General features: G+C 35.8%; 9 protein-coding genes, 1 long non-coding RNA gene and 1 pseudogene across 11 annotated transcripts in view; 5 read left to right on the top strand and 6 right to left on the bottom strand.

Annotated features, from left to right (window-relative positions):
- Nucleotides 1-24,845: 24,845 nt before the first annotated feature.
- On the bottom strand, nt 24,846-26,694 carry LOC121251447 (putative pentatricopeptide repeat-containing protein At1g10330). Its single transcript, XM_041150709.1, has one exon. The coding sequence runs from the start codon at nt 26,624-26,626 to the stop codon at nt 25,208-25,210; it is 1,419 nt and encodes a 472-aa protein (XP_041006643.1). The 5' UTR covers nt 26,627-26,694; the 3' UTR covers nt 24,846-25,207.
- Nucleotides 26,695-40,655: 13,961 nt separating this feature from the next.
- Nucleotides 40,656-43,617, top strand: LOC121251391 (probable WRKY transcription factor 31). Its single transcript, XM_041150646.1, has 5 exons — nt 40,656-41,199; nt 41,305-41,403; nt 41,529-42,107; nt 42,198-42,311; nt 42,660-43,617. Exons 1-5 carry the CDS (start codon nt 40,846-40,848, stop codon nt 43,374-43,376), a joined length of 1,863 nt encoding a protein of 620 aa, XP_041006580.1. The 5' UTR covers nt 40,656-40,845; the 3' UTR covers nt 43,377-43,617.
- Nucleotides 43,618-46,144: 2,527 nt separating this feature from the next.
- LOC121252046 (aspartic proteinase A1-like) lies at nt 46,145-53,088 on the top strand. The gene is made up of 14 exons (XM_041151512.1): nt 46,145-46,373; nt 47,000-47,373; nt 47,460-47,520; nt 48,499-48,593; nt 48,679-48,791; nt 48,996-49,164; nt 49,270-49,309; nt 49,425-49,489; nt 49,938-50,051; nt 50,191-50,255; nt 50,410-50,566; nt 50,642-50,761; nt 51,129-51,217; nt 52,793-53,088. The coding sequence occupies exons 1-14, from the start codon at nt 46,325-46,327 to the stop codon at nt 52,875-52,877; spliced, it is 1,596 nt and encodes a 531-aa protein (XP_041007446.1). The 5' UTR covers nt 46,145-46,324; the 3' UTR covers nt 52,878-53,088.
- A 4,480-nt stretch (nt 53,089-57,568) lies between these two features.
- On the top strand, nt 57,569-59,069 carry LOC121251595 (mitogen-activated protein kinase kinase kinase 18-like). The gene has a single exon (XM_041150876.1). The coding sequence runs from the start codon at nt 57,608-57,610 to the stop codon at nt 58,898-58,900; it is 1,293 nt and encodes a 430-aa protein (XP_041006810.1). The 5' UTR covers nt 57,569-57,607; the 3' UTR covers nt 58,901-59,069.
- Nucleotides 59,070-60,903: 1,834 nt separating this feature from the next.
- Nucleotides 60,904-61,848, bottom strand: LOC121253243 (dirigent protein 22-like). Its single transcript, XM_041153233.1, has one exon. It carries the CDS (start codon nt 61,729-61,731, stop codon nt 61,186-61,188), a length of 546 nt encoding a protein of 181 aa, XP_041009167.1. The 5' UTR covers nt 61,732-61,848; the 3' UTR covers nt 60,904-61,185.
- A 5,429-nt stretch (nt 61,849-67,277) lies between these two features.
- LOC121252545 (B-cell receptor-associated protein 31) lies at nt 67,278-73,404 on the bottom strand. Its single transcript, XM_041152245.1, has 2 exons — nt 72,911-73,404; nt 67,278-67,873 (listed from the first exon to the last, which is right to left on the bottom strand). The coding sequence occupies exons 1-2, from the start codon at nt 73,191-73,193 to the stop codon at nt 67,491-67,493; spliced, it is 666 nt and encodes a 221-aa protein (XP_041008179.1). The 5' UTR covers nt 73,194-73,404; the 3' UTR covers nt 67,278-67,490.
- Nucleotides 73,405-84,698: 11,294 nt separating this feature from the next.
- LOC121252451 lies at nt 84,699-86,794 on the bottom strand. 2 transcript variants are annotated; one of them, XM_041152106.1, is made up of 3 exons: nt 86,429-86,794; nt 86,181-86,285; nt 84,699-85,786 (listed from the first exon to the last, which is right to left on the bottom strand). In XM_041152106.1, exon 3 carries the CDS (start codon nt 85,479-85,481, stop codon nt 84,852-84,854), a length of 630 nt encoding a protein of 209 aa, XP_041008040.1. In that variant the 5' UTR covers nt 85,482-85,786; nt 86,181-86,285; nt 86,429-86,794; the 3' UTR covers nt 84,699-84,851. The 2 variants fall into 2 exon arrangements, with proteins under 2 accessions (XP_041008040.1, XP_041008039.1); XM_041152105.1 differs by lacking the exon at nt 86,181-86,285.
- A 1,531-nt stretch (nt 86,795-88,325) lies between these two features.
- Nucleotides 88,326-92,036, top strand: LOC121253360 (annotated as a pseudogene).
- A 1,650-nt stretch (nt 92,037-93,686) lies between these two features.
- LOC121253361 (glycine-rich cell wall structural protein 1-like) lies at nt 93,687-94,637 on the bottom strand. The gene is made up of 2 exons (XM_041153385.1): nt 93,935-94,637; nt 93,687-93,853 (listed from the first exon to the last, which is right to left on the bottom strand). The coding sequence occupies exons 1-2, from the start codon at nt 94,635-94,637 to the stop codon at nt 93,687-93,689; spliced, it is 870 nt and encodes a 289-aa protein (XP_041009319.1).
- A 22,739-nt stretch (nt 94,638-117,376) lies between these two features.
- On the top strand, nt 117,377-118,514 carry LOC121252851 (aquaporin SIP1-1-like). Its single transcript, XM_041152679.1, has one exon. The coding sequence runs from the start codon at nt 117,471-117,473 to the stop codon at nt 118,188-118,190; it is 720 nt and encodes a 239-aa protein (XP_041008613.1). The 5' UTR covers nt 117,377-117,470; the 3' UTR covers nt 118,191-118,514.
- A 23,363-nt stretch (nt 118,515-141,877) lies between these two features.
- The window catches only part of LOC121253104, a 5,191-nt gene continuing 2,889 nt past the window's right edge, over nt 141,878-144,179 (bottom strand). Inside the window, exon 4 of the long non-coding RNA XR_005938355.1 lies at nt 141,878-142,896. This is a non-coding gene — a long non-coding RNA (uncharacterized LOC121253104). The remainder of the gene's footprint in view (nt 142,897-144,179) is intronic.

Genomic DNA, 144,179 nt, shown 5'->3' on the forward strand with positions numbered 1-144,179 from the left:
TTTGTAATATTAGTATTATTATATACTACTATTAGTAATATAATTATAAATATATTAATATAATTATCGTTCGAACAGATATTTATCTAGTTCGAACGAAACGCCACGGTTATTATAGACATAGTTTGAATACAATTCCACAAAACTCTCTAATTCGAACCAGCAACCGTCGAGAGCCTCCGAGTTTGCCCCTTATCTCCACCGCAAAAACCACCACTCAACCACCGTAGCAACCCCACATTTGAACTTCTAAGAGGTATGGGTCAACTATCCACCTCTATTGTTTAATTTTTTGCACAAATGAGTTGTGTTTGGGGGTATGGATTTCGAATACGAAATCCACCAATTTTGGTGTATCTCGGAGAAATAACATCAAAATAATCGGTATAAATGATTAGGCTTCACTCCATAATCATTTATACCGATTAAAACAAAGGATAACATCTAGATAGGATGTTTTTAGTTCGGGGTTGAGTCGACTCAGCCATGGCTGTTTGGTTTCTTCCCGTTTGAACTAACTATAGTCTGTTCGAATGCTTAGTTGCCAAACAGAATTATTTTTGTTCGAACATAAATTCGTTCGAATGAACAAATTTTACCGGTTCGAATGAACAACACAGTCCATTCGAATAGATTTGACTAGTTCGAACAGAATATGTCTCGTTCGAATGAATTATTTCAATTCATTTCATAATACTATAATTGTTCAATAATATAATTTAAATATTATAGTTAATTATATTCTTACATTCCTTATGGTTAAACAGTATATTAATGGCATCCAGCAGAAGAAAACATGCGAGAGATCAGCCCAGCCAAAGTAGTTGAGCAGCTCATGCTCAGGAGACGAGGCCGATACTTGTCGAGCATTCAGTCATTTTGTCTGACTTCTCCGATCTTGCATGGGAGGGATGGAGCATATAGTCCATCTTCACTGAACGGAGATGGATACCGATCTATGAGTAGCGGGGGACTGCATATCCAGTGATGGTCGGTGAGTTCTACCATGCCAAGGGAGAACTTAGTGCTGATGCTCTGTTCTACACCCTATCGACGCATATCCTGCAGCGGCTGCACCATTTGATTCCGACACACCAGCTGCATCCTCCAAGCTAGCCTCGAATGTAGATTCGGATGCTAGTTCGGATGAGGATCTACCTGATGATGGTCTCACAGATGATCAGGTGCATCAGCTAGTGCGACACCTATCGGCTCCTCCATATGATGAGAGCAAGGTGATCCTACAGGCCGATTGTATAGCATTTTTTAGAATGCTTAATTTGATTGTTAGCTATAACATCGATCAGAAAAAACACAAGAATGATTTCGGGATCGATCGAGCTAGATTTTTACTGCGGATAGCACGGGGGGATCCCATTGATCTTGCATTGTATTTATTCCTCCGCATTCGATTGGAGTCACAATTTTCCAGTGGAGGTAGTCTACTATTTGCACTGCTGATATCTAACCTCCTACTCCAATCGAGAGTTACAGTGTCTGCCACTGAGCGGAGGTCACCACAGATGGGGCCCCATAACAAGATTACATTCAGCAAGAGCAAGGGGCAGTTGCAGAAGGCTGCACCAGAACAACCTAGTGATCCTCCTACAGATCCAGCTTCTAGTAGTGCTGCTGTTGTTGAGAAACAGCCTCCTGGGGCTACTTTGGATCAGGTACGAGCTCTGTTTGTAGAGTTCGTTGAACATATCATGGAGAAGCTTAGGGATCTGGAAGGATCTATTAAAATGTTGCAAGAGGATGTTGATCTACTAAGGACCCAATAATCGTTTTAGTTATTATTTTTCTTTTTATGTTGTATTGAACATTATATATTTGAGATGTAATTAATGTATGCTTTTTATTTTTCGTGTTTATTGCTTGATTTATTTTTTCATTTTACTTGTCATTCATGATAATATAAAAAATGATACTATCTTTAAAGTTATATTTATATAAATTTAACATAAAAGAAATCACTATAAAGTTTTGAAGTTAATTATATAAAATTAATTTATGAATTTATAAATATTTTAACTCACTGCAAATCATAATATATAATATCTACACATTTTTATATTTTGAAAATGATAACAAATTAATGGGAAAAATATATGCACAAATCCATACTAATAAAAAAATTAATTGAAAAAATTTCCATTTGAACAAATAAATTTAAGTTCGAACGGTTATTAATTTTCCACGAAAAAAATAAATTAATTTTCCGGCCAATATTATTATTCGAACGGACATTAATTCGATGTTCGAATCTATTTTGTTTCGTTCGAACTGTTTTCTTTTTTTGAGACAATTTTATTCATCACAAAATATCTTGTTTGAATAGATAGTTTTCCGTTCGAACGAATTTCGTAACTCATGTATTTTTAGAGATGTCTCCAAAAATAATTTTCAGAGACGAAATTAAATTTGTCCCTAATAAATTTCATCCCTAAAAGTCAAATTTCTTATAGGATATTATGTATATGAATTCCTCTCTTATCTTGTCTTCTTATTGTCTCTCTTTCTTTTTTTCTCCTCCTTTTTTACTCGTCCTTTCCTCCCTCTTGCATCCTAATGGTGGCTTTCTACCGAATTGAGGCCTCCAGGCTTGGTATATTTATCCTTTACCAAATTAATAAAAACTAAACGCCATATATGATCGATCAGCCTGTGCATATATCGGCATGACAATCGAGATTGCCCATGAATTAAATAAATTTTGTGTTCCCTTTATAAAAGGAATTTTACCATTACACCTGCAAGAGTAACTATTGTAAACATACAAGAACTAATTATGAGGCAAGCTCTCCCTCTCCCATACCTAAGAACCTGCAGATTTAAGAATTCGACAACCGGTCTAGCACAAACGAAGCCGGCAAAAGTATATACTCTTCAAGCTTTGTATGTTAAGGGCTTCTAATTTGGACACTTGAGTTTTTTTATAATTCCGTGAACAATAGTGAAATAATAGTTAGTAGATAATAGTGAAATAGTTAGAGTTAAGATGTTTTCTTGAATTTTGGAAAAGAATAAAAAAAAATTTGTTTTGAAATTTAAAAAAGTTATATTGATTTTTATATTTTTTTTTATTAGTAAAAGTTGTAATTATTAGATGAAAAAATTAAAAATTAAAAATTAAAAAAGATTTTATATTTTAAATGATATTTGGAAAGAAAATTAGGTAAAGTTTTGAAATTTTATCTCATTACCCCCAACGTACCCTAGTAAAGAAAAAACTATACTTTGCTACATTCCATAGCAAGATTATCATCACGGGCCTGCTCTGAAGGCAAAAAGCTTTGGATATGCCAACATGTATAAGAAATTAAGTTAATTTGCTAACAAATTGATTATCCAGGCCATGCAGTGACTAAATGATTAACCTCCTTGATTGTGTTGACTAAAGGTGGACAGGTATAAGTAGGAGTCTTGATGTTTTTTTACCTGCCATGATAGCCAATATTATTTGTGCTTTTGTAGTAAATTAGTGTAAATATATATAAGGTGGAACGCGGTATTCTACAGTGAGCCGACAGCAATCTTTTGATTTGAGGTATCTTCAAGAGAATTTATTATGCATCATTTACTATTCAATTTCATATTTTATATTTATAATTTTTTTATAAAATATGAATGTATTTTTTATAAAATTTAGAATATAAAATAATAAATAATAATTGATAAAAAAAAAAATTCATTTTCAGATTATATACGAGTACCCCTCTTTTTCAGAGAAAATTTTGTTCTCCATCCACTTTTTGGGTCCCTCGCATTTTGTCTTTATCTATACATTTTTGTCCTTGTTCCCTTCTTTCTTTCCTTCTTAATGTCGTCTTGGTCGTCGCCTTTTTCTTCTTACGAGGATGAGAATGGCAATAGTAATGGTAGTTCTAAAGAAAGAAGAGCGGGAGATTTGGATAATCTATTTCGCATAGTATTAGGAAAAAAAATATTACACTAATTATCTGATTATTTTTTTATGAAAAAAATATTTAAAAAATTGGGTACAATCTAGAAATCTGGGTTCTAGATTTTTTAAACCGGTTTATTTCGAGTTCTGGCTCGGGTTTGACACAGTAAAACTCTGGCAGGATTTTAGCCCGAATTTGAAACCAGCGTTCCGGTCCGGGTATATCTAGATTCTTGAGCTGAAACTTGGATGGACAGTACTAAAAGAAATTATATTTGCAATTGTAAAGTACACAAGTATCACACAGTCTCTTTGTAAAAAGTAAATAAATATAGAATATACATGAAAAAAATTATATATGATATATAATATATCATATATAAAAATTTAATATATAATTATATATCATATATAATTATATATTATATATAAAAATTTAATATATAATTATATATTATATATAAAAACTTATATATATAAATATTTTGTATAATATATAAAATTAATTTTTATATATATATATTTTCTAACCGGCCCAGTCCGGTTCCAGAAACTACAGAACCGAAACCGGACCGGTTCCGGCCGGTTTTCATAATATAGGAACTGGTTCTGGACCAACCGGTTCGGTCCTTTTTCGATTTTTCAGTTTAAATTTATACCCCTAAGAAATAGGGTTCAATATGCTTTTGTAATTCCGCACGTCTCTGTCTGACTCTGTTCGATAGGGCTGTAAATGAACCAGTCTACTCGATAGCCTGCTCGGTACTCGCTCGGTTAAACTCAAATCGAACTCGACTCGTGAAAAAAAAAAAACTCGTTCATTAAAGCAAATACCCGCTCGAATTGTAAATGACACATACCCGACAAAGCTCGACTCGACTCGGCTAAGACTCGTTAAGGCTAGCTCGTTTATGCTCGAGTCGACTAGTTAGCTCGACTCGATTAAAACTCATTCATATATTGATAAACATATACATACACATATGTATATATACACACACATATATGTAGTAACTAATAATATAAGCATACCACTTTTATAATTAAATATATAATATGTAATCCAATTACTTATGTCTATATAGTGAATATATACTTCATAGGTATATTATGTCTATATAGTGAATATATACTTCATAGGTATATTTTATAATTTGTATAATAATTTTATATACTAGTATATGAGAACCATATATGAAATAGATATATGATATCATATTAAGTGTATATATTAATAATATATGTAGGCATATAATATATTATTATTTTGGATAAATATCAACTAGTTAGATATTAATTATTTATAAATTTTTTAAAATTTTATAATTCAATAGAGGTTCTACTTGTTCGTTGTATAAATTCAAGATTAGATTTTTATTTATTTATTTATTTTATTTATTAATTATTAAATATTATTAAAAAAATACACAGTTCGAGTTCGAGCTCGAGCTCGACTCGACTCGAACTCATTTGTGGGATGAGCTCGAGCTCGAGTTGAGTATTTAGCTTATCGAGCCGAGCTCGAACAAAGAATAAAAAAAAAATCTCGAGCTCAAATATATTGGATTGAGCCGAATTCAGCAAATCAAAAACCGGCTCGGCTCGTTTACAGCCCTACTGATCGATCTCTTCATTGTTCTTTAATTTGTCTGTTGGCGTTGAGGCAAAACGTACACATTGATAATGATCCTCAAGACTACAGTAAAAGAAGACAGACAAGACAGCCCGAATCACTCCTGTACAAATCAACTATATCTTATACAAAACTGCCCAAACCAATCCTCTAAAAAGAACTTCCCAATTCAGAATATCTTCAAAAAAAAAAAAAAAAGCCCAAATCAATCCTCTAATTAAACAGGTACAAAAAGATGTACCACACAGTCACAAAAAGACAGCCTAAAGAAATAAAATAACAGCAAAATACAGTCAAAAGAAGTGTACCATTAGAGCAACATAGTAAGTTACAAAAATACATCAACATAAATCTTCATTTCCAACAAGGAATTATCATGACTACCAACATTTTAGTGTGACGTCAACATGACGTATAAAAGCAGCACAACAAAAAATTCCAGCTACCAACCCAACATGTACAATACACACATCTTCAAGCCATGAAGCAACTTTAATTATCCCTTAGCATGAATACAAAATTATGTCAGTTAACTAAACATGAAACAGTGTTTGTCGCAGAAGTATGCGGACTTTAATAAGATAAACAAAATGAGACATATATATATATATATATATATATATATATTATATCCACGGACAAAGAAATGAGAGTTATAAAATAAAAAAAGGTTGGCCTTTGAAATTAAATTATTATGATCCATTAAAATCAAATTAATTATGGAGAAATGAATTCGTATTATGATCCTCTCCTGTTAGCAATTAATTAAGTTATTGTCTAGGGTGTTGCTAGGGTGCCGTCCAGCCTTGATCGTTGGGCGTGCCCACTAGTATAAATTGTACATTTTAATTTTTTTTTTCATATTTTTTAAACATCTTTAGATATTTTTAAAAAATAAAAAGAATACACTAATACACTAAAATTCACTTTCTTGACTATTAAGTAAAAAAAATTAAATTAAATACATGAACAGTCAAAATGAGGGGACAAACTCATGGAACATACTATCATTTCCCTATTGTCTATGATTGATAACTTTGAACCCAGTAATAATCTATAATTGTTAGAAAAATCGGATGTGTAGGAATTAGGCAGAATCCTAATACTTGGAGAACATGAAAAGAAAAGAATATTAAGCACTACTACTCTACCAACCGAAAAATCAGTCAATTATAAAATTTTGCTAGCTAATCAGTCTCTAATCACGTAAATAAGAAGAAATCGTGTCATTATCAACAAGACAAAAACAACAAGAAGACCTTTTTTTGGTAATTAGGTGTGATTAGAAGGCAATGGGCTCTATCATTAAAAAGGAGGGCAAAAGAGAAACAAGAAAAATAAAAAGAAAAGAAATTAGAAAAATAAAACGATTACGGGAAAAGAAAGTGGCTTTTCTTGATTGGGCTCTGTAAAGTCCTTAGGCCTTTTATTGCTGCTTAAGTGTTTGTTCATGTGGATGAGGAAAATTAGTCATTTACTATAACATACCCTACAAACTGATGGGGAGCGCATGAACCAACAGTTTGTCCCCAAGTATTAAAAACTAATCCTTGGTTAAGCATTTGGTGAATATATTTGCAATCTGAACTTGAATGGAAATGAAGGGAATACTGATATATTTGTTTCAAACCATCTTTCTAATGAAGTCGTAATCCACTTCAATTTGTTTAGTTCTTGAATGAAAAATGGGGTTGCCAAGCAATGACATTGCTCCAAGATTGTCACACCAGAGAATTGGTGCTACTGAAAGGTAAATATGGAGGTCTTTAAGAAGAATTCTTAGCCAGTAAAGCTCTGCAGTCACCAATGCCATTGATCTATATTCTGATTCAGTATTGTATTTTGAAACCACAAATTGCTTCTTTGCACTCCAGAGATTAAGCAAGAGCCAAGATATATTGCATATCTAGTTGTGGATCTATGATCGTCCATTGACCGACCCTGCCTAGTAAGAGTCACTAAATGCATTGAGAATGAGAGGAAATTTTTCAAGAAATAAATTGTGATGGACTGAGCCCATGAGATATCAACTAAGAGCACGCTTGGCAACCAAAAAGTGTTATGTTGTAAGGGAATGCAAGTATTGACATAGTTGGTTGACTGGAAAGGTAATTTCTAGTCTAGTAAGAGTATAGTACTGAAGGGCTCCAACCATTTTTCTATAGGTGGTAACATCATCCAGAGGGTCCTCTAAGAACTATGAGAGTTTGGATCTCGAGGTCATTGGAGTAGTGCATGGCTTGGCACCAGCCATTAAAAAAATGATGTAATAAATCAACTATGTACTTCGACCGAGACAAGTAAAGACCAATAGAGTCACAATAAACCTTTGAGCCAAGAAAGTAGTACGAGGTACCCAAATCCTTAACAAACTCCTGTTTACGACAATTGAACCCATAATAAGATTCAAGTCAGTACCTGTTATACTAATATCATCTATATAAATAAGCAAAAAGATATGGACTGAGTGACTATGAAAAAAAAAAGATAGAATATTCAACATGAGATTCTGTGAAGCCAGTATTCTGCAAAGTCTGTGCAAACGTGTGAAACCAAGCTCTAGGGACCCGTTTAAGGCCATAGAGAATTATGGGGGAAGACGGCCAACGAACCAACCTCCCATGAGTTTACCTGTTTTGAAAACTTATGCTAGTAATTGTGAGAACATGAAAATCGGCAAAATTAACAGTACGAAGAAACATGATAAGGCAAGAGCGATGACGGAGGAAGACGTTATTTCTACTGTAGAGAATCGAGAAAAGCAAGGGAAGATCAACAGGAGAAAAGATGGGAGCAATTGGGGGGAACTAACGACTACAAAAGCTTCCCCAAATAAATTGAAGTACGCTGATTTTGTTGCTGCTTATGGGTTGGTGGGTTTGGAGCCTGTGGTGCATGGGCCATGTCATAATGGGCCCGATGGGGTAGCTGAGGATTGGCATGAGTTTGAGACTGTTGTACCAAATGGGGCATCCACTCAGAAAATGTATACAGTTGACTTCCAAAGACAACTCATACCAAGGAGAGCACCAAGACTCGTGGAGGATGGAAGAAGTGAGCTAGAGCCTCAGGTAAATCATCTTGCTTAATCTCAAACGAAGTGGGAAAGAAAAGATTGTTATGCGAAGAGAATGTTTTGTTTGTTGAGAATATTCAAAAGAAAAGTAGAAGAGGAGAGGGGGAAGTATCATCTGTAGTATCTCATTTGGCTCGGGGGGACCTATGAGATGGCATCTAAAAACCTTCTATCAATGACGGCTGGTTTCCAGCCCTGCCAGTCACAATGAAACTTTTAAGCAGGAATTCTTGTGGGCTTGGAAATCCATAAGGAATTCATGCACTTCTTGACTTAGTTAAGAAGGAAGGTCCCGATGTGCTTTTCTTAATGGAAATTAAATTGCTAGCAAGAAGGATGGAAATATTGAAATTTTGTATGGGCTTTGGGTGTTGTATGGTTGTAGACTGTGAAGGTAAAAGTGGGGGTATTGGCCTTCTCTAGAAGGAAGAAGTGGTGTTATCTATGTTAAACTACTCTAGATATCACATTCATGCAAACGTGGTAGACAATGAGGATAAGAACAGGAAATGTTTGTTCACAAGTATATATTGACACCATGTTGCACAAAAAAGGTATGAGACATGGAATTTGTTGCGATCCTTAAAATGAAGGGGAACTCAGGCCTGGTTGGTGTGCGGAGATTTTAATAAAATTTTGAGTAACCATGAGAAAATGGGGGAAGGGATAGGCCTGAAAATCAAATGAAAGAGTTTAGAGTTGCTCTTGATGATTGTAAATTGCAGGATTTGGGTTACATTGGGATTAAATTCACTTGGTGTAATAGGAGGGGACATCAACAAAGTATCAGTGAGAGATTGGATCAATATTTAGCCAACTTAGAATGGAATGATCAGTTTCATAATGTGAAAACTTTGCATGGGACAGCAACATCCTCATATCATATCCCTATTATCTTATATGTTGATGAGGGTATACCTATCCGAAGAGGACCTAAACCTTTCAAGTTTAAGGCTATGTGGACAGAATTTGTAGAGTGTAAAAACGTTATTTCTGAAGCATGGAGAATGGTTTCTGTTACAATGAATATGTAGGCTGTGATGAGGAAAATAGTAATGTGCAATGAGAAGCTTCAGATGTGGAACAAAAGTTCTTTTGGTCATGTTTGAAGGAAGATTCAACAGGCAAGAAATGCCCTTCAACTACTCCAAAGCACTGACCCTGGATGCATTAGAATCACAGATCATAGAGAAGCTAGGGCCGACGTGCAAACTTGGCTGGAAAGAGAGGAAATTATGTGGAGACAAAGATTTAGGCCCCGTTTAGAACTTGGACTGAACTGAGATCAATTCAGTCTAATTTTAACATGGGTCTAACATCCAAATACTCAACTCTCAAATCAATAAACTCATCTCAACTCAAAGCCTCTTTACATGTGGGACCACAACCTTTTTCAACTTAACACCTCTTTACACGCCGGACCCACAACCCTTTGCAACTTTTCATAAATACATATAAACTCATCTTAATACCCAAACATATCTAAACTCATCTTAGGTGGGCCCGACAAAACTCACTTCACCATCTCAACTTAATACTATTCATAAACAACTCAACTTAACTCAACATCCAAGCGGGGCCTTAAAGCTCTATGGCTCAAGGAAGGTGACCAAAACACAAAATTCGTTCACCATAAAGCCTCTCAAAGGAGAAAGAAGAATGCAATTACTAGGGTGAAAGATAGTGAGAGGGTATGGCAGACTAAGGAGAGTATAAACAAAGTGATAGTGGACTATTTCAATGATCTCTTTACCACATCATAAAGTAGAGGGGATATGGAATTTTTAGATGGGCTTCCTTCAAAGGTTACAAGTGAGATGAATGAAAGCCTTACTAGGGTTTTTACTGAAGAATAAGTATTCACAGCTCTTCATCAAATGAACCCCACAAAGGCCCCTAGTCCAAATGGAATGGCTCCTATCTTCTATAAAAAATATTGGCATATTCTAGGAAGGGATGTAAGCTCTGCAGTGCTCAATGCTTTAAATACTGGTATGTTTCCTTGCTTCATTCCCCTCTAAACCATACTTTTATTTCTCTCATACCAAAGAAGCAAAATCCCGATACAGTTGTTGATTACAGACCCATTAGTCCGTGTAATGTGAGTTATAAATTTCTAATGTTTTAGCAAATCGACTGAAGAATGTCCTGCCTAATGTGATTTCCAGTTCCCAAAGTGCTTTTGTTCCAATTCGTTTATCACTAATAATATTCTAGTGGCTTATGAATTTGTCCATTTCTTAAGGCAGAAAAGGAAAGGAAAAGTGGTGTACATGGCCCTTCAACTTGATATCAGTAAAGCTTAGGATAGAGTGGAGTGGGACTTCTTGGAGATGTCCCTTAATCAAAATAAGTGGATTTGATTATGCTTTGTGTTAAGTCTATGTCTTTTCTGTGTTGGCTAATGGGGAGTGACGAGGTCCTATAACACCGTCAAGGGGTTTGAGGAAAGGTGACCCTTGCCTCCATATTTGATCTAGCTTTGCACTAAAGGTTTGATCTCTTTATTACATAGTAATGCAACACCTAGACAAATAAAAGGTATTAAAATCTATATGGGAGCCCCAAGGATTAATCATTTGTTATTTGAGGATGATAGTGTACTTTTTTGTCAAGCTGATATGCAAGAAATTCTAAAAATTCAGCATCTGTTGGCACTCTATGAAAATGCCTCAGGTCAGATTGTGAATAGAGGGAAAACCTCTATGGTGTTTAGTAGAAATGTGAGCTCTGAGCTTCAAGAAGAGATTTTATCTTTCTGGGGGATCGAAAGCTTCCAACAATATGATAAATACCTTGGACTACCTCCTATGGTAGGGCGTGCAAAAAAGAAAGTTTTCTCTTAGTTGAAACACAAGGTATGGAAGAAACAGCAAGATTGGAATGAGAGATTAATGTCTCGAGGGGGAAGAGAAATTTTGATTGAGGCTGTAGCTTTGTCGATCCCTACCTATATTATGAGCTACTTCAAGCTACCTATGACTTTATGTGATGAACTGGAAAGTATGATGGCAAAATGTTGGTGGGGGCAGAGGTAGGAAGAGAATAAATTTCATTGGGTAAGTTGGAAGAAAATGTGTGTTGCTAAATTTGAGGGTGGCATGGATTTTAAGGATCTCAAGGCTTTTAACATAGCCTTCTTGGCCAAGCAGTGATGGAGAATTCTGCATGAGAAAACTACTTTGCTACATAAGATATATAAAGTTAAGTATTTCCCTCATACCACTTTTTTTTTTTTATGCAAAGCTTGGAAACTCACCTTCTTATGCCTAAAGAGGTATTTAGGATGCCAAAAAAGTGCTGATAGAAGGCTGTATATGGAGAGTGGGGAATGGAAAAGACATTTACATATGGAATGACTATTGGATCTCAGGGTATAGACCTGGTTCAATCAGGTTTACAGATTCTAAAGGAGTATCCAGTGAAGAAACAATGGATAGGCTCATTGATAGGGGGTCTAGTTGGTGGGATTTGAACAAGGTTAAAGCCTTATTACCACCCAAAGCAGTAGCAGAGGTTCAAAAAATTATCTTCACACCTGGTTATAATGAGGATAACTGATCTGGGAGCCAGAGAAAGATGGGGTCTACAGTGTAAATAGTGTCATATAAATTGATGATGGGAATGAGGAAAAGGAATCAAGAGGGTCAGAGCTCTAGAGCAGAAGACCAGAAACACATCTGGAAAGAGATTTGGAAGTTTCAAATTCCAAATAGAATAAGAGTATTTGCTTGGAGAGCATGCAAAGACAGTCTTCCCACTTTACATAATCTGAAATAGAGAGAAGTCTCGGTGGATGAGGTTTGTCCTTTCTATGGTGAAGAGGTGGAGGATCTAGTTCACGCTATATTTTCTTGTCCAACAATTGAAGAGAATTGAAAAACTTACTTTCCAGGTCCAGCTCTCTCTACCCGATATAAGGTAGTCTTGGATTTAGATAGAGATATCAGAAAACAAGGAAATAAAGAGGACCTGGAAAAAAATCTTTCAAATAGCATGGGGGTTGTGATATAGAAGGAACTAGAAAGTTCATGAAGGGAAGGTGATAAAGGCCAGACAAGTTATTGAGCATGCTTTATCTATGCGTAAAGAGTTCAAGGAGAATAAAGGCAAAACAAAGAAGCTAAGCCAATTACATTGCAGATGGTCACCACCTCATTTGCGTGCCTTGAAACTCAATGTGGATGGAGCCATTTTCTATGAGCAGCATAAGGTAGGGTTGGGATGATACTAAGAGATGCAAATGGTGATGTTATCATGGTTGCTAGTAGGAAGGAACATGAGGTGAATGATCCTGTTGAGATTGATTTACTGGTTTATTCCGAGGGCTACAAATGTGTTGTTATATGGGCATCAATAATCTGTTATTGGAAAGTGACTCTCTGTTGATGGTGCAAGAAATTCAAGCTAGTGGAGAGTCTACTTTTACGTTGGGCAATCTCATAAAAGAGACTAAGGTACTTATGTCAAGGTTAAAGGATTTCAAGATCCAGTATGTTAGCAAGTTGGGCAATGTGGCAACTCACAAACTTGCTAGAAATGCTTAGCATGTTGAAGATTGTATTGTTTGGTGGGATTTTTTCCTTGATTTTTTTAGTGCCAGTTTTATGGACTACAAACAAAAGCTTGGAATCTTCTTTGCTTATTAATGAAGAGCTTTTCATATAAAAAAATAATAAGAATAACGAAAGAGTTAATTAATATTCAGTATTTAAGCCTTTTATGTTATCAACATCAATGCCCATAAGAAAAGTAACAAGAAAACATTAGTAGGATTGTTGGTAATGGGTAAATCCTATGATCAAGTAGTATCCACAAGGATAGGGAAGTTATTTGTTAACTCTCCACCACTATCACAACTCTAGGGAGGTTATTTAACGTCCACATATTTAGGGAAGTTAATTAACTTACAGGTGTGTAAACTCTTTAAATAAGAGTATGTACATTACTTATGTTTGTTCACATTTTTTGTTGCTCACTCAATCCCTGAATGGAATATAGACATAGGAGAAACCGAATATGTAGCTCGAGATCGAGTTGGGTTCATAGATTATAGAAGAATGCCAGTTGGCAGACAGTACGTTATATTGGGTAACGGAACTCGACAAGAAGTGCTTGGAGTTGGCACCTACCAACTCAAGATGCGTCTAGGGCGCTTGTTACTTCTTCATGATGTGCTATATGCACCTGGTGTTCAATGTAATCTATTTTCAATTATTTCTATCTTAGAACTTGGTTTTACTTTTCGCTTTGATGGCCCTCAACTGGATTTTATTTAGATAGGGATTTGTATGGACATAGTTTTCTTTTGAATGGTTTCTTAATGCTGGATTTAGATAATTCTTCATTTTCTTTTATGGCCTCAAATGATGATGAATTTGTTTCTAATTCATTGAAATGGCATGCTAAACTAGGCCACATAGGAAAAGATATAATGGCTAGACTAGCTAGAGAAGGTCTATTGGGGTCTCTCACTAATGTCAATCTACCTGTGTGTGAGCCTTGTTTAGCTGGTAAGGCTTGTATGAAGCTTTTCGGAAAGGCTCATAGGGCATCTTATCCTTTAGAGCTAGTCTATTCTGATATTTGTGGACCTTTGAAGGTGAAGGCACATTATGACACCTCTTATGTTCTCACCTTTATAGATGACTACTCACATTTCAGTCATATCTATCTGATCTCTCGTCGCTTTGAAGCATTAGACTGCTTCAAGCGCTTTGTGGCTATGGTTGAGAATGAAAAAGAATAGAATTTAAAAATTCTACGAACTGATCGTGGTTGAGAGTACTTGTCTAAAAAGTTTCAAGGACCATATGAGCAAAAAGGCATATGCAGGCAATTGACGATTCCTGGCACACCACAACAAAACAGTGTTGTTGAAAGGAAAAATCATACCTTATTGGAAATGGTTCTATCAATGATGGAGCAAGCTAACCTGCCAATATCTTTTTGGGGGAATGCTCTTCTAGCTGCTGCCTATATTCTAAACTGTGTGCCTTCTAAGTCCTGTCCTTCAACCCCATATAAATTATTGAGTGGCGCAAAACCAAATTTGAAACATTTGCAGCTTTGGCGTTTTGTGGATAATGTTCACACCACTTCCCATAAATATAGAAAACTTGGCTTTAAAGCAAATAAGCATATCTTCATAAGATATTCAGAGACCTCAAATGGCTTGGTAACGTTTTGTGAACATTCTAATGGAGGGATGACAGAAATAGAGTCACGTGATGTCACATTTATCGAGAATGATTTTTCCAATATTGGTAAAGCAAAGAATGATCTTGAACTTTTTGAGCTTTAAGAACTTGAGAGAGTTACACTATCTTTAGGCGAGGGTGAAGAATTATCACATCTTAAAATCGTAAAAGCTGGGTTCATTAGCTTTAATTTGATATATTATATGCTTAATTTGGACTTCATATGAGTAAGTTATGATCGATTGAACATGGGTGCTCGAAATCAGAAAAAACCAGATTTTTAGCTTGAGGATTAAAATGATGAACAGTGTTTTGTTTTTCCAGTCCCACTCTCGGTAAGAGAGAGTGTAATCCACCCATCCACTTGGCTCCTTTTTAATTACTTTACCGACACAAATATACATTAAGATGACCGAACTTTGCGTTTAGAAGTCTGAAAGCACCATGTGCAGAGGAGGTGATGTACATTCTCCGTCGCGGCAAGTGAAGCAGAGGCAAAACAGCCTCTAGAGCCAAAACGAAGCCCACATGCGGAGGGGGCGAGTGGGGGCCCGTGCAGCAGCTTTTTTCACCATTTTTTTGGCACGTGTGGCACGTGTAATCATGTGTTGGTGTCTCAAGTTGAGTCATATTTTTTTGTTGAAACAGAGGGCTTGAAAAATTTTAAAAAAAAAAATTAGAAAAAAAAAAGGATTGGGGACCTTTTTGTCATACTTCCTCAAGTCCAATTTTTCTGTGTTATGTGATATTTATATAGATTAGTTGTGGATACATCTATTGAATTATTATTAAATGCATGTCTATATTGAATATATGTCTCTAGATTTGATGACTTATTGAACCCTTCTCATTAGTTGAGAATGTGGATTCTCTATCCATTGAACTATCATGCAAACCAGTATGATTGATTTGATTTTTTTTTTTTTAAATGATAGAGTTGACATTGGTAATTTATTGGGCTCATGTATAATATGTGTATGTATTTTTATGTGAATGGATAAGGTGTAACTTATAAGTATATCGATAACTTGACATCCCTATTTACTTCTTGTTTTCCTAGAAGATTTGTAGTAGGATTTGTTTTGAAAATATAATATTGGAAATGTAATTTTATTATTGAGGTCATGTAAAGGGATGTGTTTCACGTCTATCGATATACTTTAAGGTCATCTTAACATGATGCACCAAATTACCAATGAGACTTCTGGTGGAGCCTATGCGATATATGTTTAGCGCAATAATTGTTGATTTTTCATATTTGATGAATGGATTATATGTGCATGAGTTTTGAGGACTTTTTTTTTTTAAAAAAAATCCTCCATAAATTTTATTCAAAATTAATTAGATATGATATTTGGACTTATATAGTGAGAGATGACTACTAGTTTTTGGCGAAATTTTCGATCTCACTATATAGGAAGGAATTTCATGGTCTAGTTAGACTTTAGAATAAAATTAAATGTATGCTAATGTCAATCGCAAACAATGAATGTAGGTAGTGATGGCCACTAAGAACGTAGTTGTTGATATTATTAAATGAGAGAAACTGGATAGAACCAACTACGACATGTGGCATAGAAAAATTTAATATTTTCTTAATGAACAAGAGGTCTTTGAAAATCTATCTCACCTTATGATACAACATGAGAAAGGGAATACTTCCCAACATCGTCATGATATGGAAGCCTGTTAGGCTTGGGCAAAAAAAGATCGGTGTGCGTGCTTTACCATGCTTAACAGCATACACAATGATCTTATTGGGGAGTTTGATAACTGCCCAACTGTCCAAGATATGTAAAACCAACTAAAAATCACCTAAGACCATCTCAACGCTTATCAACTCATCTAAAACCATCTCAACTCTTCTCAACTCATCATTGGGATAATTCTTGCCATCCTCTGGTTATTCCACCAAGCTCTGACTGACTGCCCAGTTCGTTGGCACTCGAATAAAGTGTATATGTTGTAAGTGAGAAAGAGAGCAGCTGTTACATATAAGACTGGTTCATCGACCGATGTACAGACATTAATTAAATGGCTTTTAAGAAACATAACTCCATGGACGAAAAACAAATTAAGTGATAAGATCAATAAATTAGGTTGTCACATGCAAATAGGAGTTTTGGTCTAGCCGAAGACAAAATAGAAGAAACTTTCATGACAAGATTGTAATGACATGCATGCATGCTTTAACTCGAAACAGGCCAGTCACTTTCAACGTCTTGTTAAAAATGTGGTTGGACATAGTGTAAGATTGCATGGTGTTTTTCTTTCTTTTAATGCATTTGTCATGCTTTTAACTGATCATCACCTCTTTGAGAACCAAAAGGACTGGCAGAGGTTATCATGTATTGCATGCTTTCTATCCAAATCTTGTGCAAAGCAACAGGTAATGAATAATTTAAATGGGCATTCATGTAAGAGGGAAAATTGATGGTTCTGGCTTATTCTCACCTAGGGCAAGAAGTTGGAGTTGGTGATAATACAATAAGCAGGAAGGGCGGCATAGCACAGCTAGCTCAGCGACGAGACGTAGGCCCCAAGTGAAGAGCCATAGATAGGCCAAGCACTGTCTCCATTGGAGCTCAGCAAAGAGGGAGGCAAATATGGGGACACTGTTTGCTGAATAGAATTTCAAGCAGGCCAATTGCCCACCTCTTTTGTTGGGTCATTACGATAGGGCCACCAGATCAGGGGGTACATCCTAAAAAGGCAGGCTGGTCTGGCGTACAATACATAGACCTCCAACCCCTTTTCTGCATGCGCAGTTTAATAATGAGAAAATGCACATACCATATAATAGCAAGTAAAGAAAGCATGCCTAAAGATTTACTCATCTTTATTGCTGACTATTACTGTATGTAGAGGAAAATTATCTTTCATTGGATTAGTACTATTTGGTGGATAAAGAGAATAAAAATATCTTTTTCTAGCAAGTCATTTTAGGAGCAGTTTAAAGATTTCTTCAAGTTCTATATCACACCATGTATAACTTCACTCGAAACTTTTCGGTTTCAATTTCTACTTTCGATAAATGTGTGGAGGCCTTAAGATACTCTTTTTTTCTTTTTTTTTTTTTGGAGTGTGAATAAGAATACCTCAATGAAAAAATATACGTTGAAACTTGTTAGCTTATCCATCTTGAATTGTCTTCATTCACAATGTGCAGTAACAATATTCCCTCGCTTTAGTTGCCACTTAACATTACTGGTCACCATGCCATAATTAATTGGAATCAACTCTTAAAAGTGATTCATAGATTATAATATAAAGTGGAGCCACTAGCTAGAATTAATTAGTTAAAATAAGCTTTCAATTTGAGGGTTTGTTTTAATAAAGTTTGGAGGTGTTGTTCTCCTTTTTTTTAAATAATAAAAAAAAAGACATGTTTATAGTTGTTTGTGATTCTGAAAAAATTGACTAATTGAAAAGAGAATTGAGCAAATCTTTTGCTATGAAAGACTTGGGACCCGCAAAACAGATCATTGGTATGAAAATTTATCGTGTCATAAAGAATGTCAAGTTGTGGCTATCTCAAGAGAGTTATATCAAGAAGGTACTAGACAAGTTCAATATGGGCAAAGAAAAATTGGTGAGTTCTCCACTTGCACTTCATTTGAAGATAAGTTCAAAGTAGAGTCCTACAACTGAGAAAGAGAAAGAAGAGATGCAAAATGTGCCTTATGCATTAGTTATTGGTAGCTTAATGTATGTCATGATGTGTGATGCCCCCAAACTCCGCTTGAGATGAAAAGGAAACTTAGAACATCGGGACATGGAATACAAAGTTACATACCCTCGTACATGACAGTTAATATGCAATACATCCTAGTATGCAATTAGCAGTATGCAATAATCACAACGAAAATAATGGTGAAAATATAACTTATGCCAGAATAACTAAAAACATCACAATGCATTGTGACCATCAAGTTCAAAGTCAAATCGTAGCATAAACCTAGTACAACTAAGGGTCAAAGTCAAATCATCTGCTTCATGCGTTATAGAGCATGAAGGACTTGAGCTATATACATAAGGATCAAATCTAGTCTCTTCTCAAGGTTCGGCTCCTACTCAATTTGTCGGATCCAGTGTTCCATCTAGCTCATCCTCCTCAAGACCTGGCACAACTTCTACCATTTCGAGTAGAATGATAATGGTCCCACAAGAAGTGAGATTTACTCGAAATTTTAGTAAGTTAAACAACCAACATGCACAAAGATAAATTAAGCATGAAGAATAATAAATATGCAATGCAAAAAATAGTACTCTCATCCAGATTTCTTAACATTTTCAAAAAAACGAAGACACATGTTTTCATTCAGTAAACATTTTTACTTCCATTGTTGAAAACATGACTTCATTATAAACTTTCATCATTATTAGCAATTCATATTTAATCATAACATCATAATATGTGGCAACGTCACAGTTCTCCATATGCACTATAAGTAGCTGTTGGTGACCGTAGTACAACTCATATTGAGACTACGTTGTCTGTAGACTCGTTCTCAATGCATTGGTAATATAACATAACATCATAACATGTACACCCACCAGCATTAGGTGTCATAACATATTAACTTCGCTCCGGCATTCCTTAAAAGGAACTCATTCGAAACTTGTTGACTGTTTTTTGTCAACCTAGGGGTTACCACTCCATTCTTAAACACTCCAGAGTAAACAGAGGAGTTCTACTAGAATAATTCATCATCCTAGCCTTTGGGATCGTGACAAAAATTATTTTCATGCTATACTTAAAAAATGTTTTCATGATACGTGCATATGTGGCAAGCTTATATGTAAAAATGACATTTATAGATACAATATAAAAAAATGATGAAAAATATTACATGTCATGTAAGTATGTACTTAATATATCATATAACATGATATTTTATATTCAAAATGATAATTGAAATATGAATGAAACATTTATCAATAATTCATAAATAATCTATCAAGGTGTAAGTTAGAGGCCAACTTACAAACTTCCTAAGTAATCGAAAAAATTTTGTAATTGCTGAATCAGGTGTGTACTAAGTTAATACTACTTTGGATGAGGTTCATAAACAAAGGCTTTAAAAATGGGTATTTACAAAAATATCCCTAGTCTTTCAAAATTGCCACTAAGGCCCTAATTTTTCACTAATTACAAACGAAGTCCGAATTTAACCAAAATTCATAGACTTCATATTTTTTTTCATTCTAAAACCATATATACCCTTGTAATTTTAAAAAACAAAGTGTAACTAGTTCAAACAGTCCCAACCCTTGGCATGCACACTAGTTGATGTCTAAGTGTGTTTTCAACTATTGATCTTTATGAATGCATGCATATGGAATTTTCTCTACTAACAAACAATCACTAAAGTCTTTAATGGTATGATAAAGGAAAATTCTTGCATAATCAAGTTCATCCCAACACTTAATCATGGCTAAAAATCCTTAATCTCCAACTTATTCAAAACCGATACATGCTTTGATGATCAAAACAAGATAAAGTTAAAGCCTATCATGGCATGCTTTTAATCAAAAATTAAATCTTCCATAATCATTTTAAGACAATGATAAATCATATCAAATCATACTTAAGACATGTCATAGCTAAATTTCCACTTAAAATCATTTAAACACTAAAACCATAATTTAATGACTCGGTTTTGAACTAAGCAAGATAATCTTCTCTAAACTCAATCAAAAATTACTCCAACACTTAAAACCTTAACTTGACATGTAAACTAAGATCAATGACAAGAAAAATTACAAATTTTGTAGCCTTCAAAGCTCTCAAAACAACCTTGCTCAAGAATACTCAAGAACTTACAAAAGCCTACTTTGTTTCACTCTATTGCTCTCTAAGGGGGAGAAGTGCTCTCAAGACTCAAGAGAAAGTCTGGGATTGAGGTGTGGAGGAAATGAGTAAGTAATGTAGGTATTTATAGGTGGCCAAGTGGGTGGAGATGTTGGCCTTGGTCCAAGGTGATTGGAGGAGGTGGGCGGTGTGTAAGAGGCTAACTTTTCCAGCTTGCCTTCCTCAACTTATGTCACCTTGTGCATGGGGAATAGTGGCCTGAAATTACCATGATTTCCTCCTTACTATGGCTACAATGGTCCTGTAGAGGTGGCCAGGTCGTGTGGCATGGTTCAGTTGACAAAAATTCAAGCAAACCACCTATGCTAACTGGCAAGTTCAAGTGGTTTCACTTGGCAGATTTGGGGCTTTTGTTTTGGTTAGTCTTTGGGTGGGAAAACTGAGTCAAATTTCTCATGATGGCCATGGGGCCTCTTGGGGATTGGGTGGCGATGGATGTGGCATGGGGTGGTGGCTCAACCAAGGCAGATGGTTGGTTAAATCTCAACTCAACAGGTTCCCACTCAACTAGCCTAAGGGTACAATCGGTTTGGTCACTTGAATTGGTTTGTGAAACCAATTTTGTCCAAGGCTTAGTCTAAGTTTGAAGGGGTTTCATGAGGTGTCTAAGAATCATATTACCCTTGAGGAAATGGCACAAAAATATTGGGCCTAAAGGCAAAAAAATCCATGCACTCAAAGGGGATACATATGAGCAGATTGATGCAAGTTTGGGATTTGATATGTCATTTCCCTTAATGACATGTGGGGAGATTTATCTAGGGTATTAGTAAGGTCTAAGTATGATGAAATGAAATAATAAGTCAAGATTCGGATTAAAAGGTTAAGAAAAGATTAAGACGAAATTAAGCTTCAAAGCATGGCTTAAAGATCATTAATTTCACGTATGTTGATTAATGGTCTTAGCCAACTTTCAAAACTTAATTTGGGCATTTAAGGTATGATATGAGATTAAGGAAACCCATGATATGGTGTATTGGGCTTTCAAATAGAAGAGTGAAATAGAACAAAACAAGGCTTTGAGCCTTGTGGGCTTAAAAGGGCCATGAGTGTGGATTAATCATCCAAGAGCTTTTGGGTTTTGAATGAATGAGGGCCTTATTTCTAGATTTTGAGGGATTAAAAGAGACCTCAAAATCCACTAAGATGAGGATTGGAAAGCTTGCATTGACATAGTTGGGTCATAGGTCAACTCTATACCAAACTTGGCCCAAAGGCCTTATGCCTTCCTCATACTTGGGCCAAGGCTATCCTACCAAGTCTTGCAGTCTTATGAGGCTTGTTTTAGGGCTTCTAAGGATTGATCCATCAATGTCCTAAGGTTCTAAAGGCCTTAATAGGATTACTAATGGGTTTGCTTCTCTAATCTTTCATGCTTAATAAGTTGGGTCTAATACATTCACTCTTACTAAGTTAGGATCAATGGCCTTATGTCCTTTTCATTGGGCCTATTTTCTAGTGTTCTCCAAGAAAGGCTTAAAACTTTATATCTCTCAAGTTGGGCCTAAGACTTTTTAACAAGTTAACCTTAGCCCATCACATCCTTAGTGCATTAAGGCCCTAAAGTCTTATGTCCATCAAGCAGAGCCCAATGTCTTATTACCTCTCCTAACCCTTTATACCCAAAAAGCTTGGTCCCTTAATAAACCAATCTCTGGGGCTTTCCTAAGTCCATCAAAAATTTTATCCAAATTACTTAGCCCAATAAGGTGGCAAAATCTCCAATATGCCACTTGTCATTCTAATATTGGCTTCTTGGCACCTTTCCTCAAAAATAATAAAGTACTAAAAATTCTCTAAAATAATATTACTAACTAATCATATTCCAAAAATTTCTTTTTTCCTCAAAAATCAATGTTGCACTAGAATCTTCTAAAAATTCTTCTAAACTCAAAGTATACGACGTTTTTGCTAACTCAAGTATCCAAAATTGTTCTTATTTTAGAATAGTTCAACTCCTAATTAACTAGGATTAAGGTTACTAAGGTCAAGGCCTAATGAGCTTTTTAGGCGGGGTGTGTTACATGGTGTGAACAAGACTTGATATCGCTCATGTTGTTGGAGTTGTGAGTCGATTCCTCTCTAATTTTAGCAAAAAACATTGGGCAGTTGTAAAATGGATTCTCAAGTATTTTAAAGGTACTTTCAGGGTGTGTCTGTGCTTTGGAAATAGTAAGTCTATGCTTGATAGGTTTACAAATGCATATATGGCTAGTGACATTGATTCCAAAATGTCTACTTCAGGGTGCTTGATTAATTATTTAGGGGGAGTTGTGTCATGGCAATCCAAACTGCAGAAATGTGTTATTTTGTCTACCACAGAGGCTGAATATATTGCCATCACTGAAGCTATTAAAGAGTTGCTATGGGTGAAGAAGTTCTTAGAAGAATTGGGTCAGAAACAAGAGAAGTATATTATCTACTGTGACAGTCAGAGTACTATCCATCACAATAAGAATTCAACTTTGCATTCAAGATCCAAGCATATTGATGTGAAGTATTACTGGATTCGTGATGTATTGAAGATGAAGTTGTTACATATCGAGAAAATACATACCAACGAAAATGGGTCAGATATGATAGCAAAATCATTGTCTATGCAAAAACTTAATGGTGGAGCCAAAGTTTTGAATATCGTACCGAACGTCGTACTGGTCAAAGCACTGAAATGAAATATTTCGGTACTAGTACCATTTCGTGTATCGTTTCAAGATAATCAATATATAAATAAAATATATATATATATAAATATATAAAAATTATATTCCAAAATAATAGTCTATATATGAATAAATTATATATAAATACATATATATAAATTATAAATAGCCTAGTCCGAATTGGGAATTAAAAAATAAGCTTGTAGTTTGAAAAAAAAAATTAAAGGCCGAAATATTGGCCGGTACGGGTCGAAATATAGGCAGGTACAGGCCGAAATATATGTAATATCTGTACCGGACCAGTGGCCGGTACAGCATATACCGACCATACAGGCTGGGACGATGCGGTATTTAAAATAATGGGTGGAGCCCCTCACATAGTGGAGATGAGGAGATCTATTAGGTGATGTCCCTCAATGTGAGGGAAGTGTGTTAAGCCACTTAGTGGCAATATGATAATTATGTCAAAGTAGGGTTTTGTGGTTTTAATTAGTGTACCGTGTGTGGTGGGTAAGAGAAAGAAAATGAAAAGAAAAGAAAGAGAGTGACGGACATTCGAAAGATGAGAATTTTTCTCATACTTCCATCAAAGCTTTGAGGGATCATTTGTGGTCCGATTTTGACAAAATTTCATTATTTTGTTCTTGATGGTGAGAGCTTCATTTGATTGGTGCTAATTGTTGAAATTCCATCTCCAGTTGTTTATTACAAATATCCACTTGGTGAGATCTTTCTTGTCGCCCTAGTTGATATCCACTTGTATGGTGATGATTATATGTTGAACCAAAAATATAGACATTCTTGACATACTAGTAGCCTCTAGAGATTGCTTTAAAGAAATCAATATAACCTCGTTATTGTTGATAGTGGGGGTTTTAAGTTTTAACTGGACTAGGTCCCATGATTTTTCGTTCATTTTGGAGGGTTTCCCATGTAAAACTCTTGTTGTCTTGCCTGTGGATTTACTTGATTTTCTTTATTCTATTTGTGAGTTTATTTTTACTAAATTGTCAATTCAATTTGCAAAAAGAATATTAGAAAATAATCTGTTGTGTTTTTAGGGTTCACCCTAACAGGAATTACGTGCGGCTTCACAACAATTCAATAAGCAATGCTATTTCGACAACGCTAATAATAATGAATCGAATAGTCTCACTGCCTCTGTTGCAGAAAAATAATTACCTCAGCAAAGAGTCTTATTGTCAAGAAAATATTAAATTTGCTTTATTTGACATACCACTTGTGTATTTGATAGCAATTACAAGAAGAACTCGTAGAATTAAACTTCTCGACCAACGAAGACTTCTAAACCTAGTAAAATAAAAGATACTAATCTCAAGTGTAAAACAATAATAGAAGATAAACCGACAATGCAGACCCGACTGAATTCCTTGAATATATCTTACTCTTTATATATAGGGGAACTCCCAAGTGTAATCATGTATTAAAAGTTGGCGCACCTTTTGATTTTTCATAATCCAAGACTCTAACTCATTGTGAGATAACAAAATCATTTCATTGACCAATGTCTCAACCAATCTTAGCCCTTCCATATGAATAGTCTCACCGTGATCCTAATATGCATTAATAAACAACCCTTTTGGGCCAAATCAAAGAGTATATATACTTCATCGACCACATCAATACATGAAGTCCAAGCCAAACTCTCAAGGTGAAAGCTTCAATTCATATTTCTTTGCGTCTTTTTAGCTCAGCAATAAATATGCACTCTTAGTCAACAACTGGGAAGTTCGTTACCTTTCACAATCTTGTATTATCCCGTGTTAAACTCTCTCTAGAAAAAGAGAAGCCATTCACCACCACAGGAGCGACTCATTGAAATTCTACTTAACTTTCTAGATGGAGTCAATCAAACTATAGGCCGGAACTTTCTGAATTCCAGCCTCCACCATTGCTTTTCTTAGATCAGCGGCATGATCCCATTTCTCCATCACAGCATTGACGTTTGATAAAGTCACGTAACGCCCACAATGCCGTGGCTGCAAATCTAGCAGCCTTTGTCCAACTATATTTGCCAGTTCAATGGCTCCATGAATCTTACAAGCACCAAAAAGAGCTCCCAATACAGAACCATCAGGCTCAAAAGGCATACTGCTTATAATATCAGTTGCTTCCTTAAGTAGTCCTGCTCTTCCCAAGAGATCAACTATACATCCATAATGTTCCATTGAGGGTACAATCCCAGACTCATGCAGCATTGACTTGAACAATTTCAAACCCAACTCCACGAGTTTTCCACGAGCACAGGCCGTTAGAACAGCAACAAATGTGACCTCATTAGGATGCTGCCCTTCCACCTTCATCTTCTCAAACGCATCCAAAGCGTCCATCTCTCTCCCATTGGATGCAAGTGAAGACATCATTGCATTCCAGGTGCAAACCTCTTTAAAAACCATTTGGTCAAAAACATTTACAGCATCTCTCAAACAGCCTTTCTTACCGTAAAGATCTATTAATGCTGTCTGAGTAAAAACAGTCAATTCAATCTCATTCCGAATAGCATATCCATGAATCTGCTTTCCACGATAAAGAGATCCACCGCCATCTAAATTAGCACATGAGGATAGCACACTCACATATGTAGCTTCGTTAGGCTTTAACGAGCATGACATCACATCCTCATGCACCATCATTTTCTCAAAAAATTTAACCGCCTCATGAAAGCAACCATTCCTCCCAAATCCATCGATAACACTTGTCCATGAGACCACATCTCTCTCTGGCATACAATCAAAAAGTAAAAGAGCAGACCTCATGTCCCCATTCTTACCAAACGCATCAAGCATTGCGTTGTAAGCCACAATGCAAGGTTGCGAAATTTCCTCAAACATCTTACGGGCGTCAAATAGTTCGCCGAGATGAGCATAGAAACTCACAAATGACGTCTGAATAAAAGGGTCACGCAGAACACCACGCTTGACGACTTGGGTGTGAAGGGGTTTGCCCAAAGAGGGTAAGCAAGTGGCGGCGGCTTTGATTAGGGAAGGGAAGGTGTGGCTGTTGGGAGGGGATTGGTGGGCAAGCATGTGGGTGAAGAGAACAAGCGTGTTGCGAGCTTGTCCAAGACTGAGATAAGCTCTCTGCAGGGCGTTGTAGAGGAGGGTGCTCATCCATTTCGAATTCGAAGCTGTAATGTTTGAGCTACAGAGAAGGTGACCCTTAGTAATTAGGAGGGAATGAATCTGTTTGATTTGGTTTGGAGGTTTGGGGAAGCTTTGGAGGAGCTGGAGTAGGGACTCCGGTGAATGTAGCATAATATCATTATAATTTGGTTGAGGACTACTACTTTATAAACCTCTTTTAAATTTAATTCGATAAGGACCACTTTATTTTCATTCAATAAAAGCATTAGTAGTGGACTTAATAAAATTTTATCAAAATTTAACTAGATAATTCAATTTTATAAATTTAGCTAGCCACATTTTAACAATGTCAAATAACAGACTCTTCAAATCTATTACTATTCTATTAAAATATTTATATTTATATTTTCATTTATTTTAATATTAATTATAATTTGAATATTCATACGTTATTAAAAAGGTACACATTAATTTTCTAATGTTCCTATTATTCCTAACTGATAAATAATGATTTTTTCTTTATCTTGTAAGGTGTAGTTTATCAAATCAAATTTCTTCTTTGGTTTAACTATTTCTAACGTTCAAATTTCTTGTAAGGTGTATTTCTTCTTTTCCAAACTGTTACTTGGACTATACTAATCAGGTTGTACATCATGGAAAACAAACTTGGTTTGACTATTGATATGTTTAATCAAATAGTTGAGCCATGGGCTGAGATAGATTCAGTGGCATTTGCAACAGCAGTTGTGCCAGTTGCAAGTTACAATTGGTGCAATAAGCCAGAATTTGGATAGCAACTTGAAATTTTTTATGCCAAAATAATATTTTGCTAGCAAGTTGGGCTGGCCAAATTTGGCCAGTGAAAATGATGAAAGTTAAAAACACTATAACTTTGTTAAGTCTATTACAGTGAGTTTCTATGCAACTTAGTTAAACTTTGACTAAAATATAGATTTATTGGGTTCACTACTAGTGCTCTAAGTATCACATTAAAAATGATATTTACAATTGTATAGTATACAAGCACTACACAATTCTTTTAGAAAAAGTGATCAAAAAATACGGGACCCATAAAAAATTAAAAAAAAAATTAATTTTTTAATAGTGGACCTCATTCTTTTCAAAATGATAGTACTTACGCACTCCACAATTATATGTAGCATTACTCATATATATATATATATATATATATATATATATAACATATATGCCTGCCTTTTACATGATTAAACTCCAAACCAGTGCACCTATATTATATGGACCATGCAAATTATTAATTTTTCATTAATGAGATGTGGTTCTTTGAAATTATTTGCACTCAATAGTTGAACATTAGATCCGAGAGAGCATGACCCCAAGACTTAGAAATTGCTTTTACCAATTAAATGGGAATCCTGTAATTATTTGCATGTAAGGATTCAAAGTTTTAGGCTGGATTTAGATGTTGAACTAAGTTGAGTTGAGTTAAGTTTAGATGATAAAATATTGTTAGAATATTATTTTTAATATTATTATTATTTTAGGATTTAAAAAATTAAATTATTTCTTATATTTTGTATTAAAATTTAAAAAAATTATAATAATAAATTGAAATGAATTGGAATGAGTTTAAGATGCAAACGAAACCTAATCTGGAGAGCATACTCCCCCAATAACTGGGCGTCTGGGCCCTTTATACTTGAGCCAGCCCTTAGGTTTTAGTTGTTTAAGTGTTTTTATAAGTAGAAATCAATATGGCCTGGCCTTTTTGAGAAAGTAACCAAATCCACAACACTTTAATTAATGGCTTATAAAACTGATCCGTGAAATCATTTATTTAAAAGAGGAAAAGATGAACGAAAAATGACTTTTTTTTTTTTTTTTCGTTACACTATGATCAATGATCATTATATCTTTAAACACTGAGTTTTGAGGCTGCATGCCATGGCGTTGGAGGAAAAGCTGAAAGTGTTCCGGAGTTCCAAATGATCAGCTTAATATTTATTCAAGCATATAATATCTCAAGTTTTGTAGGAAAAGGTACTTAGTATATGAAATCTCACAATATTGTTTTTATCCTTCATTATGATTACAAGGTGTTCTAATTATAATATTCACTAAATAGTCCTTAAGACTATATATAGTACTATATATATAAGTAAATATATAAATATATGACTTGGGCTTACATGCATCTTCAAAAATTGTGAATAGGAGGAAGAGCATGCGACTTGGGAGTGTTTAATGAGGATGTACCTTGAGGAGTCCGTTTATTCCATCTCTCCGAGCTTTCAAAGATATACCGACCGTAGGTATCTTACTATCAGATACCGACATGAGTTGTCTTCTAACATTATTGATCTTTAAATATCAGGTTTTCATCAATTTCACATAACAAAAAAAAAAAAAAAGCTCTTTTGATCATAGAAACAACTTGATTTTTGGATGGCCTACATCTGAATTGAATTGGTTAAAGAATCTCTTTCTAGCTACTCTGAAACAATTAGGAGAGAAGAAATATGGGACTATGCTTCTAGCGTTAACATGCTTGGGGGCCAAGGGGGTTAGTCCCACTTATTGGGTCAAATCAATATGTTCCAAGAAGAAGATATATTTGAGTATCAATCTCATCGATCTTATAAGTTCAATACCAAATCCTATCAATCAAATCACTTTTTTCAAAAAATATGAGACATTTAGGCCATATAAGTAAAGAGATCTATTTATTGATAAGAAAAAAAAAATGTGATCGATAATTTGATTGATGATAAAATAGAATTTTGAGTCTCAAACAGTGATTCGATTGATGATTCTCTGCTTAAGAGAATTGATCTTGGTTCCCTTCTCCACCTTAATGACAGAAGAAAAAAAAAAGGATTGATTAAATTCAATTGAGTCTGACTCGCAATGATCATTTTATCAAAAAATGACTCTGGTTATCATATGATTGAACAACATGGCAATTTACTTACGATACTTAGTTGACATTCATAAAAAGTATCTAATGAATTATGAGTTAAATACATTCTATTTAGCATAAAGATGGATATCCATTGCTCATTATCAAACACTCACTTATTCACAAGTCTAGTGTGGAGCTAATCGTTTCATTTCTCATCTCGTGAAAAATCCTTTTTGCTCCCCTTAACCCTAGACCTATCCCCTCTAGGAGTATTTTAGTGATAGTATCTATAGGAATTGGATGATCTTATTTGGTCAAATACCTAGTAGAAAACTCCTATATTTCTTTGATTATAGTATTTCTGAACAAGTTCTTGGATAACAAGCCTAAGAGTTTTCTTATTGATGATAGTGATGATATTGGGGATAGTGAAGAGAAATGTCTATCTATTTTATTTAGTTATTCAGTTAAACCAATGTTTCATCATTGTAACAGATAGCAACAACTATTTCACTCGACATGCGTATTTTTTTTATTTTCCACTGGATTTACATCTTTCATTAGTGGAAATCTTTCTTTTAATGTAGTGAGTAATAACTTTGGTTGTTCGCTGTTCAAGAATTTTTGTTTAGGCAGTTCATATATCCATACATAATATTTTGATCTAAGATTTCAGTTGTTCCGTGTTTCAGCAGTAGTATATTGTTCCACAAAACTAAAGTCCAAAACATGGAAGAAAAATGTGATTCCAGGATTCTACCATTCAATCAATTTTGTTCTACTTAATCTCTATTTCATGGTCACATATCTTTCCAGCTAAGAAATGGAAAACCTTTATCTTGCTACGTGAATCCAATTTTCGTTTCATCTAAGAAAATCCAACTTTTTTTTCAACCTTGTCTTTGTCATTTGTTCCAATAGCATTCCGCTTCCACCAGTCATGGCTAATTGTTTCTTGTCTTCTTGAGTAGTTTCTTACTTTACTTATCCCTCAGTATGCTACATCTACCATGAATGTATTGTTGCCCTTTTATATTAGTCAATAACTCTACCAACAATTTTTTTTATTAGTCAAATAAAAACAAAGGTGCGAGGGAGAAATCGAGGTGGGCTTCCTATTTAAATGTGATCATAGTAGCACCGTATCTAATGGAAATCAAACAAGAGGAACCTATACGGCAGGAGTCGTGCATTCTCCCTCAACTTAAGTTTGAGCCATAGCCTAATCCTAACGCCATGCACTTGGAATTTTTTTTTTTTTTTCCTTGTCTAGTTAATGTGAGTTTTTGTATCAGAAGTGTGTTTTGACGTTTTAATAGATTAGCTTAAAAACAAGGAGAATAGAAACGTACAAGAAAATATTAAAAAGAAAAAAACAAAGATAAAAAATAACTAAGCTTACAAACATACAGATTGTTCATTAGCCATTGAATCCCAACTATGCTATTACTCTTCAATGGATGCAATTTTGAGGATTGTTCAGCTTGTTGGTGAAGTTTATTCATGTTTGCCGAGCTGTACTACGTTAATAAACTTGTCTGTCGAGCGGACTAGCAAAAATCCACATGGTTCTGTGACTTTTGTCTCCCTGCTAATTCGCTTCTTTGGTTTCTTCCCTGATGTGACAGATTTCTTACACGGTTTCCCAAAGTAGTCCCATCTCAAATTAATAATGAATATTGGAAAATTGAACTTTCTCTTTGGATTATTGCCCGTCATGTGAATGGAGCTGAGCTTCTTAATTTGACGAATCTTGACAGGGAAATTATTGCAATAAAAATTCAAAGTTTTGGACGTGAATATTTTTATTCAAAAGTCTTGAGAATGTTCAATGACTTTGTTCTGGATAGACACGATTATTATGTCAATGTCGATTAATTGGCTGAACTACTGCATGGGTAGTTTTGGGTTGTTATAAATAATTTATGGGATCATATTGTTGGCTTGGGAAACTTTAGTGATCCATGAGACAAGTTTAAGCTCGAAGAGATATTGGTGTTCACTACAAGAAAACTGTTCAGTTATGGTCAGTTATTAATTTTCTACGAAAATAATTATTTTCTGTCAAAATGAGTCTATTTTGATGACAAATAATCAGTCTCATCGCATATAATCGTTCATAAATAGTCTTTTTCTTTTGTAGTGATTGTATATAAATTAGATATATAATTCTCTTCAAGAAGAAAAATCGATACACATATTAAGTAGGCTTTACAATATTAATTAATGTTGTTGTATAAAATTTTCAGAAGCATAAATATCTCTTTCTCTCGAAATTATCTCAAGTGATAAAAATAAAATAAAATAAAATAATATATATATATATATATATATATATATATATATATATATATATATATATATAAAAGAAGAAGAAAGTTACTAATTGGTGAGTACTGTTCTTCAGCCCAATAATAGTAAATGGTCAGGAGTTCAGTCAAGGGATCATGGCTACACATTTATGCTTGACTAATTAAGTGATTATACCTCACCAAGTGATCACGCACGTTCCTATCTATGACCAAATTGAACCGATTATTCTCTACATAATTATGTCATTCATTGACCAACTCATGAATGGAAATTAGCTGATGGAATTAGGTTTAAAGAAAATGTTATTTGTATTGACGTAACAATACGTACCTCAGTTATTAATATGTTGAAAATTATAAAATTTAAAATTTAAATATAAAAAAAATGTCTAATAAAATCATGAATTTTATACAAAAAATTGTAAGTACATAGAATACTAATCTTAAAATTAAACATACTAAAACCAATAGTTAAGATAAGGAAAATAATGAAATGGTATTGTTTGAAAGAAAAGAACTTTGTAGCAGTTAAATCCTTAGCTAGTACCACAAGGAAACAAGTTCTCATGCTAGATCTCTTGGTCCTCCTTAATTAGTAACTGCGACAGCTAGCATGATGATCATCATGTTCTAGTCTTCCTAGCTAGAGCCTTTGTATTTTCTTTTTCCTTTTTTTTAAAAAAAATACTAGAAGGGCCTATGGGGTTGTTAAGATCCTCGTCAGATAATGGATAACTTACGAATAAAAATCAAAGCCATTTTGTATAATTACAAACTAACCCTAAATTGCCAGCAACAACACCCTCGTTAAACTTGTCATCAAAGTTAACATGCTAAAAGCTAACATGTAATGAAACTTGTTTTTTGTCCCAAACTGATGAGATATTACGGCCTCAGGGCGGGCTCCATCTCAGGAGCCGAGGGGGAGGTTGAGATAGAGAAGCGGCCAGACGGAACACGCTTTCTCGAGGGCGCGCAGCGGTATATATGATACTGCTTTTCCAGGGCGGTGAGGCATATTGTACCAAACTATAAACTTCATTAATGTTTCAAGGGCGGTGAGGCATATTGTACCAAACTAGCTAGCTAGCCGGCCTTTGCCCAAATAAAAGAACGTATATAGCTGCGGTGCAGTTGACAATATATAGATCAGTAAGCAAGCATACGGACCGGGAAACCTCTTTGAAAATTCCTCTTTTAACTTTAAGTAAGTAATAATGCGCGGCTCATCATGGTAGGCGTGCAGGCCGTAAGGGTTAACTTCTCTCTTTCTCATGTGTCTTCAAGTTCTCACTGCCGTTTACGTGTACTGCGCGGGCGCGTACATGCATGCGTGCATGCATAATTTGAGGCAGAAAAGATTTGGATAAGATGCATTATGTGCGCGCAGATGGGCAAATTGTTCAAAGGGGAAACTTCTGCTACTTAGACTGTGATGATCCAATTTATACTTTGGAGTCGAGTTTCCAACATTTCACAAGACTTAGTCAACCATTTTTAATATGCTAGCTAGCTAGCATGATAGAGAGATCAGAGCATGGGTCTTGACTCTTGATCACATGTTTCACGCGTCCATTGAACTTGGACATATCTTTGAAAGTGGAGAGTACAAGACCTTCAGAGTTAGGCGAAGGCACTTAGTTAATCGTGCAATGTGAACTTGACTCATGATCGAGTAATATTATTCTCTATACACAATTCTTCCACTAAAATTTCAACCCATTTGAATGGCCAAAAAGCATATATGCAGATTGATAGTAACAACTTATAAACTCATTCGAAGGAATTAAGGTAAAAAAAAAAAAAAAAAAAACGGCGAGTAGATCATCATTTTCTGTTAATTCATGTGTTAATTAAGATCAGGCCTCTTCTACTATTTTTATTATTTAGTAATTTACACAGAAGGAAAAAAAAAATGGGTTATTTGAACTCACCTGATTAACGTGTTAATTTTACAGTTTGTGTACGTAAATTAAGACACTTTAAATCAAACGTTACAACGCTAGAAAACAAGGAATATTATTCGGGGGTAGGTTTTGCCTTTGGTAGGTTATAAATATTCCACAATTCTATATAAAAGATATGCGACTCATGATGTTTAGGGATTTCATATTGTTGAGAAAACTGAGTTTTTTAAATATCTCATTATGCAAATAAATTCTGTCATTTCACTAATGTGGAGGACAACCCCTAACGTGCAAGTGTTAGAAATGTTTTAATTAGTGGACCTAGATAGATCATAAATTTTACGTTATACAAATTGTCAAATATAAGGTATGATTAAAATATAATAAAGTGATATAATCGGGTTGTTGACACATCATTAATAGATATATCTTCCATGATTTTAGTCAGATTATCAGCTTTCAAATCTACAGGTCTAATTCATATGTAGAAATCCAATAAGCGACCATATAATTCTATTATTTTATAGTGGTCAAAATTGGAATTTGAGCACTATATATGGTAATGGCTCCCACTCAGATTCATTATCAAAACAAAAAAAATAAAATGAATTTAAAATTTTAATCTTATTCTCTTTGTGTTTGAGGTGTCATTTTATTTTAAATATATAAATATAGTTCCTGGAAAATAATTAATTAAATTGCAGTTTGGATTTTGGAAAGATATTAAAATGATCTGGTTTATCAATATAATTTGCCTTTTGTAAGCTGTAGTACTTGATTAATTGGTCATCAAAGTGCCTTTGAATCTTCAGAGAAATCCGTTTGAACATTGACAAAAAGTGATTTTAATATTTTATTATTGTTGCCGACTCTTTGGTTCTTACGAAACTTGATATTTTTAGTAATTAAATATTACAAGTGTTGAAAACGAGGCCTGTAATTTGGAATAAAATCATACACGGCTTTCCCTCGTTTCCAACATCAAATTCAATCCCAGTCTGGAAAGCATCTTCTTTTTTTTTTTTTTTTTTTTGTTATTTCTGGTACGTACGTCATATATAAGATGTACACTTGAATATTTAAGGGCTGTTTCGAATTGAGCAATGATACAACGATAACCTATCTACCATTCATTTACAACTTATTAATTAATACCTTTTTATAATTTAAATGTATCAAATCAAAATCAAAATCAAAATCAAAATATATATTCCTTTTAAAATTATTATTTCTAAGATTGTAGACAAATAGTAAAGTAAAAAATTAAAAATTAAAATAAATAAATAAAATAAAATAAATAATAAAGTAGTAGGTGCTTTATCATTTCTCTTTTGGATTATGTAAGCAGTCTTAAAAAGTGTTTAAATAATTTTAAAAGTTCTTTATTATAAAAATTAGGTTATTTGGGTGTACATTTAACGTACTAAATATTTCTTAATCTCAAATAAACTAAAAAATACTTCTGTAGAAAAGCTTCATTTTGATGTTTTACTTCAAACGTGCTTTGTTTGATAATCCAAAATGTAGTTTAAATTTTAAAAAGACTGTCAATGAGTGAAAATACAAATATAACTTATAATTACAACTTTCAAACTTTTAAGTATATGATCATAATCTTTAAAAAAATCAAATGATTGTCATTTTTACCTTATAAAACACTTTTTAATTTGTTTCCAAAAAAATATAATATACTTGAAATTCCTTTAGACATATGATTACCAAATAGTAAATGATTTTTTAATAGTAAAACTTATTACTTAAGCTATAAGTTATAAGTCCTAAATCTATAAGTCATATCTTCCACCACAATTCTAAACATGTACTTAATTATGAAGTCCAAGACAGTACTTTTCACTGCGCAATGCCACAAATTTAATTTTTTTTTTCTTACAAATACTCTTCTTCTAAGCTGGTCTCTGCATCCTACAATGACGTTATTAAATTTAGAAGATAAATTTTCAAATTTTCAAATCTTACCATTTTAAACGATATGGATGCATTGTGTGCTCTTTATACCCACCGATTTGATAATAAAATAATTTTTTAAATTTCCTCAATTTCTTATTATAGTTCCAGTTGTACATTAAGTTATATTAAAATTCAGCCGTCCGTTATGTTCTATTTATTCAAATTCTGAAGTTGATAAGAGTATCCCTATCTCCTCATGATAATCTGTCTACTTCATTTTTTTAATAAACCAATCTCTTACAAGTAGACACTACTAATTATTATTATTATTTTTTTATAACAAAACATTCATTCATAAAGTATTCAATACAAACTATTTTGATCAATCCAAATAGATTGAGCAACAAACATAGGAATATCATCCCACCATATGTCAATATTATCAACATTCTAAGCATAACGGCCTAGTCTATGAGCCACCTCAATCCCCATGCGATGTACATGTTGAATTTCAACCTGATGAAAAAGATGCAACAAGCTCTTTGCTTCCTTGATAAGATTACCATCTGCTGAAAAGGAATATTGATCTTCTTTCATTTCTTTGACCATCAACAAGCAATCATTTTCAATAACAATTTTGGAAAATCCCAAATGGACAAAAGTTGTAAGCCCTGCAATAAAGCCAACAATTGAATAGTATTAGGATCCTCTATCTCATTTTCCATCTTAGCAACCATTGCCAACTTTCCTTTGTCATCTCTAAAAACAACACTCACACCAACTTTTCTCAAGTCAAAAAATATGGCTCCATCAACATTCAGCTTGAAAAAATTCACTGGAGGTGGCTTCCAACAACACATACTTTTTGCTATCTTGTATGATGAATTCATGAGATCGTTATGTGTTTTCTGCAAAGACAAAACATGATTAATAACTTGACTAGGTTCAATTAAGATTTTATCCATCTGCATTTTGTTTCTCCTAAATCACAGTCCCTAAGTTATAAGAAAGAATATAGAGAAGTCTGAATTGGTTCCTTTTTCCAGTACATATGTAACCAAAGCCAAGAAATCCATTTCTGAATTCATATTTTGCATAACAGGCACATAAGTCTTCCACAGATCCTTGATGGCAGGACAAGAAACTAAGGCATGTAAAACATCCTTTGGTGCTGCCTTACAAAAACACTATCTATCCTCCACCTCAATTTTCTTCCTTTTAAGGTTACTAGTGTAGGCAAAATATCTTTACTTGCTCTCCATGCAAAAGTCTTGATCTTCCTAGGGACCTGCATCTTCCAAAGCATTCTCTACAGTTTAGACTGATCTGTACACTTAGAGCTTTCCCCCTGACTTCTTTTGCATTGTTCTTGAATGAATCGATAAGCACTTCAAATGCTAAAGTTGCCATTTTTTTCTTGAGTCCATATTCATTTATCTTCATACTTATTAGTTGACAACATGATTTTCCAGTACATTTGTTGACACTACTAATTATGTTTGTAATGGAATATAGTAATAACTCATTTTAATAATCTTTATTATATGCATGTAACATCCCTTGTAAATAAATCTTTTGGGCATCCTTAATTACCTTGGTAATTTAGATAAAATTTACCAAATATTAGCAACAATTTGATTACATACAATGGCTAATTATTTTCTCTGTGATCCTTTCTTTATTTAGACTCAACAACATTATACATCACAGAAAATTTAACAGGATTTCTGAAATATTGCTTTTCTAATTTCTAATTAAGTTTTGTTATCAACAGTCGCATATGCTTTTATTTTTTCTGATTATTTAAATAACTAACCACTTAGAATATTATGTCATATCAACAAGTATGATCAAGCATTAAAAGAAAAAAAATGATATTTTCAGTCCTATATATATATATATATATCTATGGTGTGCAAGCCCCGAGCATGACTCACTTTAAAAAAAATGGTTAAATATGAGACCCACTTGAAAAAATTAATCTTTTGATGGTGGATTCTACCATTTTTCAAAAAGAATGTTGTGCGAGACTTGAACACTTTAGCACTATTTCTAATATTACTCTTAAAAAAATTTTACCTTTTTTTATGAACAAGCTAGATCTCTGTGTACCCACATCATGAATTGTCCAATATTTTCACATGACAGAGGCAAGGGACTGGAAACAAAAGTAGTGAACAACATCATTTGGGCAATTATAGAGAAATAAGAAAATGCTCACTGGTGCATAGCTTTTTCCCAAGCTGCTTAGCTGCATCACTCACGACTTACTAAAGTTAAAACTCAGATTAACAGCACCTAATCAAGTAGAAGTACATATATTCCCATGCATGCATATATATGAGTAGAAACAACTCATGAATTAATTGAATCACGTTTTGGTCATGTTCTCTTTTAATTTCATGCACAGTAGTAGTACTATTGGACTTTTTAATCATTTTTTGTACAGTACTATCTTTTCAAGAAGAGCACTGCATGCATATGGTCTATCTGTCTGCTTAATAATTAGTTCAATTGTCGAGTACTACTGTCGCCTAACTTCCTTTTACTTGTATATCCACCTTTAATTCTCTCAATCTTCCAGATAGAAATCTAAGGGCTAAAGTCTCAATCAATTTGCTTAAAGAAATCATATATCACAAGTGATCACGTGATTCATGTTGATCATCAGGGAAAGATCATCAGAAATTACGGCAACTTGTGAAGAATGTACGTAATTGGGTAAGGAGATCTGCATGATCAAGGAGCTAGCTCCTTTAATTTTGGTCACTACTTCCTGATATCTTCAAATGATGCGGCCGCTTCCTTTTTGTTTTGGTTAGCAACTTTATGTGAAATTAAAATCGAACAAACAAGAGGCCTAAGAGATCTTGCATGCATGGGGTCCCCCACCTATTCAATACGTACTAGAGCACACAAAGAAAGAAAAAACTAGACAATTCATCCAGCCAGCTATGAGCACAAGCACATGATCACTAGGAAACAATGGCTAATCTTGAATAGCTATGTTAGGATGCCGCAATTAATGTTCTATATATATATATATATATATATATGTATATATATAAATAGATCATTGAAGTGAGAAGAATAATGAACAATGCATAAACAGAAAAATTAAAACACAAGAGTTACCATATATAAGAGTAAGGTCTCATTTATTTTCATAACTCCTCTCAACTCATATCATTTCATCTCATTTAATCATTACTACTTTCTCAAATTTTCACACAAAATAAAATAAACAATTCAACTTTTTCAAATTCAAAAATAAAAATAATATTACAAAATATATATTCTAACAATATTTTATTCAACTTTTAACTTTAATCTCATGAACTCATCTCCTCCAAAAACAAATGAGGCCTAACATTCGAAAAAAAAAAAAAAAAAGAGAAGTGATTGAAGCAATAGCGTGATCATTTGCCGAAATAATGGGGAATGGATCCAATAAATAGATTGAAAGAATGGCTTACTCTAGAATGGGAGAATTATCATGTAATCCTGTTGGTGGACTATGGAATATGGTTCGAGGTTAAGCGGGGTAGTATTATATAGAACGTACGACAAAGCAGCTAGGGTTGCATGAAATCCTTACATAATATTCTACAACAGTACACTTGATCGAGAAGCCACCGTAATTGTTGAGCATGCAGTCTCTATTAGTCACTTTATATATAATATATATATATATATGTATGTATGTATATAGATATATATATATATATATGTATGTATGCTTGATATGTTTTTAACAAATCAATTATGTATAGACATGCATATTAATATTGTGTTTAGTTGTTGAACTCATCTTAATCCAATCATTAATGAGACTCGCTACTTTTTCAACTTCTCATAAAAAAGTTAAACTCATCTCAATCTACTTCATACATTTAAACATATATATCAACCTATTTACATTCAAATATATTTCAATAGGACTCACAAAACATTACTATTCATTAAATCAACTCAGATCATCTAAGATCATTTCGGCATCCAAATGCAGCCTAATTGTTGAGTATTAATATTCTAAAACCTCTACATTATATACTTCATAATTTGATTTGGAATATAAATTTTAAAATTTAAATTTTACAAATCAAAACTTATCATTTAAATAATGTAGATGATATTATATAATATACACAGACTTGAAAATAAAATAAATTTTAATTATTTCTATTTGAAAAATAAAATTAAATAAATAATTTATTATTATCTCATCATATTAATTAAGTAATCAATCCATATGACTTTATCAACCATGATGAATTATGATCATGTCAGGGCAGGGCAGAACAAGGAATTAATTAGTTCATTTTGGGGACACAAATATAATAAAAAAATTATTTTTGAAGGAGACAAAGTTATTTTTTATAGAGTTTATCTTATAAAATATTTTCTTTTATGATATTTTAAAATCTTGTGGGGCTGAAGTCCTCATGATCAAGGCCAAACGTATGGATTATTTTAAAACAATATTATAAGGGAAAATTAAAATAATGTTGCAAGAAAATAAATAATAATGCTGCCATATACAAAATTGGTTTTTTCTCATTAAATTCTTACGATTTTATTTTGTGTATTTTTTTCGTTTTATAAAAATCGTAATTAGAAAGAGAGCGAAATTGCAGGTTCGGAAAGGGCGGGTCCCGAATTCTGGACGGCAATAGAGGGTGGGCCTAGGGTCCCCACCCATCAGGACCGTTGACTCAGACAGAGTAGCACCTCTTTTCTACGTGGGAGTGTCATCGGGCCAATCGGGGCGGTGAATATTTGGAACGCGTCAATCTTCCTCCAGCCCCACACTTTGACCCAAACCAAACATCCCAAAAAACATTATAAAAAAATTCTTCAGGTGGGCCCCAACTGTGCCGTGGACCACACAAAGCAATCCGACCGACCTGCTTTACCTCCTTTTGTTTAGTCATATGTGCCTAATATACATCTGTTTTTTTTAAAAAAAAAAATCTCGAAAATATATATATTCATATGATATTGTTAAAAAGAATTTAAAATAATTATTTAATTTTAAAAATAATAAAGTTAAAAATTAGAATGTAATTTGTATTGTTGAATGGAAAAAATTAAAAAGAAAAGGAAATTAATTAGGAAGAAAGTGGCAGTACGTAGTAGATACACGTACCTCGAGGCCTGGCCTTAAAATCAATGGCAGTCTCTGATCTCCCATCACAAACCAATATGACAACATTCAACACAACACCAGCACCACACTAACAACTACTACTACTCCTTGGTCTTCTTCTAAAGTCTCAACCCCCACCCTCTTTTATTGCCGAGTCCATTGCACCGTTTCATTCAAAGACTTTGTACATCTCTCTCTCTCTCTCTCTCTCTCTCTCTCATTTTCTTGCATTTATGGCCAAAGGAAGTGGACTTTCTGTTGATTCAGATCCGATTGGGTTCTTTTGCCACCAGCCAATGGTACTCAACTCGTTCCCTGAAGACAACCCTGGCCGAGAACCCAAGTGGAAGCTGGGTGCCATGGATGCCGCTCTCACCAGCTCAGCTCCCCCGACTATCCAATTCCCACTCAACCTTAACTGGTCCCGTCGCCAAGATTCTCCTTCATCGTCAGACAACAAACGCACTGTTATCGACGAGGTGGACTTCTTTGCCGAGAAACACGGCCGAGACAACAAAGCTTCCTGTACCGATACCGACAGAAAAGACTCGCGGGACCGTCAGGCCGCGTTAGAGTTTAACGTAAACGTACGAGATCGATCCATATTATGTTTCCTCAATGAGTTTTATCATATTATATTGGTTTTCTCTGATAATCGGATTGAATATATGTTTCTTTTTTTACATATATAGACTGGTTTGAATCTTCTTACTACCAACACTAGTAGCGACCAATCCATGGTGGACGATGGCCTATCACCGAACGTGGAAGATAAAAGAGCTAAGAGTGAGGTAAGGGAACGAAAGTCTTGCAGGTTTCTGTCATGGGCTCGTACGTTTTAGAATTTATGTTTTCATTTGATTCAATTTTAAGTTTGTTGCTGATGTTGATTTTGTATCACTATGTTGTGTTTCAGATGGCTGTTCTTCAAACTGAGTTTAAGCGAATGAAGACCGAGAATCAGCGTCTAAAAGAGATGATTGATCAGGTTTCTACCAATTATAATACTCTACGGATGCATTTCGTTACTCTTATGAAGGCTCAGCCATCCAAAAACCCTGAAGAAAGTGGTATATTGGTGGATGGCAAAAACAATGGATCACTAATAGTGCCAAGACAGTTCATGGATCTTCGGCTGGCGACTAATGGTGATGCTAATAATGAGAACTCGTTGTCTACATTAATGGAAGAAAGAAGCCGGGAGTGGAACCGGTCAGGATCGCCAGGTAAAACGGCAGAAGCCATGGCGTCAGAGTTTATAACGAGTAAAAGTGGGAATCTGAACGAGGAGCTTGTGTTTCATCAGGATAAAAAGGAAGATGGTAGTAAAATTGGGAGAGGGGATCGTAGCCCAGATCAAGCTTCACAAGAATGGAGTCCTCCTAATAAGGTTCCTAGATTCAATCCTCCAAACGATGTACTTCATGATCAAACGGAGGCCGCCACGATGAGGAAGGCCCGCGTATCGGTTAGAGCTCGATCAGAGGCGCCTATGGTAGGTGATAAAGAATGAATTTATGGTCATAAAGTGGTTTACTAGATCTTAATTCTTGCAGTTTATTGATTGAAAATTTGTTGATGTTAGATCACTGATGGCTGCCAATGGCGGAAGTATGGACAGAAGATGGCTAAGGGAAACCCATGTCCTCGAGCTTACTATCGCTGCACCATGGCTAATGGTTGCCCAGTCCGAAAACAAGTATGTTCTCTTCTCTTTTATAAGAGTACTACAACTTCTTAAGGACATCTTGAGGGTACTGCAGTGCATTACTGCTGAATTATACATTTATTTGCCAAATTTCTCTAATTTTGGGGCTAACTAATTAGCTTTGATCAAAACCTTTTTTCCATTTTAAGGAAGTAAGCTGCAACTAGGCACCTTTTCCTATGTTTTAATTTAGACCCGACGTTCGAGTTAAGAAAATTGGGAAAGAATCGAAATAATTTCAATCAGTTATTTGATTTTTTAAAATTCAGTCATAAACTGCTAGCTTTTTATTTAACAACGAATTATAGCTAGTTTAAATTAAATGTGATTCTTAAACAGGTACAGAGATGTGCAGAAGATCGGACGATCCTTGTAACAACATATGAAGGCAATCATAGCCATCCCTTACCCCCGAACGCCATGGCAATGGCATCGACAACTTCATCAGCAGCACAAATGCTGCTGTCGGGCTCTATGTCTAGTGCTGATGGAATAATGAACTCAAATTTCCTCACTAGTACACTGCTGCCATGCTCCTCTAACATGGCAACCATCTCAGCCTCAGCCCCATTTCCCACTATTACATTAGACTTAACTCAATCCCCCAACCCATTACAATTCCAAATCCCATTCTCAAACCTAGCCCAGAGCATTTCCGATGCCCAGACCACATCGTTGCCTCAAATATTTGGTCAAGCACTTCACATTAATCAATCAAGATTCTCTGGTCTTCAAATGTCCGGCCAAGATATGGACCCTTCTCAATTGGGTCACCTTCAGCCACACGCATTGGCATTAATGAACCAGTTGGGGCAGCAGAACTCGCTTTCTGATACCCTCAGTGCTGCCACTGCTGCCATTGCCGCGGACCCGAACTTCACTTCAGCTCTTGTAGCAGCCATCACTTCGATTATTGGTGCTAGTTCTCAAACGAACAACAATAGTAACAACAATGCCAACTTGACAAGCACTACCAGCAGCAATGCCAACTTAACTTCTCCTAGCAACAGCAATGGCAACAATAATATCAGCAATTCAAGTTTCCAAGGCAATTGAGGCGAGGCTACTTTTCTTTCAGTTTTCTTTTATTGGGAAGAATTCTTTAATGAATTTTTGTTCTGTTTTTATACTTTGTTCCAAATTGTATGTCGATACAAGTGAAAACAATAGAATGGAAAATTAAAATATATATAGAAGAAAGACATGCGTAGTTTCCTTGTTCTGTAAGGATCCAGAAACCAAAGGAAGGGTGTTTTGTCTTCCATCTTTTATTTTTGTCAATGTATGTTATAAATTAGATATTTTGTTCCTAAAGCTAGCTAGGACCGAAACAAAGCCAAGAGGAAAAGAACAAGCTGGGAAAAGATAAAAGGAAGAGAACAATGGAGTTCATTCCAGCTTCTTGGAGGTACGTGCATCATATGGCACTCGATCGCCGAAAGGAAAGAAACGTATCACTTGGCAGTCAATAGAGCTCAGAAAAATGAAAAAAAGAAATGGGATCAGTCTGTAGAAGAGGTCAAGAAAACCGTCTGAGTGAGTTTAGCAAACATCATGGTTTGTTTGACACGTTAAGAATATAGAAAGTAAGCATGTTTGCGTGCGAGAGAGAGAGAGAGACGAGAGAGAGAGAGAGAGAGAGCGACTTTCTGGCTTAACATATTTGATCTTGTCTTAAGGCATTTTGTCCCACTTGACAGTGGTTAACTAGATAGATACATTTGCTTCCATTCATTCATTCATAATGCTTTCGTTTTTCCATTCTTTTCACACGTACGTACATTCCTTATCCAATTACTTCCAATCATAAAATAATGAAAAAACTTGTAGTGCAGCAGTTACTAGCGTATTTGTCTACCGATCGAGCCAAGAAGAAGAAGAATGGACATGCATGTCAATATATTTCTATATTATCAATAATATTTACGGTTTTGCATGCAGCTTATAATTAAAACAAGTGATCCAAATTAAGAGCCCTAGCTAGCTACGGACTGCAGCACTGCATATATGCACATATAGATGATCAGGAAGTACTCATGTTCTTTAATTGTTTGTATATATATATATATATATATATATATATATATACAAACAATTAAAGAACATGAGTACTTCCTATATATATATAACACATGCAGCAGCCTATACGCTCATAAATATATAACAATGCATGCAACAATATATATATATATATATATATATATATATATATATATATCGATATTCATTGTACGTTGTAGGAGTAGTGAAATAAAGTCTAAGCTGATATATATATATATATATAGAATTTTCAGATCATCTGGTTAAACTTTTCTCGTATTCAAGCGCTCCAGGTAATCAGTTGTTGTGATGATTTGAGTGTACAAAACCGCAAAGTTTTAACAGAAATCAAACTAAGAGATCATGCGAGTTAATAACCAAACATATATATATATATATATAATTAATCACAATTAGGGCCTGATCATCAATAGTAAAGATAATGAGAAGTTAGTACTCGTACTGGTACTGATCAAGACCCAAGATCATATTAATTAATGAACGTACGTATAAGATGCCAAGGCCAAAAACTTCAATATTATTAATTAGTTGACATGATCATATAAAGTTTTCCCAGTTGTACCAGGATTCCGGCCGCCTGCTGCTCAGGTAGAATAATGGGCCGGGGTTTCATGATCTTTTGGATAATCATTAAGTGGGAAAGCCGGCCGGTATTGTTAGAAAAAAAAAAAAAAAAAAAAAAAAAAAAAATCTATTCATCATCTCTACAAGAATAATTATAGGATTACTACTCTACTATTACTCATCAACTACTTTTTTTATATTTGATTTTTTTAATTTTTTATTTTACTTAATAATTAAGGAAGTGAGTATTAGTAAAGTTATATATTTTTTTAATTTTTTCTTAATGATTAAGGATGTTAAAAAATACTTAAAAGAAAATGATAAAAATTAAAAAAATTTGAAATACACTTGGGTAGTAGATAGGTAGTAATAGGGTAGTAAGCCTATCACTACCCTTCCCACAAACCACACTTTTTTTTTCTCTTATCAAATATGTGATATATGGATGATATGTAGAATAATTTAATTAATTTAAGAAGAATAAAACAAAAAATAAAATTTTAAAAAATAAAATAAAGTGTGGTCTATGGTGTGTGAGATGATGAGTAGCAAAGCTCGTTAGAAAAATGTCCTCCAAATCTAAGGCATCGTTTGTTTTCATAACTATTCTCCACTCATTTTATATTATCTAATAATTACAATTTTTTCTAAATTTTTGCACAAAATAAAATAACCAATTCAATTTTTTTAAATTCTAAAACAAAAATAATATTAAAAATATATATTTTATAATATTTTATTTAACTTTTAATTTTAATCTCAATTAACCTCATTTCATTTGTGAAAATAAACGTGGCCTACGCAGCCTAGCTAACTATATATACAGTAGCCATAGCCAGCAAAAACCCAGAAAAATAAAGGTGATCACTTTGTGCAAGAGTACCCCATAGCCCATAAGGACTGAAAAATATGTTTTCAGAACAAAAATAAATAATAATAAATTATATATATATAAACTGTAACTTTCTTCCGAGAAAACAAGCGAAGACCCATGAGACTAATTATGGGCCTGAAGTTTAAGAATAGAAAGGCCCAGAACCCAGCTTCCAGTCCCAGATAGATCTAAGACCGTTGTGGAGATACCCGTTAAGGGAGGGATCGAACGGCCAGGATTCAAGGCCGCCATTACTTTCTTTCGAAAGTGGACTGGTAGTTAGAGCCTACAATAAGTCCGTTCTCCGAATATTTATTTACGACTGACGATGGCAACCAATCAACCACCTCCCGCGTCTTCATTTTGAAGCCACCGAAACTGCACTGCCATATTAACCGTTGGATCTATAAACCCTCGAAGTCAAATCAACGTTGAAACGCCAGAGTGCACTACTCCTGAAGCAGACAAATTCCCCCTCTCTCACATTTCCTTCATTACCTCCGATATGGTTTCCTCGAGTCCACTTCATTCCGCTCCGTTCGTAGCAATTTCAGGTGTGTTTCCATTGTTCTTTTGTCCTTCCTTTTCTTTCAACGATTTTTTTCTGTTATAATTTTCTATTCCTTGATCGCATAGTTGCTGTTAGATTCCGATATTCTAGTTGAATTTGGTACTTTTCTAGCGTTTTGATTGATTCGCGGCTCCATGAGCTCCGTTTGGTTGCTGATATAATACAGGAACAAAACAAAGGGAATTTTGTAGGATTTTCTTTTGGTTGATCCTATTTACTAGTGGGTGAATGGTCGTGTGACTGTCAGCTTATCTGCCCCGCCCCCTTTCTTCACCCCCCCCCCCCCCCCCCTTCCTTTTGACATCCAAATCAGATTCTACAATCAAGCCCAAGATTGTATCTCAGTGGTTTTGTGATTTACTGTAATTCTTTGCTTGGATTCTGAGAATCTGGAGTAAGAGTTATATTTCAAAAAACCAGTCTACTCTTATTTGAGAGAGAGAAAAGAGAGAGAGAGAGTTGGCTTCATGGATTTTTCTTTATTAGCTACATGGTTTTAGTGATTGATCGTATTTAATCTCATTATTTCAGAATTGGTGTAAGTTTTGGGTTGACAATGCCTTTGTCAACTGATCTCTAAGAAAAAAATGTGCATTAATTATTTTGCAGTTTCCAAGATGAAAACCAGATCTAGAACCACTTTGGCTGCTCTTCTTCTCTTGTTCCTTCTGTCCCCAACGGTATTCTCCACGCCCAATGATCGGTTGATCCGAATTGGACTCAAAAAGAAGAAATTGGATGAAAGCAACCGGCTTGCTGGACAAATTGACTCTAAGGAACGGGTAACAGTTCGAGCTCCTGTCAGAAAATATTATCTCCATGGTAACTCTGAGGATGACACCAGTATTGTCGCACTAAAGAACTACATGGATGCTCAGTATTTTGGTGAGATTGGAATTGGTACTCCTTCTCAAAAGTTCACTGTGATATTTGACACTGGAAGTTCTAATCTTTGGGTGCCCTCTTCGAAGTGTTATTTCTCAGTAAGCATCTTTAATATTTTCTCAATGGATTTTCATTGCGATTGGTTGGGAAGGACCAAAGTTGATACTTTTGTGTTTTGGTCCAGGTTGCTTGCTTTTTTCACTCAAAGTATAAGTCCACCCAATCAAGCACCTACCAAAAGAATGGTATTATCCATTTCCTTGGTTCAAAGAGTCTATTTTGCCTGCTTTCACACCTCATTTTTCTCCTTGTTTATATTTGGATTGCTTACGGAGATTGGAATCTCAATTTCCTGAGATTGGATTAAAATGGTGCAGGAAGTCTGAAAGAGAACTAATCAAGGCATTTACTTGTTGAACAACAAAATTTTTGAAACGCTAATTTTAATGAGTTTACTCTTATTTGACATTGACAAATGTTCTTCATATGTTGTGATGAACCACAGCTGTGCATGGTGATGTCTATCGGGACACTTTACCATTGCAATGAAGTTTACTCCACCTATGTGGAAATTTATGTTGCTTGAATAGTCCATGAATAGTCCAAATCAAATTTCAAGAAAAGCAGGGAGTTACAACGTCTTTCCTGGGCAATCAACTACGACGCTAAGGGTGGTAGCTCATCTAGAGGGAAGTCTAAAGGAGGGCAGTGTGAAGACAGGAGGAATCAAGGGGTTGGGGTTGGGTGTTCAGGTAGAGTTTTAGTTCTATGGGAAACAAGGGGTTGGGATCGGGTCTAGTGTATTTTGGGTTGTTTTTCCACGGACTTTTTGGGTCATTAGGGACTTTTTGGGTCATTTTGGGTAAGGTTTTCTTTTATACATTCAGTGTACTTGGTTTCTCCTTTTGATATATATAATTTTTTACTTATCAAAAAAAAAAAAAAAAAACTCTAGTTAGGGTTAATTTCCACCAGTGGGCAAACAAATGTGTGACGGAAATGAGAGACACTGATAGCTAAGAGAACCCATCAATCAGAATCGCTGGGATATGAATTATAATGTAATTGCTAAACTTTTTGTGGCTACACTTTCTATTTTCTAACAGACTTATAGTCAATATAAGACTGGTACTCTTTGTTTGCTAGTATAAATAAATATGTGTTAGGATAATTCATGTTTCATTTTCTTTATTTTTCTTTATTTTTTAATAATCTTTTGGCAGGGAAATCTGCTGAGATCCATTATGGAACTGGAGCAATTTCAGGTTTCTTTAGCCAGGACCATGTCAAACTTGGGGATCTTATTGTTACGAATCAGGTAGTTTTGATAAAATTCTAATTTTGGTTGTCTTCAGTTCAGCATTGTAGTTGGGTTTATCTATACTAATGCTACTGCATATTAGGATTTTATCGAGGCAACCAGAGAGCCTAGCATCACGTTCTTGGCTGCCAAGTTTGATGGTATACTTGGACTTGGATTTCAAGAGATCTCAGTTGGTAATGCTCTCCCTGTCTGGTAAGTGAAGGCATCTCAGCTGCTAATAGACTATGAATCACGTGATTATACTTGAAATCTACATGGTAAAAGTGTGCTTAGCTGACCAGATTAATCAGTTTGGTTAATGATAATCTTCTCGCAGGTATTGAACTGCTATCTTATTGTTTTTAGTACTGGTTCAGAATGATTAACATTTTTCAACTGTGTTTGCAATTATGATAGGTATAATATGGTCAATCAAGGTCTTATAAAAGAACCAGTTTTCTCATTTTGGTTAAACCGCAACATTGAAGGGGAAGAAGGGGGTGAGATTGTGTTTGGTGGAGTCGATTCTGATCATTACAATGGTGAGCACACCTATGTTCCTGTGACCCAGAAAGGCTATTGGCAGGTTAGCCTCCCCAAATTCCCACCATCATTGTCACAGTTGTCCATGCTCCATTCATCATATATTTTTTATGTTTAGTTTTAAGTTATTGGTTTTTCTTATTGGCAGTTTGATTTGGACGATGTACTAGTTGATGGCGAAACAACTGGTAATTAATTATATTGAGCTTTTGTTTCAGCCCTTGTTTTATTGATTCTTACTTGTTAATGATATGAATCAAATCCACTTCTTATTGTTTTTAAATTAAGCACATCATTTTTCAGGATTTTGTGGTGATGGTTGTTCAGCAATTGCCGATTCCGGAACCTCTTTGTTGGCTGGCCCAACTGTATGTATTTTGGGCAGATATACATCCATTTCTTATTTCTCCATTAGGAGTTCTGCACCATGTTGAGGAGTAAAATGATACATGTTTCTGCCAATACTTCACATGTGTATATGTAGTTACTTTTAGTAGATGGTTATTTTTCTTTTTTCTTTTTCTTCTAATTCAAAATTCATAAGGTACATAATTTGATTTACTATCTGATATAGTTATTTTAGGGCTTCTGCCCTAGTTTCGATTCCATAATGGTATAATATATCAAAAGGCCACGTTTAAAATAAAATGGTAGTTTTTGTTGCTAATGAAAGATTTCTCAAGTTTTAAGACAGCACCTCCTTTTTCCTTGGCAAATCTAGGCCCTTTCATGCTTCACTGTGATTGTGCTTTTTTTATACCCATTGAAATCTAGCAACTTTTGATGCATATCATGTTAATAATATCTTGTTCACAGACTGTCATTACACAAATCAATCATGCAATTGGAGCTTCTGGGGTTGTAAGCCAAGAATGCAAGGCAGTGATTGCGCAATATGGGAAAACCATTCTGGACATGCTGGTAGCTGAGGTATATATTTATTCTTTTTAAAAAAAACTCTTATGCATTTTATAGCACGTTATCATTCTCCCATTCTAGAATGGAATGTGTGGTGCTATTTTCCTATTCCCCCACAACGAACTGACTTCTTACCTGTGGCTTTTTATAGGCACAACCCAAAAAAATCTGCTCCCAGATTGGTTTCTGTACTTTTTCCGGGACTCACAGCGTTAGGTCAGAGTTAATTTATTTTCTAAATTTTGTGAATTAATTTATTTTCTTCTTGTTATAATAAATAGCAGGATGATATTAGCAGCATTTTCTATGATAGTCAACCAGCTATTACTTATATTGTCATAGTCAAATAATTTCTACCATGTCTGTGCAGTATGGGCATTGAGAGTGTGGTTGATGGGAACAAAAACCAGGTATCTGGTGGGGTGCATGACGCCATGTGTACTGCTTGTGAGATGGCAGTGGTTTGGATGGGAAATCAACTAAAACGGAATCAGACAGAAGATCAGATATTGAATTATGTCAATGAGGTAAACTAGCCTTTTTATTTACACTTCGGAATAAATGCCCTTGCAGCAAGCCTATACCTGTAATTGCACTTGCAGCTTTGTGACCGACTTCCCAGTCCAAATGGAGAATCAGCAGTTCAATGTAGCAGTCTATCTTCCATGCCTTCTGTTTCATTCACCATTGGTGGTAAAGTATTTGATCTTGCACCAGATCAGGTAGGTGTCATGCTGATTTTTAAATGTTTTCAGTTGCCTAAGTCATATGATTTTCCTTAAAGTTCAGTTTGATGAAGCTACTGTTAGTTGTAGTCAAATGCTTTTGTCACTTTTTATTCTGCCATCAAGCTTCTTTAAATTCAATTTGGAAAGATATAATCTTATATACTTGGTGATATGTATATGATTGTTCCATCAATGTAGGTCGTGAGAATGAGCTAACTAAAAATAAAAGTAAAATAAAATTTGCGCCAGTTGTAATCCTACTACCTGGATTACCCAAGATTGTTTTTCTTCACCCATTGCTAATATTTCCTCTCTGGTTTTTTTTTTTTTTTTTTGTCTGGACGGTGGTGCCATGAATCAGTATATTCTTAAAGTGGGAGAGGGAGTTTCTGCTCAATGCATTAGTGGATTTATTGCTTTGGATGTGGCCCCGCCCCGTGGACCTCTCTGGTATACTTCTTTCTATTGTATTCGCATCCCTTTAATATTTTCTCCCTCTCTTGATGGTAAAGTAGCAAGTATAGATTATCGAGCCCAATTGTGAAGGGTGAGAAAAGGGGAGGGGGTAGGGATTGCCACTCCAGATGGCATCGTGACTTTGCACGCCCTGCATCTATGACAGCAAGATGTCCTTCATCTTGACAATAAATTTTCTTCCTTTTTTCCCCCACATTCACCAAAGATTACTTCATTTAAACGAGATTAGGTTCCAAGCATATAAAGATTACAAAAAGACTTGTATACTTCCTGTGTACTCAGGCTTTGCCTATTTACATGGATCAATAAAACTTCTTTTTACCTATAAAAAAAAAAAAAAATACAAAAAGAGAACGAGACTACCTTCCAAAAATAACAAGTTAGCAACTAGTTCCGTACATTGTTAGTATCTAAAAAAGTATAGTAACTATTCATTTCATTATTATCTGATGACTGATCACATTGCTAGCAAAAAAAAAAAAAAAAAAAACAGAAAAACTGATCATGTTGCTGTACCACATGCCAAACGCCCCTTCATTAATTAAGTAAAAGCGTTTGTTCTACTTTTACCCATTGAATTTTCTTTTAATTATGTTAAGAATCCTACTTGTAAAATTGTGAGCAAGGAAAAATACAAGGGAAACCTCCCATCCTTTGATAAAAAACAAGAGAGTTGTGGATCATTATGCAAAATATCACAATAACATGAAGTAAGTCTTTCAAAATTTTTTGGTCTGTTTTCTGATTTACTTTTAGTAGTATTGTATTTCTCACTTTTGCTCTATGTTTATATTAAATAATTTTTCCTTGAAATAAAATGGTTTCTCAGTTGGTTAAAATGTTGTAAATTGGATGATTGTATAATTTCTTATGAGAAGATTGAACTGTTTATTATTAGTGTCTACAATTTCTAATCACGAGATACTAAATTATCTTTTCTTTTCACTGTTATGCTTCGCACCAAAATTAAAATTGACAGAGTATTGATCGGTTCTTTTATTTTTAGTTGAAAAAAGTTTTTTTGTTGTTCGAATCAAAACTAAATTAAACTAAAAAAAAAAATGGGGTCATATATGATTAAAAATCAATCCATTGGCACAACAAAAGAATGATTATTTAATTTCTCTATTATTTTACCAAGCAGTTAAATTCTATTTTGGAATTATTATATTGTATTGTTTATGAAATAAACAGTTTTAAAATTACATTTTACATTGTCTGACTACCTTTTAATCTCGCCCTAAACATGGTAAATCACTCAGCACTAGCTCCCAGAAGTAGATGGATAAATCTATTTGCAAGAATCTTTATTGATACAGCAAATACACCACTGATGTTGAAGTCTGCCATATCAGCTCATATAAAAAAGTGTTGATATTTTGACTGTTTTTATGAAAATAATGAGTCTGGTCCCACACTAAGTGGTGTGTTGTTACACTCTAAGCTTGTAAATAGCATAACTCAATTCATTACTTATTTTCTGCTAATAATCTGCCTCTGCTTACGATGAGCTCATTAATTCACTATGTTGCTTATGATGGAATGCAGGATTCTGGGAGACATTTTCATGGGCCGCTATCACACAGTGTTTGATCATGGGAATCTTAGGGTTGGATTTGCTGAAGCAACTTAAATCACTACTACATCTATGTTTCTCTTTTGCCTCTTCAGTGCAACATACTCATGTGAAAAAAACTTTGCACTGTTGTGATGTTATGATCATGTTATGATACGACTTGTCTAATCGATCAACCATGCCGTTAAACTTGTTTTATCTGTAAATATATGGAGACAATGTGCTTGTTATTGTACACAATAGTAAAGGAAGGCACCTTATGAAGTTATTAAACTCTTGTTACCAATATCTGAAACCCACTTTACTACTACAATTCGTTGGACATTTGACAGGTGGGTTCTTTGATCAGCATTTGCCAACAGAAATTGGAGCACATATGGTATGGTTATGATGTTAGCAAATGATATATCTGAGATTTAAGCCTAGATAGCAAATTCTTAACTTTTTATGTTATTTGTTCTGTTTGGGAAATCTACTATTTAGTTTGGAATATAGAGTTGTCAACTTCTCAAGCTGTCATACTTATTTGATATAGAAAGATGTTTCAATTATCATCTTCTTGTGATGTATCAAATGATTGAAAAATTAGCAAAAGATAATAAATAGTTTTTCAATCGTTTGATGTTGGAGGATGATGTGTGGATAATGATTAAGGCCTCATTTGTTTTTACAACTTCTCTCAATTCATTTCATCTAATTATTACAATTTTTTCAAATTTTTATACAAAATAATATAAATAATTCAATTTTTTCAAATTTGAAAACAAAAATAATATTAAAAAATATATTTTAACAATATTTTATTTAATTTTTAATTTTAATCTTAACTTATCTTATCTTATCTCATCTGTGAAAATAAACGAGACCTTAAAAGATGATAAAGTAGCATTTATTTTAACTAACTTGTCCTGTTTTTTGTTTTCTTGGAACATCTCTTGACATAATAAGATGTTATCTAAATATATAATTATTGTTTTCTTTAAACTGCTCAACTGAATTGGATAATCTAATCCGAAAAGAAATAAACACAACATTAAATACTTGTGAAGTTTACATAATCGATTGATACAGACCTGTTGGAACCCCATTTCTATGGAATTGCAAAATTTAATTTGGTGTCAAAATTCCCAACTCATCTGTGCCAAAATAATAAATAAGTGCCATGCTTATTGGTACGGAAATGACAGAGAGTATATGCCATGATTGGAATTATCTGTCAAACATCTATTTCTTTGCTCTAAGTTCTAGAAGTGGCTGGTGATTGGTGACTATGTACATGTGTTGACGTGTGACACAAAGAACCAAAAAAAGGTACCTGAATCCCCCAAACAGCACTTTGTATCACGGCACGTCAAAGCAAAGCAAACTCAAAACTCAGATCTATATGCATTAAAATGTGAGGGACAGGCACAACCTTATCATAGCATAGCACGGCAAAGCAAATCAACGTTTTAAAGTGTTTTTTTGCTGTATAAGGCTTACCTTGATATATGTTTTTTGAAAAAGGTGATTAAAGACACACAAAAGAAATTATTAATTTTAACTAATAGACAATTTTTTTTTTTTTAAAAAAAAAAAAATGAGTGTAAAACTTACACACCCTCTTACTCTATCCACAATAAAGATATAACTTACAAACACAGAGATAAGATTCGTTTAAAAATAAAAAAATAAAAATATTTTTGTGTTCATTTCACATTCACTGAATTTGTACACGTTGCCTCTCCCATATCCACACAATTTTCACATTCATGAAAAGGCATTCACACACATAAAACGTGGTCCTTTAGTTTCTCAACACAATCGTGTTAATACCCAAAAGTTGCGTACGAGAAAACCATCTTCATGATGATTCCCACTCTTACAACATACGCACGCATTTTACGTTGGTCCAACTAACTTAGCTAAATTTTTGTTCGGAGAGATTATGATCTATTTACATGAAGAAACGGTTTTATTTTGTCTTATTTTATTTTTATAATTTTTTTAAAATTTTAATACAAAATATAATAAATAATTCAAAATTTTCAAATTATAAAATTATAAGATATTAAAAATAATATTTTAATAATATTTTATTTAACTTTTAAATTTTATTTAAAATCATCTCATCTCATTTTACTATCCAAACGAGACCTATATTAAAAAGTTGATATAGAGAATATTAGCGTGTGGATTAATTACAAAATTACTATATGAGTTTTTATATTTTGAAATTTTTTTGCCTCAATTCTTAATTTTTACAAAATTGATATCTAAGTTCCAAGAAACTCACAATCAACTACGTATTTCTGTTAATTTGGATATTCACGCGTAGCATCAGTATGCCACATGTCAATCTTAGATTGGCTGACCTTTATATTTGAGTAATAATAAACACACAATATTTTACACAACATTTTTTACAACACATATTATAAAATAAGAGTATTTTTATAAAATGATGTTAGTTTTATAAGATATTTTACAAAAATATCTATCTTTTTAAAATATTATTGTATAAAGTGTTGTATAAAGTATTGTGTGTTTATCAATTTTTTTTTTTTTTGCAAGTTTATTAAAATTCAGGTATTAATTTTATAAAAATAAAAAACTGAGTTCAAATTAGGTGCTAATTTTATAAATAATCTTTACATTTAACAAAATTTAAAATATCTTTTTAAATTTTTCTTACAAATCAATTATTATGTGTATATCGTAAGCCAACCTCCATGTTAAAGTTTGAAATATATGATGAGGTGCATAGTGAGAAAATTAAGACAGTGGAGATAGCTAGCTAGGTGGCTAGGTTTCTATTCCAAATGAGAGGGTGATTGTTGTTGGGTTTTGATCTATAATCAACTAACATCCCCCCAACCCACCTGCTTAAACAGTAACGTAATATTTCTTTTCCTATAGAAATCACAATGTCTGTACCAATAAAATAACTGTTACAGACATAAAAAAATTATATAAAAATAAATTTTTAAATTGATGTATATTCACGTGATTCATTAAATTTTTTATATTAAAAATAATTTTATAATCTGATACAATACATCAAATTATATCAATTTATAAATTTTTATTTTTTATTTTTTGTATAATTCATTTGTGGGAGATGCCAAAATGTTAGGATTATCTTAAAGTATTGATCAAATCATTGAGCTCAGCTTTTAGAACAGCTAGCTGACTATCTAATAAGCTATCTGATATAAATATATATATATATATATTCATACATATAATATGATTACTTAATTGATTTGGAGATTAGAAAACCAACTGCATACTTACTTTCTAGAAGAATGTAGCATTTTTAAATATTTTGGTGATTTTTCTTAGTCCTGATTATAGACTTGACAATCGTGACATGTTGTTGAGATGAAAATAGCACATGTTTTTTTAAAATTATCATATATTTCACTTCGTTCTTCTTGAATGGGGGCATGTTTTAAGTACACATGGGAAAAAGAAAAAAAGAAAAAGCAAAAAACGTGGATGTATAACCATTTGACTATATAAATATTTTTTTGTCAATTATGATTGACTTGTCACAATTTGAAGCAAAAGATGGTGTGAAAGCAAAAATAAGGTCAATATATAAAAACGTGGGTTCAATAGAAGAATACAATATGCATTTTAAGACATCTCAAAAGGAAATAAAACCATAATCATCATCTACTACTTGCTGGGTAATTGTGTCTTATTTTCTTCCTTCTATGGAGTTATATTCTATTATATTCCCATGTTTATATTTGATACTGCTGATTGATTTTTAGTGATCCACACTTTTTTTTTTTTTTTTTTTTTTAAAAAATTAACTTTTTCATCATTTCTCTCAACTTATCTCATCTTATCTAATTATTATTATTTTTTTAAATTTTCACATAAAATAAAATAAATAATTCAACTTTTTCAAATTCTAAAATAAAAATAATATTAAAAAATGAAAAATTTTATACACCATACTACCATCTTACTTTCACCTACTAAATAAGATGTGACATATTTATCACTATTAAATGATCATTTATTGCATACTTCTTTATCATTTAATAGTGATGTGTGGTGTATAGCATTACTCAAATAATATTTTATTCAACTTTTAACTTTAATCTAAACTCATCTTATCTCATCTCATCTTTTCTGTAAAAATAAACAACATAAAATACTAAAATGCCCTTGTTCCCATTTATTGACTTTTACTTTTCATGATCCTAAAAAACTTCAATTTTGGTACATACTAATATTCAACTATTCTCACCAAAACAATTAAAAAGTGTTAAAGATACCAACTTTCAACCAATTCGGTGGTTCAAGTCTTTAGACATCCCAAAAAACTTTGATTCTTCAAGAGTCAAACAGTCTCGAACAAAACAGAGAATCCCAATACGGATGGGTTATCCATCTCTCCAACCTCTCCCATCAATCATCATCCCACGCACCAAGTTTATTTCCCATTTCCAGGCTCTTTACGTTTACCTTAACACCTGTGACCTGCCAACGTGCCCTTTTCCAAGCAATTGCCGACCAGCCAGGCACGCGGGCTGCCCCAGGCCGCCAATTCCACCCAAATTTTGACACCTCGTAGCCGTAGACATGCGACAAAGGTAGTGTCAAAGTGGGCTTTGGATAGGCAGAGAGAGAGAGAGAGAGATGACCGACCAATAAAAATAACCGTCAAAATTTCCCACACTTTTTATAATTAAAGTCCTTGTATATATATATATATATATAGACGTGCATTGGCAGATTGGATAGAAACAGCGAAGCCTTGAGCCATCTCATTTCAGCTCACCGTTAATATGGATTGGACCAGAGGACAGGCCATCGGCCATGGCTCATCCGCCACCGTCTCCCTAGCCACCTCTCATCTTTACGGGAGCGTTTTCGCCGTGAAGTCGGCGGAGCTATCCCAATCTGAGTTCTTGCAAAGAGAGCAACAAATTCTCTCCTCTTTGAGCGTTACTCCTCATATGGTCAACTACAAGGGTTATGACGTTACCATGGAGAACAACATGCTCATGTACAACCTCTTCATGGAGTATGTCCCCGGAGGCACGCTTACCGATGTAATTCGCACCTGTGGAGGCCGGCTTGAAGAATCGGTGATCGGATGTTACACGCAGCAGATTGTACAGGGGCTGGAGTACTTGCATTCGCAGGGCTTTGTGCATTGTGACATCAAAGGCAGGAACATTTTGATTAGTGAAGAAAATGGTGCCAAAATTGCTGACTTTGGATGTGCTAGGTGGGTTGATGATAAAGTTGGGAAGGACAGGGAAATGCCGAAGATTGGCGGCACGCCTATGTTTATGGCGCCGGAGGTGGTGCATGGAGAGGAGCAGGGGTTCCCTTGCGACATTTGGGCACTTGGGTGCACAGTTATTGAAATGGCTACAGGCGGTGCACCGTGGCCTAATGTGTCTGACCCAATATCGGCCTTGTTCCAGATTGCATATTCCGGTGAATTGCCTGAGTTTCCAAGTTTTCTATCCGAGCAAGCAAATGATTTCTTGGATAAGTGCCTGAGGAGAAGTCCAAAGGAGCGGTGGACAGCTAGTCAACTTCTTAAGCATCCATTTCTTGTGGAATTCAATTCCAGTGCAAAGATAATTCAAGAATCCAGTTATTCAAATTCTCCTACAACTATTCTTGATCAAGGCTTTTGGAACTCGCTGGAAGACTCAGAATTAAATCTAGGCAGTCTTATTGAGGAAAACCCGGGTGCTGAAAGGATCAGACGGTTGTCGTTGCTTTCAGAGGCACCTGATTGGACATGGGATGAAAAATGGATCACAATAAGGGGGAATAATGGTGAGGAAATCAATATGATTATGGATGTTGCTGAAGCTGAAGCTGATGGTATAATGTGTTGCAGTGGGTCAGCAACAGCTTCCATTAGTAAAGCAATGGTAGAACTGAAAAGCACAGTTGGTAGTGAGGGGTTGATTTGTTTTTCAGATAGCAATTTAAATAGCAGTAGTGGGAATTTAATTAGTTTCTTTCAATGTGGGAAAAGAAGTGTAGCTTTGAGCCATTTCGGTTTTGAGAGGGACAAAGATAAGTTGTTTCTTCCTTCAATTCCAAGTTTTTAAGTTCATAAAATCCATCTCTCTCTCTCTCTCTCTCTCTCTCTCTCTCTCTCTCTCAGTTTTAGATCTTTGAACAGGAAGTTCCAACTTCCAAGTGTAAACACTAACAAAAATTGTATGATTTTCTGGAAGCCAATCTGTCCACGTTTTGACTTTCTCAATTCCCACACTTCTTTTCTCATGCACATGTTGCATTTTTCCTATTGCCTCACCCTATCCTCTGTTTCAGTTTGCCCCCACAATGGTACTTTGGGTACGTTCAGTTCAATGACACCTACTACTCAAACCTGAAATTCAGCCGCGAACAAGAATAGTTGGGGATAGTTCCACCTAACCCATATAAATCTTACACCCACCCTTAACTTCACTTTGTTAGGTAATGGCAATGTGGAATTAATTTTCACAGCTAGGAAGGATACCTGTGTCTTAAGATATAAATTAAATAAGAAAATCTATCTCTCTATTTGTTTAGATTTTTTAGATAAATTGTAATTTCATATGATATCAGAACAGATCTGATCCACGTGTGAGGATGAGTATTAAGATATAAATTAAATAAAAAAACCTAGATCTTCCAATTAGCTTGAGACACATAGGTTAAGTGACCTGCAATATATATGTAACTTAATACTGCGGACAGTTTAAACAACTCCATTGTTTTGGGTAATTAGCAAAGGCAAATTCAGGGAAATCTGCTTATTTGTACAAGTACGGTATTTCTTTGCTTAATGTCCTGATCAGTTCCCCGGCTAAACAACAATAGGAATGTTGAAGTTCTACCCGAGTTGAGATATTTGGAAGGTTCTTTTATAGCCTGATGAAAAGGAGGTTTTGAAGTACGGCCAGAATCTTCCAACTCATACATCATTTTCTCTGAAATCTTCTCTTCTTTCAGTGCTGTTCTTAGAAGAATGTTTTCATGCTTCTCTTTAGCAAAAAGATAACAGAGTTAACCATAAATCTTTCTACCAACATGAGTCGGTAACTTTGGAGCAAAGTGAGCACACCTGAGGGTAAGCACGGCCAGATCACTAAATGCCATGCATGGTAATTACATAGATTGTCATTTGTATCTTGGCCAGTGTAGCATAAATGAAAAAATCTATTCATCATCCCAACTCCCATCATCCTATGATGTAGCATTAAATGATAAGTTTACAAGTAAAATATAATAAATAATTTCTAATCACCTAATGCCACATTATAGAATGATAGAAGTTAGAATGATAAGTAACATTATTCAGCATAAATATTATAGAGTGGACAACATAGATTCAAAGCTTAAAACTTGGACGTGTAAATAAAACATCTCCCCCTCCCTTCCCCATATATCTAGGAAACATTATGGGTCTAAACAACAACCTGGCCCAGGTCAGGTTATGGGTACTTATGGTAGGAGCATGGCTTCAAGCAAACAAAAGGAATAGTCCCAATATTGAATGCTATTGATCATGGGCTTCCGCTTGAGTACTGTGGAGTAATTGTCATCCACCGGGTATTTGCAAACCCCTCATGTCGCCTTTAAATAATAGTTGGTTTGGATACACAAAACTATCTTATCTCATTATTAAAATTTTTTCAAATTCTCATATAAAATATAATAAAAAATTTAATTTTTTCAAATCTCAAAACTATAATAATATCAAAAAATTATATTCTAACAATATTTTGTTCAATTTTTAACAAAATATCTCATCTCATGTGAACTGCCTAACGTGGCCTAAGAAAAAACCGTAGTAAAGTTTGAGAGTATTGCAAGCAAAGCAGTTTCATAATTGATTGCAAATCCCGTGAATAGTTAGCAACATGGATCAAGATTTCCTAAAATTTTTATCCGAATTTGAAAGTTTCAAACGAGAAAGAGATAGACGTATCAAATAGATTCTAAGTAGCTTGATTTAAGAGACCTTCTAAATATATAAGTACTTCAAGAGAGTTAAGTTCCAGCAAATACATATATAAGATCATATTGAAAATGTGAATAAGACTAAATGCGAAGAGGCTCTGGCCACTGAGATCAAGTTACTCTTGTTTTTATTAGCTATATAATACGTCGAAACAAGCTGAAGCGACAAGGCATCTCAATGCAATGGTTTCACAAACAAAAACAAGAACAAACCAATTATGACAACTAATACACAACCAAATTAAGGACGTGAAATCCGAGCCTCACGTCCCTGCCTTAACAGCATTATTTATATTTCTTGGCCGGCCTCTGCCAAGAACCAACAGCTCTAGCTCGATCATGCTTTATTTCTGGTCCGACTCCAACATGTTCTACACTACTACTAGTAATGTTGCACCGTGACATTGCACCGGATGATCGCGTACTGGGTGGGAATGTCCAAGAAGTGTGTCTCAAAAGTGGCATAGCCCCTAGCAAACCGGAATTTCCCTGTTCCTGCGACCACCGCAACCTCTCTAACAGGCTCAAACTGCTTGCTAATACCTTGTATTTGTATGGTGCTTCCACTGTACTCGTCGTTTGTGAACACTAATGATATCATAACATGTGAATTCAAGCCGTCCAACCCGGCTGTCACGTACATGCCTTGGCCACGGCCGACTGCAGCTGAATTCGGGTCTGAGGTTTCGGTGATGTAGTTGTCGGTGACATAGACGGTTCCGAATTGGGTGAACGTCCAAGCCTTGCCGGCAACACCTGCAACTGGGACAACCGTGGCATTGGCAGCGCCGTGGGCTGAGATGTCTTGGAAGTAGAGGGACAGCTTGGTTTCTTTAAGTTCCGTAGCTTTGGTTAAATGTATGGCCGTGGCTAGAACCAAGATAAAGAGAAAACTGGTTAGTCCTTTCGGTACAAGGTTTCGTGCCATGGATGGGTTTGGCGGAGGCAAATTAGGCAACCAAGAGCTGTACTAGCTAGTAATTTGGACTGTGAGTTTGTATTTGGGAATGGTCTCCATTTATAAGTAGGAGAGGGATAAATGTTTTGTTGGGTAGTGATCTACAAATTATTCTTCTGTTGTTCTCTTGTTCGATGGGAATACTTTATATGGTCATCTCTGGCCGGAGCTAGAAGCCAGAAGAGGGGATCAGGGAGCCTTATTTTTCTAGTCAAGAAATGGTTCTGTATTTTGTTCTCTTGCTTTCTCATTAAAGAAACAAAGGAAATGCAATATAATTTTAAGTTTTTGTGAATATCCAATATCAAGCAACCTGCATATGTCATATGACATGTAATTGTCGAACCCAAAACTTGAGAATTAGAAAAATGTTTACAAATTTGGATAAAATTATGCACATTATATGCATGTCCCACACAAATTCAAGAATTCTGATCACTTCGTTTGAATTTCATTGTTCAAGATCTACAACGAATTTAGTATATTCTTGTGTGCTTCACGCCCCTTAATTTAAGCTCCAATTGAGTGGTTAATTTAATGAAAATTAAGCCGTGATGTAGCTATTCACGGTGATGTAGCCATTCGCCGTGGGCTTCTTCTATCAAAACACAAGGTTTTTAACCCTTGTGTCAAAATGACACCATTTTGTTTCATCGGAACGGCATCGTTTTGACGCTGGGTTTGATTTAAAAAAAAAACTTGAGTATCGGGTTTAAAACTCTGAACCCGGGATTTAAACCCGATACCCAGCCCGTGTTGACCTGGGTTTTGCAACCCGGGTTGAATTGGAACCACCAGGCTGGAAAAAAATCCGACCCAGATAAACAGTGCTATATATGGGGGCGATGTTAACCATTCATACAGATAATTTACTTTAATAAGATTTCTTTGTGGTTAAAGCATTTCTCCACTATAAATGAGGCACCCTTTCGCCCAAGGGTGAGAGGACTTTGCTTGGTGGGAATTACAACTAATTGCCTCCGGCTAATATTAAAAACTAATGTAGCCAACAAATTATATAAGCATTTTTTTCGATAAAATAGTATATATGGTTGATGAAAAGGATAACTACTCATGAAATGAAATATGTTTTACATTAATGTGTATTCCATCCGTGATTCAATTCTATATTTGAATTAGATGGTCAAATTCATAAAGGAAAACACAACGTGTGGGATATATATATATATATATATATATATATATATATATATATATATATACACACTAGTAAAGGGCAAACACGTGCACTGCACGTGTGCCCAATTGTGAAAATATAAAAAATATTTTAAAAAATAACATTTATAAAATCTAAAAATATGTAATAATAAAAAATAGGTTAATATATATAATTATAAAATGTAACAGTTTTGGTTATATTTTAAGATTCTCATTAAAGAAATATAAAATCTATTTCTAAAGCATAAAGAAATATATTCTAATTAATAATATATGCTTATTATTTAAAATTAAATTGACTAATATAATATCACACTATTTAGAATTAAAAATTTAAATAAATATATAGCAAATATTTACTAATTTTGATTAATAATCACAATTTCACATACTTGTAAAATGCTTTAAACAAATAGATGCATAAGATATTATACAATAGGGACAATAACATTTATTTGTATGGATAGTAATAAGACAACCTAGAGATAGGAAGGAATAAAAGATCAGTGGAAATAGAGTAGAACAGCAACAGAAGATTGAGCAACAACAAGATAAGCACAAAGGCAGCAATTCTGTTGCAAAAAAATATATTATAAAAAATAACATAATCATTTTAACAATATATTATTGTGTCTTAAATAAAGCTATATTAACATATTAAAGTGTAAGTTGGTAATAATTTTTTATTCAAATTTTAATAACAAATGTCATATTATGTAATGATTTTTCGCTTTTCTTTTCTCTATTCTTTCGTATTTTGTTTGTTTATTTTTTTTTCTTCCACCGTGCATTTGTAAATAAATGAACATATGTTTTTCATTTCCTACAGATTTGAGTTGGGGTGTATAATTTTTCTGAAGTGGATTTATTTGTTCATTTGTTAATTTTTTTTGGCTTTCGTTTTTCTTGTTTGTTCTGTTTCGTATATCTTGCATGTGTAGGTAAATGAACACATGTTTATCGTTTCCCACAGATCTGAGGAGATGTATATTTTTTCTAAAATGGGTTTATTTCTGAACACATCTTCATATATCTGAAGAAATCGTGTTCAGATATGGTTCTTGTTTTGTCTTTGTTTTATTTGCTGTTTTTTCTTCTGTTTTTTTTTGCATAGATTTTAACAGATTCTCATATCTTTGAAAATATGTTCAAATTTCACTTTTTTTTTTGCATGTTGATATATTTTTATCTCTGTTTGTTTTTTTATTTTATTTGTTTTTTCTTGTATTGTAAATCTGTATATACAAGAATAGATGTAGTCCATTTCTATTGTTTTTTTTTTTTTTTTTTGTGCAGATAAATTTATTACATTCTTTATTATCCGAAATAGAAATTCTGATATGTTTTAGGTCCAAGATATAATATGTGGACATTTATTTTTTTGTGACATGTTGAAATTATGTAGAACATGCGCACCTTCTAAAGTTTTTTTTTTTTTTTTAGGGTCTTGTAAATCTGTGGGTTATTTATTATTACACTTGTTATTATTTGTAATATGGATTCCGAGATATTTGAAGAAATTAAAAATTTTCAGATCTGTGTAGAACAAACATTTCTTCAAACATCTCAGAACATATACATTTATTTATTAGACTTCTTGTTATCTGAAATCAAATTTCTGAGATGTGTAAATAAATCTATGTTTTTTCAGAGTCATGTAGAACGTAGATATGTTTCAGACTTATCTATGTACACTTGTACATAGATATGTTTTAGATCTATTTACACTTGTTATTACACTTTGATTTTTTTTTTTTCACATGGGTTTTTATTTTTTATTTTTTGTTTATATGCATGTGTATGTACTATTCCATAGAAACTTAGCAAAGTTCGTATTTAAGTTTAAATATGGAAGCATAGAGAGGTTTGTATTCCATCAAAACATGTAGACAAATATTTTTGTTAGGAATATGTTTTTCTGTAAATGCACTTTTTTTTTTTTTTTTTTGCAAGTGGTTTTATTTTGTTTGAGCAGTATGTGTCCTATATAATCTACGATGTTTATTTTTCTATAAATTTGAACAGATCTTCACATGTTTGATCTTGCCTTGTTTGTTTTTTATCTATGTTCACATGTTTGATTTTGCTTTGTTTGTTTTTATATCTATGTTCATATGTTTGATCTTGCTTTGTTTGTTTTTTCATCTATTGTGTATCTGTATATCAATGAATAGATGTTAATTTCTGTTGGTTCCATTTGGTTAGAACAGGTTTGTTCTTACGTAAGAGCATATTTGTTAGTCATATTTTTTTCTATTTATTTCTTTGCACAATTCTAAATACTATGTGCATCTGTTCATTTATTTTTTCGAACTCTAAATTTTTCTCTAACACGTATATGTATGAATGCAAGGAAAGTACTGGAGGTAATAAATTCAGAAATATCAAAGCCATAAATGTCTAACAATTCTATTAACAGAAGCATATTTAATTTAACATAAAAGTAAACAAAAACATACCTAATATATTCCGAAATTCATAGATGAAACAGTGGAGTGGATGAAATATAGAACTCAGAAAGCAACAGTTAGATTTGTGATTTTATCAAATTGCAAACAGCAGTAAAAAGTAAAACATCACAATTGTTTTTATATTGAAGCATAGGCGGTGAAAGCGGTGTAAAAGAACAAAGCAAACAATCTGATAGGAAATGATGAAGCGGTGGGGAAATATGAAAAGGGAAAAATTTATAACAAGCGGCTAAATCGGTAGAGATGATCAAAATAAAGTAGGAGAAAAAAATTCTAAGACCATAAAGAAATGTAAAAAAAATTCTGAGTCTGATAAAGACAACGAAAAAGCAAGCGGCTAAAGCGGTACGAAACACGGTAGACGGATCTAGAATATGACAAACACGTAGAGAAAAGAAATGGAGAAACTGATTGAAAACAGGAGAACACAAATTCATCCAAAAAGAAGACGGTTAAAGCGGTAGATAAGACAAAGAAAAAATGTAAAATAATATTAAAATGTTGTAAGATGAATACTGTGAAGGCGGTGGAAAAGTAGAAACCCATAGATAATGAAGGAGAATTCCAGAAAGATGTGGAAAAGGAGAGCAAAAAGAAAGCACGAAACCGTAAATTCATTAAACGAGAAAAAGACAGATCAAGGGATATAAAGGGAAAATAAATATAAAATGAGGGGTAAAAAGGAAAAAAATAATAAACCAAGAGATCAAGAGATACAAAGGGAAAATAAATGTAAAAGGAGGGATAGAAAGGAAAAAATAATAAACCAAGAGCTAATGCGTATTGGCACTTATAGAAGGGAACGAAACACAAAAGAATGGGTGAAAATGGCAAAAAAATTAAACTAAAGGACACAACAGGAAGATCACCAACAAAGCAGGGGTAATAAGGGTGAAAAAAATAAAAGAAAGGACATAGACGAGAACAAATATAAAAAGCAGGGATAAAAATGAAAAAAAAATAAACCAAGAGGTGGGACAGGGAAAACAAATATAAAAGGAGGGGCAGAAAGGGAAAAAATAATGAACCAAGAGCTGCTTGCTTATTGACGTTTATTATATATATATATATATATATATATATATGGATAATATATACCATATTCTGTGTCTCACATGAATCAAGATTAAATATTGTAAGATCTGCACACTTTATATATCACTTTTTCAAAATTTAAATCTAACCCAAAAAACGGAACCTCTAAGAATGTCCTAAGAAATTACTCAGATCCAAAGTAGCCCGGCAAACTCATGTACAAGGCTAGGGTTGAGAGAGAGGATCGTCCAAGCCTTTCCGGCACCAACTGCAATTAGGATATTGGTAGTGTCATTGGAGCCAGCTGAGATGTCTCTTACTACTGAAATAAATTGGTGACGATTGGTTCAAAGTTTTGAGGGATAGGCAACCAATAATTACTAGCTAGGCTACGAATAGAATCAGAGATAAATTGTTTTTGTATGATTGCTTGTTTTTGCAGCTGTGGATATCGTTTGCAGTCGGACCAAAAATGGATAAGTTTTGTACTGTTGCCTAATAACAAATATTTCTGGGGAAAAAGATTATTTTATAAGCCATATAACACAATTGATGTAGAAGTATGTGACAATAGCTAATATAAAAAGAGAAGTGCTACAGCAACAAAAGAATTACATAAAAATAATCTCACAAACTGATGATTTTATGTAATCTAAATCTACTTTATAATAAAAATAACTTGACATAAAATGGATGGTGGCCCACTAAAAAACGTGTTTGGTTTCAAAACCCATCTTATCGTAATTAATTATGGTTTCCACATGAAAAGATGCTCCAAAATTAGATTCGTTTCTTGTATCTAAATTTATGCAACTGTCTGTCAAGGATTCAGCTTTAATTTTATCTAATTGCATGTATAAATTGAAAGGGTAACAATCACTCAATTGTGTACGTTAGAGACGCATCATTTTACTCTACTTTGTATATAAAGCTAACTGTAAACAGGCAGGCACCCTACATTTTCTTCCCACTAGTAAATGCAATCTTTAAGTTCTCATACATATAAATAGCTGAGAATATTGTTCATTATTAGCCTCTGCCCACTCACATGTTACTTTTGTGATCCGGCTGTGACAAGCTCTGATCGATTGATTCTAACTGGTTGCGAAGGTTTTGATTGTCTGCTAGCAAACGGTCATATTCCAGAAGGAATCCTTCAGATTGCTTTCTTAAAGCCTCTGCTTCAGCTTCAGCGGCTTTTGCCTCCTTTGCTTTCGCCTCACATTCAGATCCCAGCTTCTTGATCTTTGTCCTCAATACAGCAACCTCTTCTCCTAGGGCCTTAAGCTCCTCTGCACTGCCATTTTTGGAATCCTCAAAACTTCGATTTTGTTTTTTTGCAGCCTCCATGGTCTTTCTGAGTAAACTAAGTTCTCTTATGTAATGATGTAATCTATCAATCATCAGTGAGAGGAATAGCATGAATCCTGCATGTAATTGATTGCACTGATTAAAAACTCAATAACAATGGTACTCGAAACAAATTGAAACTGAATGATGAAAGCAAGCAAATTGAAAAGGTAAGGATTCTATTTCAAAGCAGCTCAGAACAAAATTAATTAGGTATGGCATGAATCATAAGAATGACACTAACAAAAATGCTAATAATGGTCCATCTTATCATCCAAAAGCAGCAACAGCTGCTGAAGCAAATTGGTTGTCTTCCACTTCAAATTCTTTGATAGCAAGGAGATGCCTGCTATCCTCTTTAATGTATCATTGATATGTTCCCAGACACAGCAAAAAACTAAAACATAAACCTTTGAAATCAACAAGGATGAAAGTTGACAACCGACGTTTAGGCCTCGTTTGGATAGTGAGATGAGATGAGATAGTTTGTGAATAGTAGTGAAATGGTTTAAGTTACGATGTTTATAGAGCTTTGGGAAAGAAGAGAGAAAAAGTTGAATAAAAACATTAAAGTTAAAATATTGTTAGAATATAATTTTTTAACATTATTTTTTTTTTTTTGGGATTTAATTATCAAAATTTTTGTTTTAGAATTTGAAAAAGTTAAATTGTTTTTTTGTTTTGTTTGGAAGTTTATGAAAGTTGAAATGATTAGATGAAAAAGTTGACAATTTGAAATTAAAATGTTTGTATTTATAGTGTTTGGATATTGATGTGAGATGGGATGGGATGGGACCAGATGACTATCCAAACTAGACCTAAGGGGATGCTTGGAGAATGAAATGAGTTGAGATGAAAAATCTGTGAATAATAATAAAATGGTTTGAGTTAAGATGTTTCATTGGGTTTTGGGAAATGAGAGAAAAAAAGTTTAATAAAAATATTATAAAAGTTGAAATATTGTTAGAATATAATTTTTTAATACTATTTTTGTTTTGAGATTTGAAAAAGTTGAAATTTTTTTTGTTTGTATTTTGTTTGGAAGTTTGGGAAAGTTGTAATGATTAGGTTATGATTAGATGAAAAATTGAAAAGTGTTTGTGTTTGAATGGTGTTTGGATGTGGAGATTAGAAGAGACGAGACGAGCTGAGCTGGAATAATGCCAAGTATAAGCCCCAAATAGACAAGCTTCGCACAGCCCTTCGTAAAAAAGTTGGTCCCACTAAAATAGAAAGGGTTTTTTTTACACTTTTTAATGATGGGGTCCACTTTTTTACAAAGAAACTGCGCGGGACTTGTCTATTTGGGGCATGTACAAATCATTACTCTTTAGACAATACATTTGTGGCTTTTTCTTTTTTATTATTTTTTTCAGTAATCTTCCATCAATCTGTAAATTCAAAATCCAGGGAATTAGCTTAAAATGTACAGCCTAGGTATTTAATAAAAGCAGAACTCTTGAAGAAGATCAAAATGGATGCATGATATCAAAGAAAAATCAATACAATTGCAGTCAAGCAATTTTCACACTAGCAGTTGTCTCTTCAGAACACTTTCTGTTGTCTGATTCCATGTACAAGCTCAACAAAATGTTAGAGAGACTATAATTATTGCATGTTCTGCTTAAGAGAAAAAAATGGATGCCTTTTAATGAAAGATCATCAAAAAATTTTCAATAATTAGCCAAGAATACTTATAAAAAAAAATAATTAGCCAAGAATAGAACAGGAATCCAAGAGAACAAAAAACTTTCAATCGAGCACCCTGTACAGTGTCCAACATTATATTTCCAGTCTTTGCTTTATCTAAACTCACTTATACACAGGAAAGAAGGTCAGTCATGCAGGGGCATTAACAAAATGAATCACAAACAATGAGCAGGGAACCGCACACAGGGGATGACTGGAACATAACAAACCCTGAAATGGGAAGTATTGATCATCTTAAAGCAAACATCCAGAACTTCCATTTCTAAGCAATAAATTCACTGAACAGATAATTGCATGAAATGTAAAAAGGCTGGAAAAATATTTTCTTTATAAGTAATAAAAAGAGCAAAAGTATACAAGAGGGAACCTATCTCAAAACGGAAAACCAAGGACTAGTTTAAAAAAGCCAAATAATATTAGTGATGAGCCCAGCATTGAAAAACAGAAAACCTGAAAAAATATAGATCTTTACTGCTGGACTTCATCTTAGAGAATCAGCATAAATGTTAATTCTTTTGGGTTAAGATACTTGGAAGTTACCCTGCAAAAGCCACATTTCTTCATCTATGCCACTGAAACCAGGTTTCTACATCAACCATGGAGTGATCTCAGATGGCCAACAATTTTTCATCTTCCTGGTGCTTTTTTAACCTTCCTTATCTCTTAGGTGGATAGAATTTAGATTGTCTACCCCCAGGACGTACAAAGTCGGTATGCATAAACCATGGGTTTTTTTTTTTTTTTTTTCCTTTTACGTTTTTTTGCAACCATACGTTGTTATGTCTATGTGGTCAATAGAATAGATGACAAAACAGCAATCACAGACGAACCAAAAACAATTACTATTCCACATTATGTGTGCATGCACAAAAACTGCATCGACTGACAAACTGAAATACAAGACATCAAAAGGAGGCATCATATGCTTGTTATGAAAGCTTCCCTTCTGTCAGTCTATTCCCATCCAATTCCCCAATACATGTAGGATCAATATATATCAGGCCATCATTGAGTCACAAACTTCAAAAATATGCCTTCAGACAGATCTTCTAAGTTAAATCCTTACAACTCCATACAATGTTGGCCAATCTCAGCACGTTAATCTTGACATGTGAGCACCTGGGCCTTGTTTTTGCAGAGTGCTTTGTTAGTAAAAATAATAAGTGGCACCAAATGATGCAACCCAATAAAAAACAACAATAATCGAAAGGAAATTAATAAACGTTTCACTTTGGCCTGGAATGCACCAGAAATCTCATTTAGGAGTTAGGACTGGAAATACCACAATGCAAACTAGCATTTTCTTCCTCAACCCTTTTCTCCACACTTCCATTCTATTCAAACAACCCACTACAAAGACACCACTAACAAAACTACCACTATAGCAGTAATGGAAACAACAACTCCTCCCTAACATGCACACAAGGACGGGCGCAGGACATTCTATGACATATACTAACCACTACAAAAAGTACACCAATCATGAAAACTACCCCATAAAAAGCTAATTAAGCTACTCATGTCCATCCCCTATTTTATCCAGTGACAACAGAGCACTGCCCGTGATCATTCTTACCCATGCCAGACTTGTTCAGTTGGGTGCAATTTCAACATTTCGCCTTAGTAACAAACCACGCCTACTTTTATTTTTTATTTTTTTATTGGCACCAGGTGTCCAGGAACGTCCCAACTAATCCCGTGGTTGAATAGGCCCTCGACAAGGAGGTTCCCGCAAGTGCACCTCAGGTAATTCAATGGGAAAATCCCCCAGTCCGATGGCCCTAGAGATTGTTTGCACTTTGCACCCAAGGGGATTTGAACCTTAGACCTGGGGAGAGCATACCCCCAAACCACATTTACCACTTGAGCCAACTCCTAGGGGTTCAAACCACACCTACTTTCAATAAAAATCAAGAATTTTTCATATCAAGTAACAGATTTCCAAGATAGGTTTCGTAAAAAATCTGAAATTTGATTATGCTACCTATTGTTGGCAAAAAGAAACACCAATATTGTGATACCCCATATGATAAGAGAATAAAGTAGATGGTATATGGGATCCCACATTGCTTGCAAAAGAGAAGTTCTTGCTCTTTATAATGTTCCAATGGGACTTCAATTGTATCATTGACTAGTCTTTTTAGAGTATAGGCTATATGGTTTGGACCTTCCATTGGGACGTTACAAATGGTATCAAAACCTATCTCAACCAGAAATGTGGGACTTAAGCCGTGCCACTTACGATAGATGGGTCCGATGAGGATGTCGGGAATTTAAGGAGAGAGATTGCAATACCCCATATGATAAGAGGATAAGGTAGGTGGTGTATGGGATCCTACCTTGCTTGGGAAGAAGAAGTTCTTGCTCTTTATAATGTTCTAATAGGGCTCCAGTTGTATCATTGACTAGTCATTTTGGAGTATAGGTCATGTGATTTAGGCCTTCCATTAGGGCGTTACAAGTATATTATTTTTTTACTTAGCCCATAGGAAATTAATTATCATTTAACATTGTGAGGAGAAAAGTTACAGTATTTGGGATCCCAATAATATAAAGAATTTGAAACTTTCAACCAACCAAGCTACCATCCTCATCAGATGTATTAACGCCACCACCTCAATCTGTCATATCAACAAGTCAACATGACTGACCCCTTGCGTATGTTGCCAAGTGTTGCTACATGAAGATTTGAACAACAAATGCCTTAGCATTTGGCATGCCAATGAAAAATGATTTCCCCTTTTAACCATAGTAGTCAACCTCAACTATAACAAGGTGTGTGGCCCAATGCTAAGCCATATGATGCTATATGAGATTGATTGGAACAACATGTGACGTGGAACATTTCAATCTGGGCAAAGTATAAGAGCGCGTGCCAAACATCCGTGTATGAACCCAGATTAGTCGGGGATTTTGTCCCGGAAAACTGGTGCCAAACAAAAATAAAAACATCCCATGTATTCAAGGGAAATAAAAACTCATAATCAAGCATCTTATGAGGGTGTACCATTTTCATATCAATCATCAATATCATTATGGCACTTGAGCCGACATAACTGAATTATTATTAGATCCACCAAAGACACCTAATACTAGTAAACTTAATACTCAATAACCAGTTCATAACACCAAAAAGGGAATATGGAGATAAAGAAGCACCAAATTTTCAATGCAAGATTGATACACACGCACACACCTAGACCAATATTATTTCAATTGGAAGATTTGTATGGCCAGAGCAATGAGCATTGGATCATCTTCCCAAAACTGCACAACCTAAGATACCTAAAAATGCTATCTCTGCTTTTTTTCTTTTTGACCAAACAAAGGATAAGAGTCAACTGCTAAATGAGAAAGCATCAACTTAAAAAAATAAAAGTAGCGAATGAATGGAGAGAAGTTACCCATAAGAGAAGCTTCGAGCATGTGCTGGGACATGAGGACCTGGTCGGTGGGATTCGCCACGCCTGCCTCCATCGTGCGGCTCTGGATCTTGACCATGCTGTAAACGCTCGATGCAAGCACAATTAAGATGGTCCCGCCTACGGTCTTGACCATGACTGGGCCCCGCCCGCGCTTGACGCGATCCAAGGTTAAAATCACGAGCTTTCGCAGAGGGCTCTTAAAGAGGAGGGTGAGAATGAGAGCCATTTGGGCGACGATCACGGTGTAAAGTAGCTGTATCATCCCTCTATGGTGGTGCTCAGCCCGGATATCGCAGTAGAAGAGAGAGAAGAGAGAAAGAGAGGAAAGAGAGAGAGACCGGAGGTTTTGAAATGAGTTGTGTCGGTCAGTTACGTCAGTATGCCCTACTACGTTAACTTTTATTCGCAAATTGAATCTTGAATTATTGTTGCCGACTACATTTGAAACGTCACCGAAGACTAGAAGAGGATTGAGATATCTTAAATGAGTTCCGCTTTTGAGCGGTCCTGCTGCTATTGAGGGATAAAAAGCCACTAATAATATTGCGCCGTATCAACAATTGTAGAGATTTTATAATATATTTATTGTACTAGATTTTCTCTTATCACAAGAAACCTCACCCTAAACTTTCTCAATCTGTAATATCTCGCACGATCTCCATCTTCTCCTCAATGCCGCTCTCACGTTCCGTCACCTATCTCTTCATTGCCGTTAGTTTGGACTTCTCCTGTTGTTCCCGTTGTTCCAGTTATTCAAGTTGTTTTTTTTGTCCATCGTCATCTCCCATCTGGAATAGCCCATATTTCGTCGCCTATCTCCTAGTTTTGAACCAGATTGGCCGTCGCCCACCCCGCCGCGTTGGACACCATCATTGTTAATGGATCACATTAATGGATTGGCAGATTCTGTTATGAACTCATTAGGTAGAACTCACCCTTAAAAACTAACTTACAAGGAAAGGGTGCTTATGAACTTATAAACTATCAACCAATCTCATACTTAGTTAATGTAAGATCGTAACAACCACCACGCTTCGCAGCCGACGTCCACGGCGGTCCCAGCGCTCACACGGGTTGGCTGCGCATTAGGTCTTTTCCCAACTCTGGGCGAACACTACCATGCCAGCATCACCCCTTGTGCCGCACTATTGCAACCGTAGCAATATGGCCTTAGACGTGGGGTGGCTTTGATACCATTTGTTATGAACCCACTAGGTAGAACTCACCCTTGAAAACTAGCTTACAAGGGAAGGGTGCGTAAGGGCTTATAAACCATCAACCAATCACATACTTAGTTGATATGAGATCGTAACAGATTCACAATTTCTCTTATCACAAAAAATACCCAACCCAAATTACACAGAATATCCCAAAAAATACCCAAACCCAAAAATCATTCCAAATTGCAATCACTATTATTAGAAAGCTGCATGTGTAAAAGCTTTCAATTCCAAAATTTTATTGGCAACCAAGCAAACGGAATCCAATACCTCACTCTCATAGATTTTATCGACAATCACATTCATGAAATGAAGAATTCAATATCTCACTCTCACAGAAACCAGATTGACCGTAACCTTGTTGGAGATGGTGTTATTCTAGGTGTGGCCGAAAGTTGTGGTATGCAAGCAGGGTAAGGGATGCGAGGGGTGGCCGTGTCGAAGAGGCAGTGCGATGGTTTGGGTGTGGTTGTGTCGGCGAGGGGGTCGCTCCTCTTAGTAACGGGTGCGAGTGAGGGATGCCTAGTTTCTAAATGAGAGGGATGTGAGGGTTCTGAATGGAAATTCCCTGATGCGTGGCCACATGAAACATATGGCGTGATGTCTATGTGTCATCATGGAATTGGGGGCTATTATTTGGGGGTTATAAGACCAACTGGTTATAAGATTTTCTCATCTTAAGTTTTTATTTAAATAAACTGATAGTAATACCCTTAATTTCAATATTATATTCAACAAATATTTATTTTTAGTAATACTAGTAGAGTTTTAAGATGTAGAAGTTCTACGCACTCTTTTTTAAAAAAATAAAATTTACTATTAAAAAAATAATTATTTTAATGTGAATATCATATTTACCTACCTTTTAAAAAGAAGTGTGTAGCGCTTGCATACCCTAGGACTGCAAATATCATTTCTCTTTTTGTTCTCTTTATTTTAATTTTTTTTTCCTAATTATGCATGTTAATGTAACACATTTTATAAAATGTGTCAATTTATTTAAGTAATTGACATATAAAACTATTTAAAATAAAGCACATATAATCGAGATAAAGCTTATTATTTAATATTTCATAGACGACTTAACTCACTCGATTATATCTCGATTAACAAGGCATAGACGAAAGTTATTATTAAGTTCAACCCACATTTTTCAATTTTCTATTTACTAATCCACGGCATTTTATTTGTTATTTCCTTGCGTGAGGAAAATCATTTTAAGTATACAAGAATATGCATGTTGATATAGTTCTTATGAATTAGTGAAAATTGTTAATGCAAGTCTATGGGTGAAAACGGAACTGACTGTTTTTTTATTAATATGAAATTAGCTGAAACAACCGATTAAGGGGGAAATCGGCAGGACCGGTTTAGGCCGATTTTCAGTCAATTTGGTAGTTTCCAATCGGTTTTGAGAGGCGTGATGAGAGAGAGTGGGAGAGCATCGAGAGAATAAAGTGAGAGATAAGAGAGAGAGAGAGAGAGAGAGAGAGAGATGATGATGATCGGACCAAATGGAGGCCGGTGGAGTGAGACCGACGTGTGATTGCAACGTGAGAGAGAAAGAGATGGGTCGGCGAAGGGAGTTGCGTAAGAGAGGGAGAGGGAGAGGGAGAGAGAGAGATGGCATGACATAAATGAAATGAAGAAAATGAGAGAGGACTCGGGTTAAACCCTTAATGCAGTTGCATATATGATAATGTGGCATGATAATGTAGCACGATGATGTGGTGACCTGACCTAGCAGCTGAGGTGATATATGGCATATGTGCTGGATAGAATCTACAATGGGCAATTATTTATTTTGAATTTTGGATTTAAGCATTTATGTGTCTTGTATGGTTTGTTAGACATAGGAAATAGTTAAATACTTAATATTTATAGATGTTGTTGGAAGTTGTCTACAACAATTACTAACACATTGAGAAGTTGTATTTGGCTTTAAATGATATCTCCTACCATTAATCATGTACTTTCTATTTAAACATAAGGAAATAGACGAAATAGGGAGATCATTTTTTATTTTAAAACCTTCTTGCAAGTTTGCATTTGAAGTTAAGTTCGTCTCCTTCTTTTATCAAGTGTTTGACTTGGTTGTATGGGTGATATCCATAATTAGAATAGTGTCAAGGGACATCTACTATCCCCTGGTTGAGTGACATCCTAGGTTGTCTATCATTGTTTTCCTTCATTTGTTCTTAGATCAAAATCCACCAAGTCCATTTGTATTTATCCTTGTAGCTTTTGGGTTACATCAAATTGGCATCTGAGCAAGACTATCTTGGCTGGAGAAATAACTCCTAGAAGAAGAAAGAATTCAAGTAATGCAGAGATGGAGGTTGAAATTGAGCTGAGTTAAAGAAAGCAAATGAGAACCTTCAACAAATGTTGAATGATGTTCTACAAAGGCTATCATCCTTCTCCTCAAGTCAAAGCTATAGAAGTAGAAGTCAATTTTTCTATAATGGAGTTGGTGTAGAAGACAATGTCTTCTTCTTTAAGCTTTTCAACTCCAATCCCATCTGAAGTAGCTTAATAGTCTATGGAACGACTGGCTAGTGGAGAGCACTGATCGGACTATTCAAGTGCACGTTTCAGACTTTGAATGGAGGCTTATTGCAGATGAGTATTGCGATTGGTATTGAGATTGGATTGCTTCTTTGATGGCATTCTTTGAATGGAAAGACCGCTAGGAGGAAAGAAAAGTTCAGTTCATGCCTACAAAGTTAAAAAGTAAAGTTAAAAGTCATGCATTGATATGGTGACAACAATACTAATGATCAAGAGAAAGGAGAGGCATCCCAAGGATTGCATTATAGGCTGATATGAAGATGAAGCTAGATGAGAATTTTCTACCATTGGACTACTCTCAATCTCTCTTCCAAAAGTTCCATACACTCCATCATAGTGTGGACCAATCCATAGCTAAATATATGGAACAATTTTACAAGCTGATGAGTCACGTAAATGTGTAAGAGCCAGATGATCAATTGGTGGCCAGGTATGTTAGTGGATTGAAATATCATTTTAAAAGTGAACTGATCATGCATTCTCTACATACATTTGAAAAAGATTATCAAATGGCACTCAAGGCTGAGGAGAAACTGAAATGGAGCACATTCAGAAAAAATAACCAAAGGCGTCAAAAGAGAAAGGCAAGAAGGTGGTGGCTCCTCCAAGTTTTGATTGACCAAATTCACCTAGTGGAAGAGGGAGTAAGGACAAAGGGAATGGTGCTTCATTCTCTTACAAATGCTTCAGATGTGGTGATATAGGGCACCGATCATACGAGTGTCCTATTAAGAAGGCCGAAGTTCATCTTATGTAAGAAGAGTTTGAAGAATATGAGAGAGCACCAATATTTGATGAAGATGAATGGAAAACTGAAGACAAGTACTACGAAAGTGACTGTGATGCTAAGAGTTTGGTGATCCAAAGGGTAATGACTGTCCAAGAAGATGAGCAGTAGTTTAGACACAACATTTGCAGAACTTATTTTCCTTCTCACGGGAAAAAGTGTCATTTATGGTGGATTCCTTAAGCTGTGAAAATATGGTATCAAAGGTGATAGTAAAAAAGCAGAAACTATCATGTTAATGTTGTCTTAAACCTTACAATGTTTCTTGGTTCAAGAAAGGGAGGCTTTGATATTTTACCTATGGATGCACGCCATTTACTACTTGGAAAACCATAGCAGTTTGATAGAAGTACTCAACATAATGGAATGAGAAATACCTACATCATCATCAGGGGAGGTGTGAAGTAAGTTTTAAACCCTCTTAAAGATGCATCAACTAATGTCTCTTCTAGTGTGCATATTAGTCTTTTGTCTTACAAGGAGTTTGAACAAGACTCTTAGTCATCTACAACTAGTCTAGAGTTCACAACTAGGTTTACAAAATCATATAAATTATAAATTAAATAATGAAAAAAATAAAATTATGTAAATAATCATTTAAAATCATAAAGTTACCTAATTCAAGTCTATACTTCTCGACATCAACGGTATCTACTCTAATGGGCATTGAACTTAACAAGTTCTGTGTGCAAATGAAGGCCTTAACGGTGGTCAGAGATAATGAACTTCGATAAACATCTACGACACGACCTTCGGTGCTAAATGTCGACTCAAAGGCAACCGTAGTGATAGGAATGACTAATACATCACTGGCTATTCGGGAAAGGATTGGAAACTTGTCAGAATTCACCTTTCACCAAGTTAATATCTGGAATGTATCATTAGATGCCTCGACATCTTTCATAAAGTAATGATATTTACACTGCATAATATTCTTCGATGCACGGTTTTGATGATATCGTCGTAGCCGCAATAAATTTGAGATGTGCATGTATGTCATCCCAGGAAGATGTCAAGCCGGTCGGGCGAGAGAAGCTATCATCTACGGTTGAAGACTGACCACTGCTCTTGTAATGACTATATAAATCATCAATATCACATTTAAACAATCTAATAAACTTTTTAGCGTTCTCATCACCGAGGATGTCCCTAATCCAATTCTCTACAATTGCCAACTGCCAACTTATATCAGGGGTCAAGGATCATAGTCACAAATAATAATCTATTTATCTTCTCCACATCCCCCTAATATTTATTATATTTATATTTCATCCTCATAACCATTGCATTCAACAAACCTTTACTATCAGTACAACTCTCTTGCAAATGGTCATAAATCTCCGAGAGCTCCTTGAAGTACATGTTCGTAGTAGGATATTTTACACTAGATATCCGCATAGTTATGTCATAAAATAACTTCAAAAATTGAACATTACCTAAAATTGGCCCAATCAATTGTGTCTGGTTCACTGAGCCCCCTTTCCCTCAATTGACTCCAGCAAAGCATACCTCATGCCTCTATCCTCGACCTTCATCCGCTCGAATGTTGTTTGGTACTTCTGCGCTACATCCAACATCATGTATATAGAGTTTCATCAAGTCAGAACATCTAGTTACAACATACTAGAATATGAGATCTCAAATTGTTCGGCTATTGCCTTAAACTAGCGGAGTCGTTGGGGGAAAGCTGTCACATATCTCACAATGTTTCAGACTTTAATAACAGAATCATTAACCTCCTTGAACCCCTCATAAACTATAAGGTTGATGATATAGGCACAACATCAAATATGAATAAACTGATTTTCACGAATGATATTTTATATTACCGTCGTATTCCGCCTGAACCAATCAATGTCATTGTTAACTGTGATACAAAGTACTTTTCTAATCTATCAATCCTTTATACAGTCATCCATCTTCTTGCCAATGGATGAACCTTTATGATCAGCAATTTCTTTGAAATCGATAATTTGCTTCTGTAGCGTCCACTCATTATCAATAAAGTAGGCTGTGATACACATATAGCCCATATTTTGAATAGAGGTCCATGTATCAGTTGTAAATGACACTCTCTGGTAAGTAGAGACAAAAATTTTCTTCACCACTGCCTTCTCCTTGGCATGCCTCTTCAAATAATCGCACATCACAATATACTGTGAATGCATGAAAAATCGTGGTTCCAAAGTGTGCACAAATTTGCGGAAGCCCGCCTTGTCAATCGTGATAAAAGGCATCTCATCAGTGATGATCATCTCCGTAAAAAATCCCTCAACATATTCTCACTGTATTTAGGGATCAATAACTTCTTAATCTGCATGCCATCAGTAGCCGTAGAAGTCTCGTAACATAGCTTCATCTGATCAGTTGCTACCAGCCCTTTGTGTATCTTATATCGTTGGTAGCTCGTAAGATGTGCTATTAATGCTGACGTTCATTGCTTGTTCGAATGATAACCGCATAATTGCCCATAGTATTGACATCGAGCCTGCATGTACTCACGATCACCGAAAACGTTGGTAAAATGTTCCCATATCCATGACCTTTTTTTATTAGGTCATTCTGGTGGATCGACCTCAAAATTTATAAACTCCTTCTCCTCATTAAGCATATCAACGTCTTTTAGATCTATTGAGACTCAAATACTTGCACAATAGGTACCTACTTTAGATAGAGGTCTATGGCCTGAAGTACCAATTACTGACGCAAACGGTTGTGCATCATCCTCTTGTAGAGAATCGCGGTGAGAATAAGATGGTGTAGCATCCATAATTTGAACAAATAATCTAAAACAATTAATAAATAACCGTCATTTTAAATGTTATAATAATTATCTGCAAATTATAAACACATTGAAAAGGAAAAAATATATGTGTCTAGTCGTGTTTGTGGTTTTAAAAATAAATAAAATACAAAAAAAATGTGTCAAGACACAATTGAGCGAAGGCTTGAGCGAACAATATGTGTGATGTTCACTCTAGCCACAGTCGAGCGAACGCTTGAGCGAACAATCTATGTGATATTCACTCGAGCCACACTCGAGCGAATGTCACTTGGAATAAAAAATCTGAATTTTACAAAACCTAAAATCCCTCAATTTTTTAAATTTAACAGTCTAAAAATTGAAATCATTGAAATGAAAATAACAAATAAGTTGAAATGAACAACAAATCATACACATTTCACAAAGGAAGTTACAAATTACATTTCACATTTTACAATTACTCGGAGGAACAACATATATATTGGAGAAGAAAGTTACAAATCATTCTACAATTACTTTGGTGACGGCAGAGTCGCAAATGGTGGCCTCAGGTGACGGCAAATGGTAGAGGAGGTGAATTGAGTTGTGCGAAAGTGAGAGAGACTATGTACAGTTTTGCGAAAGTGAGGGGGAAGAATGAGGTCTTGCGTTTTGGACCCCCTACCTTCACGAAATGACATTGTTTCACTTCAAGTAGAATAACGTCGTTTAGTTACCTGAACAAGACAAAACGTCACCCTGCCTTGCAAAACGATGTCGTTTCTCTTAAAGTGGAATGATATCGTTTTGATCGGGTGTATTTTTTTTAAAAAGTCTGAGTTTGGAGCCCACATGGGCTCCAATTATTGGAGTCGGAGTAACTCCGACTTCGACTCTGAATTTTGCAAACTCTGACTCCATTGGAGTCGGAGTCTTGTCGTAACTTGGACAGAGTTCAGAACTCAGAAACTTTGCCCACCCCTAATTAAGGGGATGCCTAGAGAATGAGATGAGATGATAAATTCGTAAATAGTACTAAAATTATTTGAGTTATAATTTTTTATTGGGTTTTGGAGAAAGAGAGAAAAAAAGTTAAATAAAAATATTATAAAATTAAAATATTGTTAGAATATAACTTTTTTAATATTATAATTATTTTGAGATTTGAGAAAGTTGAATTATTTTTTGTGTTTTATTTGTAAGTTTAGAAAAGTTATAATGATTAGGTAATGATTAAATGAAAAAGTTGAATATTTGAAATTGAAAAGTATTTGTGTTTGAATGACTTTTAGGAATGAGATGAGATGAAACCTCTTTCAAACAACCCCTAACACAACTGCTTGCAAAATCACTTTTTGTAGATTTCTATGTAGAAGAAGTAATCTTTTAAAACCAAATTACAATCTTTTAAATAAAAAAATTATTTATCATCATAATAAATTTTAACTCTAATTTATAAAATAAAAGAAGAAAGAATGTAACATTACAAGGAAAGAATCTACACCAAGGATTAGTCAATATTGTTTTATATGATTAAGATAAATGTACTATTAAATAAAAAGAAATACGTAAGGAGAGAGTGGGGGAATCAACAAATGCCTCAATTCATTTTATACAAAGCAATAATAATAATAATAATAATAATAATAATAATAATAAAACAAACTTAGGCTGCGTTTGGTTCCCAAACTCAACTGAGTTTGGTCTAATTTTAAGCTGAGTCTAATATTCAAAAACTCAACTCTCAAATTACTAAACTCATCTCAACTCAAAACCTTCTTACATGTTAGACCCACAACCTTTTTTAACTTAAAATATCTTTATACGTGGGACCAATAACTTTTTTCAATTTTTCATAAAAAGTACTAAACTCATTTTAACATCCAAACACACTTTAAACTCAATTTAGATGAGCCCCACATAATTTCCTTCACTACTTAATTCATTACTATTTATAAAAAACTAAACTCAGCTGAGGTTAGTTTAACATCCAAACGTAGCCTTAGTTAGGAAATGGTACTAAATAATTGGTATCATTCTCATGGTTGATATTGTGACGACGGATTTTAGCTACTCATTGATTGGAATGCTTGAAACATCTATCATGAGAAGATCCCACAATAGAAAGATTTTCATTAGCTCTAAATCTCTCGATGTATCAGTTAAAAATCTCTAATTTTGCATTTTTGGATAGAGTAGCTGGACAAAAATACTTCCCACTAAAAGAAACACCCACGGGTTTTAGGAAAATGGCAAGAGAGTTGGACATCACAAAATAGAAACAAATGAACTTCCAAACACCTACATAAAACACAAAAAAAGCAAGAAAATATAACATAATTGCTATCATTGAGGGGTAGAGTGTGAGGAAAGGATTGCATATATGTGGGATTGATTTGGATGAGGAAGAGTGGTGGTCATGTCTACAGGTAGGTGGTGCATGTAAGATCCATATGCAGTTGTGAAGCTCACACGCCCACCAATTGGGGTCGAGGCTTGGTTCGCCCAAAGGAGAAGAAAGATATAGTCATGGTGTGTTTGAGTGTGAGGGACAATGGAAATTAGGAAGCAACAATAAAATCTTTAGAATAAGAATAATGCCTAAGAAGGGAAGAAAAACTTAAAAGTGTGGCTGCTTGACTGGAAAACAAAGTATTTAGTTAGAGTAGGGAGGAAGGGAGGACCAGAGCTCCTCCCTCCACTCTAAATGGGGGCTCCTTGGTGGCTGTTGCTATAGATATGCAATTCTAGGATTAGAATGAGAGCAAGACTTGGGGTGATTGATGTCCATTAGAATCATTTTAGAGCAACAACTTGTCTCTATATTTGTAATGTAAGATATTATTCATCATTTATACTCACTATTTTCAACATCCTAATTGAGCTATAGCATCATAGGCGGGACACTCAAGTCTAACATTTCTAGTTACGAGTGACTTTGATATTATTTCTAAGACTAAACCTTATTTGAATCCATAATTCAAGCAAAAAAATAACAAATTTGGTAAGTAAAATAACAAATAATTTTATAACCAAATGACGTTATGTCAAGGAAAAAATGATTAGAGGATTGCTAAATAATTATGTTTAATATAATTTCCAAAAGTATTCATGATCAAGAGAGAGGAGAGTTCGGGGGCCATGATACATCCAATGCTCAAGTTAGATCGAGGTTGAAGATGAATAGAGAAAGTGAGAGCTAGAGTGAATAAGTCGAGAAATGTTCAAGAGTGTAAGTAATCCCCTTCTTGGCACATAGAGGGGTATTTATACTTGGTCGGGGTGAGTCCCAAGATGATGGTGACCGGTGTGCGGTTCCGTACTAGGTTCGTGTGTTCTTGCCAGCCTCCTACTTCCCGTTAGACTTGTCAGGCCTGGCCAAGGTTGTCATTAACATCCAGGAGGGCACGTCGTTGTGTGGTGACCCTTGGGACGCATTGAATGTGGCGTGGTCCTTCCATGGCATGCTCGCTCCTACTCCATTAAATGTGGCGTGGCCCAAGACAGACTTGTTCCTGCTCAATTAAGCTGTGTGGCCTTGGACAGACTCGCTCGCCCTCCTGTGTCATTTGGACAGCTATGTCAAGGATACAGATGTCCCTAACGGTCGGCCAGTTTGGAGTGTCAAGGTCAAGGGCATCTTTGTCCGTCTGTCAGACGTGGTGCCAGATCGCACAGTCTTCTGTTCTCTTGTCAGGACTTTTGGCCTGGTGTCCTTTCTCCTAGGCCTCCTTGACCATCCCGACCCATCCCAAGCCTTATACGGGGGCCCGAGCCTTATCCTGGGCTCGACCCGTGGGGATTTCTCCCCTCATAAGCATTAACAAAGTTTGAAAAAATAACTTTTTTTTTTTTGAATAAACACAAAAAATAATTTAATTTGACTTGAGCTTGCGTTTTGACCAGCTCGAGCTCAACTTAATTCGACTAGGCGAGCTATCAGGTTTACAAACTGAAGAATTGTAATCTTTGATTGAAGAATTTTATCGAACAGGTGAGAGTAATCTTTGATCCGCAATCCATTAAACGAAAATGGATTGTAACAAACAGTATCAACTACAAATAGACCTAATCAATCTGAAAAGTGAACTAACTCAGATAGCAAAAACTTCAGGAGAATTAAACTATTGTTGCTGACAGAGGGATTACGTAGCAGATGCTAAAAAAAAAACAAAAAACAAAGATTCAATCAGAGGAAGAACAGATTACAGAAAAGTATTTAAAAACGTATTGTCATTTAGAAAAGTAGAACGTGTGTTGATGCAGAAATAAGTGTTCAGTTTATTCATAACTTGTCATTGATGAATTTCTATAAGGAAAAATCAATTAGGGAAAAGAAAAAAGTTGAATGAAGAAACTATAATGAAAACCAGCTGAATATTTCTATGAACAGTGAAATTAAAACTCTTTGAAAAAAAAGAAAAAACAGAAAAGAAGAGTGCAAGATACGGCATTTTGAATACTATTATACCAGTAATCCATTAAATAAGGACAAATGAAAATAGTGGAGTGAAATATAAAATGAAGTAAGGACGAAACAAGATTCTGAATCAAATTACATTATAAGGACGAAACAAAAAGAGTATTTACTAATTATATTTAAAGTTTTGTCTTATACTTGCAGCCTTGATTGTCGATAGTTCGATTGGAGATGTAGATGTTGAAATCACAAGATGAGGATGATACGGCGTGTATTCTAAACAAAAAAATCTTTACTTTCCCAGAAAGTCTGATGTAGGTGTTGAGGGGCAGGACACCGGAGGTGACATCGGAGTAAATCTTGGTGTTGGAAAGCAAGCGGTCGGCCATGATGGTGAGCAACAGGTTCATGTGCTTGGTTTCGCCGGCAGATATATCACCAGCGAGAAGTGGGACTTCACCGACGAGCTCGCCTCTGTAGTTGACGAGGGCGGTGGAGTTGGAGTACTTGAAGCCGACCTTGTTGGGGTTCTTGACGGAAATATCGACATCGAGAGTGACGTTCACGTCCATGTTGAGCCTGGCAATGTCGAGAGACAAGTCGAGGTCTTTGATGCCTACGTCGTCGAACGTTGTCACGGGACGCTTGGCCTTGAATACCGTGAAAGCCAATATGACAATTAATATTACGATGCCGACAGTGGTGCCGATCACCGCCAAACAACAAGTTTTTCTGCGCTTCCCAGATGAATCCAGACCTGGACTTGAACTCGAACCACCTGCTTTCAAAGCTTTTCCTTCCACATCCATCACTTTGCTTTGCTACTAATGTTCTTCAGGTAAACATAAAACTTGAGCCTGCCTGTATATATAACTGGTTACAGGGCACATGATAAATGAACAAGGTAATATGTAGTTTTCAGAGGGCTCAAGGTTGCTTTGATTTTACCCAGAAAGAAGAATTAGCCTTCCAATATTTACTACAATCGATCTTCATCAAATTGCACAATTCAGCATCTGAAAAGTAACAAGCAAAATATTTGGAGGCAATAACGCAACAAGAATCTGTCTACTGGAATTAGTGTCTGAAGCGAATTCTCATTGCAATCAACATCCTGCTAGAAGCAACCAAGGTTCAATTTTATGATAGGAATTCAAATTTCAGTACAAACATTGGACTGCACAAAAGCTTTCAATCCGTTATACTAGGAGTGAAATAATCACAACCCGTGACTAACAAATAGCCACACCTCAGCATGATATAAAGGTCTGTAGTGCCCATTTAATATTCTTTACTCAAAATCAGAACTCAGTTTTTTCTTTCGTTTTCTCGTAAACCAAACAACTTTTTTTTATTACTTCCCATGAACCAAACAACTAAACCACAACAGATTCTAAGTGAAACATAGGGAAAAAAAAAACCCACAAAACTTAGAAGCTTGAAGACTCATTGAGCCAAAAATATCCATAGAACTCCAAATCTGTAGTGGGAATCAGAAAACACTTAACCCCATGTCATGCAATACGAAAGCCTTATCAGATCCGCTTACAAATTTCCGGTAAAATCAAAGCTCAAAGGAATCCGATTCCCGGAAAGGAACAACAGAGAGGCCTCTTGTGAGAAAGAAAAAATCATGGGCGTTCAGGGAAACAATTAGAACAAACACGAAAAATGAGAAGTTTCATCGAAAGAGAGAAAGAGAGGCAAAGAGGCAGAAATTATCACGTTAGGGAGACAGAGAGACAGATAGAGATACCTGGCGGGTCTTTCCGATGAAGAAGCCGACGTTGAGGTGCGAAGTGAAGAGGCCGAGGAGTAGTTCTGCGAGGTGAAGAGTCAAGACCGTGGGTCCGTGAGGTACAATGCACTGGTTGCGTTGGAACTAGAACTAGAGATAGGAACATATTTCGTCAACAAAACAAACAACTTTTCTACAACAGAGAAAGGGAGCAAAAGCTCCACCAATACTAGGGGTATTTTCGTCCGCACACTCGTATATCGTCGGTCCTAGAGAAACCCCTCCGCCGCCGCTTCGAATCTCGCCTTCTTCTTTTTGCACCGTTTTGATTCGAACCCAGTTTAAAGTTTGGTTTCTCTGATCCTCTTCTCTTTCTTGTACCAGGTGCTAATTCCTCTTCAGCCTTCTCATTCTCATTGATTTATATTATATATATATATATATATATATTTTTTTTTAATTTGTATATTTATTCCGTCGAATTTATTTGCATGAGCAATAGTAAACTTGAAATTTACTTTTTTAAAAAAGAAAAAAATGGATATTTTGAAATTCAATTGGGCTAATCTATTTTCTTTTTGTAATTATAAAATCATTGTAATTTGAATGGGAATTGAAACTGTAGTGATCAGGATTCAGGTCAGCTCAAAAGTGGCGGGAAATGATTGGTGGGATTGTTCGACGTAAATCTGTTTCGGTATTGATCCGAGTTTTGCTCAAATTTCTTTTCATTTTCCTCTTTCTTTTCTTGAATGGTTGAGGGTGGTTTTGACTTATTACTACACGTTATTCTAATTTAATAGTTCAGTTTTTTCAATGTAATTTTTTGCTGCCAGTAATGGGCTATGATGGCCGCTTACACACTTAACTAGCATTAACAACCAAAGAAAAAGTGATTGAGCAACATCTGGGTTTAAATTTTTTTTTTTTTTTTAATAAGTACATCTGGGTTTAAATTCTGATCCAACGTAGCTTTGCAGGGTGTGTTCATCAGAGTTAAAAAATAAGGTTAAGTACACTTTATTATCTCAAATTTTTACTCAATTCACAATATATTTTCAAAATTAATAATTATATTAAAGTGAATCTGCTTACTTTCAAAACTTATCAATCTCTCCCTTTCGTCTATCAGCACTGTCAAATATAACAGAAAATGCCTCCATGTGCTGTTCACGTGCATAACATTCACTGTAAAGATGTAATTTTCATCTAATTTATTATCATTAATTATATAAAATATAAAATAATATATGCTATCAATAATTATGCATATATTATTATTTGTATATATTATTTTATATGATTTATGATTATTTTATATATCATTATTTTATATGATTATTTTATATTTTATATTATTTTATATGATTTATGATTTATTAGTAATTGATAGCATATTAATTTATATTTTATATGATCAATGATAATAAATTAGATGAAAATTACATATTTGTAGTGTGTGTTATGTATGTGAATAGCACATGGAAGTACTTTCTATTATATTTGACGGTGCTGGTAGACGGAAGGGAGATTGATAAATTTTGAAAGTAAGCAGGTCTATTTTAATATAATTATTAGTTTTGGAGGTTTATTATGAATTGAAAGAAAGTTAAAAGGAACAAACTGTAATTAACCTTAAAAATAGAGACCAAATCCTTTGGAGTTACTTTTCATGGTGTTAGAAATTAAGAAAAGTTTCTTCCGCATCTTTCATCGACTTGCCACAATATTGTAGACGGCTTCCAATCTTATGACTGTTGACATTGCAGGCTTTCCTCACTGGGAAAGGATTTGAGCTCGTCTGTAACTCTAGTACCACATTTTGTTAGCTGATCTTTTGAAAACTTTAGTGAACAAACATCCTACTTGCTAGGAATTTATTTATATCTGTGGTCTGTTTTCCATTGCTGTACCGATGTCTTCAAATTCCTTTGTTATAGGAGGTCATACCCACTCATATCCAAGGTCAGTGTGGTTTCTTCTTTTATACTAGGATAGTTGTTTCCAACTGTACTTTCGTGTCTATTTCTCTGTTTGAATTCGTTTTCCGTTTGTTATGAACATATGAAGATTGTAAGTGCCATGCTTGGATAAAACTTAGGATGCTTCTTGACATTTGCAAATTCCATCTCTTCTTCTAGAACTGGAATTCTTTCCTATTTGCTATCTCTGACATCCTCAAACTGAGAAGGGTCCGGGTCTTCCAAGATTGGAATCATTGGAAGGAAAAAGAGGGTTTTATTACCAATGTGTCTTAGTTTCTTGTTGATGTCCTTAACTTTTTCTTTCTGCACGCAGGGTAGTTACTGAACTATTTCAAACAGAGACCTTGCTCCAATCAAGGAATAGATCATTCTCTTCAGACTATGGTACTTTATAGCTTATTTGCTTGCGCAGATGTCTTTTTATCTTAGTTTTGATACGTTGTATGTGTTTAGTGTACTCACACATGTTTGCGGATATTTCAATTGCTTAGTTTTGTTTGTTCCATCATCCATTGTAGGGAACCTGGTTGGAGCTGTTGTTCCTTTTATGGGTGAATCTATAACTGATGGCACTTTGGCAAAGTTCCTAGAGAGGATGTTATTCTATCAGCTGCATTATGAACAGAAATTGTTACAATTCCTGAGATCATGTTGTGCAATTATATGTGCTTGAATTTCTTACATTCTGGGATGCTTACAATACATTGTGACCAGAACCTGGCGACAGAGTTGAAGTTGATGAGCCTATTACTTGAATATAGACTGATGAGGTAACTTCTTAGAGGTTCTTTTTTTCCCCCTTCACTTAATTTATAGAGCTTCTATTTCTGAAGTATCAAGAAGATTCATTCAATTACTTACCATCGATATGATTGATTTTGTTTGTCTCCTTGTAGGTGACAATTGATATAGTTCGTCCTGAAACTGGCACCCTTCAAAAGGTAACATTGAGTGATGTGGCAATATGACTTCGAATGCTAATTGCAGTTTTCCTTTTTATACCTTTGAAAATGGAACAAATTATATTGTTGTGCTGATCCTTCTCTATTTTCCCTCTTGTAAATGGATTTGATTGTAGTTTGTGGCCATTTAAGGTGATACTGTGGAACCAGGTACAAAGATTGCTGTCATCTCAAAATCAGATGAAGGCGTGACAGAAGCTCGGTCAGAAAAGGCTGCTGCTGAACCAACACCTCCTGAGCAGAAGGTTAGTGTAGAGAAGCAGATCCCCAAAGAAGAAACTGCCCCTGCCAAGGAGAATATTAAAGACCCATCTCCATCACAAGCCAAGGCAAAAACACCTTCTCCACCTCCTAAACCCACAGCTTCAGAACCCCAGCTTCCTCCTAAGGACAGGGAAAGACGAGTAAGTTTTATGTTTTCTTCTTCATGTAGGAAAATACATCTTTGCAAATTTATTATTTATGCTCCAATGGTAAGGAACACTGAAGTAGTATCTTATCTTCTCCTGTCTAGTTTCCTATGACAAGACTTGGGAAATGGGTTGCAACACGCCTAAAAGATTCTCAGAACACATTTGCTTTACTCAGCACATTTAATAAGGTTGATATGTAAATTTGAATTGTCTCTCCTTTCCACATTTAGGGATTAATCGTATATCTCTTCTTTAGAAGCTTTTTTTTTTTTTTTTTTTTTTTTTTTTTTATGAATAATGCTAGATACAGTCGTGGAATATACAAGCGCTATACAATCTTTTTGAAAAAGAATGGAGTCTACAATTAAAAAATTAATTTTTTTCATGTGGGTCCTGTATTTACTCACTTTTTTCAAAAGAATTACACAGCGCTTGCGCACTCCACGATTGCAAATATCACTTCTTTTATAATAAAGTTTTTATGTAACTTTTTTTTTCCATTCTTTTAAAACTTCTTTAAAATCTGATTCTAGGCTTTACACTAAATTTGAATAACACTCCCAATTTTTAGAGAATGCAGCCATGCCTAAAGAAAAAGGAAAAAGGAAATAAACTAATGAATATCATAATTATGGCTTCAAAGTGCTATTTATCTGTGTTCTTTTTTCCCTTTGTGTTTGTTGAATGACTGTTAAATAAATCTCTCTCTCCTGATTAATTTACCTTATAATGCGGGACAAACATAATGAATCTCCATTAAGATTATGAAGATGCCTCTCTCGAAAAGCATGGTGTCAAATTAGGAATTATGTTAGGCTTTGTGATAGTATGTTTAAAGTAGTGCTATTTGAAGGCCTTTACACCACACACTATCCACATGGCATAATTTGATTTGTAAGATTCAAATTTTAAAAATTATCTTCCAAATCAAATTATGACATGTGGATGGTGTGTCGTGTAAAGGCCTTCAAGTAGAATTATTCTTAAACTATATGTCATTTGTGTAAAGTGCCCTTGTATGTTTGATTATTTTGGATTTGTGCTGTTTATATGTGTTCATAATCTCGTTCTAATTTGGTTCAGGCTGCTGTTAATGCACTTCATAATCAGCCAGTTGTCAATGCTGTTGATGGTGATGATATCATTTATCGAGATTACATAGATATCAGCATTGCTGTTGGCACTTCTAAGGTATGCCTGAACCCATTCCTTTTGTAGGCAGCTATTGCTATTCTGCAAGGTTCAATATATCTTAAGCTGTTCTTCAACCATGTGACATGAGCTTTTAGTCCGATGAACGTTACACATTGAATTCCTTTTTAGTCTACCTATAACGAACCATTATCAAGTTCTGTTCTTTTTGAAGGGCCTCGTTGTTCAAGTTATTCGCAATGCTGATAAGATGAATTTTGCTGAGATAGAGAAGGAGGAGATCAATTTGCTAGATAAGAAGGTGAATGATGGTTCTATATCGATTAATGAGATGGCTGGGGGTACGTTCACAATATCTAACGGTGGTATCTATGGAAATCTTTTAAGTACACTAATCATCAACCCACCGCAGGTACTGCTATATTCAATTTTGTCTTGAAAATATTTCTTACGTTACACCTGTGCCTGTGGTTCCATATCATAAATGGTTGGAAAATAATTATTAAATATGTTTGCTACTCTTTTTAATAGTTGTAATATGGTCATTGCAAAGCACTTCAGACTGATACAGCGAAAGATCCAAGCTCTCACTGAAAAAATAGATTGCAATCTTCTTGTTTCGATTGTAGTCTTATTAAGTGCATGATCTTCTCCAATTCACTCCATTACATATTTTGGCAGTCGGCTATATTAGGCATATGCACTCAATAGTGACCCGCCCAATGGTCGTTGAGGGCAATATCGTTCCAAGACCAATGATGTGTATCGCATTGACTAATGATCACAGGCTGATTGATGGGAGGGAGGCTGTCTTTTTCCTGCATCATATTAAAGATGTTGTAGAGGACCCTGGGAGGCTTCCCCTTGATGTATGACGAAATCCCATCTAAATTCCTACTTTGCTTGCGAATATGAGATTCAGTATTATCAAGACTGACACCCATGGCTTAAAGTTTTGCGTGGATGTCTTTTATGATCTGCAATGCCATTAAGTTCCTAAGCTTGCTTTTATTCACATGTTTGCAAGAAAGAACTTTATCAAGTCTCATATTTTGGATACTGGATCTGTATATCAAACTACTTTTTTTTATTAGTATACCAAAGTATTTTCAGATGTTTGCAATCATTCTAGCGTCCTTTTGACCGGATAGTGAATTCTTTGAAGGATCATGTAAAATCCTTGAATCTGTACAACACAGGATCCTTTGATTCAGGGTTGACACAGTATGTGTGACAATGCCATTTATCTGTTAGGTGGGGTTTTATAACTGCTTTATATCTTGTGTAATTTTCATGGTCTTCCTAAGATTTAGATTTGAACCACCCAGATTATCCCATTTTCATCAACTCCACAACCTGAGGCACTATCCGAAATACCATTTTTGGAGGACTTTGTACTTTGTAGAGTCAGTGAGGGAAAGTTGATAGAAGCTGCCTCTGTCTCTGTCTCTCTCTCTCTGAGTAATTGTCATTGTTTTGTTGGCGACTTTTATCTCTTTTGCTTTATTCTGTTTGATCGAAATCAACTGCTGCCAGCAGCTGTTTCTTTTATAACTTGGGCTACCTGAATAGAAAGTCTCTTTCTTCTTTTGGTGAGAGTTACTCTGTATATTGCCTTTTCTTTTTTGGTATTTGGAGGAGAAGAAGCCAAATCAGTTGGAATTAACACCTAGAGAAAAAGAAAAAAAAAAACTTAGTAAAAGAGAGATAAACATATGAGTTTTACATTGTTTATATGAACAACAATAAACAAACTCTTGTTCTTCTTGTGGAATAAACAATTTTTTCGAAGTTGAACAAGTTATTTGAACTTAGTATACACCAGCTTCGCAAGTTTGTAAGACAATATAAGAGTTCAGAATTCAGATAAGCCACTAAGATTGTTATCAAAAGAGAACTGATCAATTCTATATGCTGATCATTATTTCTGTTTGGCTTTTAGTTTGAAAGCTAGAAAAGTACTTATTATAGTCTAAAAGCCTTTTTAATGAAAAAAATAATGTGTGGAAATTATGAAAATTACTTTAAGCACTTAAAAAATAAATAAATAAACTGATAATTGATCTCTTGACTTGACTCCATATATAATTGAAAATAATTAAAGCCTTACAATTTTAATATCATTTGAAGGCACAACTGTCTTTCCAAATAGTTTTTTAAGAAAAAAAGGGAGAAAAGTAAATGTATGCCACTGCAAATAAAAAGACCCTTAAGATGTCATTTTCTGGAAACCCAGTTGCTAACTAACTTAACTGTAAATATTTAGTGTTTTTTCAAGTCTTAAGAGAAATTTGAAGGGATTTGACAGTACAGATGATTTTTAGGATGACAGAAACAATGGCAGATCAGAAAAGATAGTTTGAGCATAAAGCCATAGACATATATGCCAACATAAACGTGCTTTCCTGGCGTGTTGGACTTCAAAGGCTTGTAATCATATAGAATAAATAAGCCGAAGTAGAAACAGAAAGAGTGCTTTTACTTTGGATAAAACAGATCAATTGATATGATTATGAAGCTTCTTATTCGAGAGATGATGATTGTTTAAACTCACCTCTCAGTTACAACATTAAACTAATGATCACAAGTGAATCACAATCTGTGGTAGTGCAATGAGAACTATATAGGCTCTTCCACACACAAGTTCTGTTTCATAGATAAAGATAATAAGGAGACTCTAATAGTCTAATGCAAGAATTGCTGCTTGAAAAACTCTTCCGAGTTTGCAGAGGTCTGGTTTCTGATTCAAGAAAAGTTTCAACTATTAATGTCCACCACCACCACCAACACCACTGCCGGACCCACTTCCAGATCCATGGCCTGCACCAGCTCCCACTCCAATGCCAATGCCTATTCCAACCCCAAATCCTCCGCCATGGCCTCCACCACCACCACCTCCTATGCCTCCTCCCGCACCTCCGACACCTCCTCCTGCACCAAAACCACCACCATGACCTGACCCTCCACCTACACCACCACCACCACCTCCTCCTGCTCCTCCTCCTCCTCCACCTCCAATACCACCTCCTGCTCCACCTCCTAAACCACCACCAGCACCGAATCCACCCCCGTGGCCCGATCCTCCGCCTAGACCTCCACCTCCTCCACCTCCGCCTCCACCTCCACCTCCACCGCCTCCTCCTGCACCCCCACCAATGCCACCACCTACACCACCTCCAGCTCCAAAGCCTCCACCATGCCCTGAACCCCCACCAACTCCACCACCTCCACCACCGCCTTTGCCACCACCTCCACCACCACCAATGCCTCCTCCAGCTCCACCACCTAGACCTCCTCCAGCTCCAAAACCTCCACCATGACCTGACCCACCTCCAACACCGCCCCCACCTCCAGCACCAAAGCCCCCACCACCCCCTACACCCCCTCCAGCTCCCCCTCCAGCACCACCCCCAGCTCCAAAACCTCCACCATGACCTCCACCATGACCTCCACCACCTCCGAGTCCTCCACCTCTACCACCACCAAAACCTCCTCCTCCTCCCGCACCTCCCCCAATGCCACCACCTCTACCACCTCCTAGTCCTCCTCCACGACCACCCCACCTGCCACCACATCCTCGTCGTCCGCCAAATCGACAATCATCTCTGTATCTAGTTTTATCAAGCTTGTCATCTCCAAGAGTGATTGCACTCAAATGGAGTACAATGCATAGGGCAAGAAGACTCAGAGAAAGCCACTTCGAAGAATTACTCATGGCTTATTTGATATTGCAGCCCGCTTAGTTTGCTATATATCCTATTGGATTAGAGCGTTCCTTATATAGACTTCACCACTGAACAATGCTCGCTGCTCAACTAAACAATCATTAATATTTAATGGGGTGCAATATGGTTGAAGCAGTTGGGGGATTGGCTGGAACATTAATTGAGAAAATGGAAGTCAAAGGAGACTTATTTTTTTTCCTTTCAGAAACCGCGGCGGGTGGGGGATTATGGAGTACTTTGACTCCGAGTCCGACGTACAGGTAAAGACCATAATAAATGCTGAACTTATTGTAGAAATATGAACTAATTTCATGAACTTTAATGCCGTCGATCTGTACATTGCCTGGTACTTGACAACTTGTTATGCCTTGGACTCCAGTAGTGCTTTGTTTAGCAAAGACGAGACATATTATCGACGAGTCTAAACCGACTTCATTTCCTGGGTTTCTGGGACCATATGCAATAAGTATATATTGAAAAATATCGCTACGTACACCATCACTTTCTACATGTGTATTATACATCATAATCAGCTCTACCGACACTCAAATCCTAGTTAATTAGTGCATCCTTTCTACAACTCCGAATGTCGGCGATGGAAACTGGATGCAGAGATCCTTGATTTGTTCCCATACTGCGTATTATTGATCTGCATGTGACTTCATTTATGATTTATATTTCAACTTCATTAATCTCAAATTAATGTTGAAATAAAAGTAAGGAAACTATTGCTGGTTGGTTAGATCTTCCCTCTTTTGGGTAAGATGAAGTTGAATGTAGATGTTTCCTCAAAAGGCAATCCGAGACTTGCTGAATGTGGTGGTGTTATTAGAGACCATCATGTGGTTTCTCTTGTTTCTTAGATCATGGTACTAACGTATTTGCTGAAATTTCAGCTTTGTAAAATGGCTTAATGTTATCATGTTACAGCTAGTAGGACTGTTCATCCAGATCGAATTTTTTTCAGGCTCAATCTGAAATCCGGATTGCAAAACTCCTAGAACACACACTCTCTCTCTCTCTTCAGTATAAATGTTTTGATATTTATTTATTTATTTTTGTTCCTTTCTTTGTGGGGCATTGTCCGCTTGACCTGCCCATTACTTCTCCAAAAATTTATAAACAATGTAAAAAAAAAAAAAAAAGATAAATGTTCTTAATATATATTAATGTTTGTGAGGTGTATACAGGGAGCTAGAGAGATTATTCCAAATATATATAAAGTAGATAAATGTTTGTGAGATGTATACAGGGAGCTAGAGACATTATTCATCTGAATTACCGAAATTCTTGCAAGCAAATCTACGGAGAAAATAGGGAAAGCTTTACTTCCAGTAGGCAGTAAAGTGTCTTTTAAAAAAATTAACATAGGAGTAAAAGTGCGCATGCCGGGAAGTGTAAAATAGGCAGTAGAAGGCAAGGTACAGACCGTAACAAAAATTTAAAATAATAAAAAAAAAAAAAACCGGGTTCAACCCGGAATTTAGGTTTTAAAAAATTTGGATTCATATAGATTCCAGTCCGGATTTAAAATCCTAATTTCGGTTCGAGTATACCCGAGTTTTCGGTCTGTAATCCATATGAACAGTCCTAGTTACTAGCTTGGTGTTGACGACTTCACAGTTGAAAATGATTCTTTATTGGCGGTAATTAGTTCCAACAAGGAAAACAACTGCCATGACAGTTTTATAAACTTTGGCACCACATTCTCACTTTCCAAAATATTATTATTTGAGAAATTCTGAGGGGTAGCTTAGCTCGTCCGCTCTTGGGTTTGCTCTCCAATGATCACCAGTTCGAGTCCCTTTAGAGCCACTGGAAGTTTACCTAGTTGTTAACTTTAAGACCCAATGGAATTAGTTGAGGTGCGTGCAAGCTGGTCCGGACACCTATGGTTATCAAAAATATCCTTTGAGATTTATCACGTTTTTAGAGAGGGAAATTGTGTAGTGGATGGATGTGCAAATCTAGGGGGATTTACCTCTTTTTCTTCAGCTCTACTACTTTCAAACATATCTATGGTAATTTCTTACTTGATAAATCTAGTTTACCATCTTTTCGATTTAGGAAACATGTTTTTAGATTTGTTCCATTTCTATGTTGTATAGAATAACTTCTGTTTTTTTTACTTAGTTTGAATAGTTGAATATAAAGTAGTTACAATTTTCTTAAAATTACTTGGTTTTGGGATTTTTAAAATGTTTAAAGGTATTCCTCCACTAAAAGTGTGAGCAATTAATAACATTTGGAAGTGCGTCCCTCGTACTAAAAAAAACACAGACACACAAAGACATGAATCTATAAGTATCAGAACTGGAAGTGAATGCATGCATGACACTAATTCTGAGGGCACATTCAAGGCTGATTACCAATCTTGGGCTGCCCAACCGACCGGTTGAAGTAGCGACCAAAGCTTTTGATTTAACCGGAGAAGATCCATAGTGTATAAAGTGTTATGAGGTGGCTTGAATTCTGATTGAACAGTGCATGTGTCGTAGGTTCGCTCGAGCGGAGGTTCACTCAGCTCGAGCGAAGTCAGACAGAGAGCTTCGCTCGACATTCGCTCGACACTCAGCTCGAGCGAATTCAGACAGAGAGCTTCGCTCAAGTATCGCTCAACATTCAGCTCGAGCAATATCCAAGTCAGAGAGTTTCGCTCGACCCTCGCTCGACACCCAGCTCGAGCAAGTTCAGGCAGAGAGCTTCGCTCGACTCTCGCACAACTGTTGGCTTGAGCGAAGTGCAGAATATCTACGTTCGCTCGACACTCGCTCGACGTTCGCTCGAGCCAATGTTCACAAAAGTGAATTCTCACTTTTCTTATAAATATCAAACGGCGCCCATTTCTCTTCGAACTTCTTCAGAATACATTTTGCTCTTGTTTTAGTGTTTTTCTTGAGAGAGAAGTCTAGAGTGAGTTTTGAGAGATAACTTCCTTGTGAAGTTTTGTTGTATTGATTTGTACTCCATCTCTGTTGATAGTGAAATCTTCGATACCGACCCCACCAGTGGACGTAGGCTCATTTTGAGTCGAACCACTTAATTCTTGGTGTTCTTTCTGTGTGATTGTCATCAATTTCTTTCTTTTTAGTTCCGCTACTATACTTCGTGTTAGTCTTAGCTACACTTATTCCCAACAAACTGGTATCAGAGCTTGGCTCAGGATCTGGAGGGATGGCTATGGCTAAGTTCGAAGTGGAGAAATTTGACGGTCAGAACAGTTTCAGTCTATGGCGCATCAAGATGAACGCTTTACTGCGACAACAGGGCTTGTCAAAAGTATTAGAAGTCTTGGTATCTGAAGATTCTCCGGCTCCTTCGAAAGAAGAAGAAGAAAAGGTACACAGTACTATTCTTTTATCACTATCTGATGGAGTTTTAAGAGAGGTTGCTGACGAGGAGACTGCAACTGGTCTCTGGTCGGCACTTGAGAATCTGTACATGAAGAGATCTCTCACTAACCGGTTGTATTTGAAACAACGGTTATACACTCTCAAAATGAAGGAAGGTACTCTTATTTCTGAACACCTAGATGAATTTAATAAAATCATTATGGATCTGAGGAACATAGATATTAAGCTTGAAGAAGAAGATCAAGTGTTAATTATTTTATGTTCATTACCCACATCTTTTGAGAACTTTGTGAATTCCATGTTGTATGGTAGAAATACAATTTCCTTGGTAGATGTAAAGTCTGCTTTGAATTCTAAGGAGTTGAGGAATAAATTGAGTGTGAAGAACACTAATGAACAAGCTAGTGGCTTGTTTGTTAAAGGGTCCTCAAGCAGGGGTAGATCGAATGACAGGGGTTCAGAGAAGAATAAGGGGAAATCCAGGGGCAGTTCACAAACAACGGTTAGTAAGAAAAACGTCAAATGTCATTACTGCCATAAGTTTGGTCACTACAAGAACGAGTGTCCAAAATTGAAAAACAGAGAGGACGACACTAGTTCATCTAATGCCGTTAGTGTTGCTGATGATAGGTCTAACGACCTAGATCTTGTTCTAGCAATAAGCGACTCCAATAGTCGCTTTAGTGACAAGTGGGTCATGGACTCAGCTTGCACTTTCCATATGTGTCCCAAGAGGGACTGGTTCACTAATTATGAATCGGTCAACGGAGGTTCTGTTTTGTTAGGGAATGATATGGGTTGCAAAATTGCTGGAATTGGTTCAGTCAGAATTAAGATGTTTGATGGAATTTTCCGGACATTGTCTAATGTTCGACACATTCCAAATTTGAAAAAGAATCTTATTTCTTTGGGTACTCTTGATTCTCTGGACTACAAGTACACTGGTGAAGGTGGAGCTATCAGAGTCAGTAAGGGCTCTATGGTTGTGATGAAAGGAGATAAGACAAATGGTCTTTATTTCCTTTAGGGCTCTACAGTGACAGGTGCAGCTGCAGTGTCAATCTCAGATGATCCAGATACAGATGTCACTCGTTTGTGGCATATGCGTTTGGGTCATATGAGTGAAAAAGGAATGTCAATTCTGAGTAAGCAGGGTTTGTTATGTAATCAGAAGATAGGAAAACTGGATTTCTGTGAACACTGTGTGTTTGGCAAACAGTGCAGGGTTCAGTTCTCTACAGGGGTTCACAGAACCAAAAGTTCTGTGGACTATATTCATTCTAATCTTTGGGGCCCATCTTCCGTCCCGTCAAAAGGTGGAGCTCAATATTTGCTTACGTTCATTGATGATTTCTCACGGAAGGTTTGAGTTTACTTTTGAAGCAGAAAAGTGATGTATTTGTTAACTTCAAACAGTGGAAAGCTTTGATTGAAAATCAGACGGGCAAGAAAATCAAGCGACTTCGCACTGACAATGGTATGGAGTTCTGCGGAGGTGAGTTTGATGAATTCTGCAGAAATGAGGGTATTGCCAGACATCGTACAGTTAGACATACTCCACAGCAAAATGGGTAGCTGAACGGATAAACAGGACCCTCTTGGAGAGAGCTCGCAGCATGCTTTCTAATGCAGGCTTGGCTAAGGATTTCTGGGCTGAAGCAATCAACACGGCCTGTTACTTGGTCAATCGCTCTCCAGCCACAGCGATTGGTTTGAAGACTCCGAATGATGTATGGTCTAATACTCTTGCTGATTATTCAAATTTGAAAATTTTTGGTTGTCCTGCATATTTCCATGTTAATGATGGAAAACTTGAGCCAAGGGCAAAGAAGGGCATATTCATTGGGTATGCCAGTGGGGTGAAGGGATTCAGATTGTGGTGTACTGATCCTAAATCACCCAAGTTTGTAATCAGTAGGGATGTCACTTTTGATGAAAGATCCATGCTTAGTCCAAGGGAGGAGAATTCTGAGTCTATAGGACAAGAACAGGATGTTAGAAAGCAGGTGGAGTTTCAGGTGGAAGCATCACAAGGGCTGCCCAACGGCGCCCAAGATCATGCTATTGAAGATGAGCATGATTCTGATTCAAGTAGCGGCGCACAAGGTGAGCAAGACTACAGTATAGCAACTGGTAGACAGAGGAGGCAGATTAGACCACCTCAGAGGTATGCTCATGCAGATATGGTTATGTATGCTCTTACTACGGTAGAGAATATTGTTGGTCAGGAACCTTCCAGTTATTCAGAAGCTGTCAAGAGCGTAGAATCTGCACAGTGGTGCGCAGCTATGACTGAAGAGATTGAGTCTCTTCACAAAAACCAAACATGGGATTTGGTTCTGTTGCCAAAGAAGGTAAAGACTGTTGGCTGCAAATGGGTTTTCAAAAGAAAAGAGGGAATCCAGGGTGATACAGATGCAAGATACAAGACACGCTTAGTTGCTAAGGGCTTCAGTCAGAGAGAAGGCATCGACTTCACTGAAGTCTTCTCTCCAGTGGTGAAACACAGTTCGATCAGATTACTACTAGCTTTAGTAGCATTGTATGACTTAGAGCTACAACAACTTGATGTTAAAACAGCGTTCCTACATGGTGAACTTGAAGAGACCATTTACATGCATCAGCCAGAGGGATTTATTGTTGAAAACAAGGAAGATCATGTGTGCAGATTGAAGAAGTCTTTATATGGTTTGAAGCAGTCGCCAAGGCAATGGTATAAGCGGTTTGATTCCTTTATGATTGATCATGGTTATTTGAGAAGTAACTATGATAGTTGTGTTTATCATAAGGAATTATCTGATAAGTCTTTCATTTATTTGCTATTATATGTTGATGATATGCTTATTGCTGCTAGAAGCATATCTGACATAGGTTTGTTAAAGACCCAACTCAGAAATGAGTTTGAAATGAAAGACTTAGGTGCTGCGAAGAAGATTTTGGGAATGGAAATCTTCAGAGATAGGAAAACTGGAAAGTTGTACTTGTCCCAGGGAAAGTACATTGAGAAAGTGCTTCAAAGATTTGGGATGTTTGATTCCAAACCAGTAAGTACACCACTTGCTACGCACTTTAAGCTTTCAGCTTGCCTATCTCCTCAGACAACTGAAGAGGAACAGTTCATGACTAGTGTTCCTTATTCAAGTGCAGTTGGCAGCATCATGTATGCAATGGTTTGCACCCGTCCAGACATTTCACAGGTCGTGAGCGTAGTTAGCAGGTATATGGCTAACCCAGGTAAGACTCATTGGCAGGCTGTGAAATGGATACTCAGGTATCTGAGGGGAACCCTGAACTTTGGGTTAATATTTGATAGAGATGTCGATCTCAGTTCCAAAGTTACTGGTTTTGTTGATTCAGATTATGCTGGAGACTTAGATAAAAGAAGATCATTGACAGGTTATGTTTTCACTTTGTGTGGGTCAGCTATCAGTTGGAAAGCAACACTGCAATCCACTGTTGCTTTATCAACTACCGAGGCAGAGTACATGGCAGCAGCAGAGGCTGTTAAGGAGGCCATTTGGTTGAAAGGCTTGGTCAATGATTTGGGTTTACAATAAGATGAGATCTCAGTATTCTGTGACAGTCAGAGTGCAATACATTTGACCAAAAATCAAATGTATCATGAAAGAACGAAGCACATTGATGTTAGGTACCATTTTCTCAGAGAGATTGTTATAGAGGGTGCTATACAGATTCTGAAGATTGCTACTACAGAGAATCCAGCAGATATGATGACTAAGCCAGTTGCAGTATACAAGTTCAAACTTTGTTTGGACTTAATTGGTGTTCGCATTTTGTTATTCCCGTAAGGGATTTGGTGGTGGGGATTGGTTTTGTGGTCGGAGGTTTTTCTGTGTTTTGGCAGAGTTCAAGCCAAGGTGGAGATTTGTTATGAGGTGTCTTGAATTCTGATTGAACAGTGCATGTGTCGTAGGTTCGCTCGAGCGGAGGTTCACTCAGCTCGAGCGAAGTCAGATAGAGAGCTTCGCTCAACATTCGCTCGACACTCAGCTCGAGCGAATTCAGACAGAGAGCTTCGCTCGACATTCGCTCGACATTCAGCTCGAGCGAATTCAGACAGAGAGCTTCGCTCAAGTATCGCTCGACATTCAGCTTGAGCAATATCCAAGTCAGAGAGCTTCGCTCGACCCTCGCTCGACACCCAGCTGGAGCGAGTTCAGGCAGAGAGCTTCGCTCGACTCTCGCACAACTGTTGGCTTGAGCGAAGTGCAGAATATCTACGTTCGCTCGACACTCGCTCGACGTTCGCTCGAGCCAATGTTCACAAAAGTGAATTCTCACTTTTCCTATAAATATCAAACGGCGCCCATTTCTCTTCGAACTTCTTCAGAATACATTTTGCTCTTGTTTTAGTGTTTTTCTTGAGAGAGAAGTCTAGAGTGAGTTTCGAGAGATAACTTCCTTGTGAAGTTTTGTTGTATTGATTTGTACTCCATCTCTGTTGATAGTGAAATCTTCGATATCGACCCCACCAGTGGACGTAGGCTCATTTTGAGTCGAACCACTTAATTCTTGGTGTTCTTTCTGTGTGATTGTCATCAATTTCTTTCGTTTTAGTTCCGCTACTATACTTCGTGTTAGTCTTAGCTACACTTATTCCCAACATAAAGCCATTTCTTTTTTATAAGTTTATCTAATGAAATTAACCTCTGGTACTGGGGAAGGACGACCGCTTCAATATATATATATATATATAGTTGCATTTGTACGGGTTGATAAAAAAAAAAAAGTTCAGGAGCTTGTGAACTCTTCCACTTCTAGCAGCATGCATGCAGCATTTTGTGCCCCTGAAATCTGAGATTGATAGATATGGAAACCCCCATATTTGATGAGACCCCGCAGTTCCATGCACAAAAAAGAATCGAGTTAATACCTGCATTCCTGACTATCACTATTAATTACCTTCGATAACTCATGTGAGCACGACCCATAGGTAAGGGAAGATCACTCCCACTGTCTAAAGGTAATTTTTCCTATCAAAGGATTACTGTCTCAAGCAATATTAGGTTTCCTTGATATCAAAGGAACTCCCACTATGAATCACATATGGAATCTATTTGCTCATGGGTGGCTTGGATATGAGGAGAACTTATCAAGGAGAATTGTACATGGGGATGGAGAAAATTCTGAAGCTAAGAGATTAAAGCAGCTCTTTCCTCAAATTTGCAGTGGGAGATGGAGATAACATCTATCTTTGGTTGGATGAGTTGATGGATACTGAATATCAAGTATAGTCCAAGAGTTTCGAACACAAGATATCTGCTCTGATACTATGTTGAACATTTCGAAAATGCTTCCCATAACTATTTTCAGGAGCTTTGATCTTTATTTATATGGATAATTACAGAGAACTAGTTACAATAAAACTACATTAAACAAAAGGATAAGGGCTATAAGATATTAAAATATGGAAAGAGAATATAATTGAAAAAGTATGTTTTGGCAGGATACCAAAACTGTGTTATATTGAACTGTATATATAGAATTTATAAGTTAGGCTACATCAATAGTAGTAACCGAGAGTTTAGGAAACTATTCAAAATACTAACAAACATACTATCCTCGAGATTTACGTAACAGATTACGACCAATATTCTACAACAGAGTATGAAACAGATTCTAGTAGATTAGGATGATCTTCTGCAGTTACAGAGTGTAACAGAATAGGATCTTTGGCAATATCCTTAGCACCCTCTCGCAAATTGGAGGGTAGAACCAACAATTTGCCATGTAAATAACAAAATCGATCGGCTGTGTGTCCTTTAGTGAAGATGTCGGCAATTTGATTGCTAGTATTGACATAACGAACAATGACATCCTTGTTGACTACCTTTTCCCGAACAAAATGGTAATCAATCTCAATATGTTTTGTTCTAGCACGAATAAGATTAGATGCTAGTGACATAACAGTGAGATTATTACACCAAATTGTAGGAGGAGAGGGTAAAAATATGCACAATTCACGAAGAAACAGTCGAATCCAATACACTTTCTGCAGTTATTAAGGCCAAACTCCTATATTCCGCTTCAGTGCTAGATCGAGAAACCACATGCTGCTTCTTAGAAGACTAGGAAATTAAACATTTCCCAAGAAAAATCCCATAGCCACTAGAGGACCTCCAATCATTCGAATTACCGGCTCAATCTGCTTCACAGAAAGCATGTAGAACAATAGTATTTGGCTGATAATACAGACCAAAGTCAGTAGTGAGCTTCAAATAATGAAGAACCCTCTTGGCAGACGTCCAATGTGTACTGGTTGGAGCTTGCATATGTTGACACAACTGATTTACAGAATAGGCAATATCAGATCGTGCAATAGTAACATATTGTAATGCGTCGACTATATGCTGATATTCAGAGAGGTCATCCAACAGGTCACATCAAACTTGGACATTTTGCTACTATAAACGCAAGGAGCCTTGTAAGGTCGAGCACCAACCATATTGGCACGATAATGAAAATTGGCAATATATTTAGATTGACGCAAATGTAGGCCAGTAGCATCACGTATAGCCTTTATCCCCAAAAAATAGCTTAAGTCACCTAAATCCTTCATCACAAACTCAGTCTTCAGTTGTGAAATAATAGAGAAAATTGTAGAATCATCATTGCTAGTGACAATGGTATCATCAACATAAATTAGAATAAAAATATGCAATTTATCTCTGTGAAGGGTGAAGAGAGAGTAATCAACAGGCGAACTAGAAAAACCAAGATAAAAAAGTGCTTGTGAGAGACGAGTGAACCTATAGCCCTTCTGACTTGAGTAGTAACCAATAAAAATGCATGGGACACATCAGTAAGACAATTTATTAGTTGCATATGGACATAACAAAGGATAGGCCCGACAGCCAAAACTACAGAGAAATGAGTAATATGGAATTGTGTTGTATAGTTTTGTAAATGGTGTATCATTATTCAAAACTGGTGTTTGTAATCGATTTATTAAATACACAGCAGTGAGAAAGGATTCGACCCAAAATTTCTTTACAAGACCAGATTGACCAAGAAACATTAAGCCCATTTCAACCATGTGGTGATGTTTTCGTTCGGCTGTCCCATTTTGTTGAGACGTATGTGGATAGGTGCGCCTATGAAAAATACTATTGTCACTGAGATATTTAGTAAAGTTTGAATAAATGTATTCACCACTATTATCAGTTTGTAGCTGTTTAATGGAGCATGAAAATTGTTTTTCCACAAGAAGGCAAAATTGAATGAAAGAACTAAAGACATCAAATTTATTTGCAATTGGATGCAACCATGTATAATGCCTGAAATCGTCTATAATTGTAACATAAAATTTAAAACCAGAATTGGAAGAAAGAGGTGCAACCCAAACATTAGAGTGTACTAACTCTAAAAGACTCAATGTCTCACGATGGGAAGAAGAAAAGGGTAATTGTTTTGATTTGCCAAGTTGACATGATTCACAAACAACACTCTTACTCATCGAACCATCAAGAGGTAAATCATAATTTCGTAAAACATGACCTAAGACAGACTCAGACGGATGACCTAAACGACTAGCCAAAGAGTGCTAGATGCCTTGATTCCCATAAAAGCAGTTAACACTCTACGCTTATTATGCAACAAGTTGGTCAAACTGATAGAATAAAATCCATTTTCATTCAGACCCTGAAGGAGCGTGATTCCGATTTGATTGTCTTGAACAGAATAAGCTTATGAGTTAGGTGAAAAGTAACATTATTATCGAGACAAAATTTGTTGATAGAGAGTAAGTTGGTGGCTGCTTGACGACAGTGAATAATATGATGAAGAAGAAATTGATTGTTATTGGAATGAACAATAGATGAACCAGTATGTTTTATGGACAAACCTGCACCATTACCTACACCAATAGTCTCATTACGATCAAACTTGCGCTTAGAATCAATATTTTCATCATTATTGGTCACGTGCGCATTGACACCACTATCTGCAAGCCATTGGTTGTTAAGAAATTCAGAGTTTATATAAGCCACCATTGTAGCAAGGTTGGCAGGGGGATGACGTCCTTGAAAGGAGAAATCCATACGTCGAAAGCAATCCAATGTCTAATGATTAGTCCCCTTGCAAATTTGACACAGAGAACGTGCATTAAAAGTTGATGAACCAACCGCACTTGTATGAGCACAACCCTTCAAAGACACAGGAGCTACGGGCTTTAAGGGTTGGTTTGGTCGAGTAGAACCAACAGAATTTGTAGTGGAAGACATTTTGAAGGATAGCTTGCGCTTCATAGGCTGAAACTTCTGATTGGTGTAGAGGGCAAATGAGGAAGTCTTTGAAGCAGCATGCACTTGAGTATGTCAGTTTAACATAATCTCATGATTCAGCAACTCTAACCTGAAATCAAAGAAAAACATAAAGGCATCTCTAGTGTGAAAAAAGTAAGAAGTTATAAATTAAGTGTAGCTAGGATTAAGTCCACCTATGATGAATGATATGAGGTCATCATCATCCACAGGTTTTCCAACAACAGACAGTTGATCAGCCAAGAATTTCGCTTCAGATAAATATAAGGTACACGTCATAGAGCCTTGCTGGAGGTTTTATAGTTGACATTTTAGGTGGGAGATCCTAGACTTTGATTCAGAGAGTAGTAAGAGATTGCCAGGCTAAAAAGGATGTGTCCAACCCATAAAGAGATGCAACTAGAAAAGGAGAAATAGAAGATATAATCCAACTGAGGAGAAGTTGGTCACGGTTCTGCCAACATGTATAAGCTAGATTAATATTCCTATTTTCCTTAGTAATGTCATCAAGAAATATAGGAGGACAGATGGAGTAGCCATGAATAAAACCAAGGAGATTGTGGCTTTTGAGAATAAGTTTGAATTGTGCATTCCACGCTAGGTAGTTTGTCTTATCAAATTTGATGAAGACAAGTTGCATGGGGTTGGGAAGAACAAAACTGTTGAGGAGGAACCAAACTTAGCCATGATGAGAAATGCGGAAGGAAGATTTGGAAAAAAATTAGCATAAGCTGTTGGCTCACGATACTGTATAAGATATTAAAATATATAAAGAGAATATAATTGGAAAAGTATGTTTTGGCAGATACCAAAACTGTGTTATGTTTTGGCAGATACCAAAACTGTGTTATATTGAACTGTATATATAGAAGTTTACAAGTCAGGCCACACCAGTAGTAGTAGCTGAGAGTTTAGGAAACTATTCAAAATACTAACAAACATACTATCCTCGAGATTTACATAACAGATTACAATCAATATTCTACAACAGACTATGAGATAAATTCTAGTAGATTAGGATGATCTTCTGCAGTTATAGAGTGTAACAGAATAGGATCTTCAGCAATATCCTTAACAAGGGCTACCTTATGTAGGTTGGTTGGAGTGCCACAATCTATCATATGCAGAGGAAGGTAAGCATGGTATCAATTAAAATCTGAGGAAAAGTTGGTACAGATTATCTCTTGGGATGTCAAAGCCCGAGTTGACGCAAAAGGGAGATAAAGAATTTTGCTGAGAAGAGCTTTGTTACAAGTTGGGGTTTCCAGCCTCTAATGTGATACCCCATATTTTAGTGTATTTTAATTGAATGATTATTTTAATTATTTTAAATATTAGTTCTCTTGTTTTAAAATTTATTGGATTTTTCGTTGGTTTATTTTATGATTTTTTAAGTTGTGAAAATCATTTTGTTATGCTTTATTGATATTAATTATTGTTTTGCATTTAAATTTCTCTTAATTTAAATTAGTTGTTTGTGGGTTTTAAAATTATTATGTTGTTGGATTTAATTATTTTATCTTACTTAGTTACTGTGTTTAAATTAATTTTATTTAAACTGTTGTTTTGAAATAATTTTCGTTAGATCAATTTTATGACCCAAGTTATAAGGATTGGACCTCATTTCTTTCCCTTCTTTTTTCTTTTTCTCTTTTCTTTCTTTTTCCCCTACCTCCTAGCCGTGCGACCCCCCTCCTCTCTCTCCCTTTGAGTTTTTCTTCTTCCTCCAACCTGCACCGCCGTGGCCGACACCGCCCCTCTCCTTCCTTTCCCCACCGACTTGCGACCTCACCCCTTCATTTCCAGCCTCTCTCGCGCCGCCGTCTGTCCTCACGCACGGCTTAAAGCTGCAGCCTTCTCTCCGCTCCAGCACCGCCGTCGCGCCACCTCCGGCCACCATCTTTTCACCATATCATCCTTAACCTCATAGCAACCTAATGCACTCATCATCAGCCCTGATCTGCCACTGGTGAAGCACATTCATATCATTTTTGGATTTATGCATTTTGGCCTCCAAACACCTCCCACGCCGCCACCCACGGCCAGCCACCGTCACCACTAGCTTCACCGATATCCCTAAACCCTTCCTAGTAATCTCAAGTCTTCGTTTGTCCCCGTTCAAAAATTAAGTTTTTGAGACCCACGGCCATAGTGCATTTTGCACTGTTACGTTGCTGTGCCGCCACTTCTAACACCTTCGTGATCTTTCAAAAATCATATTATAGCGTTGTAAGTATTTTTCCAAAGAACTTTTGTGATTTAAATGTATTTTTTTGCACTAATTCATTTTTATTGTGATCTGATTGTTTGTGCTGGACTGAGTCCGAGGAGTAAGAGGGTCGGTTGGATTGGATGATGGAGTTGTTGGTGTGATTGGTTTATGCTGTGAGATTTGTTGGCTGTTTCGGGTTTAAATATGGGTGTTTTGAGTTTGACGTTGGTTATGGTGGATATTGATGATTTTAGGAAGTGATGATATATTTTGGGATTATTAGGGTTTTAAGTTTTGAGGAATTAAAATAAACTATTTTAGAAGCTTAGACTTAAATATCGAAATACATGATTGATTGAAAACTTACGGAAATTACGTGATTATTTTTATAGGTGACGATTTATAGTCGACTCGATATTTTTGAAGAAAATTCTGAAAAGCTAAGTCGTCCAGGTAAGCGGGGTTCCTATGCTAGATTTGCATAAAAATAAAATGGACTGGGGTTGATTTTTCAAAATATGCATGTTTTGTTATGAAAAGAGATTTGAACTACCTCAGTTATTTGTTCTGCATTACTCATAAGATTCTGTTTAAGAATAAAATATTTTCTGGCAGACTGGTGTAGACATGAGCTATTTTGCATTTTGCTTCTGAACTGTGCAAAAGAAAGCGAATATGAAAGTTTGTGCATAAAATTATGTTTTGTGATCTGATTCTGTTCTGTTCTGAAGATGTTCTGTACTCTGATATGATGTGATTTCTTAAAACTTTTGGCATGACATTCTGAATCGGGATGTGGTTTGTGGATGGTGATCTATTTGACCTACCACTGGTGCTAATAGTGGCAACTGTTTGGGTTGGTACCAACTGTTTTGTTTCTGGTGCCCCCACTTTGGAAATAAAGTGGTTTTTCTGGTGGTCTTTTTAATGTGCACACTCGGGGCTCCGAGAATAAATAAGGGGAAGATTCACATTCTATTTCTACTTGGTTAGCTACCGGGATTTGTACAACCCTACCACGGGGGTTAAACATGGTCTCTGATGTGATGTGATGTTCTGGTATGATGGTGGTCAGTTATGCTATGCCAAAAAACTTTGAATAAGAATATTTTATGAAACCTTTGTTCTGATATTCTTGATAACATGCTCTGACTATACGTTCTGAAAATAAAAAGTGTTTTATTCTGCATTTTGAAATCTGTAAATGCTCATGTTTGCTTATTAGTATATGTTCTCTGCTTACTGAGTTGTTGATAACTCACCCCCTTTATCTTCACAATATTTTCAGATGATTTTGAATTTTTCAACTGAGGATCAAGACTATGAAACATTGGGTGAGACGACTTAAGAATAGTAGATTAAGAATAGAAAGTTTTCGATGAGTATTGGTGATTTTTGTTAATTACATTGTTGAAATGTGAGTTTAAGTGATATGTAGAGAAGTTGATATTTTTTTGTGGTTACTGTATTGAAGATTTGACATATGAGTTTGTGTGGTTAATTAAATTTGAAGTGTTTACGTTTGATTTAGAACTTTTGAAAGTGTATTAGCAATGTTAGAATTGATTATCAGGTAATATGAGTTAACTCTCCGAACGTTCGGAGACGGGGCGTTACATCTAATCTCTCTAAATAGTGCTACAAGGTGTTACTTAGTCTCCCTGTCAAGGGAGCTTTTGTTGCGATCAGTTAGCTGCTCTGTATTTTATGGTTGCTGCTGATTGTTCCAGCAAATAAGGTCCAGCTAAAATATAGAGCATTGTCCATGGTATTTGCGGAAAGAGGTTAATTCTGATTCCTAAGTGGTGGTTCGATGGCCTTAGAAAATAGAGCATTGTTCGTGGCATTTGAGGGAGTAATGTGAACAGTTTGAAGAGCTGAAAAGTAAAAATAAAAAGAGTCATGTCACTGAAAGAGTTTAGTCGTTCTTCAGAGATAAGAAAGCCTCAGTCAGTTTCGTTAGAAAGCATTATCAATAATAGTTAGTGTCATGGGATTTGATAATTTTAAAAATAACTTCAATTTGACATAATTACTTCATATTTAAAAAAGAGTTGTAAAATAGTTACAAATTTATCATTTTAAATTAATAAATAATAACAAAAATTTTGTCTTCATCCGTGTAAAGCCCGTACAGACCGTCGTGTTTGTATCATAACTCTTTTCCTAAATCAATAAAAAATTTTAAAATAAAAATTTTATTTTTAAAATATAGTGTCTTCTGTGATAATTAGCAATAAAAAGGTCACATTCAAATTAATTACTCTGTATATTTTAAGCATAATCCATTGTACTTACTTAGAACGTATCAGCCAAAAAACCATGCAATATTATTTGAAGATGAAATTAAGCTATAGTATAGATTACAACGAGAGCCTGATTTCTTTTTTTCTTTTTTTTTTTTTTTGAAACAGAAACTTTCATTAATCAACCAGAATTACAATCAACAGTCAAGTATAGTATCACTTAGAGCTTCCTTAGCAAGGCAGTGAGCGACTTGATTTCATTCTCTCGTTAGCTGACATAAGTTTTCTTGTGTCTTCTACAAGCTGACCCCAATAGCTTAGATCTCCTAAGTCATTCTTGAGAGCATCTGCTATTTGCTTAGCATCACCTTCCAATTCCATGTCAGGGGATCCCAACTCCAGAGTAAAACATGGTACTGTATATGCCCCCCAAGTTTTTGCTATTGGAGACAAAGGACAGAAAAACCTCGGTGACATTCTTGATGCAAGAACTTGGCCTCGATAATCCCTTAAAATAATTCTAATATCCATCATTTGTTTAGACAGATCTAAAGCTATATCCCAATTGGTTTTAACTGAAAATTCCTTCGAAAACTAGTAGGTATAGATGAAAGATGGTCTCTGTGTGGCCAATGTTGGGCTGATCTATTGTTGTAACAAGATTATTAGGATGTTGGAACTTGCTTTCATAAATTAGTTTGCTCTTGCGCAACCAAATAAATCTTGCTATAACTGACATTAGATCCAGATCTGTCTTGCTAAGCTTCCTTGATAGAAGAGAAAAATCTTCAAAAAAACTTCCTCCAATGGTCAAAGACTTCTATAAGCCTCTCTGACAAACACTCCAAACATCTAAAGATGACGGACACTCCCATAAGATATGCATATTGGACAGATGGAGTCTTGGAATATGTTCCTCCTAGATAAAGTGCTTCGAATAGGCAATCTATAATCAAGAGCCTTCCACATAAAATGTTTAACTACATTTGGAACATTCAGATTCCAAATTGTTTGCCAATGTGTAATACCTCTCTTAGTAGAAGAAGAACTCCCTCTATCTTGATTCCGAATGTCCAATTGAAGATGCTATGCACTTCTTACAGAAAAATAATCATTTTTAGTGATCCTTCACGCTAGTTTTTCTTCTGCACTCAATGGGCTCATGACTCGCAGTCAAATGATCTCCTTTGCTTCTTCCTCCAGAAATAATTCCTTATTAAAGCTAGCTAGTGTGTCACCAATTTGTATCCATTCCCAACTCTCCTTATTAGACCTTCTTTAAAAATAGCTCTAGCATCCCACATACTTCTCCAAGCAAAAGAGGGCTTACTGCACAAATTGGACTCCAAAAAATTACCATCCGAAAAATATTTTGCTTTAAGAATAAGAGCTGATAATGACTTTGGCTGCTATATAAGTCTCTACCATTGCTTTGCAAGATGAGCTTTGTTAAAAGCTTCCATGTCACGCAAACCCAAACCAGTTAATGATTTAGCCTACCCTAAATTCTTTCAACTCATCCAATGCACTCTTGCTGTATTTTCCTTGTATCCCCTGAAAAAGCCCTGCATAGGTTTATTGATCTACTTATAGAGAGCTTTTGGAAGCTAGAAAATACTCCTGCAATATGTGGGAATTGTCTGTATCATTGCTTTCAACTATATTTATTTTCCAGTTTGAGATAAAAACTTCAACTTCCAATTGTTAAGCTTGCTCTGAATCCAAGAAATGATGTTGTTGCAGGTTGAACTTTTGGTTTTCCAACCAAAGCAGGAAGGCCTAAATATCTGTCATAACTCCTTGTAGAACTGACCTCAATTAAAGAAGAAAGATTATCTTTTACTTCCTTCTTTGTATTATTGCTAAAAAATAATGATGTCTTATCTCGGTTCACCTTTTGGCCATACACTCTTTCATATACTTGCAGTATACTTTGTAAACTACTCCATTCTAGAGAGTTGGCTTTACAAAAAGAGAAGAGAATCATCTGAAAGAAAAAAAAAGATGAGATACTCGCATTGATCCTCCAGCTATTGGAACTCCTATAATGACTCATTTCCTTCCATAATTTTTTAAAAAGCAGTTTAGAACTTCTGCATAAAGAATGAAAATGTAAGGGGATAAAAGGATCCCCTTGCCTAAATCCCTTGTGGTAAAAAAACTCAGTTGAGGTTCTCCAATATTAAATAGAACCGAGTATTAAACAAATATAACACAACCCATAATGAGATTAATCCACCTCATATTGAATCTCATTTTCACCACTGTAGCTTTAAGGAACTCCCATTCAACCCTGTTGTATGCTTTACTCATATCTAACTTTACTACCATATAACCGACCTTTCCACCTAAGCATGTATTCATTGTATGAAGAGTCTCATATGCTACTAGATTGTTGTATGTTATGTGTCGACCTAGAATAAAAGCACATTGTGTGGATGAGATAATAAGAGGTAACACCATTTTGAGCTGATTTTCTAAAACTTTATAAATAATTTTGTAAAGCACATTACACAAACTGATAGGCCTAAAATATGTTAATTTTTGGGGACCTTTCATCTTAGGTATAAGAGCTATATAAATTGCATTGACTGAGTTTAAAGAGATACTCGAGTTCAATGAAGCTCTTACAATATCTTTGCCAACATCATGCCATTGAGATTGATAGAAACTTGCAGAAAAACCATTGGGTCCTGCGAATTTCAACGGGGCCATTAGGAATAAAGCAGTTCTGATTTCATCCTCTCGAAACTCCTGTATTAGCTCTTTATGCATTTCTTCAGTCACACAATGTTCCACCACAGCAAGACTAGCTTCTATGCCTTCATAACCATTTGTTGTAGAAAGCTTCTTAAAATAGTTGGTGAAAGCACAACTTCTATTCTTCAGTCACACAATTTCATCTTCCTTCTTTGGTTTGCATAAATGTGATAAAATAGCGTATTTCTATCCCCATGCTTGAGCCTACTTTGTTTTGCCCTCTGCTTCCATATCAGATCCTCCTTTCCATCAGATTATTAATCTATTGTTTTGGAGAGTTTTTTGTTTTAGACAGAGAAGCAGTATCCATATTACATTGCACTCATTCCAACTCCTTTGTTTTAGCCATAATGGTATCACCCAAACCCCTCTCCTTAACCTTGTTCCACTTCAGCAGTTGTTCTTTACTTCGACCTAGCTTTTCCAAAACTTGTGACATTGCTTCACCATGATCATCTCTCTTTGACCATATTCTTGGAATAATTGCATAACATTCCTCCTCCAAATCCCACCTAGCTTCACATCGAAAGAGGTTGTTGTTTTTAATAAAGACTTGTTCTTGAAGAGAGACATTACAGAACAATGGATTATGATTTGAAGAGATAGCAGGTAGTACTCAGACTCTATTGACAACAAACTTGGAAAACCATTCCTGGTTGGCTACAACTTGATACAGTCTTTCTCGAATGAATGCTGGACTAGAATTATAATCGTACCATGTATATCTGAAGTCAGAGAAACCCATATCACTCAATTGATAGTCCACTAACATATCCTGAAATTCTTCCATTCGTTTTAGAGATCTAGAAACCCTACCTTGTTGGAGTCACCCATAACTAACCATAGAAGATGAGTATCTTCTTTTAACATTCTTAATAAATTCCAACCCACGATTCTTCTTGTTGCATCAGGATGACCATAGAAATCAGATAATTTCCATTCTTCTTTACTTGTACCATATCGCATGTTGGCATGTATATATCTTTGAGAATACTTTGGATTTGTAAATCAACCTTGTCCTGCCAAAACATGGCCAAACCCTCACTCCTTCACAAACTTTCAACTTCAAAACGACTCTCAACTCGTAATTCAAGATTTTTATGGTTTAACTCTCTCAATAAGCAACAAAACATCCGACCTCTTTTCCTTTACCATGTGGCAAAGGGTTTCAATTGTTCGGGGGTTTTCAAGCTCTCGACATTTCCACCTTAATAGATTTATGGCTGTCAGCGAGGTTGACTAGTAACCTCTACCGATATTTCCGTGGTTGGCCGACCCAATCTTTCCTTTGTAGACATATTTCTTACACTTTTATGATCATTCTATTCGACTTTGTTATTCAAAGAGCCCGACTTCTCATTAGATTGCTTCATCTTCCGATCTACTTTACTTTTCTCAAATTGCATACCTTTAAGTGTATGATTCTTGGCATGCCTCTTCCATTTTTGTTTCAGGGAGTAAACTTCTAGTTGTGAAGATGGATGAGAAAGTTGATTTGTCTTGGCACAATTTTCCTCATTTTGCTCAATAGTTTCCCGCACAAAAGTTAGCAAAGTAAAATTCTTATTATATGTTCCTTCCTCGCTACCCTTTCCATCCTGTTCCAATACATCATCTGTACTTGCCATGTTTTCATTTTTCTTTGCATGGAAATAATTGTTCTGTCCTTTAATGGCATCTTTCATCATTCCTTTCGGACTTGGCAGTTTTCCATCTAAGCAAGTGTCACATCATTACCTTGTCGGTTACCAACTATCTCCCTTCAATAATGATCGGGGATTGCAGTCGGAAAAACCCGTAACAGAAAATGTCGCCATGCTCCATATTGTGTAAAATGCACACTATCCCTTGAAGACAATTGACTTTGCGCCAGACAACCACTACCACCATGTTTGATAATTCTACAGCTGGAACAAAATTGAGGTAGACGTTCATAACGAAAGGATGTCAAAAACATTTTGCCACCTATCAAGCTAAATAACTCATATAAGACTTTACACAAACACAAGGAGGGCATTACGGGTACATATTACTCTACAGTTCTATTCTAGAAGGCTCTTATGAATTTGCTGTACAATGTGAGCAGAGTAATATCGGGTTTCATGTTATTGCCGTAGTACCCGTAATGCCCTCCTTGTGTTTGTGTAAAGTCTCGTATGAGTTATTTAGCTTGATACCACCCACCTGAAGTTTTCAACTTCTTGCAAGAGGTTTGGAGACATTCATATTAACCATTACCCTTAGAAATTTCCCTTCCCCACCCAATTAACGTAGATTAGTACATTACCAATTGAAGAAACAAGACGCAATCCTACTCGCTCGTACCCTAGAGCTAAAGGCAAAGTTAGGGTTCTCAAGAGCCCTAATTGTTGCATGGGCAACACACGAGAGAAAAAGGAGGGTATACAATATCTTTGTTATTTGAGTTTTATGGTATTCGACATTGCGTCTCTATTTTTAGAGTAATAGCATGGAATGTTTCAACAACAATTCCCTTCTCTTGAGGAAGCTCCTACAACTCAAATACATGACCTATATGGCTATGATACCATTTGTTGGACCATTGAACGGTTAATCTACCTAAAATCAATTGATGTTAGATAAGATACACTCGAATCTTTTATGGTACTTAACATCTTACTGACTATTTTTAGAGGGATCACAGGGAGCAGTACTGTACTGTGACATACCAAAACAATTTATTTTTCCTATTTGAGAGCGGTTCAACCATTACAAGAGATTAGGTTTTTTGGATAAAAAATTGTCTCAAAATACCCAAATTTTATCCCAAAATATTTTTATAGACAAAAAATTTTGTCTCGAAAAGACCATCTCACAAGCTTTAAAAATCATTTTTAGGGACGAAATTGAGTGGAATCAGTCGAAACTGTTCGAACGGGTAAGTATTTTTGAGACGAAAACTTTTCATCTAAACAATACGTTCGAATGACATAATATCAATTTGAATAGACAAAATACTAGAAAATTCTCAAGAGAATTTTTCTCACTCATACTCTTGGATCTCATGTGGATCATCAAGCCCTCTCGAAATTCACTGCCCAAGCAATAATATCCTCGGCTGAAATAATCAATTAAATAAATTGCCCAATATTTGATCTGTAGTAAAACTCTACTGACGGGCTAAGTCTGTTAGGAATTTTAGGTGCAGTGAGAATCTGTTGGCTAGATAACTGTGCTGATAGCTAGCGTTGAAATTTCATCAGATAACTGCTTTAAATAACTTTTAGATAGTTCGAAATTCTTCCTTACTCGATATCTTCTTTCTGAGTCTCCTATCCAGATCACTTGATATCTCCTATTTTTTGGAACCTTCAATCTTAATCAAAAAATCTTTTGAACTTTTATCTATTCAACCATTTATCTTTGAATTCAATTATTCATAGATAAAGATAAAGACAAACATTTATTTATTAATCTACTTATCTTTGAATTTAAATATTCATAGATAAAGATAAATACAAATTATATTCATCCAATAAATCAAATAGATCATAGTCATCTAATCCTAACTAACAATCTTTTACATCAACACTTTCCATGCAGAAGGGTCATTAATAAATACCAATGGCCATGCATACATATCATGTGATCTTGACTTTCTTTAAAATATTTTACGCATCACTGTTATGGTTGTTTTCTGCTACGTATTAGGTAAGCACAATCGTGAAGTGAAGGGTAGGCGCGGTGGAAGCTCTTGAGCCAACAAAATGGCTTAATTAAAGAATAAACTCAATTATGTTATTCCTCTATATACCATATGGCCGGCCACCAAAATAAGTAGATTATACATATACAGGCTTCTTGGCATATATATATATATATATATATATCCATCTTAATTTGTTTCTTTGGACCGGCAATTTGATGAACTTCCCTGTTGACTACTTTCTTTGAACTCTTACTTTTATAGAGGGCAGGTAAAGATCAGAGCAAAGAGAAATATAGAAAGATGGGTGTGGTGAAGGCTGCAATAGGAGATGCAATATTGACATCTTTATGGGTATTCAGCGCGCCAATGATGGGAATTCTTACCCCTATCATAGCCGCATACCTTGGCCTTCATGCCATACCAGTGGCAGGCCTCTTCATCGCCACCGTGCTTGCTACCACACTTGTACTTTTATTCAGCTTGATCGGGAAGGCCTTGGGTGGCGCCAGCTTCAATCCTTCTACCACGGTCTCGTTCTACGCTGCAGGCCTTAATCCTGACTCATCTCTCATCTCTATGGCCACTCGGTTTCCTGCACAGGCGGCCGGTGGAGTTGGGGGCGCCATGGCAATATTGCGAGTGATGCCAAGCCAATACAAACACATGCTTAAAGGACCTTCCCTGAAAGTGAATATGCATACAGGAGCCGTTGCTGAGGGTGTGTTGACCTTTGTGCTAAGCTTTGCACTCCTTTTAATCATGCTCAGGGGTCCCAAAAGCCCACTTTTGAAGGTGTGGTTGCTTGCTATGACAACCGTGGGATTGGTTGTTGCAGGGTCTGGTTACACGGGGCCTTCCATGAATCCAGCCAACGCCTTTGGCTGGGCATTTCTGAACAATCAGCACAGTAATTGGATACATTTCTACGTTTATTGGATCTGTCCCCTCATTGGAGCCACTTTGGCTGCTTGGATCTTTCGGTTTCTTTTTATTCCAACAATCAAGCAGAAGAAAGCATAATCTAGATAAGCTCCAGTACTCGTCTCTCTGTGTAAAAGATTTTCTAGTTAATTGTCTGTTTTCCATTTAATTTTCTTTTATCACCCTGGTGATTTTATAGCTTAAGAAACAGTGAGATGATATGATCCGTCAATGCAGAATTCATTTATCATACTTCCAAAACATGGTATTATATATGCAGTAACGTAGAGGAGATTGAAGAAAATGTGCAAAGCAGGCAATTTGAAGCATTAATTTGTGGCTAGCATGAGTTTTCTTGGTTCTGATTTAAGCTAACCATATGGGAATTCGAGGAGTCCAAACAGAAAGATATCATGTGTTATATATGAATCTGCTCTTTTTTTCCTTTAATTTTTTGAACCTAATTTCCAACGTTCATTCCAATATACTACAAATATCTTTGAATCAGGTTCAAAATCTACATAGCAAACATTCAAGCTCTTTTTCATGAACCTCAGTCCATATCCCTCATGACTGCCAACAACTCAGCTCAATTTGGTATCAGAATCCCAACCATACAAAGATGAAAACTCCGCAACAAAACAACCCTCAGAATTCCTCATGGTTCCAGTACCATCCATCAATATTAACTTTCATTCTTCCCGGCCTTGGCGGCCTGATCTATCTGTACTTAGATTAATAAACATTAATATAGCAAGTTGTTATATATAAAATGAAGTCAAATACCAATTTAAAATTGTTCCATAGGCTATAGATATAATATAGTGCACGCATGGCAATTCAAGATCACTAGGAAATTAGGAATATCAATCGTCATTATCTCAATAAAAATACGATCCTATATACATTGCAAGAGGGAGCCATAAAATTATAGTTGTTACCCTAGCTATATATGGCAAATTCAACAACAAGGATATGTATTGTTTGAAATCATTAACAATATTATATGGGTAAAATGATTTGTAGTCCTATAGTGTATAAGACTCGTGCACTCATTTTTTTTTTAAAATAAATATGGGATCCACATAAAAAATTCTAATTTTTAATAATGGGTCCCACTATTTTTTAAAGGAGTATGTAGCGTTTGCACACACTAAGGCTTCGTTTGGAAACACAACTCATCTCAACTTATCATTACAACTTTTTCAAATCTTAATACAAAATATAATAAACAATTCAACTTTTTCAAATCCTAAAATAATAATAATAATAATAAATAATATTCTAATAATATTTTATCAACTCAACTCAACTCACTTCAACATCCAAATGCACCCTAAGGCTTCGTTTGGAAAGTAAATCCATCTCAACTCATCTCAACTTATCATTACAACTTTTTCCTCAATATAAAATATAATAAACAATTCAACTTTTTTAAATCTCATAATAATAATAATAATAATAATAATAAAAATAATAAATAATATTTTAATAATATCTTATCATCTTAACTCAACTCAATTCAATTCAGTTTAACATCTAAACGCACTCTAAGTCGATTATATCTAGCATTACTTATATGGGAAATGCTGTGACACCCGAGTCTAGCATAGAGCTCGCAGTCAATATACATATATATATATATATATTTATTTATTTACTCCCAACTCTCATTCATCCGTTCCTCATGCCCACGTACAAGAAGTTCCCAGCACCAAGCACAGCAACTGCATGTAACCGCTGCCCCATGCGTGTAACCACCCTTTTTCCCGTGCGTTTTGGTTTCTCAATAAACTTCACCTTGTAGATCGATGCTCTCTACCTTTATTTTATTTTTTTTCTTCTATCTTCTCTGCACCAAGTCGGAAGGCACCTAGAATCCACCACAAACCAGTTACTGCCTGCGTGAACCCGAGTTACCCAACAACCTCCAACGGACACCACCATCCAACCACCTCGTAAGCCTCGACTCCTCCACGCATGACCAATGCAACACCCCTGTTTAACCACCGTGTGAAACTGCCCAGCTCCATACACAGCATCTAGCGACGCTGACCAGCATGCCGAGGTACTCTCCCATGCACGTCGAAAGCCACCGAGCCACATTTTAAACCTCCACTGCTCTGCCTTGCACCACCGTACCCCACACTTAGCCGCCGAACGTAAAGCTCTGTCCCACGCATCACCGAAACACCCCTGTTTTTGCATCTCAAAACAGAGCACCACTCAACTCTTTCGGTGACGCTAGCCACGGCAGGGGAGGTCCAGCGGCGTTGACGCCCAACGACTCCGCGATCTGCTGCCGCCCCAACCACCTTGTCCCTGTCTCTTGCTGCCTCGGTGAGCATCTCGCATGGATCCCTCTCACCGTGTTTCATCTCTCTGGCGTCTCTCTCACTCTCTCACCGTGTGTTTCTCTCGTTCATCTCTCTCTCCCTCTCTATCATTTTTTTTCAACTGCTCAAGCGCCGCACCTCCACCGCCGACCTCAGCTATCTCCGAGCGATGGCGCACGTTCCCTTCCTTCTCAGTGAGTTCCTGTCACCGCTGTTTTCTTTTATTCATGTGTATGTTCATCTCTAGTTTTTCTTCTTTAGGTGTATTTTTATTTACATATATATATGTACGTGTGTATATATATATATATATATGGAAAGTTTTAATGGGTACTTTCTAGTTTTTAACCTAATATATATATATATGTATATATATGGAAGGTTCTCAGTTTTAACCTAATGTTTTTCGGTTGAGTAGTCTTTATTTATTTATTTTTTTTTGGGTTTATTTAAATGGGAATTTTGCTTTAAGTTTCAATAATTATTATTGTGTTTTAATAATATTGTTAGTTAAAGGAATTAAGCCTAGTTTTCTTAAGAGATGAATTTTTTTTCGTGACTTACTTTATGGAAATTTTTTAATAACCAATGTATTCTTTTTATTTATAAAATATTGTTGGTATTTTAGATATTTTGTATATTAATTTTTATTGAGTTCTATAATTATCATAATACTTATTAGATAAATTTTATTCTTCAGTACGAATTCGAGTAAGTGGATATTGATGATCTTAGAAAATAATGGTATTTTTTTAGGTTATAAGGATTTGTTAGGTATTGAAGGATTAAAACAGGTTATTTTAGAAGCCTAGGATTAAATATCGAAATGTGTGATTAATTGGAAATTTACGAGAATTACGTGATTATTTTATAGGTGACGATTAATAATTGTTTGGCATTTTGAGGAAATTCCAGAAAAGTTAGGAAGTCCAGGTAAGCGGGGTTCATATACTAGTTTTGCATAAAACAAATAAAATGAGGTTGACTTTGAGAATAAATGTGTTTATTTTTTTGAAAAGAGATGATCTGAAAACAACCTCAGATATTTGTTCTGCATATGCATAAATTCTACATAAGAGAAAGTGTTTTTCTGTCATGACTGGTGTAGACATGAGCTAGTTTTATGCACTTTATTTCTGAACTATGTAAAAGAGCGAATAAGGAATTCTAAAAGTTTTGTTATGAACAAATGAGAATATTTTGTTTATGTTTATCTCGAACATGTGAAATGATCTGAAGCTTTTCAATGTTTTGTTTTGATGTGATGTGTCATCTGAAAACCTTGGCATGAAGTTCTGATTCTGTATATGATTGTAATCGGATTTTTGATGAAATCCGTTCTGTTTCTGTTAAGGCCCAGCCACGGGTATAACGGTAGTTTATAACCCTACCACGGGGGTGAAACATGGTATATGGCCCAGCCACGGGTGTAATGGTGGTTTATAACCCTACCATGGGAGTGAAACATGGAAAATGGCCTAGCCACGGGTATAATGGTGGTTTGTAATCCTACCACGGGGTGAAACATGGAAAATGGCCCAGTCATGGGTATAATGGTGGTTTATAACCCTACCATGGGAGTTAAACATGGTATTGTCCCGATGTGATATTAAACGATGATAAGATTATAATGTTTCAGTTTAGAAATGCCAACGGATTCTCTTTTTGGAATAAGTTTATTTTTTTCTGGAAATTTCGCTCTAATATTTTTGTACAAAGTTTTGTTTCTGCATTCTGAAAATAAATGTTTTGTTTTGCTTATCAAATGTTATAAATGCTCATGTTTACATGCTAGTATATGCTCTCTGCTTACTAAGTTGTTGATAACTCTCCCCTTATTTCCACAATATTTTTCAGATATTTTGATGGTTCAGCTGATGATCAAGATTTTGAGGCTTTGGGTGAGATGGTTTAAGTATAGTGGTTTGAATCAAATTTTTCTTTATGATATTGGGAATTTGGAGTTTTTTTTTTATATTGTTGAAATGTGAGTTTAAGTGTTAGAAAGTAACTCTCCGACCCGTGCGGGACCGGGGCGTTACATATGCAGATCATTTTCAAGAAAATAGAAATTAATGCATTCCAATTCCTACATATATATATATATATATATATATATATATCAATTAATAATCGATCACGCCAATTGAATGGCCAATTAAATTACTGCGATTAAAAATTATTATTATTATTATTATTATTATTATTATTATTATTATTTTTCTTTCCTGTTAGCATTACTCTTTTGAAATCCCTTATGTGCTGATCTGTACTAGAGTACCATAAACTACGGTTATCTAGTTTGCAAACAACCTTTGAAGTGTCCAGAAATCCAGGATCATTTTTTGGAGCTTCAAGATCGCTCAATATTGCATAATATACTGCTGGATCATTCGACGTTGATAAATGTATCATATTTTACATAATAAGATGAAAGTGAGATGATAGTGTATTGATATTGTATAGAATTTTCCAATTTCAATAGTAAGCATTTCAAGTTATTTTCTTTCCCCAAAAAATGATAAAAGCATGGATCATTGAGTTTGTTTATCCCCCTAGCCTACAAATCAGGGATTTTTGGCCCTTCACCAAATTCGTACTCTCAGCTGGTTTCCATCTAAAACTTAAGGAAATTAAGCTTAAGCATCAATCCTAATTAGATTTTCACTACAAAAATAATATTAGAATTAATACGTTGCGAAATATTCAATTGCTAAAATTTCCCAACACTTTACACGTTTGCAAAAAATCATCTTTGGGTTTTCAAAATTTTTATGGTTTTACAATTTTAGAAATTTACTACCTGGTTTGGCATACAACTGTTTCTAGTCGATCGTAATAATAGTACTCAACTTGTTTTACAATTATTTAGACAATCATATTTTAAAATGAGTGTAGTTTTATAAAATATTATTATTGTGAAGGCATAAAATGCACCAGGCCCGAAATGACTATCAAGACCCAGCCCATCAAAAGGGACAGCACTAGAAGACAAAATGAGTGAGAATGAGAGGAGACAATAAGAGATTAGGGGCTGAGGGTGTCGGGAGAAAATGGAAAAAGAAGAGACGGTCAGACACGCATAGCAGACATCCCTTACCACTACCAAGGTGCAAGCATGAAGATGGTCAAATAAAAGGGGCAAGGTGCTTACGGTTTCAGGGACTTCGAAATCTTCAACTACTCCCAAGTTTTCGATTCTTCTTCGACTTATTTTTCAACCTGAGAGTTTTAGAGGGAACTTCTTCTCTAGCAAATAGATCTATAGCTTCCACTGTATAGTGAGAAATGAAAGGTTATAAGAGAATGTAAACAAGCTTATTATAGTGGAATATCCCCTCTCCAAATCCCCGTGGACGTAGGTCTAGTGCCGAACCATGTAAATCTGTATATTCATCTCTTTTTTATTTCATCTACATTTAAATACTGTCCATCGTCATGGATGTATGCACTGACACTGTACAACCACACTGGATCACTGTCGGGGGCACCGCACATCACCGATCGAGACCCAGTTCGAAAGACCTAACCCAAAGGCGTGCAACACATAACATTAATAGTGGCGCTGTCTCTGGGATAGTTATAAATCTTGCGTGTACTTCATATACTTGCAGCAACCCGTTTCGGACAACTCAGAAGAGACATAGAAGAAGCCATGGAGGCAAGCCTGAAAACCATGGAGGAATGGGTGACGAAGCTAACCGACGAGGTGTAAATGCTCCACAAAGAAAACAAGGAGCTCAAAAAGCGTCAATGAGTGCAAGACAAGGAAGCAAAGCTTTACGATCGTGAGCATAGAAAAAGCAGTGTAAAAACGTGGGATTGAGATTTTTTTGTGCTGGAAGCGGAAGAAGGACAATTTCTCGGCGTGCTAAATAATCTCCAAAGGAGCAAATGAGACTCTTCCAGATAAGTATCTTCAGTCTTTCCACTTTTATTTTTATGAAAAACACTAATGCAGGAAAGGGGCGATTAAAAGTACACTGCACTTTTTATATATTTAGCATGTAAGGCCAGGAACCAAACTTCCCAGCCACTTAAGTTGAAAATGCAATTGCTTTGTGTACTTTTAAGTATACAGTATACTTGGAATACACACACGGGCATACATAAGTACACAGTGCATGGGTGAACAGTGCACGAGGTAGCACATCCTGTGCATGGCATGAACAATGCCATGCACGGTGAGCAGGGGGCATGCCATGTGCCCCTTGGGCATCCCTCGCCCATCGGCTATGGGGACACTGGCGGCCACCATCTTGGCCACCGACCCGTTGATGGTTTTCGATCGCCACGGTGGGTTGATGGTGGCCCATGGCTGTGCACCAAGACTCCTGGCATGCTCGTGGAAGCACACCGCGAGCCCCAAGGACTCACTGGTAACCACCCCACGGGCCACCAAAATCCTTTGAGCCTCCTTGGAGAAGGCCCACAAGCATTGCCCGATGATGTAGACCCTACCACATGACCACGTGCACAGGACTGCACGTGGCAAAGATTTCCTCGGCCCAGTCCCTTCACGACACAATAGAGCCACCGACGACCATGCAGTGGCCCACCGAAGTTGTCTGCCCCTCCCCCCAGGTGTGGTTCCCGACCACCTCAACCATGGACGGTAACAGTGGGTCGGGCGTAGTACACGAAGCATGCCTCAATGCATACGGCAGGCTCACGGCGCTACCGAGACCCCCATGTCCTCACTGGCCGTCACCACTTGAACTACTCGCATCTTCTGCCACCCTGGAGGTGGTCCTCAACCACCATAGTGGGCAGTGGTGGACCACAGCCACTCTGGCCCCATGTACGAAACTACGCATGGACGGTATTCTTGTCGGCCATGCACTCCACAACCTCCTCGCCCATCGCCATGCAGCAGCGAACAGGACTCCACAGCCTCCTCTCCTCGGCCATGTGCACCACGGCCAATGGATGTACTCCTCAATCATGTGCATCACAGAGAGCATCCATGTACACAAGACTACACGGCCTATGCGTTTGTTGCCAACAACTCATCGGCCGAAGACATCTAGACCCTACCACCAGAGCACTTGTCACCAACAACTTGTCAATTGCCTGCTTCTCATATGCTCGGACTAACCTCATATGTACGGGTTGCAAAAGAAAAAATAGAAGAGAAGAAGAGAGAAATGACAAACAACAATAAGGAGCAAGGACAAACAGCAACAGACTATTTCGGTCAAACAACATGCGAACAACAACAGGCAAAAAAAAGGGTGGGGGGAAGAAATGGAAATGGAAATAAAAATGAGGAGTGAGGAAGAGAAGAAATGACAAAACAACTGTGGGCAATTCTGGTCAAGAAGCGGGCAAACAACAGAGGACAAAAATAAGTCATAGCAGCTAAACACTTCAGTTTGTCTCCTTCACAACTTTTGTGGATTTTGTTTTCACTAACATCATTGATCCATTAGCAGCTTACTTCCCCATGAGGCAAAAAGGGAAAGATAGGCCTATAAGTTTTCCTTATCTCTTTCACGAAGGAGTGCGGGTTGGCCCTTGGCCACCCGAAGACAGAATCTCCACCAATAAACTCTACATCTGAAAGATCTCCGTCAATAACTTACCTCCCTACAAGCAAAAAGGGAAAGGTAGGCCTAAAAGGTTGCGTTATCCCTCTCGCAGAGGAGTGTGGGTAGGTCCTTGGCCACCTGAAGAACAAAACTTACCTTCCTCATTAAGCGTCAACAAGCAGGAGTGGGTCTAGTAACAAACTGTCTGAACGACTTACATTCTTGTGGGATACCATAAGGAAATATAGGCTTAAAGATTGCCTTCTCTCTCCCACAGTGAAAAGCGGGATTAGCCTCGCGGCTACCCAAATAACTTACTCCGACCTCCGTTGCGACGACGTGTGGGATCAGCGCCAACCTGACCCAAATTTACCCTTTCCTGGGCGGGAGCAAGTCTAGAAAAAACTGTCCGAACAATCTACCACCCCATAGAGGATGATAGGTGAGTAGGTGGCTCAACCTCCTCATCCAGGAGAGCAGGACTAGCCTCCACGATGGCCCGAATTACTTCCCCGTGGGGCAACAAAGGGAAATGTAGGTCTAAAAGTTACCTTCCTGCAGCGAACTGCGGGCCAATCCTTAGCTACTTAAAGGAAAATGCTTACCTTCCTCGCCAGCGTCAACAGGCGGGAGCAGGTTCAGTAGCAAACTACCCGAACGACTTACCTCCCTACAGGATACCATAGGGAATGGTAGGCCTTAAGGTTGCCTTATCCTTCCCACAGTGGAGAGCGAGATCAGCCCCGCGGCTACCTGAATAACTTACCTCGGCCCCTGTTGTGAGGAAGTGTGGGATCAGTATCAGCATGACCCAAACTTACCATTTCCTGCGGTGTTAATGGGCTATAGTGGGTCCAGAACAGACTGCCTGAACAACATACCTCCCGCGGAGAACAAAGGGATGAGATGAGCCAAAAGTCGTCTTGTTCCTCTCATGAAGAAGAGCGGGTTCAGCCCCGAGGCTGCCCTAATACTTACCCCAACTCCCACCACGGTGAAGGAGCTGACCAGCCACATTGCTGTCCGAAGTACCTCCCCGAGGGAGAAAGAGGCTGTTTGGCATGAGGCATTATGATCTCTCCCCGACGGAGAGCGAGTCAAGTCTATAAACTGCTCGAATAATGAAGAGAAAGACACATACATCACCAACGGGATCTCTATCAATGGTATCTCTACCGACAGAATCTCCATCAATAGAATCTCCATAAGCAAAATCTCCACCAACAGAATCTCCAACAATAGAATGTCATCTCTAGTAACAGAATGCTAAAAGGATAGTGCCTCAGACCCTCACCACACACCGGCAAGACAGCTCAGGTTTGCGAATTTCGTACTTGTAATTGGAAAATATTTGCATTAACAGGTTTGACTCTTGCAACATCTTCTACTTATCTTCCCATGAGGGTCAACAAGTGGGTCCAGCCTTAAGACTGCCCGGCCTGCCTCACGGTGAAGTGCGGGTCTAGTCTATCAATTGCCTAACATTACTTTTGAGACAGCATAGTGTGGTCGGACATCTTTTGCTTACCTTCCCATGGGGGTTAACAGGAGGGTCCAGCCGTAAGGCGGCCCTACCTGTCTCACAGCGAAGTGCGTGTCTAGTCTTCCGACTACCCGACATTACTTTTGAGAAAGTGTCTTCACCAATAGATGCTGATTGTTCATGCTCGTGCCATAACCGTTGCCATCAAGTTACATTCGGGAACAAGCCTTTGAAGTTAACGTGCTTCCAAGCTCCACAACCGCCTGAAGTGGACCCAGATGGTCGATGGGCTCCCTAACCATTTAGCGTGGGTTACAACAGACATACTCTAACATTAATCGCAATTCACAACGGAAAAGGAAAGTTCGCCAAACATCATCGAAAACAAAGACGCTGATAGACTCCTTTCGACAAGACTTAGGGTGAGTCCAGTCTTACAAACTGCTCACCCATTTTTACCATTTTTTATATAAAAATTCAGCATGTGGGAAAGGTAAGGGACTGCTCAGCCTCCCATGTACCTGAATAGGAGGGCAAGTAAGGGACTGCCCAACCTTCCAGGTGCTTGAACAGGCAAGAAAGGTCAGGGACCACCTAGCCTCCTAGATGCTCGAATAGGCAGGCAAGTCGCTTGACTACCTGGCCAAGTTTCGTACGCATCTTATATGATCGAGCCTACCTCCCGCTTACCTCACCATTGCCGACCAATTTTCGTACGTGTTTCGTGCGGTCGAGCCTACCTATAACTTATCTCACTAGGACGTGTACGCACCTTACGCATTTTACGCAGTCGAGCCTATCTCCCGCCTAATCCCGTGTTCGTAAATCTTTACTGCTTAACGCAAGAAGAAAGAGTGACCAGGGCCAGCTCTCGGAATTTATTTCTCTATGAATGGAGGCAGATTAGTTCGATTACATATTTTACCTTTAAAAGATTATCAAGGTTACAAATTGCCCTTAAGAATTGCGGGCAACTGTGAAGGGGTAAAATGAACTAAATCCAAAATGGCTTTCAAGACCTAGCCCTTCAAAATGGGCTAGTACTAGAAGACAAAATGAATGAGAAGGAGAGGGGACAAGAAGAGACTAGGGGGTGAGGGTGTCAGGAGAAAATGGAAAAGGAAGAGACACGCAAAACAAACATCCCTCACCACTTCCGAGGTGCACACATAAAGAGAATCAGATAAAAGGGGCATGGTGCCTACAATTTCATGGATTTCGGACTCTTCGACTACTTCCGACTTTTCGGTTCTTCTTCGACTTCTTTTTCAACTTGAGAGGTCTAGAGGGAACTTCTTCTCCAACAAATAAATCTACAACCTTCATTTTACAGTGAGAAATAAAAGGCTATGAGAGACTAAAGAAGTTTATTATAGTGGAATCTCCTTTCTCCAAACTCCCGTGGACGTAGGCCTAGTGCCGAACCATGTACATATGTGTGTTCATATCTTTTTATTTCATCTGCATTTAAATACTACTCATTGCCATTAATGTACGCACCGACACTGTACAACTGCACTAGATCACTGCCGGGGCTCCACACATCACCGATGGAGACCCAGTTCGGAAGACCTAAGCTACTAGAACCTGGCCAAAAGACGTGCGAAACACAACGTTAACAATTATTTTTATAAATTATTTTATCAAAATATCCCTCATTTTAAATATAATTAATTATTATGGAAAGAATTGTATTCGTATAATTCACCTTCTAAGTTGCTCCTTCCGTCTAAATTCGTCAACGATAGGTTAGGCATGTTTGTGTCACCCTCGTACCCAACGAACATGCATGTTGCACGCGTGTGATATGATGTCAATATTGTCATTTCGGCAACCCATAAACAAAAAGAAAAAGTAAAGTTCAACTTCATTAGGTTTGGACTTTTCAAACTAGTATAACTAGTTTAAAATTTTTTAAATTAATTCTTTGGGTTAGTTGTCAATTTTAAAGAGACCGCTTCCTCAGAACTTAGTTTAGTAAACAGAAAATGCTAGTGTTATTTTTGGGTTTGACTGTTAGTATATTTTTTTTTAATAACTAAAAACGTTACTATTAATAAATTTGTGTGTTTCTTTTTTAAAAAATAATTAATTAGCAGTATAATCCAACGGTAGCGGCATATGAGCATGACTCTTTAAACAACGTTAACGTGACTCTTTCTTTAATTGTTTGTTTTTATAATGTTTTGATATTGAAGATGAGATTAGATGAGATGGGATGAGATCTTCTTTCTACCCCAACCAGGCCTAGACCTATTGTACTGTGCCAGTGAAATTACGTACTCTTCATATTAGATATTGTTGGCCTCTCATACTTTAGTTTACAATTGCATGCATTTTCTAGGCATCTCATCTATTTTGGTTCTTATATACCCAAACTTATAACAAAAGTACTTGATCAATGGTATCTTTCGTTGCAAACAAGCTCTTTTATCTCGTTGTGTGGTCTGAATGTTCGGTTTTCATTTCGGTGCAAACTATTTGTATGATAAAATCTAAGGCTTTGGGTGCATGTGGATTAATTTCAATATGGTTTCGGCCAAGTTGATTTTACTATTGACTTTCAATTTGTTGGGATTGGTCGGTCCGCGGTTACTTCTTTTGTAAATAGCACTCTATATATTGGCCTGGATGGCGGGCAAGGCTGCGAGAATTAGGATGTGCTTTTCTATGATGTTGGGTTATTATCTAGAAATAGCTAGAGCTCGATCATGGGTCCCCTCATAGCAATTATTTTTTGGTTTTGATTGTCATGCTATATATTGGTTATGAAATTTTTCCGCGAATGTGACATTGCCTCACCCACTTAGACGATTGCGGTCCAATGGTTCAGTATTGATTCGAATGGCGAAAGTTTTCAATAAATAATGATTTATATAAGTAATGGCTAGTGACAATTTTTTTCCGCCAATCCTTAAGGCAAATCCTTCCGTTCAAATGCTCGTATACTGCAGTAGCGTATCCGTTCGAATAGATCCATACACCGTTCGAATGGTATAATATACCTTTTGAATGGAATATTTTTTCTTCCATTTTATGACATCTTATTTTATATGCATTATATAGTATAGTATAGTATATTATAACTAGCTAGTATACTACTAATAGTATAATATTAGTAGTATAATATCACTGGTACTATTATGTTATAGTATAATATAATTATAAGTATATTATATAATATAGAAATACGGGTTACTTTATCTTATTTTCGTTTCCTCTCAGCTCTAGAAGTCTCTAGCGAGGCGGAAGAGTATCCTTCATTGAGTTGGAAGGTTTGTCTGCCAAAGGCAAGCGGTGGATGAAAATTATCAACTATTTGAGGTAGAGATTAAAAAGAACAAGTATTGTAAGACTGAGAGGAAGATGGTAGATGTTTTAGCAGATTTATGGAACAAATTAACTATCACTTACAGAGGAAGAAAAAGATGAAGTTGTGATCACAGGAAAAGACATCGAAGACACCATGGAAAGAGGTAAACTCTGTCTAGTGGGAAAACTAATAGCAGAGAAAAATATAAGCCGAGAGGCCTTCAATAACACCATGTCCAAGGTTTGGAAATTCTGTGTTAGGACAAAAATAATTGAAGTGGGAGAGAACCTATACATCTTTGAATTTCAATCAGAAGCTGAATTAAGTAGAATATGGGAGGAACAACCTTGGATGTTTGATATGAACTTGATTTGTTTGAAGAGGTTTGGGGGCTTCACACCACCTACTGCACTTCTGTTTATGCATACTAATTTGTGGGTTCAATTACATAATCTACCTTTGAGATGCATGAACAAAGAGGTAGGAACTAGAATTGGATCTATTATTGGCATAGTTCTACAAGTGGATGTAGATTACAATGAAGATTGCTGGGGAAAATGGTTAAGGGTTTAAATCAAAGTAGACTTGATGAAACCATTAGCTAGAGGAAAAATAATGGAACTACGTCAAAGAAGGTTTGTGCAATTTAAATATGAAAGGCTACCGAGATTTTGTTTTAACTATGGGGTCATTAGGCATGCTTCGAATGGTTGTGCTGGCAAACTTAATAATTCAGATTCATTTGGAGATACAAGTACCACTCAATATGGATCTTGGTTGAGAGCAACTACTTCAAGTCCAAGTCCAACCAACTTAGGAACCCATTCTAGCTATGGAAGCAGTTCAAGAAAATAGATGATAAGCTTACCTAAGTAAGAGTTTGAAGGGTAGCAAAATATGGGGAAAATTAATATGAAAAAAAAAGAAGAAGATGAAAATTTATAAAATTTAAATGTGCAGGACAATGGCTGTGATGGCAAGCTCAAAAGTTCAGAAGAGATACATTTGTTGACAATGGATATACAAAATAATAGTCAGAAGGAGTCAATTTTAGAAGATCAGCTTCACTGATGAAAACAAAGGAAGACAGGCCAGAATCTCAACAAGATCAATTGACTAATATTGAATCACAACAAGTAAATGAGGCAAGTGTTAATAAGTGGAGAAGAAGGGCAAGGGGACATATTAATGTATATATGATGCCAGTTAATCATCATGCTACTAGAAAAAGGAAAACTGAGGAATGAAGCATTCTCTTTACTTTAGAGAATAATTAGGATGCTAGAGGCAAAAAACAGGTTATTGTACCTATTGTACATGCAGGTAAAAGTGGAGGTTTGGTTTTGTTATGGGATGATGAGACTAGACTCAGAATTCACACTTACTCACATAGACATATTAATGCATGGATTGACCAAAAGGGTTTCTCATGGATGTTAACATGCTTCTATGGGGATCCTGAAATAGAAAAAAGAATTAATGGACGGAGTCTGTTGAGACATCTGAAATTGCAAAATCCTAAGAGGTGGCTTTGTATAGGAGATTTCAATGAAATCTTATTTCAAAGTGAGAAATATGGGGGAGCGAGAAGAGATGAAAACCAAATGGAAAGGTTCATAAGTGTGCTTACAGATTGTATGCTTAGTGATGTGGGCTTTAAATAAAGGCAATTAGACATGGGCTAACAACAGATCAGATTACTCTTTCACAAAGGAAAGACTTGATAGAGCTGTAGCAACCTCTGAATGGTATGTAGAATTTGGGAATGGTGAGGTTCAAGTGTTGGCATCATCCACATCTGACCACTATCCTATCTTAATCTCCTTATAGATGTAGCATAAGATGCCTATGAAATACAACTATGTGAGTAGATTTGAAGATAGGTGGTCAGCATACCCTGATTATGAGGAAATTATTTCAACAGCCTGGCAGGGAGATGCGAATTATATAGATGGATTAGGGAGAATACAAAAGAAATTGACAGGATGCATGAGGGAATTAAAGAAGTAGAGAAAAAAAAAAAGAGGAATATGATTCAAAAGGGTGATTGACACAGAAAATTCAAACATTGCATGAATTACAGCAGTTAAAAGCAGCAAAGACAGTGTAAGAAGTCAAACATTTGCAAATGGAAATTGAAGATATGTTGGAAAGAGATCATTTGACATGGAAACAAAGAGCAAAAGTTATATAGTTACAACAAGGGGATCGAAATACCAGATACTATCATTTGTGTGCCAACTAGAAAAGGAAAAGGAATACTATCAAGCATATTACAGATGAGAATGGGGTAAATCTATCAGATCCTATCTTAATTGGGAAGACCTTCATTGACTACTATAAAGGTCTATTTACAACCTCTAAGCCTTGCAACATAGAGGCCTTTATCAATGCAACTCCCAAAAAAGTCACTCAATCTATGAATGATGAGCTACTCTTACCTTTCAACAAAGAAGAGATAAAGAATGCAGTATTCCAAATGAGTCCTTATAAAGCACCTGGATCAGATGGGTATGGAGCTTATTTTTATCAAAAGTACTGGTCAGTGGTGGGAGAAAAGGTATGTCAAGCAATTTTAACTTTTTTAATTTTTGATCAAGACATGGCAGCCATCAACTTTACATATCTTGTGATGATACCAAAACACTCTAACCCACAGAACATTTCAGAGTATCGACAAATAAGTCTGTGCAATGTTTTATACAAGATCATTACAAAAGTGTTGGCTAATCAATTGAAGAAAATTCTTCCAAAAATTATTTTAGAAAACCAGTGTGCATTTGTCCCAAGAACACTTATTTCTGACAACATCTTAGCAGCATATGAAACACTTCACAAAATGAAAACAAAGATGCATGGACAAAAAGGATACATGACATTAAAATTGGATATGAGCAAGGCAAATGATATGATAGAGTGCAGCTTTTTTTTTTTATTAAAACAAACAATTTTGAAAATGAGATTTGATGAAAGGTGGACATATCTGATTCAAAGGTGTATAAACTCTTCTTCATTCTTAGTTTTGCCTAAAGGGTTCCACAAGAAGTGTTTAAATCTTCAAGGGGATTAAGACAAGGATGCCCTCTATCTCCTTTTTTTTAAAAAAAAAAAAATTTGTGTTGAAGCAGTAATTGCACAGCTTCAGGAAGAAGAAATGAAAGGCATAATTTCAGGGGTCCCATTGGCTAGAAGGAAAGTAAAGATGAATCATGTGTTCTTTGTAGATGATAGCCTGCTATTTTTTCAAGCCAATATGAAAGAATGGATGGGATCAAATCTAATTTAACATGGATATGAGCAAGCATCTAGACAAAAGCTCAATAGAGAAAAGACTGCTTTCTTTTTTAGTAAGGATACGAAGCAACCAACAAGAAATTATATCAAACAGGTTACTGTTTTAAAAGATTCATCCAACTTGGAGAAGTATTTAGGCTTGCCATCTCTAATAGGTAGGTCTAAGGTAAGATAATTCCAAGGCATACTAGAAAGGGTTAGCAAAAGAAATGAAAATTGGAAAATAAAATTCCTCTCACAAGCTAGAAAGGATATACTATTCATGGCTGTCATTCAAGCAATTCCAACATATAGCATGAGTGTCTTTCTATTACCTAAGCTTCTTTGTAACAAGCTTAATTATTTGATGTCAAATTTCTAGTGGGGTTAGGAAGGATATATATGGCAAGTTGGGGATGGAAATAGTGTCAAATTGTGGGAAGACAAGTGGATTAAGAGTGATAGTTCAATGACAAAGGAAATATCTACCAGAAAATGCAATGGTTGCTTATTTAATAGATAGACAAGGAGGGTGGTGGAACATTCAGCTCTTAAAAGATATTTTCATGGCATGCAAGGTAGAAGAAATATTACAAATACCTGTTTCAAAAACTAGATCTCCAGATAGATTGACTTGGAAAGGCTCAACAAATGGAAGTTTCTCTGTAAGGAGTGCTTATCATCTATAAAAACAGAAACAAGGAATCAAACAAGGGGAATCATCAAACACAGGTGACAAGAGAGATTTGTAGAAGTGTATATAAAATATGCAGACCACCAATGCTGTCAAAGTCTTCATATGGCGTGCATGCAAGGATGCATTATCCACTAGACAAAACTTATGCGAGAAAAGAATAACCACAGATCCTTCATGTCCCATTTGTCTTAACTCACAAGAAATACCAGGACACATTCTATGGTTATGCCCCTCTGCATGAGATGTTTGGTTGCTGAGAGACAAGAAATTGCAAAAAGCTACAATTATAGATGAGGAGTTTGGGAATATCTTTATCCAAGTGCTTAATAGAATTGGGCAAGAAGAGATAAGTTTCTTTACAGAAACAACAATGTCTATATGGATCAGAAGAAATAAGTTGATATTCGAAGATAACTTTCTACATCCATCAATTCTGTTCAATAAATCTTTACTAACACATGAAGAGTTTACTCATGCTCACAACCAGATCAAAGGCTCATGTAGGATCCAACCCTAGCAGACAAGCTTACAGTGGCAACCTCCACCAACAGACTGGTTAAAATTGAATTGGGACGTGGCAATAAGGTAGGCAGAATAAAAGATAGGTGTAGGAGTAGTATTAAGGGATCAAGAAGGGGATGTTTTGGCAACTCTAATGCAACCTGTAACATTTTGTTTGCAACCTGATGTAGCAGAGGCTCAGGGCTTGGTTACAGCAGCAAGTTGGTGTAAAGATATGGGTCTACAATATGTAGTTTTTGAAAGGGACTCAAGGCAAGTTGTAAATGCAGTAAAGGATGAGAAAGATCAACATGGTATCGAAAGTTGCTTGGTGAGAGACACAAAAATCATCTTGGCTGATACAATGTTGGACATCAAACATACCAAGAGCGAAGAAAATAAGGTGGCACATCTATTGGCTCCAAAAGCAACTTCACTATGCATTGGTTATTCACTTAGACAATGTAATACCATATATATTGCCTCTTGTAATGGCTGATAGCCATATAACATATTGATGAAATGTAGTTGAATGGTTTTGTTCACAATATATATATATATACTACACACACACACACATATATAACTAATATAATATAACTAGTACTATTATGTTATAGCATAATATAACTAGTATATAACTATTACTATACTATACTAGTATAAATATAACATAACTATACTTTACCTTACTATTTATAATAGAGTCTTTCTACTCATCATCCATACACTGCACATCACATATAATTTTTATTTTTACTTTTATTTTTTTTTTCTTACCAAATGTGTGATGTATAGATGATGAGTAGAAGAATTCCTTTAATTTAGTAAGAATAAATAAATAAATAAATAAAGTGTGGTGTATGGATGATGAGTAGAGTTCTTCTTTATAATATTTGTAATTAGAGTATAATATAAATATACTATACTATATAACTACTATATTATGCTATGAGAAAAGATATTTACAACCGCTGCGTAATCGCTTTAAAAAAAATGAATAAAACATGGAACCCACATGAAAAAAAATTAATTTTTTAATAGTAGATCTCACTCTTTTTCAAAGCAATTATGCGGCGTTTACACACTTCACAGTTGTATGTAAAATTATTCATAAATATATTATACTGTAAATTACAATATATGCAATTAGAGTATAAATTGTTCGAACAAAGTATATGCTTATTCGAACGTACCTACGTCATCTACCGTTCGAATGCTCACAGCTTGTTCGCACAACTAAAATCCCACTATAGACCATCTGAAAGTAATTAGTTACACATTCAAACAATTTATACGCATGTTCGAACGTACCTAGGTCCTCAACAAAAGTGAGTCATCGTAGTTTATTTTGGAAGCTTCATGCATTGACGGTTCAAAAGGGATAATTTTTGTTTGAACTGATAAAACATTTCTATATCCCGTTCGAACAATATAACATCAGGTTCGAATGCACCTAGGTCCTTGACAAACCCATAGTGATAGTTTCTAACTTATTATGCAAGCTTTATGAAACTCTCGTTCGAACCAAATTTCGTTCGAATGGTTAATTTGGTTCGAACAACTAAAATAATTGTAATAAACCATTCAAACTTAAAAATACTAGATCAAATGTGATTGTTTCATCAGTTTTCAATTTGAACGGTTCATTTTCACAAACATCGTTCGAAGCCACCACTGTTGTTTGCCACTACTCTCTATCGTAGACTTACCGTTGGCTGCAGTCTAAGAGGTATGACCTACCATCCTTGTCTCTATAAGCTTGAAATTAGAGCTGTTGTGTGTTCAAAATGGGGTTCAGATTTTGAATCCAATCCAACCCCTTTTCGGTACTTTCTGGCCACCACATACGACATTGAGTCGTTGGTTTGTATGCTTAATGGGGTGATGTCTAGGCTTCCTCCATGTTTATTTGTATGCTTAAAACCAATGATTTTTTATGAACCGTTGGTTGTTACATTCGGTATTGAGTCGTCTCAACCATAGATATTCATGGATTTGATCGTTCGAACGGCTTCAAAACGGTTTGAATAGTTTTTTGTCAAACAGTCATTTTTTCAGTTCAAACATGGCACCACACGTTCGATTGTACAGAATTGAGTCAAATATTTGTTGAATCAATTTTACTTAGTTTGAATAGATAAACAGTCGTACGATATCTCATACACAGTTCATGGCCATATGATGATTTTGTTCGAACTATATATTTATTTGTTCGAATGATTTTATTTAACGTTCGAATATGCTAAATATTAGTTCGACCTGTATATTTTCTATTTGAACAGTACTCAATATAACATAAATACAACTTTTATTTTATCTATATTTGTTATTTATTTGTTTTATGAACATCGAATTAATGACATATGTTGGAAGAAAACGTGGGAGGGAGCAACCTAGCAGTGAAGCTAGTGAGTCGATGAGGTAAATATTGGTTGAATGAGAGATCATTATAGAAGAATTTTGTCTAGGATGGAAGGAGCTTGTCTTCTATAGTCAGTGATAGAGGATGGAGCCCAATCTACAAGCAGAGGGGGGTGGCCAATACTGATATGGTTCGTGAGTTTTTTGGGCCATATCAGAGAAGGGGGCTAATGAGGACTCAGTTTCGTTTGTTATTTGGAGAGTCCGTATTACTATCTTGGCAAACAATATTGTTGAGTTTCTAGGAATCCCCCATGTGGTGGGTGCATACCCTACATAGAAACCAGCTTTAGGGACAGATGGTGTGAATATGCAATTGAGGATGAGGCTCCAGCAGACGATAGTCCAACGCATGATGAGGTTCGTCTATTGATGCATGACAATTCGGCTCCTTCACATGATGTCTAACATCCTGTACCCGAATGGGTCGAAGAGTTACTACATGTCACTTATAAACATGTCTCCGAACACCTCTAAAATCTCCAAAGATTTCATAAACAATAATAGTCTCATATTTTCTAAATAAACACATTATAAACTCTACAAAGTCATCACTACAATAATAATAATAATAAACTAATGGATCCACAATCTCCCAGTAGTCATAATATAATAAACTGATAAATCCTTAAGTTCTACTAAACCAAATATATAATTAAATCTAAAAGACATCAGAAATCCTTCTTTTAATAGTAGTAGCCTAGGGTACTCGACACCCTCTCCTCAGCTTAGCCATGCTCACATTTCCTAATCCTAGCCCTCAGTTGGACCCTCCATATCATCTGAAAATATTATGAAGATAAGAAGGGTGAGTTATCAACAACTCAGTAAGTAGAGCACATATACTAGCGTGCAAATATGAGCATTTACAAAGTACGGTAAGCAGAACAAAATATTTTCCAGAGTTATCATGTAGAACAAAACATGTTTTCAAATGTAACAGAGCGATGGTTTTAAAACACACAAAACCCATAGTACTTTGGTATAACATAACTTGAGCATTATCATCACATCAAAAAAGAGCATCTCACAGAGCAGAGACCATATTTCACCCCGTGGTACGGTTGTGCTATTCCCGATGGCTAAACTGGGCAAAGACAAAGGTGAAATATTTCTCTTATTCTTCTTGGAGCCTCGAGTGTGCACACAAGAAGGATCACACCATTTTGTTTCCAAAGTAGATGCACTCAGAGATAGAGCAATTGGTACCAATCCAAACACTGTAGAGCAGAGCAGAGACAAAGTCAAATATAAAATTAATGCACCATGCCAAAGGTTTTCATATGCCATATCAAAACAAAATAAAGTATCGAAACATATTTAGATCATTCTCACATACTAAAAACAAAAATTAGAGCACTTTCTAATTAATGCTCAAATTTCTAGATTTTCAATATGGCTCTTTTTGACATTTCAGAGACAGCATGACAAAATAAAGCTCATGTCTACACAATGTATGTCAGAAAATATTTTCCCTCTTTCATATAGATTTCATGAATAATGAAAATAAACGACCGAGGTTGTTTTTCCCTAGTTCTCGTTTCATAAAAAAATATGCAAAATTTTTAGAAAGTCAACCTCAATCTAAACAATTTGTGTAAAGGCTAGCATAGGAACCTTGCTTAGCTGACTCCTGCAACGTATTATTTATGCCTTGAATTCGACATCTAATATTTATTGATAAAAAATATACACTAAGTGTTAAATGACAAATGACACAACTTCGATCTAAATAATTAAAACTCATAATTCCAAACCACATTTCGGCAAATTAACACAACTAAAACAACCACATAATAAATCGGACAGCTCACACGTCAAATCAAAATACTGCATTCCAATTTCAATAATGACTGATACATCCACCAAACCAAAGACAAACACACTTGGTCACACCCAACCAGCCATAAAAGTTGTCTTTAACTCAGTCCGCAACTTATAACCCAAAAGGAAACCACATCAATTCAATAGTCAATATATAAACCCAAAACAGCCACCAACAACCCCAGACAGTTACAAAACTCCTTCCACACAGCCACATCAAACTCAACAGCCACCCTTTTTAAATCTTCTTAAAAACAACTCACCAACAGTTTACATAGCCTTCAAGTTCAATTATAAAACAATACAAATTTTCCAATGATCACAAAAATATAAGCCACTAATTTACACCATGTAAAAAGTAAAACAGACATTGAGGTTACCTTACCTAGGCTATATTTCGATACACAATTATACAATGCTAATGTCCCCGTTAACCACAATAGCGACCCTAACAAAAGGAATAATTTTGAAATTTTAGAGAGTAAGAGAAGGAGGAGAGCCCGCAACTAAGAACATTAGGGATAGGGCATTGAGTTTACCAGTGTATCATAAATCTGAAAAATGCCCAACAATCGCAGAACCACGTACAAACTAAATCGCAGGAGAGATCCACAAGACCCACAATCTGCATATTCAAAGCCCATTTAGCAAAGTTTTCGTGTGAGAGGAAGAGAGGAAAAACTCGTAGTGATTGCGTGAAAGTGCGTAAAAATGTAAATCTCGAAGAGAGAGAGAGAGAGACAGTGAAATGCTCACTGTGGTAATGGCGGATCGACGTGTGTTGGCATTGGGCTTGCAGCAAGTTTCAATTTTCGTAAGAGGCAAGAAGATGAGAGGGGGAGAGAAAATGAGTCTGTTGAAAGGCTTTCGAAATTGAGAAGGAAAACAAATCATAAGAGGAAAGGAAACTGCCGAGAAGAGAAAAAGTGAGATTGGGGGAGAAATATTCAGGCAGAACATAGGAGAGAAAAGAGTAACCGTCAGGGTGGGGGAAGAATTCAAGGGAGATGACAAACCTGTTTAAACGGCGTCGTTTTTGGTTTTTAAGGGGGCTGGACTTCGTTCACCAGCCTGGGCTTCACATGATGGCAGCAAGGTAATCAAACAGGTTGATTGTCGAGCATTTTTTCACATGCTGAATTTGATTGTCTCACACAATATCGATCCGAGGAAACACAAGATAGATTTCGGCATTGAACGAACTTAATTTATGTTACGGATAGCACAAGGAGAGCCGGTTGATCTGCCTCTATACTTCCTCATTTGCATCTGATTTAAGTCACGGTATTTGACTGGAGGTAGTCTACCATATATATTGATGATGTCCAACCTCCTAATTAATTCGGGGGTTCATGTGCTATTGACAAAGCATAGACAACCACAAATCGAGCCCCTAACAAGATCACTTTCAGCGAGAGCGACGACCACTTGTGGAAGGCTCGCATTAATCTTGAAATGGCGACCAGTATTGGTACGGAGCGTGATCCAGCTTCTACGGATGTCGATGTTGATACAAAGGCTGCAAGGACTATTACCAGGGAGATGCGACCCCTACTCGAGGAGCATCGCGCACTTTTGATCCAGGACATGGAGAGGATCACTGCGCCTATCATGGTTCGACTGCAAGAAATTAAGGGGCACATTACTATGATGGAGGACCTGGATAATCTTACACGATATTGTTATTTTGTATTTATCTTTTTGTTTTGTATCGAACATTGTCAATTTAATTTCTGTATTGTTTTTATCTTTTATATATAGCTAACATTTTTTTTTTTATATATCAAAAATCAGTTTTCTTATTTTACTTACTGTTTGGCAATATAAAAAAATGACTTTCTCTGGAAGGAAATTCTTTTTAATTGTAAATTTTTATTTTCCATAAAAAATCGTTAATTAATTTTAAAATTAATTGTATAAATTTTCTAGTATGACATATATGATGCATTTTAATTTACCACAAATAATAAATTTGTATAGGTAAATTTTTCTTTTTTGAAGATAATATTTATTTGCCTTGACTCAAATAACATTTATTTTTAAGATATTTGAGTGTCTTTCCTTAAATTTCTATAACTAAATTTATGTCAATTGTTTACGTCACAGTTTGAACCAATTTTATGAGCATTCAAACAGTTTATAAACTCGTTCGAACATAACATTACCATTCGGACGAGATAGCAAGCATCCCCCGCCGTATTTATTTATAACTTCCCATCAAAAGATCGTTTGAATGATTGGCTCTACATTCGAATAGAAAATTTCATAGTCAAATGATCTCAAACTCTATTTGAACAAAAATAATACATTCTCCCCCGTCACAACTATGTATAATTTTCCGTTACGAATATTATTCGAACAGTTATGTGAATTCAAATGTAAAATACCATACTGTTCCAACGAGTTTGAAACTGTTTAAACAGTTTTTTTTTTTTGAGATGCTATATTTTGTCTCAAAATCTCCAGCCTTAGTATTGTACTTGTAAATACGACATACATCGAGTTTCAACCGGAAGTCTATGATCTCAACGCACCATGAAAGGAAAGGAAAACAAACTCACAAAGTACTACTAGTACACGAGTAGTACTTGTAATTAACAAGCTGCAGATTCTTGTGCTAGAAATGATAGGACGGATCGATGAACACATCGATACAACCAGACTGCTCCCTTTGTTCTCCTTCCACTGAGATTTATTCAAGGCAGGAGAGGAGAACAAAGGGACAGATTGACCGGCCTTGGATCATGTACGTACTTACAGTCTGCAATACATGATCACAAAAGCTTCACCAACTTGAAGTTGTAAAGGGGAACTCTTCTGACAGTAATTAAGTACGAGAACTCGATCGGGATCTCAAACAAGGACATCACCAGTGCAGTTTATTGATCCTAGTAATGTACCAGAAGTGGAGGACATTTGCTAAAGCCATCGAATGATCTTTCCCATAGCCTTCATGTTAAAGGCCAATATGTTCCTCAGCCACCGTGCATGGCACGTGTCCTCTCGCCGGCGCCATCACATCCCAACTTTCTCACCCTGCCATGGCAGTACTGGTCTGTGACATGGCTCATTCCCAATTGATCAGAGTGAAACATATGCGTAAAAACTCGAATATTCAGGGTTATCCACTTTGGACATTGCATTCCACTTCAAGAAGCTACCAATCACACCATATTCCCTTCCTTCGAATGAAGGGTCTAGCTGAACAACTGGAAGGCCTACTCCAGAGATTGGAGACTGATTTTTTAGTGCAATTATCAACCTATTTATTAGATGACTCTGAAGAGCTAGCCCTCCAAAGAACCGTCACCTTCATCACTACTTGGAAGCAATATTCTTGGTACTACAGATCAGCTTTTCCCCGGCATCAAAGTACTGGCATGGCATGAAGAGTTTGAGTTGAGTTCCCAAGTACTGTCTAAGCTGAACAACATAAGAAAGCAACAAGTTAACATGCATGATTCAATTAATCGAAGTATATCCTCATACGTACGTGTCAGCTCCGCAGCACAAACAGGGCTTACGTAAGTTCCATGCATGTATAATGTATTAATTATGTGGTACTGGCAAAGGCATTGCGACAAAGTCCTCAATAATTCTCCAAGTACCCAATAGTTAATATTATTTTTGTTTTGAGATTTGAAAAAGTAAAATTGTATATTTTATTTTTTGTAAAAATTTGAGAAAGTTGTAATGATTAGATAAAATAAGATAAAATGAGTTGAGAGAAGTTATGAAAACAAACGAGGATCTTAGCTAATGTTCTTAATCACTCACTTTGCTCCTGTGTGCTTCATCAATTAACAAGTACTTCGAAAAAAAAATATTCCCAAATGCATGATGGGCAATTTTGAACAACCTTAACTAGGAGTGTATTCAGTTGGTTTGGTTCGGTTTTTAACATATTTTGAAACCGTACCGATTTAAATTGGTTTTAGGCTTTGTTTAGATAGTAAGATGAGATGAATTGAGATAATCTGTGAATAATAGTAAAATAATTTGAGCTAATATATATGTTTTACAGAATTTTGGAAAATGAGAGAAAAGGTTGAATAGTTAAATTTTTTTTTTGTATTTTATTTAGAAATTTGGAAAAGTTGTAATGATTAAGTAATAATTATATGAAAAAGTTAAAAATTTAAAATTGAAAAGAGTTGAGATGAGATAGTATGAAATGAGATGAGATGGGATGAAATGAGATGAGATGGTTCGGTTTGGATTACAAGTGTGATACGAAACTTTCAGGTTCTTTTGATTTCGGTCCGGTTAGATTTGGATTACAAGTGTGATTCGGTTTTGGGTTTTTTTTGATGGGCTGGTTGGTTTCTTTGACCCAAATGAATAATTTTTTTAGCCCAAATATGATAGAGCCAAAACATTATTTTCAGCTCAAAACACCATGCATATAACCAATTAACCAAATAAATGTTGAAAATAATTAGTCAAAATAAACTAATTAGTTTAATTAAAACATGCATTTAACATAACTATATATATTATATACGTAAGTATGTAACTTAATATGTAAGGATAAATAATATGTTAATAACTTAATATTAATATTTATGTTTAAGAATAAATTTATATCAAGGAAACATAAATAATAAGACTAAATTAATGTCATATTATATTAATTTTATAATGTGCATAATATATATATATATAGCATAATATATATTTTTTAAAATATATATATATATTTCAAT

The sequence above is a fragment of the Juglans microcarpa x Juglans regia genome, chromosome 2S (genome assembly GCF_004785595.1).
Source record: "Juglans microcarpa x Juglans regia isolate MS1-56 chromosome 2S, Jm3101_v1.0, whole genome shotgun sequence".
In the NCBI taxonomy this organism is placed as follows: Eukaryota; Viridiplantae; Streptophyta; class Magnoliopsida; order Fagales; family Juglandaceae; genus Juglans; species Juglans microcarpa x Juglans regia.

Coding starts and splice junctions, on each gene's coding strand:
- LOC121251447 (XM_041150709.1), bottom strand. CDS start 26,626: ATGCTACATTCACCGGAGTCCCTACTCCAGCTCCTCCAAAGCTTCCCC.
- LOC121251391 (XM_041150646.1), top strand. CDS start 40,846: ATGGCCAAAGGAAGTGGACTTTCTGTTGATTCAGATCCGATTGGGTTC. Junction 41,200..41,304: donor CGTTAGAGTTTAACGTAAAC/GTACGAGATCGA, acceptor TTACATATATAG/ACTGGTTTGAATCTTCTTAC. Junction 42,108..42,197: donor CTCGATCAGAGGCGCCTATG/GTAGGTGATAAA, acceptor TGTTGATGTTAG/ATCACTGATGGCTGCCAATG.
- LOC121252046 (XM_041151512.1), top strand. CDS start 46,325: ATGGTTTCCTCGAGTCCACTTCATTCCGCTCCGTTCGTAGCAATTTCA. Junction 48,594..48,678: donor ATCTTATTGTTACGAATCAG/GTAGTTTTGATA, acceptor ACTGCATATTAG/GATTTTATCGAGGCAACCAG. Junction 48,792..48,995: donor GGTAATGCTCTCCCTGTCTG/GTAAGTGAAGGC, acceptor CAATTATGATAG/GTATAATATGGTCAATCAAG.
- LOC121251595 (XM_041150876.1), top strand. CDS start 57,608: ATGGATTGGACCAGAGGACAGGCCATCGGCCATGGCTCATCCGCCACC.
- LOC121253243 (XM_041153233.1), bottom strand. CDS start 61,731: ATGGCACGAAACCTTGTACCGAAAGGACTAACCAGTTTTCTCTTTATC.
- LOC121252545 (XM_041152245.1), bottom strand. CDS start 73,193: ATGATACAGCTACTTTACACCGTGATCGTCGCCCAAATGGCTCTCATT. Junction 67,874..72,910: donor GCTCGAAGCTTCTCTTATGG/GTAACTTCTCTC, acceptor AATTACATGCAG/GATTCATGCTATTCCTCTCA.
- LOC121252451 (XM_041152105.1), bottom strand. CDS start 85,481: ATGGATGTGGAAGGAAAAGCTTTGAAAGCAGGTGGTTCGAGTTCAAGT.
- LOC121253361 (XM_041153385.1), bottom strand. CDS start 94,637: ATGAGTAATTCTTCGAAGTGGCTTTCTCTGAGTCTTCTTGCCCTATGC. Junction 93,854..93,934: donor AGCAGGAGGTGGTATTGGAG/GTGGAGGAGGAG, acceptor GTTTTGGTGCAG/GAGGAGGTGTCGGAGGTGCG.
- LOC121252851 (XM_041152679.1), top strand. CDS start 117,471: ATGGGTGTGGTGAAGGCTGCAATAGGAGATGCAATATTGACATCTTTA.